The sequence below is a fragment of the Mustelus asterias genome, chromosome 23, assembly GCF_964213995.1.
Source record: "Mustelus asterias chromosome 23, sMusAst1.hap1.1, whole genome shotgun sequence".
Taxonomy (NCBI): Eukaryota; Metazoa; Chordata; class Chondrichthyes; order Carcharhiniformes; family Triakidae; genus Mustelus; species Mustelus asterias.
The window spans coordinates 73,886,474-74,030,652 of NC_135823.1; the positions used below are offsets into that span (position 1 = coordinate 73,886,474).

General features: G+C 47.4%; 1 protein-coding gene across 1 annotated transcript; it reads right to left on the reverse strand.

The window, feature by feature from the left end:
• Positions 1-4,897: 4,897 nt before the first annotated feature.
• Positions 4,898-92,516, reverse strand: gpr139 (G protein-coupled receptor 139). The gene is made up of 2 exons (XM_078239861.1): positions 92,393-92,516; positions 4,898-5,832 (listed from the first exon to the last, which is right to left on the reverse strand). The coding sequence occupies exons 1-2, from the start codon at positions 92,514-92,516 to the stop codon at positions 4,898-4,900; spliced, it is 1,059 nt and encodes a 352-aa protein (XP_078095987.1).
• Between the last annotated feature and the right edge of the window lie 51,663 nt (positions 92,517-144,179).

A 144,179-nucleotide genomic window follows, 5' to 3' on the forward strand; every position in this document is an offset into this window, starting at 1 on the left:
CCTTGAACCCACTGCAGTCCCTGTGCTGTAGGTACACCCACAGTGTTGTTAGGGAGGAAGTTCCAGATTTTGACCCAGTGACAGTAAAGGAATGGCGATATATTTCTGAGTCAGGATGGCGAGTGACTCGGAGGGGAACTTCCAGGTGGTGGTGTTCCCAGATATACATGGCTTTGGAAGTGGCTGTTGATGATACACACGGCTGCCAATGTGCAACAGTGGTGGAGGGAGTGGATGTTTGAGGTGGTGGATGGGGTGCCAATCAAGCGGGGCTGTTTTGTCCTGGATGGTGTTGAGCTTCTTGAGTGTTGTTGGAGCTGCACCCATCCAGGCAAGTGGGGAGTATTCCATCACCATCCTGAGCTCCCATCACTGGCACAGGCACTGTCCACAGCTTTACTCCAAGGCCTTGCACTCAGCCTGGTCTATGAGATGCACTTGTCAATGCACATCTCAGCACACTGCCAAGGATTCACAGTGTTAACTTCAGGCAGTGTGACATTTCCACTTTCTAAGTGGATTTGGTTTCTTGCCCCGTCGGGCAGACCAGGGCATCCATTGATCTGGAACTTTGTGTGCCAAGGGTTACATCCTGACCAGCATTTTCACACATAGGTGCTACTTGAGTGGGCACAGTTACTTTACACATCTGGCTCCAAGCTTGTCAATTGAGATCAAGTTTAATGGTCCCAGCTTCAACAGGGCATTGATCATTGACATGTTTTTGCCTTTGTCTTCTCCTTGTCTGCATCCTGCCACCATGAGCACCCCCCCTGCCCCCTGTGATTGCATGGAACCTTGAGTCCGTGCTGAATCCCCCCCCCCCCCCCCCCCCAGCCACCCCCACACCAAACCTGTGTCCCAGGCTTCTCTTCCCTCTGTGCAGCCCAGTCAAGGAAGCCGCTGACCCAGATGGAAGCCTCAAATATGCTGCTGTTTAGGCTTACCTCTGGCCCCCCATCCCCTCGTTTCCCCTTCACTTCCCCGTCTGACCTCAGTCCCCCCTCTCCCCACTAACAATCCTCCCTGAAGATGCGGAGCCACTTCACCAGCCTGTGGGTTGTCAGCAGCCCTCGCAGTTCCACTCACCAGGGGCACACCTTCTGAAACCAGTCTTACATCATTCTGACATCAAGCGCTGTGGACACATTATTAAGTGGGGGGGGGGGTTGATTCGGGCATATGGGCTCAATAATGATATGCTAATATATGATAATGTGTTTGCCAATGTTGAACAATGGGAAATATGGTCAGCCATTAATGGGGCCAATCGTGTCCTGCATTCACATCATCGGGAAACATGTCCACGGCCTCTGAGTATTTCCCACTCACGCCACCAAACCCCCTGAGATGAACGAGAGCGCAAAATCCCAGCCAACATTTCAAAAGCGACTGTAGAATCATTTGGGATGTTCTGAGATTCTGGAGAGTGCAATATAAACACAAATTCATTCTTTCTTTCCAATAGTTTATTTGTTAAAAATGTAGATATTCCACAATGTGAAATACAGAACATTACAATCTGTATTTCACAAAAACATTTAGCATTAACAACAGTTAAATATATTAATATATTCATATTTTAAATCAATGCAGTAGTAAACGTTGATTTTATAACTCCCATATTTTAAATAGTCTATTGATGAACTTTTATCCAATATACTTTGTTGTGTATTTTTTCTTCATGTAACGTAGTTATTTAGTTCAAAGACTCATTTCTACAAAGGTCTGTTTGAAGTATATAGGAGCAGCAAAGTTAGATAATAAGTATGAAGGAATAAGGTAGATATACATAATATATTGGCCAGAATTCTCCAGCAGTTCCCAACCCGCTGTCGCTACCAATGAGAACATAGAATTTGGAGCTCAGCCAAATCTTCATTCACTGCAGTGGGACTGGAGAATCCCAGCCGTGGGACTGGAGAATCCCAGCCGTGGGACTGGAGAATCCCAGCCGTGGGACTGGAGAATCCCAGCCGTGGGACTGGAGAATCCCAGCCGTGGGACTGGAGAATCCCAGCCGTGGGACTGGAGAATCCCAGCCGTGGGACTGGAGAATCCCAGCCGTGGGACTGGAGAATCCCAGCCGTGGGACTGGAGAATCCCAGCCGTGGGACTGGAGAATCCCAGCCGTGGGACTGGAGAATCCCAGCCGTGGGACTGGAGAATCCCAGCCGTGGGACTGGAGAATCCCAGCCGTGGGACTGGAGAATCCCAGCCGTGGGACTGGAGAATCCCAGCCGTGGGACTGGAGAATCCCAGCCGTGGGACTGGAGAATCCCAGCCGTGGGACTGGAGAATCCCAGCCGTGGGACTGGAGAATCCCAGCCGTGGGACTGGAGAATCCCAGCCGCGGGACTGGAGAATCCCAGCCGCGGGCGAGGTCGGAGAACCCCAGCCGTGAGAGAGGTCGGAGAACCCCAGCCGTGAGAGAGGTCGGAGGATCCCAGCCGCGGGTGAGGTCGGAGAATTCTGGTCCAGTGCTGGAAATGTTAAATTTCAATCCAAATAAATGCAACACTGAGATTAGGAAATGAGTTTCCATAAAGAATTCGATCTCTTGTTCTGTGAACAAGGGGATTTTCACAGTAACTTCATTGCAGTGTTAATGTGACCCTAATAAATAAACTTTAAAACTTTAAATTGAGGTTCAGTGGAAAGGGTTCGAATGTTATTAAAAATCAGGCTGCGATCTGACTGCACACCCAGACCACATTCCTGGTTCAGACCAATTTCACCCCAGTAACTTTGTTCTGGCTGCTTCTCTTCTTTCTCTGTAGCTGATGTTTTATTTATCAATTATGAATTGCTGTAAAGTAACTAGTAATTCTTCTATCTAATTAGGATATAAGGGTAGATGGATTTTTAATGTCTGTGGCATTTGTATCCTGATAAAAAATAAAACCCCAATTATCGGGAATCTAACGATATTGCTTGCACCACAGATCAATCATAAAAATATTCACAATATGTTCAGGCGATGTTTTCTCTGATGTTTAGTTTTATGATGATTCTAAAGTTTTGGTGACTGATGGAGGTCTATCTCCCATGCTCATTGCTATCAATCCTGTGATTTTAATACCAGCCATTTACATTCCAATGTAAAAATTAGATCCAGACATAGCATAGCCTTTACAGCTAAAAGTTTCAAAATTTGAAGAGAATGTTTAAATCATTTAGAAAATATTTCATTCTGCGTTTCTGCATAATGAGTTGCAATGAAGAGATGACCAAATACCAGGTCCGTTTAGAAACTGAAATGTGCTTTTTGGAATCATTCGCCATAAATACTGAACATTCAAGAAAAGATATTTCTGTCCGTAAACGGACGGAAGAGACAGATTAAAGAATCAATTCTGAACAACATTGGAAATCAGCTGAAATTAAAAAATGGAAATCAAACAAGGAACATTTTGGAATGAATTTAAATGTAGGAAAATCATTCCTGAAATAAAGGCAACGAAATCTGATCCAGCACAGTCACTGGGACGTATAGGCTTTGGTTAATTAACAAGAAGAAGCAGCTTATAAGAAGCTGATTCCCAGAAAATATCCATAATTAAGGCAGTAAAATATTAGATATTGGTGAAAACCTCATAACTAATGAGCGTATAAAACCTGTCAGCATTCAGCAAAAATTTTATTCTGCAAAGTATTGTAAGCAAGAATAATAATGTTTAACAATCACAATGCATTCACAATACAGCCATTCATTACTTTATTAAAAACACACGTTTAAAGTCCTAATTCTGCCAGTTGGATGTTTTGACTAAGGAATAACAATGTGGACCAATCGTTACCTGGCATCCTAAAAACCATAGTCCTCCTGTGCAATTCCAACTTTGTAAAAATGTGTTTACAGAATGATTACATAAATGAAATCGAGATAAGGATGCTGGAGTATGGACTGGGACTATTGTTCAAGATCTCCAGTCCTACAATGCACGGTAATATTCATCTTCACAATGTTGTTAGTCACTCACAATTACAAAAGCGGCATTTCAGACAATGTCTGATGTCTTGTTTATAGAACAAACACATCTCAAAATTTCTAAGTGCAATGTGTGTTTGCTGACAGCCTGTCTGTGTTCACATATTCAGGGCAACCTCAACAGTAGCAATCTCTTTGCTTCTGCGTCAAAAGTCCAGACAATTATTGCAAAACATTCTCTGGAATCAAATTGATTCGTTTTTGCAAAACAACAGATTTGATAAATGATTGCGGACCGATCAATAGACAGCATGCAGATTGTAATTAATTAGCATTAGTTTTTAAACCAGGCTTGCTCCTATCTAAGCCTACCCCTTTTGTAACAGTTAACTGTCAAAAGAATTTCCTCTGAATTGGTGGCAAGAACATGTTTTTAAAAATCCCAATTACAGCAAAGTTGTTAATGTAGAGTTCACATCTCCTCAAATATTTCACCTGAGGGTCATCCTTAAATGATTCACAAACAGGGTCAATTCATTATGCTCAGAAAACACTCACTTATATTTGCACTGTAGAATCCTATTAAATTAAACACTAAAAATCCAGGTTACTCTTTCAGAATAAATAATTTAGAATCTTTTGGTTTAAGTGATTATAAGTTAAGCACATTGTCACTTTTTTGCAATTTGTAATCTTTTTGCACCAGTTTTTGCTACCTCTTCCACACATTTATTTTCTCCATTTTTCACACAAGGATCTCCTGTTAACTTGTGTGTCATTGTTAATTTCCTCTTGGAGAAATGATATAAATGACATACGGACAGAGACTGACATCTCAATGCTGAGAAAAGTCATTAGAATGGTGCAGGAATCAGAAGTTGCCATTAAAATGCAATTATTGAACATTAATTGATCAGACAGTGTGATCTTCAGATTGTTTCCCCATTTAGGCAGGAAGTTTCCAGTTCATGGCGATATCTTCAGAGGTTTGCCATCCTTATCGTATTGGTAGACCAGCATCTTGATGCAATGGGAGTTTGCAGGCGAAATCCATGGACTGCTGGTGATGGAAAAGTTGTGGTTTGTGTAAAAGTGCACCGGCTGTTTCTGACACTTAACAAAGGCCTTCAGCGTCCCAGCTGCCATTGTACGGAAACGTTTACTAATAAAGCAATAAAGGAAGAAATTGATTGCTGTGTTGAGTAAAGCAAGCATGTTGGCAACATCTGACACAATGTGAACTAACCAACCATTATTTATGGGCGATACATAGACATGGTAAAGGATCATTACCATCCTTGGTGCCCAGAGGATTGCAAATATGGTTGTAATAGTGAGCAAAATGGCCGTTGTTTTCCCAGTGGAATATCCCCGCATGCGAAAATGATTTTTCCTTTTAAGTTTATGAACAATAATTGAATTCAGAAGAAAGAATATTGAACATGGCACTAAGTATACAGTAAAGCAGTGGACCCAAATCAGGATCTGATGCATGGAGGTACGTGTATAGTTTTCACTCCAGATGTTAGGCCACCAGTAGTATGGAATGCTGGTCAATAAACAAATGATGTACACACTCAATATCACTTTCCGTGTGCGAGCTGGATATGATACCGTGTGGTACTTCAGTGGGTGACATACAGCGATGTACCTGTCAATGGTTAAAGGAACAGTTATCCAAATTGACGTGTGATTGGAAGAGAATTCTAAGACTCCAATAATTTTGTCCAGTACTTGAGGCAGCTGTTCACCCAAAATGAAATCTTCAAGCAGAAAGTCAAGAAAGACGATGAAGAAAAGAACGAGGATATCTGCGGCAGCCAATGCCAGGAGATAATTGTAGGAGGACTTCTGCCTTCGAGCCACCAGCCGGGAAAGGATAATTACCGTCAGTATGTTAGCTGGGAAAAAAAGAACAGTTTATTCAGACATTGTACTGCCAACCAATTTCTCATTTCAAACTTCTTGATGTGCTGAGAATACTTTATTTGCCTGAAGTAAAACTAAATTCTTTCAAATGGATTTCAGGCAAAATATTTTCTCCTTTTCACTCAAGTCAAATTCTACGTAATTTTTAATTTTGTATCCGAGATACAAAATATCCGAGATTTTAGAGTCATAGAGTCATAGAGTCATTGAGGTTTGCAGCATGGAAACAGGCCCTTCGGCCCAACTTGTCCATGCCACCCTTTTTTTTTTAAAACCCCTAAGCTAATCCCAATTGCCCGTATTTGGCCCATATCCCTCTATACCCATTGTACCCATGTAATTATCTAAATGCTTTTTAAAAGATAAAATTGTACCCGCCTCTACTACTACCTCTGGCAGCTTGTTCCAGACACTCACCACCCTCTGTGTGAAACAATTGCCCCTCTGGACACTTTTGTATCTCTCCCCTCTCACCTTAAATCTATAACCTCTAGTTTTAGACTCCCCTACCTTTGGGAAAAGACATTGACTATCTACCTTGTCTATGCCCCTCATTATTTTATAGACCTCTATAAGATCACCCCTCAGCCTCCTACGCTCCAGAGAAAAATGTCCCAGTCTATTCAGCCTCTGCTTATAACTTAATCCATCAAGTCCCGGTAGCATCCTAGTAAATCTTTTCTGCACTCTTTCTAGTTTAATAATATCCTTTCTATAATAGGGTGACCAGAATTGCACACAGTATTCCAAGTGTGGCCATACCAATGTCTTGTACAACTTCAACAAGACGTCCCAACTCCTGTATTCAATGTTCTGACTGATGAACCAAGCATGCCGAATGCCTTCTTCACCACTCTGTCCAGCTGTGACTCCACTTTCAAGGAGCTATGAACATGTACCCCTAGATCTCTTTGTTCTGTAACTCTCCCCAACGCCCTACCATTAACTGAGGAAGTCCTGCCCTGGTTCAATCTACCAAAATGCCTCCCCTCGCATTTGTCTAAATTAAACTCTATCTGCCATTCTTCAGCCCAATGGTCCAATTGATCAAGATCCCTTTGCAATTGGAGATAACTTTCTTCACTGTCCACTATGCCACCAATCTTGGTGTCAGCTGTAAACTTACTAACAATGCCCCCTATATTCTCATCCACATTTTGATCTTTGTCTGGAGATAAACAAGATATAAAACAATCTTGGTCCCTTTAATTCCCTTTAATAAGGCCTGAAATGATTCGGTTGACAATGCTGGGAATGTCAGGATTCACAATCCGAGCACACTGCAGCGTTGACCCCGCAGATCAAGAGAACAAAGAAAATTACAGCACAGGAACAGGCCCTTTGGCCCTCCAAGCCTGCACCGACCATGCTGCCCGACTGAACTAAAACCCCCTACCCTTCCGGGGACCACATCCCAAAGAACAAAGAAAATTGTCGGGAAGGGCTGGTTCGATTCCGGGCTTGGATCGCTGTCTGTGTGGAGTTTACATGTTCTCCCCGTGTCTGCGTGGGTTTCCTCCGGGTGCTCCGGTTTCCTCCCACGGTACAAAACACATGCTGATTAGGGTGCATTGGCCGTGCTAAATTCTCCCTCAGTGTACCCGAACTGGCACCGGAGTGTGGCGACTAGGGGATTTTCACAATAGCTTCATTGCAGTGTTAATGTAAGCCTACTTGTGACACTGATAAATAAACTTTTAAACTTTTACACCCTCACACCATTGGAAAGTCCAGCACCTGCCCTTTACTCTGGGCATGGTGGAACAGGTGACCTTTGTTGCCCTCAATTTTGTCCATTCCTCATTCCAAGAAAGAATTGGTGAAGGAGTTGATAAATAGTCTTAACCTTCATGTGTCTAACTGTCTGAAACCTCCCAGGAGGTCCCACTTCCATCTTTCTGACAGTGGGTAAAATCACCTAGCTGAGAGCAGCAGTCTCCAAATTTCCCTTGTGTTTGTCAGCCTGCACTGAGCCCAGCGATCTCCCAGCTGTACTGACTTGCCAATCTTCCAATGTGCTGGCACTTTCTATCAGACTGCAGCAGGAGGAAGCAACACAAATCACTCAAGTTTCTGCAACTGTTGGCGCAGGTTTAAAACATTGTGCTGGAAGCTTTAAAACTGGCCTGGCCCTCAAATGAATTCTTCAATATTGTGGATTTCCCGATTCTGGTCCTTTGTGAAACTTCAAGGAGACTCTTAAAATTAAACTTTGTTAATTAACTATTCCAAAGAGGGTACAGCTATGTGCCTTACTGCTGTCCATGGAACATCTATACATTAATATTTGTTCCTTCAAAGCTTTCCCTAATTGATTACAGAATAAACACAGTAAGAGTTTTAACAACACCGGGTTAAAGTCCAACAGGTTTATTTGGTAGCAAATGGAGTGGATATCCACTCCATCTGACGAAGGAGCAGCGCTCCGAAAGCTAATGGCATTTGCTACCAAATAAACCTGTTGGACTTTAACCTGGTGTTGTTAAAACTCTTACTGTGTTTACCCCAGTCCAACACCGGCATCTCCACATCATGATTACAGAATCACAGAGGGAGTGATCTTACCAAAAAGATTCCAAGAGCCAAATGAGCGTGAAAATGGGAGCAATTTGTGCTTTTTTTTTGGTAAATTAAAAATCAAATCTTACCTCAGTCTAGCAAAAACATCTTGACAAACGTGAAATTTGCCAGTAAGGGGAGTGGACAGGGCCTAAACCACCTGATAGCAGCAGAGGGCGCAACTGCGCACGTGCAGGTTTCTGTGCTCTGAGAACATAGAGACCTGTCACTGTCTCTGCTACTATCGGCCGGCCTCCATGGCCCAGCAGCCCTGACCCTGCCCCCGCCCCCCCCCCCCCCCCCCCCCGCAGGGCTCCACGGCCGATCGTGACCCCCTCCCCGCCCGGAACAGTCGCGACCCACCCACGCCCCCACCCGGAACAATTGCGACACCTCCCGTAATGGTCACCACCCCACCCCCGGCCCCGAATGGCCTGCTCCCAGTCTGGCCCCAGCCCCCTCAGTTGCCCTCTCAGGCCCTGCCCCCTTGGCATTGCTCAGAGCCTGGTGGGCAGTTCCAGCCTGAACCTTCTCCGTGAGGTCATAGAGGCAAATGAGCCCGGACGATAGCGTCCTGGGCTCAATAATTCCATTGAAATGAGAATTTAAATATATTTAAATAGTCAGCCTTGTGCCCTTTTTGTGAGGGTGATCTCGCTGGATATCTGGTGCCTATAATCTCACAAGAGGCAAGAAATTGGGTGATTTCTCAGCCCTCTCGTGATCCCATTGGCTTGCCCTGCCATCAGCCGGCATTGATAGGATCGACCCCAGAATCCTTACAGTGCAGAATGAGGCCATTCAGCCCATTGAGTGTGCACTGACAGCATTCTACCCAGTCCCACTGTTCTGCCTTATCCCCATAATCTTGCACATTCTCTCTTTTCAGATAGCAATCCAATTGCTTTTCTAATGCCTCAATTGAGCCTGAGTCCATCACTCCCTCAGGAAGCTTGTTCCAGACTCCAACCATCCCGTGGGTGGAAAAAAAAGTCCTTGCATAATTTTTACTCATTTGGCCTGTTGGTTTGAATCTGTGCCCTCGAGTTCTTGATGTTGTCTTGAGTGGGAATTGTTTCTCACTCTTTGCCCATCCGTACCCATCAGGATTGTGAATGCCTCTATCAAATCTCATCTAGAACATAAGAACATAAGAAATAGGAGCAGGAGTAGGCCATCTGGCCCTTCGAGCCTGCCTCGCCATTCAACAAGATCATGGCTGATCTGAAGTGCATCAGTTCCACTTACCCGCCTGATCCCTATAACCCCTAATTCCCTTACCGATCAGGAATCCATCTATCCGTGATTTAAACATATTCAACGAGGTAGCCTCCACCATTTCAGTGGGCAGAGAATTCCAAAGATTCACCACCCTCTGAGAGAAGAAGTTCCTCCTCAACTCTGTCTTAAACTGACCCAGACTGGTTTTTTGCGTCTCATGCACAAGGACCCCCAGGTCCCTTTGCACAGTAGCATCTTGTAATTTTTTTCCATTTAGATAATAATCCAATTTGCTATTATTTCCTCCAAAGTGAATAACCTCGCATTTGTCAATGTTATACTCCATCTGCCAGATCCTCGCCCACTCACTCAGCCTGTCCAAATCTCTCTGCAGACCTTCTACGCCCTTCACACGATTCACTTTTCCACTTATCTTTGTGTCGTCTGCAAACTTTGTTACCCTACACTCAGTCCCCTCTCCAGATCGTCTATATAAATGGTAAATAGTTGAGGCCCCAGTACCGATCCCTGCGGCACGCCACTAGTTACCATCTGCCAACCAGAAAAGCACCCATTTATTCCGACTCTCTGCTTCCTGCCGGATAGCCAATCCCTAATCCACGCTAACACCCTACCCCCAACTCCGTGTGACCCAATCTTCTTCAGCAACCTTTTGTGAGGCACCTTATCAAACGCCTTTTGGAAATCCAAAAACACTGCATCCACCGGTTCCCCTCCGTCAACCGCACTAGTCACATCTTCATAAAAATCCAACAAGTTTGTCAAGCACGACTTTCCCCTCATGAATCCATGCTGCGTCTGCTTAATCGAACCATTCTTATCCAGATGGCCTGCTATTTCTTCTTTAATGATGGATTCCAGCATTTTCCCAACTACAGACGTTAAGCTAACCGGCCTGTAGTTACCCGCCTTTTGTCTATTTCCTTTTTTAAACAGCGGCGTAACATTAGCCGTTTTCCAATCCACCGGCACTACCCCAGAATCCAACGAATTTTGATAAATAACCAGTAACGCATCCGCTATTACCTCTGACATTTCTTTCAGTACCCTGGGATGCATTCCATCCGGGCCCGGGGACTTGTCCACCTTCAGTCCCGTTAGCCTATCAAGCACTGCCTCTCTAGTAACAATAATTGTATTGAGTAGCTCTCCTCCTACCAACCCTCTATCATTGGGCCGATCACAGAGATGTTGAATGTGTTCTATGAGTTTTAATGCCAGTGTAATGCCGGGTGTAGGAACCGTACCTCACATAGAGGCAGATTGCGTCAAACTGCAACTCCCTCCTGCTGTTTGCGGGTTACTGAGTGTAATCGGCCAGCCCGTGTTTGTTAAGGCCAATGGGCAGGAGCTTTCCTCCTGGACACTGACCCAGCCGGAGAAGCAGGGTCCAGCTGCACAATCTGTCTTTCCCGTCTGCACCAGCTCCGAGTAGGAAGATTACTGGAGGCAGGTCCCACATAATTTTCTTTAAAGTGGATATCAAGCAGTGTGTATTAGCAGGAAATGGAACCTGAAACAGCCAGCAATGTCGGGCTGTCAGAGATAAAGGCTCGATTTTACCATTTTGATTCTAAGTGCTGGGTGGACTTGAAACTGGGAGTGTTTCACGATCCGACTTTCAGACCCGTTCTCAGACGCCCCCATTCGCATTCTGCCTGAAAAAATAGCAGCGATTCTGAATCACGCTGCAGAAGCCTGTGGGCGGGGCTTAACACCTGCAGCTCCAATCAGCACCTCCAAAGAACAAAGAACAAAGAAAATTACAGCACAGGAATATAGAACCTTTATCGAACCTTAGTTAGGCCGCACTTGGAATATTTTACCATTTTCATTCTAAGTGCTGAATCTGGGCGCAATTCAGATCCGACTTGGAAATCTGCTTTCAGGCGCCCCCATTAACACTCAGCCTGAAAAAAAATCACGGGTGTGAATCACACTGTGGGCGGGGCTTATCATGCCCAAAACGATCGGAGCTCTGAACTGCGCATGCGCAGTGAGGAAAAAAATTTGAAAAAGCGCGCCCGTGTCAGATCGCTCCTGGGTCACAAAAAGCGGAGAAAGCGGCCCGGGAGCGATGGACCCCACAGATATCATTGTCTACCTTATCCACCCACCCCCCTGCTACCCAGACCGAGTGTGACCCCCTGCTCCCTTCCCCCCCTGCTCCCTTCCCCCCCCCACCGATCGCCCGCAGAGTGGCAGTGGACCCCCTGCTCCCCCTTCCCCCCTCCACCGGAGATCCATCTGCCCCCCCCCCCCCCCCCCGACCAGTGAGCGATCAGGTCTCCCGTCCCCCCCACCAGAGAAACATCTTACCCGTCTCCCTCCTTCCCCCCGACCCCCCCCCAGAGAACAATCTGGCCTCACTCCTCCACCTCCCCCCCCCCCCGCCGCCACCCCCCCCCCCCCCCCCCCCCGCCACCGCCCTGCAGAGAATGGTCTGGCCTCACTCACCCTCCCCCAGAGGAACATCTGACCCGCCTCCTCCTCCCTCCCCGCCAGTCAATGATCAGCCCTCCCCACCCCCCCGCCTCCCCCCGCCACCAGACAACGATCGGGCCTCCCTTCCTCCACCCCCCCCACCAGAGATACATCTGACCTGCTTCCTCCTCCTCCCCCCCCACCACTGATCTGAGTCAGGGAGCCGTTGGAAGCTCTGAACTCGCCTCTTCAGCAGCTGGAGTGCCCGATTCAGACTTTTATTCAGCACGTTCATTTTGGCGTGATTCCGGATCGGCGAACGCGGTGGTAAAGGGGGAAATGCTGATAAAGTTGGGCGGGCAGTTCATTAATTCAATTTAAATGCATGCAAATGCATTTAAATCGCCGTTGTGCCTGTTTTGGGCGCAAAGCGGATCACCGCCATTCCCGGGTTTTGGTAAAGTGGCCATCTGCGCAGACGCGGGCGCGGATCGCGTTAATGGCCTCACACCCGACTTTATCACGTTTTGGTAAAATAGGGCCCGTTGTGTTCAATTCTGGTCGCCACACTATCAGAAGGATGTGGAGGCTTTGGAGAGGGTACAGAAAAGATTTACCAGGATGTTGCCTGGTATGGAGGGCATTAGCTATGAGGAGAGGTTGGAGAAACTTGGTTTGTTCTCACTGGAACGATGGTGGTTGAGGGGAGACCTGATAGAAGTCTACAAGATTATGAGAGGCATGGACAGAGTAGATATTCCGAAGCTTTTTCCCAGGGTGGAAGAGTCAATTACTAGGGGGCACAGGTTTAAGGTGCGAGGGGCAAGGTTTAAAGAAGATGTACAAGGCAGATTTTTTACACAGAGAGTTGTGGGTGCCTGGAGCTCGTTGCCGGGGAGGTAGTGGCAGTGGATATGGTAGTGACTTTTAAGGGGTGTCTTGACAAGTACATGAATAGGATGGGAATGGAGGGATATGGTCCCCAGAAGGGTAGGGGGTTTTAGTTAAGTCATGGTCGGTACAGGCTTGGAGGGCCAAAGGGCCTGTTCCTGTGCTGTAATGTTCTTTGTTCTTCGGCCCTCTAAGCCTGCACCGACCATGCTGCCCAACCACCCCCAACACCCCCGCCTCCCCCCTCCCCTCCCCCCACCACCGATCTCAAGCAGTGAGCTGCCGGACGTGAGCCATTTTCCCATCATGCTGTGGTGACCGGAAATTCCGCTTGCCGCCAAATTCTCCATCTTTGCAACAGTGGGAGTGTCGCATGAACGGACGGTAAGATTGCACCCGATTTTCCTCTGGAGAATCTCCGTGGCAACACCTCAACCAGATTAAATCTACCTGCTTTGAATTCAAACAAACATTTGAGAATAACTGGTGCATTCTCCTGAGCAACACCTCAACCAATCGCAGCCCTCCTGCCAATCAGCACTCTCTTCCCAGGCAGTGTAAATTGTTGTTCCTTTAAGATGCGCCATTCTTGTGATGCTGTCCTGCTGAGTACAAGGTGATAGGTTTTGACAGCATTGCTTTTTTACAGCTAGGTTATTGAATTTCAGAGACTTCAGGTTGTGAAGCCCTCACCTAATTCCAAAGGGTAAAGATACATCACAAGAATCCCAGAACTTATTCCTGTTCTGCCCCAAATCCCAGGCTCACGATGACATTGCTGAGGGATAGAGATGTCTGACGCCCGCTTTATCAAATGTCAAAGGTGAGTAACACAATTACAACTTTGATACAAGACTGTCCTTGCAGCATTGACCAGTCTCCAGCCCAGATGTTGCTCCGAATATGAAACTATCTAATATACGCTTCCAATGGCTCTCTGACTCAGATCGGTGGTGGGGTGGAGGAGGGAGACCCAATTGTTGTCTGGTTGGCACGTCTTGTTGAAGTTGTACAAGACATTGGTAAGGCCACACTTGGAATACTGTGTACAGTTCTGGTCACCCTATTATAGAAAGGATATTATTAAACTAGAAAGAGTGCAAAAAAGATTTTCTAGGATGCTACCGGGACTTGATGGATTGAGTTATAAGGAGAGGCTGAATAGACTGGGACTTTTTTCTCTGGAGCGTAGGAGGCTGAGGGGTGACCTTATCGAGGTCTATAAAATAATGAGGGGCACAGATCAGCTAGATAGTCAATATTTTTTCCCAAATGTAGGGGAGTCTAAAACTAGAGGGCACAGGTTTAAGGTGAGAGGGGAGAGATACAGAAGTGTCCAGAGGGGCAATTTTTTCACACAGAGGTAGTAGTAGAGGCGTGTACAATTTTATCTTTTAAAAGCATTTAGACAGTTACATGGGTACGATGGGTATAGTGGGATATGGGCCAAATGCAGGCAATTGGGATTAGCTTAGGGGTTTTAAAAAAAAGGGTGGCATGGACAAGTTGGGCTGAAGGACCTGTTTCCATGCTGGAAACCTCTATGACTCTATGACTCTATACAGGTTCAACCGCTTCTTATACCTAACAGTTTATAATATTCGTCATTCGTGCACTGGGGAGCAGGAGCGGTTCGTCAATAAATGAAGCGATGACATCCAAACGTTTGTGAATTCATTCTGGGAATTAGTTACATTTTGGAATTTCAGAAATGATTTGAAGGTTTACGTGACTGGATTTCTCTACAAATATCATCACGCCTGGACGTGCCTGGGACATGAGTTAAACAGCAATGAACTGATCGTGTTTATTGTGTTTGGGGATGGGATGTTTGATCAACTCCTTTAATCTCCTTTTGCTTTGATGTTTAATGGAGTGCCTCTTTAAGGGCTGCCTTTTTATTAGCGTCATAGACTCATAGAGGTTTACAGCATGGAAACAGGCCCTTTGGCCCAACTTGTCCATGCCGCCCTTTTGTTTAAACCCCTAAACTAATCCCATTTGTCCACATTTGGCCCATATCCCTCTATACCCATCGTACCCATGTAACTATCTAAATGCTTTTTAAAAGACAAAATTGTACCCGCCTCTACTACTACCTCTGGCAGCTTGTTCCAAACACTCACCACCAGTGGCGGATTAACTACTACCCAGACCCCTAGGCTGAGCTTTAGTAAGGCCCCCTGACCTTGCCCTCTGCCCCACCCTTCGTTGAATAGAATAAAGTGATGTTAAGTGATGTTATATAACTTATATCGTTGTACTATGTATAATGTACTACATGTATAATATCATAAAGTTATATGAATCAATTACAACCCTTTTATTCATTTATTTTTCATTTTCTTTACATTTGTACTTTAAAAAGCTATTGTGTTATTTGGTTTACAAAAGTGTCGATAACAGTATATAAATCAACAGATCGAAGCGTGTCTGATTCAATGTGCATGAGTGCCAGTGACTAAGTTTCTCATTGCTCATTGTTGAGCGCAAATAGATTTTGATCCTCTTCAGTGCCGAAAATGAACGCTCACCTGAACAGTTATGAAAATTTATTCACCCTTAAAAGGGTTAAACCAATTTTTTTTTTGCTCTCGGGCACCCCTCCCTTCCGGGCCCCTAGGCTTAAGCCTACTCAGCCTAATGGTTAATCCACCACTGTTCACCACCCTCTGTGTGAAACAATTGCCCCTCTGGACACTTTTGTATCTCTTCCCTCTCACCTTAAACCTATGCCCTCTAGTTTTAGACTCCCCTACCCTTGGGAAAAGATATTGACGATCCAGCTGATCTATGCTCCTCATTATTTTATAGACCTCTATAAGATCACCCCTCAGCCTCCTACGCTCCAGAGAAAAAAGTCCCAGCCTATCCAGCCTCTCCTTATTACCCAAACCATCAAGTCCCGGTAACATCCTAGTAAATCTTTTCTGCACTCGCTACAGTTTAATAATATCTTTTCTATAATAGGGTGACCAGAACTGCACACAGTATCCCAAGTGTGGCCTTACCAATGTCTTGTACAACTTCAACAAGACGTCCCAACTCCCGTATTCAATGTTCTAACCAATGAAACCAAGTATGCTGAATGTCTTCTTCACCACTCTGTCCACCTGTGACTTCAATTTCAAGGAGCTATGAACATGTATCCCTAGATCTCTTTGTTCTGTAACTCTCCCCAATACCCTACCATTAAGGAGAGACTGAGCAGATTGGGTTTGTATTCGTTGGAATTTAGAAGGCTGAGGGGGGATCTGATAGAGACCTATAAGATAATGAAGGGGCTGGATAGGGTAGAGATGGAGAGATTCTTTCCACTTAGAAAGGAAACTAGAACTAGAGGGCACAGCCTCAAAATAAAGGGGGGTCAGTTTAGGACAGAGTTGAGGAGGAACTTCTTCTCTCAGAGGGTGGTGAATCTCTGGAATTCTCTGCCCACTGAAGTGGTGGAGCCTACCTCATTGAATATGTTTAAATCACGGATAGATGGATTCCTGATCGGTAAGGGAATTAGGGGTTATAAGGATCAGGCGGGCAAGTGGAACTGATCCACTTCAGATCAGCCATGATCTTATTGAATAGCAGGGCAGGCTCGAGGGGCTAGATGGCCTACTCCTGCTCCTATTTCTTATGTCCTTATGTTCTTATTAACTGAGTAAGTCCTGCCCTGGTTCAATCTACCAAAATGCATCACCTTGCATTTATCTAAATTAAACTCCATCTGCCATTCGTCAGCCCGCTGGCCCAATTGATCAAGATCCCGTTGCAATTGGGGATAACTTTCTTCACTGTCCGTTATGCCACCAATCTTGGTGTCATCTGCAAACTTATTAACCATGCCTCCTATATTCTCAATCAAATCATTCATATAAATGACAAATAACAGTGGACCCAGCACTGACCCCTGAGGCACACTGTGGTTACAGTCCTGTAGTTTGAAAAAGAATCCTCTACAACCACTTTCTGGCTTCTGTCAAGGAGCCAATTTTGTATCCATTTAGATACCTCACCCTGGATCCCGTGAGATTTAACATTATGCAACAACCTATCATGCCGTACCTTAGAACATAGAACATAGAACATTACAGCGCGGTACAGACCCTTCGGCCCTCGATGTTGCGCCGACCAGTGGTACCAATCTAAAGCCCCTCGAATCTACACTATTCCAATATCATCCATATGTTTATCCAATAACCACTTGAACGCTCTCAACATTGACGAGTCCACCACTGCTGCAGGCAGGGCATTCCACGCCCTTACTACTCTCTGAGTAAAGAACCTACCTCTAACATCTGTCCTATATCTCTCACCACTCAATTTAAAGCTATGTCCCCTCGTGCTAGCCAACACCATCCGAGGAAAAAGGCTCTCACTATCCACCCTATCTAATCCTCTGATCATCTTGTAGACCTCTATTAAGTCACCTCTTAACCTTCTTCTCTTGAACGAAAACAACCTCCAGCCCCTCAGCCTTTCCTCATACGATTTTCCCACCATGCCAGGCAACATCCTGGTAAATCTCCTCTGGACCCTTTCCAACATTTCCACATCTTTCCTATAATACGGCGACCAGAACTGTACGCAACACTCCAAATGCGGCAGCACCAGAGTTTTGTACAGTTGCAGCATGACCCCCTGGCTCCGAAACTCAATCCCTCTACCAATAAAAGCTAACACACCATACGCCTTCTTAACAACCCTATCAACCTGGGTGCCAACTTTCAGGGATCTATGCACATGGACATCCAGATCCCTCTGTTCATCCACACTACCAAGTATCTTGCCATTAGCCCAGTACTCTGTAATCCTGTTACTCCTTCCAAAGTGAATCACCTCACGGGCTTCCGGCCCGGAATGCCGGAGCTGCTGCCGGAAATCGCAGTGAGCCGTTCAAAAGTCCATTCACTTCGCGGGAGTGAAAAGTCCTACTGGTGGTTGGGACTGGAAAGTTCTGCCGCTGGTGTCCATCCACCCCTGTGACATCTTTCAGATGAACAGCATGTTCAGTTACAACTCTCAGCCAAGCCTTTGTTTATGTTCCGACTCCAATATTTTAATCCTCTCCTTGCTGAGATCTCATTATCCATACGGTGTATCTCTGCTTCTGTCAGTCTCCGCAGCGACCCCTATCCTGTATCAAATCCCATTCACCATCACCCCTCTCCTCTCTAAGCTGACATTGGTTTCTGGTGCCCAATGTCCCATTTAAAATTCTTATCCTTGGCTTTAAATCTCCTCAAGGCCTTGTCCCTTCCTTTCCCTGTAACATCTTTGAAGTCAATAAACATTCTAAAAATCTGTTCTTACACGAGTCTTTTGTGTGTTCCCCCGTCTCCATCACTGATGATTATATTTTCAACTCCCTGAATCCTATACCTGGAATTTCCATGGTAAAAAGTGCAAGACACAAAATTGGGTGGGAGGGTGAGCTGTGAGGAGGATGCAGAGACACTTCCATGTGATTTGAACAGGCTGAGTGAGTGGGAAAATGCACGGCAGCTGCAGTATGATGTGGATAAATTGGAGATTATCCACTTCAGTCGCAAAAATGGGAAGGCAGATTATTATCTTAATGGCTACGGACTGAGAGAGGGGACTGTACAACGAGATCTGGGTGTCCTTGTGCACAGTCACTGAAGGTAAGCATGCAGATGCAGCAGGTGGTAAAGAAGTAAATGGTATGTTGGTCTTCATGTATATTCATTTATGTAGCTGGAAGCTATATATGTGAATACACAGGGTCCTGTTCTTTGCAAACAGAGAGAACAGATACGCACATTGCTCCTGTTTCAGCTAAACAAAATAAGTGACAGTCATTGCTGATTTATTCCCAAGCCAATGCCTTGGCCAATCAGGGTCAAGCTGCCCGGTTTAAATTTCAAACAATGCTTAGAATGATAAAGTTGCACAGTGGCCCCTGGGGAACTCCAGCCCAGAATTATTCAATAACCGTTACTCTCTGCTTCCTATTGTTCAGCCAATCATATCCATGTTGATGCTATCCCTTTTATTCCATGAGCTGTAACCTTTCTCACAAGTCTGTTGTGTGGCACTAAATGCCTTCTGAAAGTCCATGTACACCACATCAACAGCATTATCCTCACTAACCCTCTCTGTTACCTCCTCAAAAAGCTCCAGCTAGTTAGTTAATCACACTTTCCCCTTTAGAAATCCATGCTGGCTCCGCCTAATCAACCCACATTTTCCTGTGTGACTAATTCTATCCCGAATAATTGTTTCTAGAAGCTTCCCCACCACTGATGTTAAACTGGCCAGTTTGTAATTGCTGGCACTATCCTTAAAAGGGCTAACACTTGCAATTCTCCAGTCCTCCGGCACCTCCCCTGAGTCCAGGGAAGACTGGAAGATTATGGCCAGTGCCCCTGTCTCTCTGTTTCCCAGTAATTGGAACACGGCTGCTGGAGTAATAGATGGATTGAATTGCCTCTTTTCACCCACTCTTTGCGGTGGTGTTAATGTCTCCCGATCCTTATACAAGCCCCGAAACTAATATTTTGATTTAATTTTTGTAAGTTTCATTTGGTAATTTGGTTTTTTTCCTGTGCCCCTTTAAGGGACCGTCACCCACTAGTTCTGCTTTATTTGGTTAGTTCTGCCTAACTGGGGATTAAGGATTATAAGAGGATGGGGTGCCAGTGTGCTTGGGAGTTTCCTTCACCAATGGCCACTATCGGGGCTGGAATACATTGTCAGCTCTGAGAACACCAATTTTATTGAATTTGATCAGATTCTTTTGCAAGTTGTATTTTGGTTACACTCACTTTAGGGGACTGTTGCCCTGATATTTGTTAATTTGTTTTTTGGTTGATCGGGTTTACAGAGAGTATAACGAGAGTGAGGCCTCAGCCTCTGAGGCTCAAGGCCATCATGAGACAAAGCTTCTTCCCAACAGCAGTCATTTTGGATTGTCAATGGCTACTTTGGCTGGAAGAAAAATATCCCCAAATTCTGAGAGGTGTGTCATGGCGGAGGTGGTTGTGTAGTGGTGACCTCATGGGGTGAGTAATTCACAGACGCCGTTAATGTTCTGGGGACATGGTTATAAATCCCACTATGGCAGCTGGTGGAACTCAGATCACCAACAACCTGTCCTGGTCCCCCCATGCTGACACTATAGATAAGAAAGCCCACCAATGCCTCTACTTTCTCAGAAGGCTATGGAAATTTGGCATGTCAGCTACAACTCTCACCAACGTTTACAGATGCACCATAGAAAGCATTCTTTCTGGTTGTATCACAACTTGGTATGACTCCTGCTCTGCCCAAGACCGCAAGAAACTACGAAGGGTCATGAACGAAGCCTATTCCATCACTCAAACCAGCCTCCCATCCATTGACTCTGTCCACATTTCCTGCTGCCTTGGAAAAGTATGATGTGGAGATGCCGGCGTTGGACTGGGGTAAACACAGTAAGAAGTCTCACAACACCAGGTTAAAGTCCAACAGGTTTATTTGGTAGCAAAATCCACTAGCTTTCGGAGTGCTGCCCCTTCGTCAGGTGACGAAGGGGCAGCGCTCCGAAAGCTAGTGGATTTTGCTACCAAATAAACCTGTTGGACTTTAACCTGGTGCTGTGAGACTTCTTACTTGGAAAAGCAGCCAGCATAATCAAGCACCCCACGCACCCAGAGATACTCTTTTCCAGCTTCTTCCGTCGCGAAAAGATACAAAAGTCTGAGGTCACGTACCAACTGACTCAAGAACATCTTCCCTGTTGCCATCAGAGCTTTGAATGGACCTACCTCGCATTAAGTTGATCTTTCTCTACACCCTAGCTATGACTGTAACACTACATTCTGCACTCTCTCCTTTGGAATTGGGAAATCATGTTGCAGCTGTATAAGACTTTGGTCAGGCTGCATTTGGAGTATTGTGTACAATTCTGGTCGCCACACTACCGGAAGGATGTTGATGCATTGGAAAGGGTGCAGAAGAGATTTACCAGGATGTTGCCTGGTTTGGAGAATATGGACTATGAAGAAAGTTTGAACAAACTTGGATTGTTTTCATTGGCGTGTCGGAGGATGAGGGGGGACCTGATAGAGGTTTACAAGATTATGAGAGCTTGGATAGAGTGGATAGTCAGAGTCTTTTTCCCAGGGTCGAAGGGTCAATTACTCAGGGGCACAGGTTGAGAGTGAGAGGGGGTAAGTTTAAAAAAGATGTAAGGGGCAAGTTTTTCACACAGAGGGTGGTGAATGTCTGGAACGCGCTCCCGGAGGAGGTGGTGGAAGCAGATTCTATATCAATGTTCCAGAGGCATCTGGATAGATACATGAATAGGGAGGGAATAGAGGGATATGGACCACATAGAGGCAAGAAAATATTAGATTAGAGAGGCACCTGTATCAGCACAGATTTGGTGGGCCAAAGGGCCTGTTCCTGAGCTAAAAGCAAGATACTGCGGATGCTGGAATCTTAAACAAAAACAGAAAATGCTGGAAAATCTCAGCAGGTCTGATAGCATCTGTGGGGAGAGAATAGAGCCAATGTTTCACGTCTAGATGACCTTTCATCACAGCTTGACAGAGGGTCATCCAGACTCGAAACATTGGCTCTATTCTCTGCCCAAGAATGCTGTCAGACCTGCTGAGATTTTGCAGCATTTTCTGTTTCCGTTCCTGTTCAATACTGTTCTTTTTTTTGTTATTTCCTTCTCTATGAACGGTATGCTTTGTCTGTATAGCGCGCAAGAAACAATACTTTTCACTGTATACTAATACATGTGACAATAATAAATCAAATCAAATCTCAGTGTTCACATGTACACTTGATGCCTTTAGTGAACAGTGAGCACTGCAGGAGCCGGAATACATCATCAGTCCCCAAAACAACATAGAACATAGAACATTACAGCACGGTACCGGCCCTTCAGCCCTCGATGTTGCGCCGACCAGTGGAACCAATCTAAAGCCCCTCTAATCTACACTATTCCAATATCATCCATATGTTTATCCAATAACCATTTGAATGCTCTTAATGTTGACGAGTCCACTACTGCTGCAGGCAGGGCATTCCACGCTCTTACTTCTCTCTGAGTAAAGAACCTACCTCTAACATCTGTCCTATATCTCTCACCCCTCAATTTAAAGCTATGTCCCCTCGTGCTAGCCATCACCATCCGAGGAAAAAGGCTCTCACTATCCACCCTATCTAATCATCTGATAATCTTGTATGCCTCTATTAAGTCACCTCTTAACCTTCTTCTCTCTAACGAAAACAACCTCAAGCCCCTCAGCCTTTCCTCATACGATTTTCCCACCATACCAGGCAACATCCTGGTAAATCTCCTCTGCACCCTTTCCAACACTTCCACATCCTTCCTATAATACGGCGACCAGAACTCTACGCAGTACTCCAAGTGCGGCCACACCAGAGTTTTGTACAGTTGCAACATAACCTCCTGGCTCTGAAACTCAATCCCTCTACCAATAAAAGCTAACACACCATACATCTTCTTAACAACCCTATCAACCTGGGTGCCAACTTTCAGGGATCTATGCACCTGGACACCCAGATCCCTCTGTTCATCCACACTACCAAGTATCTTACCATTAGCCCAGTACTCTGTATTCCTGTTACTCCTTCCAAAGTGAATCACCTCACACTTTTCCGCATTAAACTCCATTTGCCACCTCTCAGCCCAGCTCTGCAGCTTATCTATGTCCCTCTGTAACCTGCCACTTCCCTCCGCACTGTCTACAACTCCACCGACTTTCCTGTCATCTGCAAATTTACTAACCCATCCTTCTACGCCCTCATCCAGGTCATTAATAAAAATGACAAACAGCAGTGGCCCCAAAACAGATCCTTGTGGTACACCACTAGTAACTGAACTCCAGGATGAATATTTCCCATCAACCACCACCCTCTGTTTTCTTCTAGCTAGCCAATTCCTGATCCAAACCACTAAATCACTCTCAATACCATGTGTCCGTATTTTCTGCAAAAGCTTACCATGGGGAACCTTATCAAATGCTTTGCTGAAATCCATATACACCACATCAACCGCTTTACCCTCATCCACCTCTTTGGTCACCTTCTCAAAGAACTCAATGAGGTTTGTGAGGCACGACCTACCTTTCACAAAACCGTGCTGACTATCCCTAATCAAATTATTCCTTTCCAGGTGATTATAAATCCTATCTCTTATAATCCTTTCCAATACTTTGCCCACAACAGAAGTAAGGCTCACCGGTCAATAATTACCAGGGTTGCCCCTACTCCCCTTCTTGAACAAGGGGACAACATTTGCTATCCTTCAGTTTTCTGGCACTGTTCCAGTAGACAATGATGACCCAAATGTTGAGGGGTCTGGATAGGGTGGACTCTCAGAGGCTATTTCCAAGGGCTGAAATGGTTGCTACGAGAGGACACAGGTTTAAGGTGCTGGGGGGTAGGTACAGGGGGGATGTCAGGGGTAAGTTTTTCACTCAGAGGGTGGTGGGTGAGTGGAATCGGCTGACGTCGGTGGTGGTGGAGGCAAACTCGTTGGGGTCTTTTAAGAGACTTCTGGATGAGTACATGGGATTTAATGGGATTGAGGGCTATAGATAGGCCTAGAGGTGGGGATGTGATCGGCGCAACTTGTGGGCCGAAGGGCCTGTTTGTGCTGTGGCTTTCTATGTTCTATGTTCTATGTTCAAAGATCAAAGCCAAAGGCTCTGCAATCTCCTCTCTAGCCTCCCAGAGAATCCTAGGATAAATCCCATCCGGCCCAGGGGACTTATCTATTTTTACCCTTTCCAGAATTGCTAACACCTCCTCCTTATGAACATCAATCCCACCCAGTCCAACAGCCTGCATCTCAGTACTCCCCTCGACAACACTGTCCCTCTCCAGTGTGAATACCGACGAAAAATATTCATTTAGTGCCTCTCCTATCTTTTCAGACTCCACGCACAACTTCCCACTCCTGTCCTTGACTGGCCCTAATCCTACCCTAGTCATTCTTTTACTCCTGATATACCTATAGAAAGCTTTAGGGTTTTCCTTGATCCTACCTGCCAAAGACTTCTCATGTCCCCTCCTGGCTCTTCTTAACTCTTTCTTTAGGTCCTTCCTGGCTAACTTGTAACTCTCAAGTGCCCTAACTGAGCCTTCATGTCTCATCTTAACATAAGTCTCCTTCTTCCTCTTCACAAGAGATTCAACCTCCTTAGTAAACCACGGTTCCCTCACACGTCTGCTTCCTCCCTGCCTGACAGGTACATATTTATCAAGGACGCGTAGTAGCTGTTCCTTGAACAAGTTCCACATTTCAATTGTGCCCATCCCCTGCAGTTTCCTTCCCCAACCTATGCCAGCTAAATCGCGCCTAATCGCATCATAATTTCCTTTCCCCCAGCTATAACTCTTGCCCTTTGGTACATACCTATCCTTTTCCATTGCTAAGGTAAACGTAATCGAATTGTGGTCTCTGTCACCCAAAGTGCTCACTTACCTCCAAATCTAACACCTGGCCTGGTTCATTACCCAGTACCAAATCCAATGTGGCCTTGCCTCTTGTTGGTCTATCTACATACTGCGTCAGGAAGCCTTCCTGCACACATTGGACAAAAACTGACCCCTCTAAAGTCAATATTTGTAAAGTTAAAGTCCCCCATAACAACTACCCTGTTACTTTCGCTCCTATCCAGAATCATCTTTGCAATCTTTTCCTCTACATCTCTGGAACTTTTTGGAGGCTTATAAAATACTCCCAACAGAGTGACCTCTCCTTTCCTGTTTCTAACCTCAGCCCAAACTACCTCAGTAGACGAGTCCTCATCAAATGTCCTTTCTACCACCGTAATACTGTCCTTGACTAACAATGCCACACCTCCCCCTCTTTTACCACCTTCCCTGCACTTACTGAAACATCTAAACCCTGGAACCTGCAACAACCATTCCTGTCCCTGCTCTATCCACGTCTCCGATATGGCCACAACATTGAAATCCCAGGTACCAACCCATGCTGCAAGCTCACCCACCTTATTCCGGATGCTCCTTGCGTTGAAGTATACACACTTCAAACAGCCTTCCTGCCTGCCAGTACACTCCTGCGACTCTGAAACCTCATCCATGACCTCACTACTCTCAACCTCCTGTACACCGGAGGTTGAGAGTAGTGAGGTCATGGATGAGTTAAGTTTGATTTTAATTTGATTTGATATATACAGTGAAAAGTATTGTTTCTTGCATGCTATATAGACAAAGCATACCACTCATAGAGAAGGAAAGGAGAGAGTGCGGAATGTAGTGTTACAGTCATAGCTCGGGTGTGGAGAAAAATCAACTTAATGTAAGGTAGGTCCATTCAAAAATCTGACAGCAGCAGGGAAGAAGCTATCCTTGAGTTGGTTGGTACATGACCTCAGACATTTGTATCTTTTTCCTGATGGAAGAAGATGGAAGAGAGAATGTCCGGGGTGCGTGAGGTCCTTAATTATGCTGGCTGCTTTGCCGAGACAGCGGGAAGTATAGACAGAGTCGATGGATGGGAGGCTGGTTTGCGTGATGGATTGGGCTGCATTCACGACATTTTGTAGTTCCTTGCGGTCTTGGGCAGAGCAGGAGCCATACCAAGCTGTGATACAATCAGAAAGAATGCTTTCTATGGTGCATCTGTAAAAGTTGGTGAGAGCCATAGCTGACATGCCAAATTTCCTTAGTCTTCTGAGAAAGTAGAGGCGTTGGTGGGCTTTCTTAACTATACTCTCGGCATGGGGGGACCAGGACAGGTTGTTGGTGATCTGGACACCTAAAACTTGAAACTGTCGACCCTTTCCACTTCGTCTCTATTGATGTAGACAGAGGCATGTTCTCCTTTACGCTTCCTGAAGTCGATGACAATCTCCTTTGTTTTGTTGACATTGAGGGAGAGATTATTGTTGCCGCACCAGTTCACCAGATTCTCTATCTCATTCCTGTACACTGTCTCATCATTGTTTGAGATCTGACCCATTATGGTGGTATCATGAGCAAACCTGAAAGTCGAGTTGGAGGGGAATTTGACCACACAGTGATAGATGTATAAGGAGTATAATAAGGGGCTGAGAAAATAGCCTTGTGGGGCACCAGTGTTGAAGATGATCGTGAAGGAGGTGTTGTTGCCTATCCTTACTGATTGTGGTCTGTGGATTAGGAAGTTCAGGATCCAGTCACAGAGGGAAGTGCCGAGGCCCAGGCCACAGAGTTTGGAGATGAGTTTCATAGGAATAAGGGTGTTGAAGGCTGAGTTGTAGTCAATAAATAGGAGTCTGACATAGGTGTCCTTGTCATTTAGGTGTTCCATTTAGGTGCATTGACCAGAACAGGCGCCGGACTGTGGCAACTAGAGGAATTTCACAGTAACTTCATTGCAGTGTTAATGTAAGGCTTACTTGTGACTAATAAATAAACGGGGGAGTAGCGATATTAGTTAAGGAGCATATTACCGCGGTGCAGAGGGTAGACAACTTAGAGGGGTCATGTACTGAGTCGCTGTGGGTGGAACTCAGAAACAGGAAGGGTGCAGTCACTATGCTGGGGGTGTACTACAGACCACCCAACAGCCCACGGGAAGTGGAGGAAAGGATATGTCAGGAGATTCTGGATAGGTGCAGAAAAAAAGGGTTGTTGTAGTGGGGGACTTTAATTTCCCTGGCACAGACTGGAAAGTGCTTAGAGCTGGGGGTCCGGACGGGGAGGAATTTGTAAAATGCGTACTGGAAGGTTCTTTGGAACAGTATGTAGATAGCCCGACTAGAGAGGGGGCTATACTGGACCTAGTTCTGGGAAATGAGCCCGGTCAGGTCGTCAAAGTTTCGGTAGGGGAACATGTGGCAAATAGTGACCACAACTCTGTTAACTTTAGGATAGTAATGGACAAGGATGAGTGCTGTCCTACAGGCAGGGTGCTAAATTGGGGGAAGGCTGACTATAGCTGGATTAGGCAGGAATTGGTGGATGTTGATTGGGAGAGGATGTTCGAGGGTAAGTCCGCATCTGGCATGTGGGAGCCTTTTAAGGAACTATTGATAAGGCTGCAGGATAGGCATGTGCCTGTAAAAAGGAAAAATAGGAAAGGTAGGATTCGAGAGCCGTGGATAACCAGGGAAATTGAGGATCTGATTAAAATGAAAAGGGAGGCGTACGTTAAGTCCAGGCAACTGAAAACAGATGGAGCTCTGGAGGAATACAGAGAGAGTAGGAAAGAACTCAAACGGGGAGTTAGAAGGGCAAAAAGAGGTCACGAGATGTTCTTGGCAGGCAGGATTAAGGAGAATCCTAAGGCATTCTATTCATACGTTAGGGACAAAAGAGTTGTCAGAGAGACAATCGGACCTCTCAGGGACAAAGAAGGGGAATTATGCTTAGAACCCAAGGGAATAGGGGAGATCCTAAATGAATACTTTGCATCGGTATTCACGAAGGAGAGGGGCGTGTTAACCGGGAGTGTCTCGGAGGGAGGTGTTGACCCGTTAGAGAAAATCTCCATTACAAGAGAGGAAGTGTTAGGTTTTTTAGGGAACATTAAAACTGACAAAGCCCCAGGGCCTGATGGCATCTATCCTCGACTGCTCAGGGAGACGAGAGATGAAATTGCTGGGCCTCTGACGGAAATCTTTGTCGCTTCTTTGGACACGGGTGAGGTCCCTGAGGATTGGAGGATAGCGAATGTGGTCCCGTTGTTTAAGAAGGATAGCAGGGATAACCCAGGAAATTATAGGCCGGTGAGCTTGACATCCGTGGTAGGGAAGTTGTTGGAGAGGATTCTTAGAGACAGGATGTATGTGCATTTAGAACGGAACAATCTCATTAGTGACAGACAGCATGGGTTTTGTAAGAGGGAGGTCGTGCCTTACAAATTTGGTGGAGTTTTTTGAGGAAGTGACAAAAACGGTTGATGAAGGAAGGGCCGTGGATGTCGTCTATATGGATTTCAGTAAGGCATTTGACAAAGTCCCACATGGCAGGTTGGTTAAGAAGGTTAAGGCTCATGGGATACAAGGAGAAGTGGCTAGATGGGTGGAGAACTGGCTTGGCCATAGGAGACAGAGGGTAGTGGTCGAAGGGTCTTTTTCCGGCTGGAGATCTGTGACCAGTGGTGTTCCGCAGGGCTCTGTACTGGGACCTCTGCTATTTGTGATATATATAAATGATTTGGAAGAAGGTGTAACTGGTGTAATCAGCAAGTTTGCGGATGACACGAAGATGGCTGGACTTGTGGATAGCGAAGAGCATTGTCGGGCAATACAGCAGGATATAAACAGGCTGGAAAATTGGGCGGAGAGGTGGCAGATGAAGTTTAATCCGGATAAATGCGAAGTGATGCATTTTGGAAGAAATAATGTAGGGAGGAGTTATACAATAAATGGCAGAGTCATCAGGAGTATAGAAACACAGAGGGACCTAGGTGTGCAAGTCCACAAATCCTTGAAGGTGGCAACACAGGTGGAGAAGGTGGTGAAGAAGGCATATGGTATGCTTGCCTTTATAGGACGGGGTATAGAGTATAAAAGCTGGAGTCTGATGATGCAGCTGTATAGAACGCTGGTGAGGCCACATTTGGAGTACTGCGTCCAGTTCTGGTTGCCGCACTACCAGAAGGACGTGGAGGCGTTAGAGAGAGTGCAGAGAAGGTTTACCAGGATGTTGCCTGGTATGGAGGTTCTTAGCTATGAGGAGAGATTGGGTAGACTGGGGTTGTTCTCCTTGGAAAGATGGAGAAGGAGGGGAGATCTAATAGAGGTGTACAAGATTATGAAGGGTATAGATAGGGTGAACAGTGGGAAGCTTTTTCCCAGGTCGGAGGTGAAGATCACGAGGGGTCACGGGCTCAAGGTGAGAGGGGCGAAGTATAACTCAGATATCAGAGGGACGTTTTTTACACAGAGGGTGGTGGGGGCCTGGAATGCGCTGCCAAGTAGGGTGGTGGAGGCAGGCACGCTGACATTGTTTAAGACTTACCTGGATAGTCACATGAGCAGCCTGGGAATGGAGGGATACAAACGATTGGTCTAATTGGACCAAGGAGTGGCACAGGCTTGGAGGGCCGAAGGGCCTGTTTCCTGTGCTGTACTGTTCTTTGTTCTTTGTTGTTCTTTGTTACTTTTTTACTTTAACAGGGTTGAGTGCAGGGCCAGGGAGATGGCGTCTGCTGTGGACCTGCTGTGGCAGTAGACAAACTGTAGTGGATCCAGGCAATCTGGGGGCTGGAATTGATTCGTGCCATGATTAGCCTTTTGAAGCACTTCATAATGATGGATGTCAGAGCCACTGGATGATAGTCAATAAGGCACGCTGCCTGGCTTTTCTTTGGTACCGGGATGATGGTTATCTTCTTAAAGCAGATAGGGACCTCAGATTGTTGTAAAGAGAGGTTAAAGATGCCTGTGAATACCCCCGCCAGCTGATCCGTGCAAGATCTGAGTGCTCGTCCGGGTACCCCATCCGGGCCAGTCGCTTTCCATGGGTTGACCTTTGAGAAAGCTGCTCTGACATCTGCAATGGTGACCCCAGATACAGGTTCATCCAGGGCTTCCAGGGTGGAGGGCATGCTCTCGCTGACCTCTTGCTCAAAACGGGCGTAGAATGTATTGAGCTCATCAGGGAGGGGTGCGTTGGAGCCAGCGATTTTACATGTCTTCATCTTGTAGCCTGTTATGTCTTGCAGACCTTGCCATAGTCAGTGGGGGTTTTAAACGTTTGGCCTTTGTAACTGTCAATTTAATTGGTTTAATTTGGAATGAGTTTATTTTTGTTCCATTGGTTTACTCAGCTCAAACACCAAGCCAGTCATTAAGAGGCAGAAATCTGGAATGCGGCATCCTGTGGAAAAACCTACCAATGATCAGTGTCTCATCCTGCCTTCACCGTTTGCCTTTGTTCCATGTAACAGTCGCCTCGGGTTCTGCTCTCCCATATTTTCCTCAGGCAGAATTATATTTCAACAACAACTTATATTTATATAGAACCTTTACCGCATACTGCATTTAAAACATTTTTGGATGTTCACCACAAGTTCTGTTACCTGCAGACTATGGAGGTAGAGCTGGAAGGTGACGTTCGACTGGGCCATTCCATAGGACCACTACAGTACAGAAGGAGGCCATTTGGCCCATCGAGTCTGTGCCAACTCTCTGAAAGAACATCCCACCCAGATCCAGCCCCCCATAGCCATGTGCAATTATCATGGTCAATCCACCTAACCTTTGCTTTATAATTCTTCTTCTCTGAAAGCATCTAAAGGCTCCTCACAAGATCAGATCTGAAGTTGACACTACACCAAAGAAGGAACAAACCTTAGAGGAAGAGAATGAGGTGGAAGGGCAAGAGGGATTTGGGGCGAACGTTTCAGAGTTTAAGGCCCAGACTGCTAAAGCCATGGCTGTTGATGCTGAGACAGAGAGAGTGCATGGGGTATAAGGAGCCGTGGTCAGAGGAATGTATCGTTCACACAGGGTTGTCAGGCTGTGGGAGTGTTGAAACCACAGTGGTATTTAACATGAAGGTGAGAATTCTAAAATCAAAGTATTGGCGGGTGAGGAATCAGGAGTCAGTATGAACTGGAGTGAGTGGGAACCGTCACAATCAGGGGACTTGACTGAAGCTGTCTTTCTTTCTTAAATATATTCAGAATGCCATTTCCACGGGGGGAGGGGAAGGGGGCTCTGATTTAAAAAAAATTAAATTATGGGACTTGGGCATCATTAAATTTATTGCCCATCTCTAATTGCCTTTGAGAAGGTGGTGGTGAGCTGCCTTCTTGAATCGCTGCTGTTAGGGAGGGAGTTCCAGGATTTTGACCCAGTGACAGTGAAGGAAGGATGATATATTTCCAAGTCAGGATGGTGAGTGACTTGGAAGGGAACTTCCAGGTGGTGCTGTTCCCAGATATCTGCTGTCCTAGATACTAGTGGTCATGGGTTTGGAAGGTGCTGTCTGAGGAACCTTGGTGAGTTCTTGCAGTGCATCTTGTAGATGGTACACACTGCTGCCGCTGTGCATCAGTGGTGGAGGGAGTGAGTGTTTTTGGAAGGGGTAGCAATCAAGCGGGGCTGCTTTGTTCTGAATGGTGTCAAGCTTCTTGAGTGTTATTTTGATCAATTGGGCCAGTGGGCTGACGAATGGCAGATGGAGCTTAATTTAGATAAATGCGAGGTGATGCATTTTGGTAGATCGAACCAGGGCAGGACTTACTCAATAACTGGTAGGGCGTTGGGGAGAGTTATAGATCAAAGAGATTTAGGGGTACAGGTTCATAGCTCCTTGAAAGTGGAGTCACAAGTGGACAGAGTGATGAAGAAGGCATTCAGCATACGTGGTTTCATTGGTCAGAACATTGAATACAGGAGTTGGGACGTCTTGTTGAAGTTGTACAAGACAATTGTAAGGCCACACTTGGAATACTGTGTACAGTTCTGGTCATCCTATTATAGAAAGGATATTATTAAACTAGAAAGAGTGCAGAAAAGATTTACTAGGATGCTACGGGGACTTGATGGTTTGAGTTATAAGGAGAGGCTGGATAGACTGGGACTTTTTTCCCTAGAGCGTAGAAGGCTGAGGGGTGAACTTATAGAGGTCTATAAAATAATGAGGGGCATAGATCAGCTAGATAGTCAATATCTTTTCCCAAAGGCAGGGGAGTCTAAAACTAGAAGACATAGGTTTAAGGTGAGTGGGGAGAGATATAAAAGGGTCCAGGGGGGCAATTGTTTTCACACAGAGGGTGGTGAGTGTCTGGAACAACCTGCCAGAGGTAGTAGTAGAGGCGGGTACAATTTTGTCTTTTAAAAAGCATTTAGACAGTTACATGGGTACGATGGGTATAGAGGGATATGGGCAAAACGTAGTCAATTGGGACTAGCTTAGTGGTTAAAATAAGGGGTGGCATGGACAAGTTGGGTCGAAGGGCCTGTTTCCATGCTATAAACCTCTATGACTCTCTGAGTCTTTGAGTACTGTTGGAGAATATTCCATCGCACACCTAACTTGGAGAAGGTGGTCAGGCTTTGGGGACTCAGGAGATGAGTTACTCACTGCATTATTCCTAGCCTCTGGCCTGCTCATGTAGCCACAGTATTTATATGGCTGGTCCAGTTGAGTTTCTGGTTACTGGTAACCCCAAGGATGTTGACAGTGGGGGATTCAGTGATGGTAATGCCATTGAATGTCAAGGAACGATGTTTAGATCCTCTCTTGTGGGACATAGGCATTGCCTGGCAGTTGTTTGGTGCGAATGTTAGTTGCCACTTATCAGCCCAAGCCTGGATGTTTCCCAGGTCTTGTTGCAATTGAACATGGACAACAAAGAATGACGAACAGTACAGCACAGAAACAGACCCTTTGGCCCACCAAGCCTGCGCCGATGCATGACACTTTGCTAAATTCTTTTTTTATTCATTCATGGGACATGGGTGTCGCTGGCTGGCAGCATTTATTACCCATCCCTAGTTGCTCTGGAGTCACATGTAACCAGACCGGGTAAGGACAACAGATTTCCTTCAATCAGATGGGATTTTCTGACAATCAAGAATGGTTTCATGGTCATCAGTAGACTTTTAATTCAGATGTTTTACTGGGTTTGATCAATAATCTGCTTTTCTATGATCCAGCTTTCAGATACCGAGACAATTGGGGCTCTTTCTGGGGTAGGTGGGGCCTCTACAAACAGGATGGTCTGCACCTGAATCAGAGGGGTACCAACATCTTGGGGGGGAAATTTGCTCATGCTCTTCGGGAGGGTTTAAACTAATTCAGCAGGGGGGTGGGTACCTGAATTGAAGCTCCGGTGTGCAGGAGGTTGAGAGTAGTGAGGTCATGGATAAGGTTTCAGGGTCGCAGGAGTGTACTGGCAGGCAGGAAGGCGGTTTGAAGTGTGTATACTTCAATGCCAGGAGCATCCGGAATAAGGTGGGTGAGCTTGCAGCATGGGTTGGTACCTGGGATTTCGATGTTGTGGCCATCTCGGAGACATGGATAGAGCAAGGACAGGAATGGTTGTTGCAGGTTCCGGGGTTTAGATGTTTCAGTAAGAGCAGGGAAGGTGGTAAAAGAGGGGGAGGTGTGGCATTGTTAGTCAAGGACAGTATTACGGTGGCAGAAAGGACATTTGATGAGGACTCGTCTACTGAGGTAGTTTGGGCTGAGGTTAGAAACAGGAAAGGAGAGGTCACCCTGTTGGGAGTTTTTTATAGACCTCTGAAAAGTTCCAGAGATGTAGAGGAAAAGATTGCAAAGATGATTCTGGATAGGAGCGAAAGTAACAGGGTAGTTGTTATGGGGGACTTTAACTTTACAAATATTGACTGGAAAAGCTATAGTTCGAGTACTTTGGAGAGGTCGGTTTTTGTCCAATGTGTGCAGGAAGGCTTCCTGACGTAGTATGTAGATAGACCAACAAGAGGCGAGGCCACATTGGATTTGGTACTGGGTAATGAACCAGACCGGGTGTTAGATTTGGAGGTCGGTGAGCACTTTGTTGACAGTGACCACAATTTGATTACATTTACCTTAGCAATGGAAAAGGACAGGTATGTACCAAAGGGCAAGAGTTATAGCTGGGGGAAAGGAAATTATGATGCGATTAGGCGAGATTTAGCTGGCATAGGTTGGGGAAGGAAACTGCAGGGGATGGGCACAATTGAAATGTGGAACTTGTTCAAGGAACAGCTGCGACGCGTCCTTGATAAATATGTACCCGTCAGGCAGGGAGGAAGCAGACGTGTGAGGGAACCGTGGTTTACTAAGGAGGTTGAATCTCTTGTGAAGAGGAAGAAGGAGACTTATGTTAAGATGAGACATGAAGGCTCAGTTAGGGCACTTGAGAGTTACAAGTTAGCCAGGAAGGACCTAAAGAACGAGTTAAGAAGAGCCAGGAGGGGACATGAGAAGTCTTTGGCAGGTAGGATCAAGGAAAACCCTAAAGCTTTCTATAGGTATGTCAGGAGTAAAAGAATGACTAGGGTAAGATTAGGGCCAGTCAAGGACAGTAGTGGGAAGTTGTGCGTGGAGTCTGAAGAGATAGGAGAGGCAGTAAATGAATATTTTTTGTCGGTATTCACACTGGAGAGGGACAGTGTTGTTGAGGGGAGTACTGAGATGCAGGCTGTTGGACTGGATGGGATTGATGTTCATAAGGAAGAGGTGTTAGCAATTCTGGAAAGGGTAAAAATAGATAAGTCCCCTGGGACGGATGGGATTTATCCTAGGATTCTCTGGGAGGCTAGAGAGGAGATTGCAGAGCCTTTGGCTTTGATCTTTGAGTCATCATTGTCTACTGGAACAGTGCCAGAAGACTGGAGGATAGCAAATGTTGTCCCCTTGTTCAAGAAGGGGAGTAGGGACAACCCTGGTAATGATAGACCGGTGAGCCTTACTTCTGTTGTGGGCAAAGTATTGGAAAGGATTATAAGAGATAGGATTTATAATCACCTGGAAAGGAATAATTTGATTAGGGATAGTCAGCACGGTTTTGTGAAAGGTAGGTCGTGCCTCACAAACCTCATTGAGTTCTTTGAGAAGGTGACCAAAGAGGTGGATGAGGGTAAAGCGGTTGATGTGGTGTATATGGATTTCAGCAAAACGTTTGATAAGGTTCCCCATGGTAAGCTTTTGCAGAAAATACGGACACATGGGATTGAGGGTGATTTAGTGGTTTGGATCAGGAATTGGCTAGCTGTAAGAAAACAGAGGGTGGTGGTTGATGGGAAATATTCATCCTGGAGTTCAGTTACTAGTGGTGTACCACAAGGATCTGTTTTAGGGCCACTGCTGTTTGTCATTTTTATTAATGACCTGGATGAGGGCGTAGAAGGATGGGTTAGTAAATTTGCAGATGACAGGAAAGTCGGTGGAGTTGTGGACAGTGCAGAGGGAAGTGGCAGGTTACAGAGGGACATAGATAAGCTGCAGAGCTGGGCTGAGAGGTGGCAAATGGAGTTTAATGCGGAAAAGTGTGAGGTGATTCACTTTGGAAGGAGTATCAGGAATACAGAGTACTGGGCGAATGGTAAGATACTTGGTAGTGTGGATGAACAGAGGGATCTGGGTGTCCATGTGCATAGATCCCTGAAAGTTGGCACCCAGGTTGATAGGGTTGTTAAGAAGGTGTACGGTGTGTTAGCTTTTATTGGTAGAGAGATTGAGTTTCGGAGCCAGGAGGTCATGTTGCAACTGTACAAAACTCTGGTGTGGCCGCACTTGGAGTATTGCGTACAGTTCTGGTCGCCGCATTATAGGAAGGATGTGGAAGTGTTGGAAAGGGTGCAGAGGAGAGTTACCAGGTCCCCCATGCAAGGCTTCTCGAAAAAGTGAGAGGGCATGGGATCCAAGGGGCTGCTGCCCTGTGGATCCAGAACTGGCTTGCCCAAAGGAGGCAGCGAGTGTGTATAGATGGGTCTTTTTGTAATTGGAGGTCCGTCACCAGTGGTGTGCCCAGGGATCTGTTCTGGGACCCTTGCTGTTTGTCATTTTCATAAATGACCTGGATGAGGAAGTGGAGGGATGGGTTGGTAAGTTTGCCAACGACACGAAGGTTGGTGGGTTTGTGGATAGTCTGGAGGGATGTCAGAAGTTGCAGAGGGACATAGATAGGATGCAAGGCTGGGCGGAGAAGTGGCAGATGGACTTCAACCCAGATAGAACATAGAACATAGAAAACTACAGCACAAACAGGTCCTTCGGCCCTCAAGTTGTGCCGAACACATCCCTACCTTCTAGACCTACCTATAACCCTCCATCCTATTAAGCTCCATGTACTCATCCAGGAGTCTCTTAAAAGACCCTATTGAGTTCGCCTCCACCACCACTGACGGCAGCCGGTTCCACTCGCCCACCACCCTCTGTGTGAAACCTTACCCCTAACATCTCCCCTGTACCTACCCCGCAGCACCTTAAACCTGTGTCCTCTCGTAGCAGACATTTCCACCCTGGGAAAAAGCCTCTGAGAGTCCACCCGATCTATGCCTCTCAACATCTTATGCACCTCTATTAGGTCTCCTCTCATCCTACGTCTCACCAAGGAGAAAAGACCGAGCTCTCTCAGCCTATCCTCATAAGGCATGCCACTCAATCCAGGCAACATCCTTGTAAATCTCCTCTGCACCCTTTCAATCTTTTCCACATCCTTCCTATAGTGAGGCGACCAGAACTGAGCACAGTACTCCAAGTGGGGTCAGACGAGGGTCTTATATAGCTGCATCATTATCCCCGGACTCCTAAACTCAATCCCTCGATTGATAAATGCGTAGTGGTCCATTTTGGCAGGTCAAATGGGATGAAGGAGTACAATATAAAGGGAAAGACTCTTAGTACGGTCGAGGATCAGAAGGACCTTGGGGTCCGGGTCCATAGGACTCTAAAATCGGCCTCGCAGGTGGAGGAGGTGGTTAAGAAGGCGTATGGTGTGCTGGCCTTTATCAATCAAGGGATTGAGTTGAGGAGTCCGGGGATAATGATGCAGCTATATAAGACGCTCGTCAGACCCCACTTGGAGTACTGTGCTCAGTTCTGGTCGCCTCATTACAGGAAGGATGTGGAAATGATTGAAAGGGTGCAGAGGAGATTTACAAGGATGTTGCCTGGATTGAGTGGCATGCCTTATGAGGATAGGCTGAGGGAGCTCGGTCTTTTCTCCTTGGAGAGACGTAGAATGAGAGGAGACCTAATAGAGGTATATAAGATGTTGAGAGGCATAGATCGGGTGGACTCTCAGAGGCTTTTTCCCGGGTGGAAATGGCTGCTACGAGAGGACACAGGTTTAAGGTGCTGGGGGGTAGGTACAGGGGAAATGTTCGGGGGAAGTTTTTCACACAGAGGGTGTTGGGCGAGTGGAATCGGCTGCCGTCAGTGGTGGTGGAGGCAAACTCAATAGGGTCTTTTAAGAGACTCCTGGATGAGTACATGGAGCGTAATAGGATGGAGGGTTATAGGTGGGCCTAAAAAGTAGGGATATGTTCGGTACAACTTGTGGGACCGAAGGGCCTGTTTTGTGCTGTAGTTTTCTATGTTTCTATGTTGCCAGGTATGGTGGGAAAATCGTATGAGGAAAGGCTGAGGTGCCTGATGTTGTTTTCGTTAGAGAGAAGAATGTTAAGAGGTGACTTAATAGAGGCATACAAGATGATCAGAGGATTAGATAGGGTGGATAGTGAGAGCCTTTTTCCTCGGACAGTGATGGCTTACACTAGGGGACATAGCTTTAAATTGAGGGGTGATAGATCTAGGACAGATGTTAGAGGTAGGTTCTTTACTCAGAGAGTAGTAAGGGCGTGGAATGCCCTGCCTGCAGCAGTAGTAGACTCGTCAACATTAAGAGCATTCAAATGGTTATTGGATAAACATATGGATGATATTGGAATAGTGTAGGTTAGATGGGCTTTAGATTGGATCCACTGGTCGGCGCAACATCGAGGGCCGAAGGGCCTGTACTGCGCTGTAATGTTCTCTGTTCTATTAGCTGTTGGATATTCTATCTCTCTGTTTAGTGCACGAGATTCCAAACATTTCAAGGCAAAAAACCAATGTGTAGAACAGTATGGAGAGGGGAAAAAACTATCGCCAGAATGTTGCCTCTGCACAAGACAGTAGGAGCTGATGGTCCCACCAACAGCCATCCCCACCACGGGGTTCCTGGCGACGGGGGATGCATTCAACCGGAAACTTTATTGACAAGTTCCTGCCGCCGGCGAGAGCCACACCACCTCCCACTGCTGCGAAACACCGCAGAGAGGGAGAAATATCCACCCAGATTGTTTCGTCAATAGATATAATTTTCATTCTTAGCCAAAGTTAATTAAATTCCTGAAAGAGGTGGCCACACAAAAATTGGAAAACAATTATCTAAATTTTCCCGCCACCCAGCTCCACTGAACATAAATCTATCACATCTCCCTCAAAGCCCCATTCTGCGTGTGAGAGTTCCATCCTGTGACTCTGGTGTTATTGTGCACTGTACGTATGGCTTTCCTCATACACTTCAATCGTTTCTTAACCAGATATTCATCAAAGTCTTTTTTAAACAAAATCATTCATCAACATTAATGCTTTTAATCCAGATCAGTTCCCCAAATCTTTCACTCGACAGAAAAAACAAATGCTTTCTCTTTGCGGCTTCTTTTAAGGTTTGCCAATTTTGCATTCAGTCTGTTCAGCAATACAATCAAAATCTAACTTAAATATCCAGCTTCCAGCTGCATTATGTAAACCTTTTAGCATTTGAAAACTTCAATCATACCTTATAAGCTTTGACCTTTTATTCTCATCCCTGGCACTCTCTCCCACCCCCTGCTTTCTGTGGCTGTATCTAATCATTTATTGATGCCGTGCTCTTGCTTATTGTTCGTATTGTCGCTTATTTGCAATTATATTTCTGCAGCTGTGCTATTTTATGGATACGGAACATTTTTTAAAAGCACCTGAATTATGTCTTTCCTCAATCTTTCTTTCGATGAAGAATAATACAATTTTGTCAGCTTGTTGTGATTGGGCAGAGACATTGCTCTGTGGGATACTAATTAGAAATGCTAAACCTGCCTAAATATAATTCCCGTCTTTGTTATCTTAACCTGGATGTCAACTATTGTGGTTTTATTTTAGGATATGTTGGCTTCTTACTCTCAAAGAGATTCTCTTGCACACAATGCTCTTCTGTTCAGAAACATTTATTTGTTTCAGCATTTCTGAAAAAATATGTTTTGTCGAAGCTTTTCATCTTGCACTCATCAGGACAATTGCAAGAATACCAACATCAGGGAAAACAATTTTATATTGTAGGAGAAGAGAGCTCTGATTGGTTGGCAAGTGGACTCTGATGAGTTGAACAAAGAACAAAGAACAGTACAGCACAGGAAACAGGCCCTTCGGCCCTCCAAGCCTGTGCCGCTCCTTGGTCCAACTAGACCAATCGTTTGTATCCCTCCATTCCCAGGCTGCTCATGTGACTATCCAGGTAAGTCTTAAACAATGTCAGCGTGCCTGCCTCCACCACCCTACTTGGCAGCGCATTCCAGGCCCCCACCACCCTCTGTGTAAAAAACGTCCCTCTGATGTCTCAGTTATACTTCGCCCCTCTCACCTTGAGCCCGTGACCCCTCGTGATCTTCACCTCCGACCTGGGAAAAAGCTTCCCACTGTTCACCCTATCTATACCCTTCATAATCTTGTATACCTCTATTAGATCTCCCCTCATTCTCCGTCTTTCCAAGGAGAACAACCCCAGTTTACCCAATCTCTCCTCATAGCTAAGACCCTCCATACCAGGCAACATCCTGGTAAACCTTCTCTGCACTTTCTCCAATGCCTCCACGTCCTTCTGGTAGTGCGGCGACCAGAACTGGATGCAGTACTCCAAATGTGGCCTAACCAGCGTTCTATACAGCTGCATCATCAGACTCCATCTTTTATACTCTATACCCCGTCCTATAAAGGCAAGCATACCATATGCCTTCTTCACCACCTTCTCCACCTGTGTTGCCACCTTCAAGGATTTGTGGACTTGCACACCTAGGTCCCTCTGTGTTTCTATACTCCTGATGACTCTGCCATTTATTGTATAACTCCTCCCTACATTATTTCTTCCAAAATGCATCACTTCGCATTTATCCGGATTAAACTCCATCTGCCACCTCTCCGCCCAATTTTCCAGCCTATCTATATCCTGCTGTATTGCCCGACAATGCTCTTCACTATCCGCAATTCCAGCCATCTTCGTGTCATCCGCAAACTTGCTGATTACACCAGTTACACCTTCTTCCAAATCATTTATATATATCACAAATAGCAGAGGTCCCAGTACAGAGCCCTGCGGAACACCACTGGTCACAGACCTCCAGCCGGAAAAAGACCCTTCGACCACTACCCTCTGTCTCCTATGGCCAAGCCAGTTCTCCACCCATCTAGTCACTTCTTCTTGTATCCCATGAGCCTTAACCTTCTTAACCAACCTGCCATGAGGGACTTTGTCAAATGCCTTACTGAAATCCATATAGACGACATCCACGGCCCTTCCTTCATCAACCGTTTTTGTCACTTCCTCAAAAAACTCCACCAAATTTGTAAGGCACGACCTCCCTCTTACAAAACCATGCTGTCTGTCACTAATGAGATTGAAGTGTTGCTATGGAATGTGTGGGCTGGGAGGGGGCACCGGGATATTGAGTCGGGAGGTTTAATTGGAGAGTAGGATGTGCACATTTCTTTGGATTCCTTTTTTCTGTGTTCTTCGTTTCTTGGCCTTTTTCTTTCCATTTTCTTGGCTTTGCATCGTTAGGGGTGGGTTGGGCGTGTCAATATATAGTTAGGTGTTTGGGGTCAGAGAGAGGACATGTCCCCTTTTCTTCGTGCTCTGTCTCTTTTCTTTTGACTTATGTCCAACTCTTGTTGCACCCTGTGATGCCTTGTCCTTATCTTGCGGCTTGTTGTCTCCTTGTCTCCTAGCCCTTTTCCTTTTTAAAAAATTATTACTCATGTTAGTTTTTTCTTGTGCGGGCAGTGGATGGGGGGTATATTTGTGTGGGAGGAAAAAAGTGGGGGGAAGGTGTTGGTCGGGACCCCTGGAAGAAGAGGTAGTGAATGCGTGGGTTCTGCTATATTTTAGGTGGTTGGGGGGAGGTGGCTGTTGAGATGGTGTTTGTTAGGGGGAGGGGCTGTTAGGTTGGGGACTTCTTTGTGTTTCCAGGGGTTGGGGTGGATGTCAAGGTTGTCAAGGATGTCAAGGTTTGGGGTTAGGGTTAGGGTTAGAGTTAGATTTAGGATTAGAGTTAGGGTTAGGGTTAGAGCTAGGGTTAGAACAAAGAAAATTACAGCACAGGAACAGGCCCTTCGGCCCTCCAAGCCTGCACCGACCATGCTGCCCGATTGAACTAAAACCCACTACCCTTCTGGGGACCATATCCCTCTATTCCCATCCTGTTCATGTATTTGTCAAGATGCCCCTTAAAAGTCACTACCGTATCCGCTTCCAATACCTCTCCCGGCAACGAGTTCCAGGCACCCACTACTCTCTGTGTAAAAAATCTGCTTCGTACATCTCGTTTAAACCTTGCCCCTCGCACCTTAAACCTATACCTGCAGGGTTAGAGCTTAGGGTTAGGCTTAGAGTTAGGGTTAGAGTTAGAGTTAGGGTTAGAGCTAGGGTTAGGGTTCGAGTTAGGGTTAAGGTTAGGGTTAGAATCAGAGTTATGGTTAGGGTTAGAGTTAAGATTAGAGTTAAGGTTAGATTTAGGATTGGGGTCAAGTTAGGGTTTTGGTTTGGGTTAGGATTAGTGTTAGTGTTCGGTTTAGGGTTAGAGATAGGGTTAAGTTTTTGGGTTAGGGTTAGGGTTAGAGTTCGGGTTTGGGTTAGGTTTTCGGGTTGGAGTTAGACTTAGGGTTAGAGTTAGGGTTGGGGTTAGGGTTAGGGTTAGAGCTAAGGTTTGAGTTAGGGTTAGGGTTAAGGTTGGAGTTAGGTTTAGGGTTAGATTTATGGCTAGAGTTAGAGTTAGGTTTGGGGTTCAGGTTAAGGTTAGGGTTAGGGTTAGATTTATGGCTAGGGTTAGAATTAAAGTTAGGTTTTCGGGTTAGGGTTAGGGTTAGAGTTGGGGTTAGGGTTAGAGTTAGGGTTAGAGTTAGGGTTAGGGTTAGGGTTAGAGTTAGGGTTAGCGTTAGGGTTAAATTTAGGTTTAGCATTAGGGTTAGGGTTCGAGCTAGGTTTAAGTTTAGGGTTAGGGTTAGAGTTAGGGTTAAGGATTAGGTTTAGGGTTAGAGTTAAAGTTCGGTTTTCGGGTTAGGGTTAGAGTCAGGGTTAGGATTTGGATTCGGGTTAGGGTTGGGCTTCGGGTTAGAGCTTGGGTTATCGTTAAGGTTAGCATTGGGCTCAGGGATAGGGTTCGGTTTAGGGTTAGAATTAGGGTTAAGTTTTTGGGCTAGGGTTAGGGTTAGAGTTAGGGTTGAGTTTTTGTGTTGGGTTAGAGTCAGAGTTAGGGTTAGGGTTAGATTTACGGATTTCAAGGTGATTCATTGATGTTGATCTCTCACACGAGCCCATTGAATATCTTTCGGCTATGATTCCAGTTCCTTGGGATTTGATTCTTGACATCAACGTCCGTGGCTATATGCTCCCATTGCCTTTTGACCAGATGTTTGGAGTCATTCCCTCCCACAGATACAGGACGTTTCTCCTCTTCCACACTTTCTCCAGTGAGGAGAATTGAAAATCTTTGGAACTTGAGCACTACTATGTTGTGCCAACTCTGAATCTTTCCAAGATTCTCTGGACCATGATGCCCAGCACTTCCCGCAGCCACAATGAATGTCCTCTTTAAGAGGTGGCAGCTTCCTTTGTACCGTATACCAAGGTTCGGGTTAGGGCTGGTTTTATGGGTTACGGTTAGAGTTAATGCCAGCTTTATGAGTCAGCGTTATGTTAGCGTTCGGGTTAGGGTTAGGGTTTGGATTGGGGTTAGGGTAAGGGTTAGGGTTGGAGTTGGGGTTAGAGTTGGGGTTAGGGTTTGGATTTGGATTAGAGTTGGAGTTAGGGTTTGGGTTGGGGTTGGGGTTGGGGTTAGGGTTTGGGTTTGGGTTAGGGTTAGGGTTCGGGTTAGAGTTGGGGTTGGGGTTAGGGTTTGGATTAGGGTTGGAGTTAGGGTTGGGGTTGGGGTTGGAGTTGGGGTTGTGGTTTGGTTTTGGGTTTGGGTTGGGGTTAGAGTTGGGGTTAGGGTTTGGATTTGGATTAGAGTTGGAGTTAGGGTTAGGGTTTGGGTTCGGGTTAGGGTTGGAGTTAGGGTTGGGGTTGGGGTTAGGATTTCGGTTAGGGTTCGGGTTAGATTTGGGGTTGGGGTTAGGGTTTGGATTTGGGTTCGATTTAGGGTTGGAGTTAGGGTTGGGGTTAGGGTTTGGGTTCGGGTTAGGGTTGGAGTTAGGGTTGGGGTTGGGGTTAGGGTTTCGGTTAGGGTTAGGGTTAGAGTTGGGGTTGGGGTTGGGGTTAGGGTTTCGGTTAGGGTTGGGGTTGGGGTTAGGGTTGGAGTTAGGGTTGGGGTTGGGGTTAGGGTTTCGGTTAGGGTTCGGGTTAGAGTTGGGGTTGGGGTTAGGGTTTGGATTTGGGTTCGGATTAGGGTTGGAGTTAGGGTTGGGGTTAGGGTTTGGGTTAGGATTTGGGTTGGGGTTAGGGTATATCTTTTTGTGAAAGTATTTCCAGCCACACAAACTCATTCTTGAGCCACGGCATAGACTTTGGCTTCACTATGCTGATTGGACAGATGAGGTGGTCTAACGAAAGACCACCTTGTGGGTGTTCTGGCCTCCACTACATGGATTCCCACAAACAAGTTATATAGGGGGTGGATATAGAATCCCTACAATGCAGAACAAGACTATTATGCCCATCGAGTCTGTACTGACTCTCCGAAAGATCTCTCCACTCAGGTCCTTTCCATATAACCCCACATTTCCACCCTGCTAACTACACATCTTGGGACACTGAGGGAGAATTTAGCATGACGAATGCACCTAAGCAGTGTCTTTCAGACTGTGGGAGGAAACCAGAGCACCCGGAGGAAACCCACGCAGACGTGGGGAGAACATGCAAACTCCACACAGACAGTGACCCAAGCCGGGAATCGAGCCTGGGTCCCTGGCGCTGTGAGGCAGCAGTGCTAACTGCTGTGCCATCGTGCTGTACTATACTGAGGTTGGAAACTAGAAGACAGTCACTGCTGGCCTGGATCTCTGGAGGTTGATTGTTTGGGAGAGATGAACAGGGCGCTGCCCTCACTCTCATTGCTGTCAGGGATCCACAGTGCAGTGTGAAAGCAGGCAAGTTTGAACCCATTGGATATATTTTTTCAGGTAGAAATTAAAAAGAGCAATGTGCCCCACAGGCCCTTCAGGCCAGGATGGAAAAGGGCCAGTGAATCGCGAACCTTCTCAGCCCAGTGTCCTCCCTGCAGCAAGTAGAGCAGAAACAGCCCTGCCGGAGAGCGGCTCCTCACACACACCAGGCAATGCCAGACACCATGGCGCACACCGTCTGTGTCTGAGACAGAAATACTGCCACTCAGACTCAGAATCACCCCCACACACACCTCACACAGCGTAAATAAAGGAACAAATCCCTTTTCAGTAAATTGTCCTGTATTCATTCCGCTGTCTTCTTAGTCCCTGTGCCTATAGCAGATGTCTCTTGTACACTCGATCTTAATGCTTTTGAAATCAATGTGGTCAGATTACATTCACAGTTCGTTTACATACATGATCAGTATACACATGTGGGCAGAATATAGACATGGTCAGTCAGTATACACACAGGGTTTGTTTACATGTGGTCACTATACATGCATGGTCAGAATATATACATGATCAATTTACACATGCAGACATGGTCAATATACACACACAGTCAGTGTACACACATGGTCTGTATACACACATGATCAATATACATATGCAGTCAGTATACACACATGGTCAATATACATAGTCAATATATACACACATGGTTAATATACACACCATAGGATAGGAAGGGTAAGATTCGAGAACCGTGGATAACCAGGGAAATTGAGGGACTGGTCAAAAAGAAAAGAGAGGCGTATGTTAGGTCCAGGCAGCTAAAGACGGAGGGAGCTCTACAAAGAAAGTAGGAAAGAACTCAAACGGGGAATTAGAAGGGCAAAAAAGGGTCACGAAATGTCCTTGGCAGACAGGATTAAGGAGAATCCCAAGGCATTTTATTCATACGTTAGGAACAAAAGGGTTGTCAGGGAAAAAATCGGACCTCTCGGGGACAAAAGTGGGGAATTATGCTTGGAGCCCAAAGAAGTAGGGGAGATCCTAAATGAATACTTTGCGTCGGTATTCACAAAGGAGAGGGATGTGTTGACTGGGAGTGTCTCGGAGGGGCGTGTTGAACCGTTGGAGAAAATCTCCATTACAAGGGAGGAAGTGTTAGGTTTGTTAGAGAATATAAAGACTGACAAATCCCCAGGGCCTGATGGAATCTATCCAAGGCTGCTCAGGGAGACGAGAGATGAAATCGCTGGGCCTCTGGCGCAAATCTTTGTCTCGTCTCTAGACGCAGGTGAGGACCCAGAGGATTGGAGGATAGCTAATGTGGTCCCGTTATTTACGAAGGGTAGGAAGGATAACCCGGGTAATTATAGGCCGGTGAGCTTGACGTCCGTGGTGGGGAAGTTGTTGGAGAAGATTCTTAGAGATAGGATGTATGCGCATTTAGAAAGGAATAAACTCATTAACGATAGTCAGCATGGTTTTGTGAGAGGGAGGTCATGCCTCACTAACCTGGTGGAGTTTTTTGAAGAAGTGACCAAAATGGTCGACGAGGGAAGGGCCGTGGATGTCGTCTATATGGACTTTAGTAAAGCGTTTGACAAAGTCCCTCATGGAAGGCTGGTGAAAAAGGTTGGATCTCATGGGATAAAGGGGGAGGTGGCTAGATGGGTGGAGAACTGGCTTGGTCACAGAAGACAGAGGATGGTAGTGGAAGGGTCTTTTTCCGGCTGGAGGCCTGTGACTAGTGGTGTTCCGCAGGGCTCTGTATTGGGACCTCTGCTGTTTGTGATTTATATAAACGATCTGGAAGAAGGTGTAACTGGGGTGATCAGTAAGTTTGCGGAAGACACAAAATTGGCAGGACTTGCAGATAGTGAGGAGCATTGTCAGAGGCTACAGAAGGATATAGATAGGCTGGAAATTTGGGCAAAGAAATGGCAGATGGAGTTCAATCCTGATAAATGCGAAGTGATGCATTTTGGTAGAAATAATGTAGGGAGGAGCTATACGATAAATGGCAGAACCATAAAGGGTGTAGATACGCAGAGGGACCTGGGTGTGCAAGGCCACAGATCCTTGAAGGTGACGTCACAGGTGGAGAAGGTGGTGAAGAAGGCATATGGCATGCTTGCCTTTATAGGACGGGGCATAGAGTATAAAAGTTGGGGTCTGATGTTGCAGATGTATAGAACGTTGGTTCGGCCGCATTTGGAATACTGCGTCCAGTTCTGGTCGCCACACTACCAGAAGGACGTGGAGGCTTGGAGAGAGTACAGAGGAGGTTTACCAGGATGTTGCCTGGTATGGAGGGGCTTAGTTATGAGGAGAGATTGGGTAAACTGAGGTTGTTCTCCCTGGAAAGACGGAGGATGAGGGGAGACTTAATAGAGGTGTATAAAATTATGAAAGGCATAGATAGGGTGAACGGTGGGAAGCTTTTCCCCAGGTCGGTGGTGACATTCACGAGGGGTAATAGGTTCAAGGTGAAGGGGGGAGCTTTAACACAGATATCAGAAGGACATATTTTACACAGAGGGTGGTGGGGGCCTGGAATGCGCTGCCAGGCAAGGTGGTGGAGGCAGACACACTGGGAACGTTTAAGACTTATCTAGATAGCCATATGAACGGAGTGGGAATGGAGGGATACAAAAGAATGGTCTAGTTTGGACCAGGGAGAGGCACGGGCTTGGAGGGCCGAAGGGCCTGTTCCTGTGCTGTATTGTTCTTTGTACCATAGAACCATAGGAAATTACAGCTCAGAAACAGGCCTTTTGGCCTTCTTGTCTGTGCCGAACCATTTTATGCCTAGTCCCACTGACCTGCACTTGGACCATATCCCTCCACACCCCTCTCATCCATGAACCCGTCCAAGTTTTTCTTAAATGTTAAAAGTGACCCCGCATTTACCACTTTATCCGGCAGCTCATTCCACACTCCCACCACTCTCTGCGTGAAGAAGCCCCCCCTAATATTCCCTTTAAACTTTTCTCCTTTCACCCTTAACCCATGCCCTCTGGTTTTTTTCTCCCCTAGCCTCAGTGGAAAAAGCCTGCTTGCATTCACTCTATCTATACCCATCAAAATCTTATACACCTCCATCAATTCTCCCCTCATTCTTCTACGCTCCAGGGAATAAAGTCCCAACCTATTCAATCTCTCTCTGTAACTCAGCTTCTCAAGTCCCGGCAACATCCTTGTGAACCTTCTCTGCACTCTTTCAACCTTATTTACATCCTTCCTGTAACTAGGTGTCCAAAACTGTACACAATACTCTAAATTTGGCCTCACCAATGCCTTATATAATCTTACCATAACACTCCAATTTTTATACTCGATACTCCGATTTATAAAGGCCAATGTACCAAAGGCACTCTTTACGACCCTATCCACCTGTGACCTCACTTTTAGGGAATTCTGTACCTGTATTCCCAGATCCCTCTGTTCAACTGCACTCTTCAGAGTCCTTCCATTTACCCTGTACGTTCTACTTTGGTTTGTCCTTCCAAAGTGCAATATCTCACACTTGTCTGCGTTAAACTCCATTTGCCATTTTTCAGCCCATTTTTCTAGTTGGTCCAAATCCCTCTGCAAGCTTTGAAAACCTTCCTTCCTCACTGTCCACTACACCTCCAATCTTTGTATCATCAGCAAATTTGCTGATCCAATTTACCACATTATCATCCAGATCATTGATATAAGTGACAAGCAACAATGGACCCAACACCGATCCCTGCGGCACACCACTAGTCACAGGCCTCCACTCAGAGAAGCAATCCTCCACAACCACACTCTGGCTTCTTCCATTGAGCCAGTGTCTAATCCAATTTACTACCTCCCCATGTATACCCAGCGACTGAACCTTCCTAACTAACCTCCCATGAGGGACCTTGTCAAAGGCCTTGCTGAAATCCAGGTAGACAACATCCACCGCCTTCCCTTCATCCACTTTCCTGGTAACCTCCTCGAAAAACTCTAATAGATTGGTCAAACATGACCTACCACGCACAAAGCCATGTTGACTCTCCCTAATAAGTCCCTGTCTATCCAAATATTTGTAGATCCTATCCCTTATCACACCTTCTAATAACTTGCCCACCACCGACGTCAAACCTACTGGCCTATAATTTCCCGGATTTCTTTTGGAACCCTTTTTAAACAACAGAACAACATGAGCCACCCTCTAATCATCCGGCACCTCCCCCGTGAATACTGACATTTTAAATATGTCTGCCAGGGCCCCTGCAAGTTCAACACTAGCTTCCCTCAAGGTCCGTGGGAATACCCTGTCCGGTCCTGGGGATTTATCCACTCTGATTTGCCTTAGGACAGCGAGCACCTCCTCCCCTTTAATGTGTAAAGGTTCTATGACCTCCCTAACTGTTTGCTCTATTTTCGTAGACTCCATGCCCGTTTCCTCAGTAAATACGGATGCAAAAAAACCATTTAATATGTCCCCCATTTCTTTTGGTTCCATACATAGCCGACCACTCTGATCTTCAAGAGGACCAATTTTATCTCTCACTATCCTTTTGCTACTAACATACCTATAGAAGCTCTTTGGATTTTCCTTCACGCTGTCTGCCAAGGCAACCTCACGTCTTCTTTTAGCCCTCCTGATTTCCCTCTTAAGTAGCTTCTTGCACTTTTTATACTCGAGCATCTGATGTGTTCCTTGCTGCCTGTACATTTCATACAACTCTCTCTTCCTCTTAATCAGTGTTACAATCTCCCTCGAGAACCAAGGTTCCTTATTCCTATTTACTTTGCCTTTAATCCTGACAGGAACATACAAACTCTGCACTCTCAAAATTTCTCCTTTGAAGGCCTCCCACTTTCCATTTACATCCTTACCAGAGAACAGCCTGTGCCAATCCACACTTCCCAGATCCCTTCTTATTTCATCAAATTTGGCCTTTTTCCAGTTTAGAACTTCAACCCGAGGACCAGATCTATCCTTATCCATGATCACTGGGTCCAAAGTGTTCCCTCACACTCACATCCATCACACATCCATCACGCACATGCGGTCAAAATATATACATGATACACACGAGGTCAGTATATACACTATGTGAGGAATGTTTCCATCCCGCCCACTATGGGAATCGTAGCGGGCGCAACATGGAATATGCAAAGTTCCGTTGACCTTGGGCAGGATTTTCTGGTCTTGGGGTGAGTGCAGCCAGAGAATCCTGCGCTGTGTTCAATGTACACACAGTCATTTTACACACGTGGTCAGTTTACATACACGGTCAGAGTACACATGCTATCAATATACACACAGTCAGTTTACATATGCGGTTAGCGTACACATGTGATCAGTATACACATGTGGTTATTATATACATGCAGTCAGAATACACAGGTGGATGGTATACAAAAATGATCAGTTTACACCCACAGTCAGTATACACAAGCCGTCAGTATACACAGGCAATTCGTCTATGCCGGTGGTTAGTATGCACACATGGACAGCATGCACAGCCAGCCAGTATACAAATGAGGTCAGTATGCTTACGTGATCAGGTTACACATGCCATCAGTATTTTCACAGTCTCAGTATACACTCACTGTCAGTATACACACAGTCAGTCTACACACACTGTCAGTATACATATACTCCGTATACACTCTCTGTCAGTATACACTCACTGTCAGTATACACTCATTGTCAGTATACACATTGTCAGTGTACGCTCATTGTCAATATACACACAGTCAGTATACACTCACTGTCAGTAAAAACACACTATCAGTGTACACACACAGTCAGTATACACACAGTCAGTATACACACACTGTCTGTATACACTTTGCTATCACACCTTATACATACAGATCCACTCTTCCTCACTGCTGAACCCTTATTTAAGCCAAGCTCCTCCCTCTATCCTCTCTCAGCAACACTGAATGTTGGTCGCACTGCATTAACCTCGCCATTAGCAAAATCATCTTCTTTATCTACAAGAATCTCATTGATTACTTCCTTGGGAATTCATTCTGAACTGTTTATCATTTCTTCCACTTAGGGTTTGCGCCGTTAACGAAATTAACTACTCAGTTAAATTACTTCATTTCGGAAGCAGCGTACTGCCTGCATTGTCTCAGTTACATCAGTAGATTCACAACAATCGAGTTTCAAGCCAATATTCCCTTGATCTGTATCGTAGTTAATCACAATCTTCACTCAACTTAGCAAAGCAGCGGGAACAGTTCCACATGTTTATCCTGATTTTTCTTGCCAGCCAGTTTCTGACAAAGAAAAAATAAGTGAAGAAATGAAGAAAAGTATGTTCTTTTTAAATTAAGACTACCCAAACGTCAATAAAATATGCTGCTATTTTGACAGTGAATTGAATCATAGCCTGTTTACAAATGCTTTTTGTGGAGTTTTTCAGAACATCTGGACTGGAGTTTCCTAGAAAGCCTCAGTGAGATCTCCATCACCAAACAATTCAGTTAGTTGGGGAAATCTCACCAGCGACATCCTTGTGGATTAGACAGCAGCTGGGCCAGGCTGTTTAGATGGAAAGAATGTGCCTAGCAGCAAAGTTATTATGCAGAAGAGTACTACAACTTATGTTACGTTGTGAACTCCCAGAATTAACAGAATATGGTACCCAATGGGCTAGGTTAGTGCACTGCAGAGTGCACTAGTCCAAAGATGTGCGGGTTAGGTCGATTGACCATGCGAAATTGACCCTAGTGTCGGGGAGATTAGGAGGGTAAATATGTGGGGTCACAGGGCCTGGGTGGGATTGTGGTCAGTGCAGGCTCGATGGGCTGAATGGCCTCCTTCTACACTATAGGGAATATATGATTCTATGAATTGTCCTTGATATTTGAGGGTGTCCTTCGTGCGGTTGGATCTGTGGAATGGAGACTCTTCTGTCTTTAGTGGATATTTCTTTGGAATCGTCTTGAAGCCAGACTGTGCTCAGTTGTATTCCTTCAGATAGAAGACTCAAAATCAAAGTGCCTTCAATATCTTCTTCTTGTTCAACTCTGTAAAGCTGGCTGGCTTGTCTTCTAACATGCTCTGTGTGGGGTCTGTGTCGAAACGTTAATATGTTCTATTTCAAATTCAGACAATTAAATTCAACAGCTCTGCTTACCTACAGGGCCGTGTTAAAATATCTGAATAATTTGGTCTAAGTTGATGGAGACCACTGCTCTCTCAATGTAGTTTCTATGTTATTACAGTAATAATTTTATTCTATTGTACAATTCTGTAGCTTTTTAAAAAATTACTTTACTCAGATTTCCGTCTCTTTCTTTCTCTTCATAATGAATGAGATGTGCAATTTCCGTTTCTTTGGTGATATCATTTATCTTTTAGTCAGATGTTAACATGTCTTTTGTTGGATCTTCATATCAACTTCTTTCTTGTAGCATCCTCCAGGTCATTATGAACTTTTTTATAATCTCCCTCTTAGGACAGAAATATTATTGATGTTTTTTCTCAAGTAATTCCATCACAAGCAGTTCATGGTCTGTCTTTCTGCAATGTAATCTCCTGTTGTAGCTATTTTATTTACAATTTCCCACCAGCAGAATCATTTATCAAGCAGTCCATATCCAAATGCAGCAAGACCTGGACAATATCCAGGCTCGAGCTGACAAGTGGCAAGTAATGTTCACGCCACACAAATACCAGGCAATGACCATCTCCAACGAGAGAGAATCTAACCATTACCCCTTGACATTCAATTACATTCCCATCGCTGAATCCCCCGCTATCAACATCCTGGGGGTTACCATTGGTCAGAAGCTGAACTGGACCCAGCCAAATAAACACTGTGGCAACAAGAGCAGGTCAGAGGCTGGGAATCCTGCGACGAGTAACTCACCTCCTGACCCCCGAAACCTGTCCACCATCTACTAGGTACAAGTCAGGTGTGTGATGGAATATTCCCCACTTGGAGAGGCTGGCAGCACAGCACTGAGCGGGCCATTACGCATGTGCTGACCTGTCGGCAACGATATCGGTGCATGCGCTGTAGCTCCTCACTGCTGGCCTCCTGATCGCTGACCAATCCCGCGACCCCCACATCGCTGCCCCTCCAATCCCTCTCACGGCCCAATCACTGGCCCCCAGAACATGTCCGAGCCAGCCTCAACCTGCTAAAGCAGCGCAGGGGGCTGGGAGAATCACCCTCATAGTAATGGTTAAAGAGCTGTCTCCATGCTTGGGTCGGCTCAGGGCTTTATCCAACACCTCACTGACCCCGAGTGTGTGTCATGTGTTCACTTCCATCATTGTGTCGGTGATACTACATTCAGTCCCACATTGGCCTGCTATATCCCAGACACTGATATCATACTCACCACCATCCAGCACAAAGCAAATTAATGAGCACCATATCCACCACCTTCACCTTCAGGAGGAGGAGTGGAGAGGTGGATGTGCAGGAGATACTCGGGGACCTAGGGGAGATACTCAGGGAATAGGGGAGATACTCGGGGAGTGGGGAGATATTTGGGGAGTGGGGAGATACTCGGGGACTGCAGGAGATATTCGGGGGTGGGGGAGATATTCGGGGAGTGGGGGAGATACTTGGGAAGTGGGGAGATACTCGGGGACTGGGGGTGGGGGAGATACTCGGGGAGTGGGGGAGATACTCGGGGGGGGGGAGATACTCGGGGAGTGGGGGGAGATACTCAGGGAGTGGGGAGATACTTGCGGACTGGGGGGAAATACTCAAAGAGTGGGGGAGATACTCGGGGACTGGAGGAGATACTCAGGGGATGGGGGAGATACTCGGGGGGTGGTGGGAGATACTCAGGGAGTGGGGGAGATACTCGGGAACTGATGGGAGATACTCAGGGAATGGGGGAGATACTCGGGGAGTGGGGGGAGATACTCGGAGAGTGGGGGAGATATTTGGGGAGTGGGGAGATACTTGGGGAGTGGGGAGATACTCGGGGACTGGCGGACATACTTGGGGGTTGGGGGAAATACTCAGGGAGTGGAGGAGATACTCGGGGGGGGATGGGGGGATACTCGGGGGGTGGGGGAGATACTCAGGGAGTGGGGGAGATATTTGGGGGGTGGGGAGATACCCGGGGACTGCGGGAGATTCTCGGGGGTGGGGGTATACTCGGGGGGTGGGGGAGATACCCGGGGGTGGGGGAGATACTCGGGGGGTGGGGGGGGTACTTGGGGATTGGGGAAGATATTCGGGGACTGGGGGAGATACTCGGGGAGTGCGGGAGATACTCGGGAACTGAGGGGAGATACTCGGGGAATGGGGGAGATACTCGGGGAGTGGGGGAGATATTTGGGGAGTGGGGAGATACCCAGGGACTACAGGAGATACTTGGGGGTGGGGGAGATACTCGGGGAGTGAGGGAGAAACTTGGGGAGTGGGGAGATACTCGGGGACTGGGGGACATACTTGGGGGGTGGCGGAAATACTCAGGGAGTGGGGGAGATACTCGGGGGGGATGGGGGAGATACTCGGGGGGTGGGGGAGATACTCAAGGAGTGGGGGGAGATACTTGGGGAGTGGGGGAGATATTTGGGGGGTGGGGAGATACCCGGGGACTGCGGGAGATTCTCGGGGGTGGGGGTATACTCGGGGGGTGGGGGAGGTACTCGGGGGGTGGGGGAGGTACTTGGAGATTGGGGGAGATATTCGGGGACTGAGGGAGATACTCGGGGAGTGGGGGAGATACTTGGGGACTGGGGGAGATACTCTGGGGGTGGGGGAGATACTCGGGGGTAGGGGAAAAACCCGCGGAATGGAGGAGATACCTGGGGGGTGGGGGAGATACCCGGGGATTGGGGGAGATACTCGAGGACTGGGGGAGATACTCGGGGGGTGGGGGAGATACTCGGGAACTGAGGGGAGATACTCGGGGAGTGGGGGAGATACTTGGGGACTGGGGGAGATACTCGGGGGGTGGGGGAAAACCCGCGGAATGGGGAAGATACCTGGAGATTGGGGAAGATACGCGAGGACTGGGGGAGATAGTTGGGGTGTGCGGGAGATACACGGGCACCTGGGGGAGATACTCGGGGGGTGGGCGAGATACTCGGGAAGTGGGGGAGATACGCGGGGGTGGGGGAGATACTCGGAGTGTGGGGGAGATACTCGAGGAGTGGGAAGATACTCAGAAGGTGGGGGAGATACTCAGGGAGTGGGGGAGATACTCGGGAGGCTGGGGGAGATACTCGGGGAGTGGGGGGAGATGCTCGGTGAGTGGGGGAGATACTCAGGTAGTGGGGGGAGATACCTGGGGATTGGGGGAGATACTGGGGGAGTGGGGGGAAATGCTCAGGGAGTCAGGGAGATACTCGGGGGTGGGGAAGATACTCAGTGGGTGGGGGAGATATTCAGGGACCTGGGGGAAATACTCGGGGAGTGGGGGAGATACCCGCGGAGTGGGGAGATACTAGGGAAGTGGAGGGAGATACCCAGGGACTTGGGGGAGATACGCAGGGAGTGGGGGTAGATACTTGGGGAGTGGGGGAGATACCCGGGAAGTGGGGGAGTTATTCAGGGAGTGGGAGAGATACTCGGGAAGTGAGGGAAATATTTGGGATTGGGGGAAGATACCCGGGGAGTGGAGGAGATACACGGGGAGTGGGGAGATACTCGGGGGGTGGGGGAGATACTCAGGGGGTAGGGGGAGATACTCAGGTAGTGGGGGATACTCGGGGACCTGGAGGAGATACTCAGGCTGTGGGGGGAGATACTTTGGGGGTGGGGGCAGATACTCAGGGAGTGGGAGGAGATACTGGGGAGGGTGGGGGAGATCCCGGGGAGTGGGGAGATTCTCAGGGGGTGGGGGGAGATACTCGGGGGGGTGGGGGAGATACTCAGGGGGTGGGGGAGATACCCCTGGAGTGGGGGATACTCGGGGGGGGGGGGTGTGGGGGGAGATACTCGGGGGGTGGGGGAGATACTCGGGGACCTGGCGGAGGTACTCAGGGAGTGGGGGAGATACTCGTGGGGTGGGGGGAGATACTTGGGGGGTGGGGGGATACTCAGGGAGGGGGACGATCCTCTGGGCGTGGGAACAGTTTCTTGTGGGTAAGTCTTCAGCAGAGCAGTGTGGGGGGGGGGGGCGTGGGGGGGTGGGGGGGGCTGCGGGGGGGCATTCAAAAAGGAATTGGGGAGAGTACAGGCCCAACATGTATTCTTTAGGGGGAAATGTAGGGGCAACAAGCCCAGAGAAGCATGGATATCGGGGACAATTCAGAATTGGATAAGAAGGAAAAGCGAGACTTTTAGCAGGTACAAAGGGAGCAAGTCAGTGGGGGTCATGGGGAAGTATAGAAAGGGCAAGGGGGATCTTAAGAAAGGAATTCGGAGAGCAAAGAGCAGGAATGAAAAAGCCCAGGTGGGTAAAATTAAGGGGAATCCCAAGATATTCTATAAGTATATTAAGGGGAAATTGATAACCAGAAAACATTTAGAGAGGCAAGGACTGATTAGGGACAGTCAGCATGGCTTTGAGAGTGGAAAATCATGTCTCACAAATTTGATTGAGTTTTTTGAAGGGGTAACCAAGAAGGTAGATGAGGGTGGTGCAGTTGATGTTGTCTACATGGACTTTAGCAAGACCTTTGACAAGGTACCGCATGGTAGGTTGTTGCATAAGGTTAAATCTCACGGGATCTAGGGTGAGGTAGCCAATTGGATACAAAATTGCAAAATCTCACTAACTGTCCTGGCTGGTGATGCGCGACAATCAAGCACGAGGTACAAGGCTTCAGTAATTGAAGGCTTTTATTGACAAACAATGGAACTATTTAAACACGAGTACACCATTCCAGACTGGAGGGGTCCCGCCTGAGCAGAGGGTCTTATACCTCTCCCAGGAGGCGGGGCCCGACTGGGATGTGCCATAACAGCATCCACCACAGGTATATTAATCCCACAGTGTAAACACCCGAGCCCAACAACAACATTATAACAACCCCACAGTGTCAACACCCTAACCCAACAGCAACATTAGAATAACCCCACAGTGGTAACCAACGATGGTTCACCACATTCACCCCTCCTTTGAAAACAAAGGCCGGCGGGGTGCGAAAACAGACTACATATATACAAAAAAATCTACAAGTCCAGACGGTCTGGAGGACCGCACCGTTGCTGTGACCTCCTCAACACCGGTTGTGACACCGGAGCAGGTGCTTGCGGTGGCGTTCTCTCCAAAACAGCGTCCGGCTGTCCCCTCGTGGACTCACGGGCCGGTTGACCCTGGTGAAGCGGTGGTGCAGGGGATCCCGGTACCTTCTGTGGTGGCGCCGATCTCCGAGTCTCAGGCAAGCTGTACATGGGAGTATAACTGTTATGCACTGGTCCCGGTGCTGACCGCGCCACGTCCGGGGAAGAAATAAGCGATAGGGGATTCGTGACAGGGGGTATGGGAGCGACAGGAGTTGCTACGTCCCCTGCAGGCGCCAGGTCTCGAATCGAGACTGTGTCCTCTCGCCCGTCAGGATATGCCACATAGGCATACTGAGGGTTGGCGTGGAGGAGTTGGACCGGTTCGACCAAGGGGTCGGACTTGCGGGCCCTTACATGTCGCCGCAGAAGGACGGGTCCTGGGTACGTCAACCAGGCTGGTAAAGATATCCCCGAGGACGACTTCCGAGGGAATGAGAACATCCTCTCGTGGGGAGTAGCATTGGTTGCCGTACACAGGAGGGAGCGAATGGAGTGAAGCGCATTTGGGAGGACCTCCTGCCAATGGGAGACTGGAAGGCCTTTGGACTTCAGCGCCAATAGGACAGCCTTCCAGACTGTAGCATTCTCTCTCTCCACCTGTCCGTTGCCCCTAGGGTTGTAACTCGTGGTTCTACTAGAGGCAATCCCGTATGAGAGCAGGAATTGCCTCAAGTCGTTACTCATGAACGACGAGCCCCTGTCGCTATGTATATAGCAGGGGTACCCGAACAGGGTAAAAAGATCACGGAATGCCTTGATCACCGTGGCAGTCGACGTGTCCGCACAGGGGACAACAAACGGGAACCAGGAGTACTCATCTATGATGTTAAGAAAGTACACGTTCCGGTCTGTTGAGGGAAGGGGGCCCTTAAAATCCACACTCAGCCTCTCGAAGGGGCGAGTGGCCTTGACCAATTGTGCCCGGTCAGGTCGGTAAAAGTGCGGTTTGCATTCCGCGCAAATCCGACAGCTTCTTGTTACTGACCTGACATCCTCCACCGAGTAGGGCAGGTTGCGGGCTTTGATGAAGTGGTAGAGCCGAGTGACCCCAGGATGGCACAGATCATTATGGAGGGCGTTCAAGCGGTCCTCCTGCATGGTAGCGCATGTTCCGCACGAGAGGGCATCCGAGGGCTCATTGAGTTTCCCTGGACGATACATAATATCGTAATTATAGGTGGAGAGCTCAATTCTCCACCGCAAGATCTTGTCATTCTTGATCTTGCCCCTCTGCGTATTATTGAACATAAACGCCACGGATCGCTGATCGGTGATCAGGGTGAACCGCTTCCCCGCCAGGTAATGGCGCCAGTGTCTGATGGCCTCCACAATAGCCTGGGCCTCCTTCTCCACCGCTGAATGCCGAATTTCAGGACCTTGAAGGGTGCGGGAAAAAAACGCGACGGGCCTGCCTGCCTGGTTTAGTGTGGCGGCCAGGGCGAAATCCGATGCATCACTTTCCACCTGAAAAGGGATGGATTCATCCACCGCGTGCATCGTGGCTTTCGCAATGTCGCTTTTCAAAGCCTTGAAGGCCAATTGGGCCTCTGGCGTGAGTGGGAAAGTCGTGGACTTGATGAGCGGACGGGCTTTGTCCGCGTAGTTGGGGACCCACTGCGTATAATAAGAGAAGAAGCCGAGGCATCTCCTCAGTGCTTTTGCGCTAGCGGGCAATGGAAGTTCAGTAAGGGGGCGCATACGGTCTGGATCAGGGCCAATGACCCCGTTTTCCACCACGTATCCCAGGATAGCTAACCTGCGTGTACGGAATACACACTTCTCCCTGTTGTAGGTCAGGTTCAGGCGAGACGCATGGCGCAAAAAGTTCTGGAGGTTTGTGTCATGGTCCTGCTGGTCATGGCCGCAGATGGTGACATTATCCAGGTACGGGAAGGTAGCCCGCAGCCCGTTCTGGTCCACCATTCGGTCCATAGCACGCTGGAAGACCGAAACCCCATTGGTGACACCAAATGGAACCCTAAGGAACTGATACAGACGACCATCCGCCTCAAAAGCCGTGTATTGTCGGTCCTCTGGGCGGATGGGGAGTTGGTGGTAGGCGGACTTAAGGTCTATGGTGGAGAACACCCGGTACTGCGCAATCTGATTGACCATATCAGATATGCGCGGGAGAGGATACGCATCCAGCTGCGTATAACGATTAATGGTCTGACTGTAGTCGATGACCATCCGGGGTTTGTTCCCGCTCTTAACCACCACGACCTGTGCTCTCCACGGACTAACGCTGGACTGTATGATCCTTTCTTTGAGGAGCCGCTGAACCTCAGATCTGATGAAGATCCGGTCTTCAGCGCTGTAACGCCTACTTTTAGTAGCGATGGGCTTGCAGCCTGGTACCAGATTCTTAAATAAAGAGGGTGTGGTGATCTTTAGTGTGGAAAGATTGCATGCGGGGCGCTTTGGACGATTTGGAGGCTGCGGCTGATTCCCTACTGCCAGCAAAGGGAGTGGCCCACCGTACTGTAGGATCACCCTCTTCATGTGGACCATAAAGTTTAGTCCGAGGAGAATTGGCGCGCAAAGATGCGGCAACACAAGGAGCCTGTATCGCTCGTAAATTGTGCCCTGCACCTCCAGAGTTACCACACAACGTCCTTGGATCGGTACAGACCGGGACCGTGATGCCATAGAAATTGTCTGTTTGGCAGGTAGAACCCGGAGTCCACACCTCTTTGCAGTATCAGGGTGAATAAAACTCTCAGTGCTCCCGCTGTCAAACAGACAATACACAGTACGACCATTTACCTTAATGTTCATCATTGAACAGTCAAGCCTGTGATGCTTTGTCTGGTCCAGAGTGATCGACGCCACCGTTGGCCCTTGGACGTCACTGCAGGCAGCCGAGGTTGATGCTGAGGACCCCTGCTGGTCGCTCCTGGTCGTCGTCGACCAAGATGGCCGCCCCCATGAATCGCACATGGGTGAGGGCGCCAAGCGTAGCGACTCCTGGTGGTCATCCTCTTCCTCCGCCAGCCACAATGGCGTCGTCCTGGGCTCGCACGTGGTCGGACCTCGTGGATACTGCGACGCCGATGGAGATGATCTCCGTTCTGGAGGGTCACAGGCTGCACTGCCGTTCTTGGGCTTCGATCTGCAGACTTTCGCGTAGTGCCCCTTTTTACCGCACTGATTGCAGATCACCGTTTTAGCTGGACACTGTTGCCGTGGATGCTTGGCTCCTCCGCAAAAATAGCACCGCGGGCCGCCTGGAGCTGCCGCCGTCGTCGGGTCGATATGGGAGCGCGAGCCCGTGGGGCGAGGAGGGATTTGTGACTGCTCCTGCCACGTTGTCTCCACGTGGTCCTCTGGGTACAGGGCCAAGCTTTTCGACGCCGCCTCCAGCATTTCAGCCATCTCCATCGCTTGGGTCAGGTTGAGATTCCCTTTCTCCAATAGCTTGAGCCGGATGTACGAAGACCTACCCCTGCCACAAACGCATCTCGGGCGAGGTCGTACATGTACTGCTCAGCCGACACAGCTTTGCAGTCGCAGCCCCTGTCAAGCTGCAAGAGCTCATTGGCGTAATCCTCCATGGTTTCGCCCGACTGCCGACGTCGTGTAGCGAGGAGGTAACGAGCGTGGATCTCGTTGGGTGGTCTCGTGTATCGCTTTTTCAAGAGCTCGAGGGCCCTCGGGTAAGTGGTGGCCGCACGAATCGTGAGCTAGACAGTGTCGCTTACCCTCGCATGGAGGACCTGGAGTCTGTCGTTATCCGTAGTAACTGCTGCAGAGGCTGCCAGGTAGTCCTCGAAACACTTCAGCCAGTGGTCGAAGGTGTTAGAGGCGCCGACCGCACGTGGATCCAGCGTCAGATGCTCTGGTTTTAGCATTTGCTCCATACTCTCAGTTCTGTCGAGAGTTTCGTGTTTGTCAATAAAATTGATGCACGACAATCAAGCACGAGACACAAGGCTTCAGTAATTGAAGGCTTTTATTGACAAACAATGGAACTATTTAAACACGAGTACACCATTCCAGACTGGAGGGGTCCCGCCTGAGCAGAGGGTCTTATACCTCTCCCAGGAGGCGGGGCCCGACTGGGATGTGCCATAACAGCATCCACCACAGGTATATTAATCCCACAGTGTAAACACCCGAGCCCAACAACAACATTATAACAACCCCACAGTGTCAACACCCTAACCCAACAGCAACATTAGAATAACCCCACAGTGGTAACCAACGATGGTTCACCACAGCTGGAGACAATAAACATCTCTTTAACCTGTGCTTAACCCTCTCTCCACTCACATTGTCTGCACCTGTAATGACCTGATTACCTGTTAAGACTCGCATTCCAACCATTATCTTGTAATTGAATTTGTGAATATATATATATGCCTGTTTGTGAAACAAATCCTGCACTCACCTGATGAACAAAGAACAAAGAACAGGACAGCACAGGAAACAGGCCCTTCAGCCCTCCAGGCCTGTGCCGCTCCTTGGTCCAACTAGACCATTCGTTTGTATCCCCCCATTACCAGACTGCTCATGTACCTATCCAGGTAAGTCTTAAACGATGCCAGCGTGTCTGCCTCCACCACCCTACTTGGCAGCGCATTCCAGGCCCCCACCACTCTCTGTGTAAAACACATCCCTCTGATATCTGAGTTATACCTCGCCCCTCTCACCTTGAGCCCGTGACCCCTCATGATCGTCACCTCCAACCTGGGAAAAAGCTTCCCACTGTTCACCCTATCTATACCCTTCATAATTTTGTACACCTCTATTAGGTCTCCCCTCATTCTCCGTCTTTCCAGGGAGAACAAGCCCAGTTTACCCAATCTCTCCTCATAGCTAAGACCCTCCATACCAGGCAACATCCTGGTAAACCTTCTCTGCACTCTCTCCAAAGCCTCCACGTCCTTCTGGTAGTACGGCGACCAGAACTGGACGCAGTACTCCAAATGTGGCCTAACCAGCATTCTATACAGCTGCAACATCAGACTCCAGCTTTTATACTCTGTACCCTGTCTGATAAAGGCAAGCATACCATATGCCTTCTTCACCACCTTCTCCACCTGTGTTGCCACCTTCAAGGATTTGTGGACTTGCACACCTAGGTCCCTCTGTGTTTCTATACTCTTGATGGCTCTGCCATTTATTGTATAACTCCCCCCTACATTAGTTCTTCCAAAATGCATCACTTCGCATTTATCAGGATTAAATTCCATCTGCCATTTCTCCGCCCAATTTTCCAGCCTACCTATATCCTGCTGTATTGTCCGACAATGTTCATCGCTATCCGCAAGTCCAGCCATCTTCGTGTCATCCGCAAACTTGCTGATAACACCAGTTACACCTTCTTCCAAATCATTTATATATATCACAAATAGCAGAGGTCCCAGTACAGAGCCCTGCGGAACACCACTGGTCACAGACCTCCAGCCGGAAAAAGACCCTTCGACTGCTACCTTCTGTCTCCTGTGGCCAAGCCAGTTTTCTACCCATCTAGCCACCTCTCTTTGTATCCCATGAGCCTTAACCTTCTTAACCAACCTGCCATGAGGGATTTTGTCAAATGCCTTACCGAAATCCATATAGACGACATCCACGGCCCTTTCTTCGTCAACCGCTTTTGTCACTTCCTCATAAAACTCCACCAAATTTGTAAGGCACGACCTCCCTCTTACAAAACCATGCTGTCTGTCACTAATGAGATTGTTCTGTTCTAAATGCACACACATCCTGTCTCTAAGAATCCTCTCCAACAACTTCCCTACCACGGACGTCAAGCTCACTGGCCCATATTTACCCGGGTTATCCCTGCTACCCTTCTGAAGGGCAGTGCTCTGAAAGCTCGTGCTACCAAATAAACCTACTGGACTTTAACCAGGTGTAGTTAATAGATAGAAGTTATAAGCAGGTAGTCACACCGGGGCCTCAGAAGGAAGACAAGTGGGTCACAGTTAGGAAGGGTAAAAGTCAGAAGGGTGAGGTACCAGAAAGTACCCCAGTGGCAGTCTCCCATAATAGTAAGGGCTGGGCAACAGATGGGAGAGGGGAAGGGAATGAGCAGTCAGTGGAGGGATCCCCTATGGTTGCCCTCCAAAATAGGTAGATTGTTTTGGATTCTGTGGAGGGGGATGACCCTCCAGGGGTAAGCCACGAAGACCAGATCGCCCGCACAAAGACAGGCTCAGAGGCCCAGAAGGGAAAGAAGGGGATTAGGAGAGAAATAGTGGTGGGGGATGCGATGGTTAGAGCCACGGACAGGCGGTTCTGCGGGCGCGAACGAGACTCCAGGATAGTAGTCTGCCTCCCTGGTGCCGGGGTACTGGATGTCTCCGAGAGGGTAGGAAGCACATTAAAAAGGGAAGGTAATCAAACAGATGTAATTGTACACATTGGTGAAAATGACGTAGGTAGAAAGAGCAGGGGCATCATACGAGAGTGATTCAGGGAGATGGGTGCGAGGCTAAAAAATAAGGCCTCTAGGGTAGCAATCTCTGGACTGCTCCCAGTACCTAGTGCTAGTGAGGCCAGGAACAGGGAGATTCTACAATTGAGCACGTGGCTAAAGGACTGGTGCAAGAGGGAGGGTTTCAAATTCATAGATCATTGGGAAGTCTTCATGAGAGGATGGCACCTGTACGGAAAGGATGGGTTACACCTTAACTGGAAAGGCACAAATATCCTGGCTGGGAGTTTTGCTAGAGTGTTTCGGCAGGGTTTAAACTAGTGTGGCAGGGGGGTGGGGATCAAAACAGTAGGTCAGTAAGTACTGAGGCTGGGGTTGAGCTGGGGGCCAGGGCAAGGCTAGCTAAGAAGAAGAGCATTCTGGAGCAGGATGACGTGAGTGGGCCTGGAAGTCTGGAGTGCATCTGCTTCAATGCGAGGAGCGTAACGGGTAAGACAGACGAATTTAGGGCTTTAATGCTTATGCGGAATTTGGATATGGTTGCGGTGACGGAGACATGGTTAAAAGAAGGACAGGACTGGCAGCTGAATATTCCGGGGTATAAGTGTTTTAGGCGAGACAGAGGAAGGGCTAAAAAAGATGGGGGAGTAGCGGTATTACTTAGGGAGCATATTACAGCGGTGCAGAGGGTGGACAATTTAGAGGGGTCATGTAATGAGACGCTGTAGGTGGAGCTCAGAAACAGGAAAGGTGCAATCACTATGCTGAGGGTATACTACAGGCCACCCAACAGCCCACGGGAAGTGGAGGAACGGATATGTCAGGAGATTCTGGATATTTGCAGAAAAAATAGGGTTGTTGTCGTGGGAGACTTCAATTTCCCTGGTATAGACTGGAAAGTGCTTAGGGCTGGGGGTCTGGACAGGGAGGAATTTGTAAAATGTATCCTGGAAGGTTCTTTGGAACAGTATGTAGATAGCCCAACTAGAGAGGGGGCTATACAGGATCTAGTTCTGGGAAATGAGCCCAGTCAGGTCGTTAAAGTTTCGGTAGGGGAACATGTGGCAAATAGTGACCACAACTCTGTTAACTTTAGGATAGTAATGGACAAGAATGAGTGTTGTCCTAAGGGTAGGGTGCTAAATTGGGGGAAGGCTAACTATAGCCGGATTAGGCAGGAATTGGTGTCTGTTGATTGGGAGAGGCTGTTCGGGGGTAAGTCCACGTCTGGCATGTGGGACTCTTTTAAGGAACAGTTGATAAGGCTGCAGGATAGGCATGTGCCTGTAAAAAGGAAGGATAGGAAAGGTAGGATTCGAGAGCCATGGATAAGCAGGGAAATTGAGGATCTGCTCTGTACTGGGACCTCTGCTATTTGTGATATAGAACAAAGAGAACAAAGAACAATACAGCACAGGAACAGGCCCTTCGGCCCTCCAAGCCCGCGCCGCTCCCTGGTCCAAACTAGACCATTCCTTTGTATCCCTCCATTCCCACTCCGTTCCTGTCTAGATAAGTCTTAAACGTTCCCAGTGTGTCCGCTTCCATCACCTTGCCTGGCAGCACATTCCAGGCCCCCACCACCCTCTGTGTAAAATATGTCCGTCTGATATCTGTGTTAAACCTCCCCCCCTTCACCTTGAACCTATGACCCCTCATGAACGTCACCACCGACCTGGGGAAAAGCTTCCCACCGTTCACCCTATCTATGCCTTTCATAATTTTATACACCTCTATTAAGTCTCCCCTCATCCTCCGTCTTTCCAGGGAGAACAACCCCAGTTTACCCAATCTCTCCTCATAACTAAGCCCCTCCATACCAGGTAACATCCTGGTAAACCTCCTCTGTACTCTCTCCAAAGCCTCCACGTCCTTCTGGTAGTGTGGCGACCAGAACTGGACGCAGTATTCCAGATGCGGCCGAACCAACGTTCTATACATCTGCAACATCAGACCCCAACTTTTATACTCTATGCCCCGTCCTATAAAGGCAAGCATGCCATATGCCTTCTTCACCACCTTCTCCACCTGTGACGTCACTTTCAAGGATCTGTGGACTTGCACACCCAGGTCCCTCTGCGTATCTACACCCGTTATGGTTCTGCCATTTATCATATAGCTCCTCCCTACATTATTTCTACCAAAATGCATCACTTCGCATTTATCAGGATTGAACTCCATCTGCCATTTCTTTGCCCAAATTTCCAGCCTATCTATATCCTTCTGTAGCTTCTGACAATGCTCCTCACTATCTGCAAGTCCTGCCAATTTTGTGTCGTCCGCAAACTTACTGATCACCCCAGTTACACCTTCTTCCAGATCATTTATATAAATCACAAACAGCAGAGGTCCCAATACAGAGCCCTGCGGAACACCACTAGTCACAGGCCTCCAGCCGGAAAAAGACCCTTCCACTACCACCCTCTGTCTTCTGTGACCAAGCCAGTTCTCCACCCATCTAGCCACCTCCCCCTTTATCCCATGAGATCCAACCTTTTTCACCAGCCTACCATGAGGGACTTTGTCAAACGCTTTACTAAAGTCCATATAGACGACTTCCACGGCCCTTCCCTCGTCGACCATTTTGGTCACTTCTTCAAAAAACTCCACCAGGTTAGTGAGGCATAACCTCCCTCTCACAAAACCATGCTGACTATCGTTAATGAGTTTATTCCTTTCTAAATGCACATACATCTTATCTCTAAGAATCTTCTCCAACAACTTCCCCACCACGGACGTCAAGCTCACCGGCCTATAATTACCCGGGTTATCCTTCCTACCCCTCTTAAATAACGGGACCACATTAGCTATCCTCCAATCCTCTGGGACCTCACCTGCGTCCAGTGATGAGACAAAGATTTGCGTCAGAGGCCCAGCGATTTCATCTCTCTATATATATAATTATATATATATATAAATGATTTGGAAGAAGGTGTAACTGGTGTTATCAGCAAGTTTGCGGATGACACGAGGATAGCTGGACTTGTGGATAGCGATGAACATTGTCGGACAATACAGCAGGATATAGGGCGGAGAAATGGCAGATGGAATTTAATCCGGATAAATGCGAAGTGATACATTTTGGAAGAACTAATGTAAGGGGGAGTTATACAATAAATGGCAGAGTCATCAGGAGTATAGAAACACAGAGGGACCTGGGTGTGCAAGTCCACAAATCCTTGAAGGTGGCAGCACAGGTGGAGGTGGTGAAGAAGGCATATGGTATGCTTGCCTTTATCGGACGGGGTATAGAGTATAAAAGCTGGAGTCTGATGTTGCAGCTGTATAGAACGCTGGTTAGGCCACATTTGGAGTACTGCGTCCAGTTCTGATCGCCGCACTACCAGAAGGACATGGAGACTTTGGAGAGAGTGCAGAGAAGGCTTACCAGGATGTTGCCTGGTATGGAGGGTCTTAGCTATGAGGAGAGATTGGGTATCCTGGGCTTGTTCTCACTGGAACGACGGATGTTGAGGGGAGACCTAATAGAGGTGTACAAAATTATGAAGGGTATAGATAGGGTGAACAGTGGGAAGCTTTTTCCCAGGTTGGAGGTGACGATCACGAGGGGTCATGGGCTCAAGGTGAGAGGGGCGAGGTATAACTCAGATATCAAAGGGACGTTTTTTACACAGAGATGGTGGGGGCCTGGAATGTGCTGCCAAGTAGGGTGGTGGAGCCAGGCACGCTGACATCGTTTAAGACTGACCTGGATAGTCACATGCGCAGTCTGGGAATGGAGGGATACAAACGAATGGTCTAGTAGGACCAATGAGCGGCACAGGCTTGGAGGGCCGAAGGGCCTGTTTCCTGTGCTGTACTGTTCTTTGTTCTTTGTTCCACTTTCCATCTGACGAAGAATCATCCAGACTCGAAACGTTGGCTCTATTCTCTTCCTACAGATGCTGTCAAACCTGCTGAGATTTTCCAGCATTTTCTGTTTTGTAATATTTTGCAGTAATTTGTTTTTTCTCCACATTCCATTTGGCTGTTACAGGAAGACCGTTCATTTCTAACATCTTTCAGGTGAAGGTCACTGAGTTGAAACATTCATGTCAATTTCTCGTGGGTGGGACAAAGAATCTGATCCAATTAAATTAAAAGGAAGCGATTGATTTAAAATAGAGCAGTCTCAAATATTTAAATTGTTTGCTTTTAACTTTTGAAAAAGTTTCAAAGGTCACTTTTTTGTCTTTTCACAAAGACACTGAAACGTATCTCATCTCCTGTCACGAGGTACAGATTCTTATTTGTTTAAAATATAATTGATAAGAAGCAGATTCTGGTGGAAAAATAACCATTTTCCATTTGCTGTTTTGAAGCATTTAGACATCACAGTGTTGACCAGTCTCAGCAGTGTATCCTACACACACGTTTTAATACTAAGTACAAATGAATATTAAGTTAATTAGAGAATAATAAATAAGATCAGGAGTAGATTATTCAGCCCATTGAACCATTCTATATAATCATGGCTGTTCAAGGGTTCTGAATGTAGCCCAATCCATCACGCAAACCAGCCTCCCATCCATTGACTCTGTCTATACTTCCTGCTGCCTCGGCAAAGCAACCAGCATAATTAAGGACCCCACACACCCTTCACATTCTCTCTTCCATCTTCTTCCATCGGGAAAAAGATACAAAAGTCTGAGGTCACGTACCAACCGACTCAAGAACAGCTTCTTCCCTGCTGCCGTCAGACTTTTGAATGGACGTACCTTGCATTAAGTTGATCTTTCTCTACACCCTAGCTATGACTGTAACACTACATTCTGCACTCTCTCCTTGCCTTTTCTATGAACATGATGTAGAGATGCCGGTGTTGGACTGGGGTAGACACAGTAAGAAGTCTCACAACACCAGGTTAAAGTCCAACAGGTTTATTTGGAATCATGAGCTTTCGGAGCGCTGATCCTTCCTCAGGTGAGTCATGGATTAAGGAGCTCCGAGTAGAGTTCCAGTAGAGCTACTGTATTCTATGAATGGTATGCTTTGTCTGTATAGTGCCTAATAAATAATACTTGTCACTGTATGCTAATACATGTGACAATAATAAATCAAATCAAAAAATTACTCTCCATATTGCTTAATTTCCTGACAGACCAAAAATGTATGTCAGCCTTAAGCATTTTCAATGATGGAGCATCCACAACTCTCTGAGGTGGAGATTTCCAAAGATTCACAACCCTTTGAGTGAAGTAATTTCTCCTCAGCTGCTTATCTGGAGATTGTGCCCCTCATGTTTTAGATTCCCCGTCCCAGGGAAACAACCTCTCTGTACACCAGGGTCAAACTGTGGTACATTACAGTGAGATCACCCCGCTTTCTTCTGAACTCCAGAGAATATGGACCAAATTTACTCAATCTCCCAGAGGACAATCCCCCTCATCTCAGAGGCCAATCTAGTGATCCTTCGCTGTATCGTCTCCAATACACGTATATCCTTTTTAAATGTGGAGACCAAAACTGCACACAGTGTGCCAGGATTTTATTTTTGATTCTATTGATTTATTAATATGTTATTTATTTTTTTATCCAAAGTGTTTGCACAATTAAAAATAAGATTTGTTCATTGGAATCAGTTTATAATTAAAAATAATCTAACAGAAACAGCAATTTGTTAGTGTTCCCGACAATACGTTTACCGAATCCCCAAAAACATAAGAAATGGGATCAGGAATTGGCCAGACCTCCCGTCAAGCTGTTCCCCCATTCTGTATGACCGTGGCTGATCTCGGGTTTCCAGCCACTCCCCCCAGATACCTAATTCCTGAGAGATCAAAGATCTGTTTATTCCAGCCTCAAATTCAAGTTTGTGTGTCTCTGCATGCGTGTGTGTGTGTGTGTGTGTGTGTCTGTGTGTGTGTGTGTGTGTGTGTGTGTGTGTGTGTGTGTGTGTGTGTGTGTGTGACACACATAACAACATAAGAACAAGGAGCAGGAGGAGGTCATCTGGCCCCTCGAGCCTGCTCTGCCATTCAATAAGATCATGTACAAGACATTGGTAAGGCAACACTTGGAATACTGTGTAAAGCTCTGGTCACCCTATTATAGAAAGGATCTTATTAAACTAGAAAGAGTGCAGAAAAGATTTACTAGGATGCTACCGGGACTTGATGGTTTGAGTTATAAGGAGAGGCTGGATAGACTGGGACTTTCGTCTCTGGAGCGTAGGAGGCTAAGGGGTGATTTTATAGAGGTCTATAAAATAATGAGGGGCACAGATCACCCAGATAGTCAATATCTTTTCCCAAAGGTAGAGGAGTCTAACACGAGAGGGCACAGGTTTAAGGTGAGAGGGGAGAGATACAAAAGTGTCCAGAGGGGCAATTTTTTCACACAGAGGGTGGAGAATGTCAGGAACAAGCTGCCAGAGGTAGTAGTAGAGGCGGGTACAATTTTGTCTTTTAAAAAGCATTTAGACAGTTACATGGGTAAGATGGGTATAGAGGGATATGGGCCAAATGCAGACAATTTGAATTAGCGCATGGGTTTAAAAAAAAAGGGCAGCATGGACAAGTTGGGCCGAAGGGCCTGTTTCCATGCTGTAAAACTCTATGACTCTATGGCTCTGTGGCTGAACTTTTCGTGGACTCAGCTCCACTTACCCGCCCGCTCACCATAACCCTTAATTCCTTTACTGTTCAAAATTTTATCTATCCTTGCCTTAAAAACATTCAATGAGGTAGCCTCAACTGCTTCACTGGACAGGGAATTCCACAGATTCACAACCCTTTGTGTGAAGAAGTTCCTCCTCAACTCAGTTCTAAATCTACTCCCCCTAGTTCTAGTTTCTAGTTTCACCCGCCAGTGGAAACAATTTCCCTGCTTCTATTCCCTTCATAATCTTATATGTTTCTATAAGATCTCCCCTCATTCTTCTGAATTCCAATGAGTATAGCCCCAGTCTACTCAGTCTCTCCTCATAAGCCAACCCTCTCAACTCCGGAATCAACATAGTGAATCTCCTCTGCACCCCCTCCAGTGCCAGTATATCCTTTCTCAAGTAAGGAGACCAAACGGCACGGTAGCACAGTGGTTAGCACTGCTGCTTCACAGCTCCAGGGTCCCGGGTTCGATTCCCGGCTCGGGTCACTGTCTGTGTGGAGTTTGCACATTCTCCTCGTGTCTGCGTGGGTTTCCTCTGGGTGCTCCGGTTTCCTCCCACATCCAAAGATGTGCAGGTTAGGTTGATTGGCCAGGTTAAAAATTGCCCCTTAGAATCCTGGGATGCGTAGATTAGTGGGTAAAATATGTGGGGGGAGGGCCTGGGTGGGATTGTGGTCGGTGCAGACTCGATGGGCTGAATGGCCTCCTTCTGCACTGTAGGGTTTCTATGATTCTATGATTCTATGAAACTGTACACAGTACTCCAGGTGTGGCCTCACCAGCACCTTATACAGCTGCAACATAACCTCGCTGTTTTTAAACTCCATCCCTCGAGCAATGAAGGACAAAATTCCATTTGCCTTCTTAATTACCTGCTGCATCTGCAAACAAACTCCTTGTGATTCTTGCACAAGGACACCCAGGTTGCTCTGCACAGCAGCATGCTGCAATTTTTTACCATTTAAATAATAGTCCATTTTGCTGTTATTCTACCAAAATGGATGACCTCACATTTACCAACATTGTACTCCATCTGCCAGACCCTCGCCCACTCACTTAGATTATCTATATCCCTTTGCAGACTTTCAGCATCCTCTGCACACTTTGCTCTGCCACTCACCTTAGTGTTATCTGCGAATTTTGACACACTACACTTGGTCCCCAACTCCAAATCATCTAATGTAAATCATAAACAATTGCAGTCCCAACACTGATCACTAAGGCACACCACTAGTTACTGATCACCAACTAGAAAAACATCTATTTACCCTCACTCTTTGCTTTCTGTTAGTTAACCAATCCTCGATCCATGCTAATACATTACCCGTGTTCCTTTATCTTATGCAGCAGTGCGACACCTTGTCAAATGCCTCTGGAAATCCAGATACACCACATCCACTGGTTCCCCATCGTCCACTGCACATGTAATGGTCTCAAAGAATTCCACCAAATTAGTCAAACATGACCTGCCCTTCATGCTGCATCTTACCAATGGGACAATTTATATCCAGATATCTCACTATGTCTTCCTTAATGATAGATTCAAGCATTTTCCCTACGACAGAAGTTAAGCTAACCGGCCTATAGTTACCTGCCTTTTGTCTACCTCCTTTTTTAAACAGTGGCGTCACATTTGCTGTTTTCCAATCTGCGGGAACCACCCCAGAGTTCAGCGAATTTTGGTAAATTACCATTAGTACATTTGCTATTTCTCCCGCCATCTCTTTTAGTACCCTGGGATGCATTCCATCAGGACCAGGAGACTTGTCTACCTTTAGCCCCATTAACTTTACCAACACTACCTCTTTAGTGATAATGATAGTTTCTAGGTTCTCACCTGCCATCACCTTCCTGTCATCAATTTTTGGCATGTTATTTGTGTCTTCCACTGTGAAGACCGACACAAAATACCTGTTCAATGCCTCAGCCATTTTCTCATTTCCAGTTATTACATCCCCCTTCTCATCCTCTAAAGGACCAATGTTTACTTTAACCACTCTTTTTCATTTTATATATTTGTAGAAACCTTTGCTATCTGTTTTTATATTCTGAGCTAGTTTACTCTCATAATCCATCTTACTTTTCTTTATAGCTTTTTTCGTGGCTTTCTGTTGACCTTTAAAGATTTCCCACTCCTCGAGTTTCCCACTAATCTTTGCCACTTTGTATGCATTTTCTTTCAATTTGATACCCTCCTTTATTTCCTCAGATATCCATGGCTGATTATCTCTTTTTCTACAGTCCTTCCTTATCACTGGTATATACTTTTGCTGAGCACTGTGAAAGATCGCTTTGAAAGTCCTCCACTGTTCGTCAATTGTCCCAGCATAAAGTTTTTGCTCCCAGTCTACCTTAGCCAACTCCTCCCTCATCCCTTTGTAGTCTCCTTTGTTTAAGCACAAGACACTGGTATTGGATTTTACCTTCTCACACTCCGGCTGTATTTTAAATTCAACCATACTGTGATCGCTTCTTCCAAGATGTTTCTTAACTGTAAGATCATTAATTATTTCTGTCTCATTACACAGGAAGAGTTTTAACAACACCAGGTTAAAGTCCAACAGGTTTATTTGGTAGCAAATGCCATTAGCTTTCGGAGCGCTGCTCCTTCGTCAGATGGAGTGGATATCTGCTCTCAAACAGGGCATACAGAGACACAAAATCAAGTTACAGAATACTGATTAGAATGCGAATCTCTACAGCCAACCAGGGCTTAAAGATACAGACAACATGAGTGGAGGGAGCATTAGGCACAGGTTAAAGAAATGTGTATTGTCTCCAGACAGGACAGCCAGTGAGATTCTGCAAGTCCAGGAGGCAAGCTGTCGGGGTTACTGATAGTGTGACATAAACACATTTGGCCCATATCCTTCTATACACATCGTACCCATGTAACTATCTAAATGCTTTTGAAAAGACAAAATTGTACCCACCTCTACTACTACCTCTGGCAGCTTGTTCCAGACACTCACCATCCTCTGTGTGAAACAAATTGCCCTTCTGGACACTTTTGTATCTCTCCCCTCTCACCTTAAACCTATGCCCTCTAGTTTTAGACTCCCCTACCTTTCGGAAAAGATATTGATATTGACGATCTACCTTGTCTATGCCCCTCATTATTTTATAGACCTCAATAAGGTCACCCCTCAGCCTCCTACGCTCCAGAGAAAAAAGTCCCAGTCTATTCAGCCTCTCCTTATAACTCAATCCATCAAGTCCCGGTAGCATCCTAGTTTAATAATATCCTTTCTATAATAGGGTGACCAGAATTGCACACAGTATTCCAAGTGTGGCCTTACCAATGTCTTGTACAACTTCAACAAGACGTCCCAACTTCTGTATTCAATGTTCTGGCCAATGAAACCAAGCACGCCGAATGCCTTCTGTACCACTCTGTCCACCTGTGACTCCACTTTCAAGGAGCTATGAATATGTACCCCTAGATCTCTTTGCTCTGTAACTCTCCCCAACGCCCTACCATTAACTGAGTAAGTCCTGCCCTGGTTCAATCTCCCAAAATGCATTACCTCGCATTTGTCTAAATTAAACTCCATCTGCCGTTCGTCGGCCCACTGGCCCAATTGATCAAGATCCCGCTGCAATTGGAGATAACCTTCCTCACTGTCCAACATGCCACCAATCTTGGTGTCATCTGCAAACTTATTAACCATGCCCCCTAAATTCTCATCCAAATCATTAATATAAATGATAAATAACAGTGGGCCCAGCACTGATCCCTGAGGCACACCGCAGGTCACAGGATTCCAGTTTGAAAAACAACTCTCTACAACCACCCTCTGGCTTCTGTCAAGAAGCCAATTTTGTATCCATTTTGTATCCATTTAGATACCTCACCCTGGATCCCGTGAGATTTAACTTTATGGAACAACCTACCATGCGGTACCTTTCAAAGGCCTTGCTAAAGTCCATGTAGACAACATCGACTGCACTGCCCTCATCTACCTTCTTGGTTACCCTTCAAAAAACTCAATCAAATTTGTGAGACATGATTTTCCACTCACAAAGCCATGCTGACTGTCCCTAATCAGTCCTTGCATCTCTAAATGCCTGTAGATCCTGTCTCTCAAAATACCTTCCAACAATTTACCCACCACAGATGTGAGGCTAACTGGCCTGTAGTTCCCAGGCTTTTTCCTGCAGTCCTTTTTAAACAAAGGCACAACATTTGCCACTCTCCAATCTTCAGGCACCTCACCCGTGACTATTGATGATTCAAATATCTTGGCTAGGGGGCCCGCAATTTCCTCCCTAGCCTCCCACAACGTTCTGGGATATACCTGATCAGGTCCCGCAGATTTATCTATTTTTTAAGACTTCCAGCACCTCCTTCTCTGTAATATGTACACTCCTCAAGACATCAATATTTAATTCCCCAAGTTCCCTAACATCCATGCTTATCTCAAAAGTAAATACTGATGAGAAATATTCATTTAGGATCTCACCTATCTCTTCTGGATCCGCACATAGATGACCTTGTTGATCCTTAAGAGGCCCTACTCTCTCCCTTGTTACTCTTTTGCCCTTTATGTATTTGTAGAAGCTCTTTGGATTCTCCTTTGCCTTATCTGCCAAAATAATTCCGTGTCACTTTTTTGCCCTCCTGATTTCTCTCTTAACTCTACTCCTACACCCCCTATACTCTTCAAGAGATTCACTTGATCCCAGCTGCCTATGCACGTCATGTGCCTCTTTCTTCTTCTTGACCAGGGTTTCAATATCCCGAGCCATCCAGGGTTCCAGACTTCTACCAGCCTTGCCCTTCACTCTAAGAGGAATGTATTTACCCTGAACCCTGGTTAACACACTTGAAGGTAGTCATGATGTGGAGATGCCGGCGTTGGACTGGGGTAAACACAGTAAGAAGTTGAACAACACCAGGCTAAAGTCAAACAGGTTTATTTGGTAGCAAAAGCCACACAAGCTTTCGAGGCTCTAAGCCCCTTCTTCAGGTGAGTGGGAATTCTGTTCACAAACAGAACTTATTCATGTAAATTGAGTCTGTGTCTTTATAAGTTCTGTTTGTGAACAGAATTCCCACTCACCTGGAGAAGGGGCTTAGAGCCTCGAAAGCTTGTGTGGCTTTTGCTACCAAATAAACCTGTTGGACTTTAACCTGGTGTTGTTAAACTTCTTACTGTGTTTAACACACTTGAAAGCATGCCACTTATCAGATGTCCCTTTTCCTTCCCACAGACTCCCCCAATTAACTTTTGAAAGTTCCTGCCTGATATAAGAACATATGAAAAAGGAGCAGGAGTAGGCCATCTGGCCCTTCGAGTCTGCCCCGCCATTCAACAAGATCATGGCTGATCTGAAGCGAATCAGTTCCACTTACCCGCCTGCTCCCCATATCCCCTAATTCCCTTATCGATCAGAAAACTATCTACCCGTGATTTAAACATATTCAACGAGGAAGCCTCCACCACTTCAATGGGCAGAGAATTCCAGAGATTCACTACCCTCTGAGAGAAGAAGTTCCCCCTCAACTCTGTTCTGAACCGCCCCCCCCCCCCCCTCATATTGAGGCTGTGCCCTCTAGTTCTGGTTTCCCTTCTAAGTGGAAAGAATCTCTCCACCTCTACCCTATCCAGCCCCTTCATTATCTTATATGTCTCTATAAGGTCACCCCTCATCCTTCTAAACTCCAACGAGTACAGACCCAATCTGTTTAATCTCTCCTCATAAGTTACACCCCTCATCTCCGGTATCAACCTGGTGAACCTTCTCTGCACTCCCTCCAAGGCCAATATATCCTTTCGCAAATAAGGGGACCAAAACTTCACACAGTACTCCAGTTGCGGCCTCACCAGTGCCTTGTACAGTTGCAGCAAGACCTCCCTGCTTTTATATTCTATCCCCCTCGCGATAAAGGCCAACACTCCATTCGCCTTCTTGATCACCTGCTGCACCTGCAGACTGAGTTTTTGCGATTCGTGCACAAGGACCCCCAGTTCCCTCTGCACAGTCGCACGATGTAATTTTTCTCCATTTAAATAATATTCCAATTGACTATTATTTCTTCCAAAGTGGATAAGCTCACATTTGCTAACGTTATATTCCATCTGCCAGATCCTCGCCCACTCGCTCAGCCTATCCAAATCTCTCTGCAGACTTTCCGCGTCCTCCACGCAATTCGCTTTCCCACTCACCTTCGTGTCATCAGCAAACTTGAATACCCTAGATTCAGTCCCCTCCTCCAGATCATCTATGTAAATGGTAAACAATTGAGGCCCCAGAACCGATCCCTGCGGCACGCCACTGGACACCAACTGCCAACCAGAAAAGCACCCATTTATCCCAACTCTCTGCTTCCTGTTAGTTAGCCAATCCCCAATCCACGCCAACACCTTACCCCTAACTCCGTGTACCCCAATCTTCTGCAACAACCTTTTGTGAGGCACCTTATCGAACGCCTTCTGGAAATCTAAAAACACCACATCCACCGGTTCCCCTCTGTCAACCGCACTAGTGACATCTTCATAAAAGTCCAGTAGATTCGTCAAACACGAATTTCCCTTCATGAATCCATGCTGTGTCTGCTTGATCGAACCATTCTTATTCAGGTGCTCTGTTATTTCCTCTTTAATAATGGACTCTAGCATCTTCCCAACTACGGACGTTAAGCTAACCGGCCTGTAGTTACCCGCCTTTTGTCTACTTCCTTTTTTAAACAGCGGCGTAACAGTAGCTGTTTTCCAGTCAGCCGGCACTACCCCAGAGTCCAGCGAATTTTGATAAATTACTACTAACGCATCTGCTATTACCTCAGCCATTTCTTTCAGTACCCTGGGATGCATTCCATCCGGGCCCGGGGACTTGTCTACCTTCAGTCCTATTAGTCTACCAAGCACCACCTCCTTAGTAACAGTAATTGTATTAAGGACCTCCCCTCCCACCAACTCTTGATCTCTAATATTCGGCAAACTATTTGTGTCTTCCACCGTGAAGACCGACACAAAGAACTTATTTAAAGTCTCAGCCGTTTCCTCATTTTCCACTATTAAATCCCCCCACTCATCTTCCAAGGGTCCAACATTCACTCTAGCCACTCTATTCCTTTTTATATACTTGTAAAAACTTTTACTATCATTTTTTATATTTTGAGCTAGTTTAGTTTCATAATCTATCTTTCCTTTCTTAATCGCTTTCTTAGTCGTTCTTTGTTTTTCTTTAAAGCTTTCCCAATCCACTAATTCTTCACTATTTTTGGCCACTCTGTACGCATCTGATTTTATTTTAATACTCTCCTTTATTTCCTTCGTTATCCATGTCCGGTTATCCTTTTTCTTACAGTCCTTCTTTATCACCGGAATATATTTTTGCTGAGTACTTAAAAAAATCTCCTTAAAAATCCTCCACTGTTCCTCAGCTGTCCTACCTACCAGTCTGCTCGCCCAGTCTACATTAGCCAATTCCACCCTCATCCTATCGTACTCCCCTCTGTTCAAGCAGAGGACACTGGTTTGGGACCCTACTTTCTCACCCTCCATCTGTATCAGAAATTCCACCATATTATGATCACTCATCCCAAGAGGATCCTTCACAAGAAGATCCTTAATCCTACCTGTCTCATTGCACAGAACCAGATCCAAGATAGCTCGCTCTCTCGTAGGTTCTGTAACATACTGTTCAATGAAACAATCCCGACAGCATTCCAAGAACTCTTCCTCAAGCCCTCCACGTCCAATTTGAGTCGACCAATCAATATGTAGGTTAAAATCCCCCATGATTATTGCCATTCCACTTTTGCATGCATCCATTATTTGCTTGTTTATAGCCCTCCCCACCTCTAAGTTATTATTTGGGGGCCTATAGACCACGCCTACCAGTGTCTTTCTCCCCCTACTATTCCTTATCTCCACCCACAACGATTCCACGTTTTGCTCCTTAGAGCCTATGTCGTCTCTCACTATTGTCCTGATATTATCCTTTATTAACAAAGCTACCCCACCTCCTTTTTCTACCTGTCTATCCTTCCTAAATGCCTGATAACCCTGTATATTCAGTTCCCAGTCCCGATATCATTGTTCCACTGGAGCAAGCAGAGAGGGAGTGATTGGAGGCAGGAGTGCTGGTGAGAGATTGATTGAATTAATTATTTATTTAATTAGTCAGTTAGTGTGTGGTTTTTTTTGGCCTTTACTTTTGTAGTAGTATTTTTCTTAAGTTTAAAGTGAAAACTGGAAGTGGGCTGCTAAGGAGTCTGGGAAGGGTTGTTATTTTAACTTTAAAAGTCAGTTACCTGGGGAGGTTCCCCCTCATTATTCCACTGGAGCAAGCAGAGAGGGAGTGATTGGAGGCAGGAGTGCTGGTGAGAGATTGATTGAATTAATTATTTATTTAATTAGTCAGTTAGTGTGTGGTTGTTTTTGGCCTTTACTTTTGTAGTAGTATTTTTCTTAAGTTTAAAGTGAAAACTGGAAGTGGGCTGCTAAGGAGTCTGGGAAGGGATTTTTAAGCGCGCGAAGTATAAAAGGTAGGCTGCAGTATACAGCGGGCAGCGTCGGGAGCGGGCAGTGCAGTGTGTGGGAAGCAGAGTGTGAGCTATAAGGGCTTTGGCTCACAGGGCTTAGACAGATAGGGCGAGGCAAGGTAAGTTATTTTTATCCAAACCTATATAAGATAAGGGTAACTATGAGTGATAGGCCAGTTCGGTGCTTCCGGTGTGGAACGTGGGAGTTCCTGGAAACACCTAGCCTCCCGGAGGACCATATTTGCGCCAGGTGCGTGGAACTGCAGCTCCTGAGGGACCGCGTCACGGAACTGGAGCTGCAGATTGCTGACCTTGGTCTAGTCAGGGAGAATGAGAGAATAATTGACATGAGTTATAGGGAACTAGTTACACCGGGGCATCGGGAGGAAGACACGTGGGTCACAGTTAGGAGGAGTAAAGGTCAGAAGGGTAACGTACCAGAGAGTACTCCAGTGGATGTCTCTCATAATAGGAAAGGCTCAGCGACAGGTGTGAGGGGAGGGGAGTGAGCAATTAGTGGAGGGGTCACCTGTGGTTATCCCACTCCAAAACAAGTATATTGTTTTGGATAGTGTGGAGGAGGATGACTCTCCAGGGGTAAGCCACAGTGACCAGGTCACTGGCACAGAGTCAGGCTCTGTGGCCCGGAAAGAAAAGAGAGGGGTTAGGAGAGCAATAGTGGTGGGGGATGCGTCGGTTAGAGGCACGGACAGGCGATTCTGTGGGTGCGAACGGGACTCCAGGATGGAAGTCTGCCTACCTGGTGCTGGGGTCATGGATGTCTCCGAGCGGATAGGAGGCATCTTAAAAGGGGAAGATAAAGAAACGGATGTCATTGTACACATTGGTGCAAATGACGTAGATAGGAAGAGCAGGGGGATCCTACGAGAGCAATTCAGGGAGTTGGGAAATAGACTAAAAAGTAGGGCCTCCAGGGTGGCCATCTCTGGGCTGCTCCCAATGCCTCGTGCCAGTGAGACTAAGAATAGGGAGTTAGTACAATTGAATGCTTGGCTAAAGGACTGGTCCAGGAGGGAGGGCTTCATTTTCCTAGATCAATGGGAAGTTTTCAGGAGAGAATGGCACCTGTACAAGAAAGACGGGTCACAACTAAGTTGGAAGGGCACGAATATCCTGGCTGGGAGTTTTGCTAGTGCAGTTCGGGGGGGTTTAAAACTCCTATGGCAGGGGGGTGGGGATCAAAATATTAGGTCTACAAGTGTAGAGGCTGGGGACAAGCTCGGGGCTGGGACAAGGCTGGCAAAGAAGAAGAGCACTCTGGGGGAGGATGACCTCACTGGGCCTGGAGGTCTGGAGTGCTTATACTTCAATACAAGGAGCGTAGCAGGTAAGACAGACGAACTTAGGACCTTAATGCTCACGAGGAATTTGGATGTGGTTGCGGTGACAGAGGCTTGGTTGAAAGAGGGACAAGACTGGCAGCTGAATATTCCGGGGTACAAGTGTTTTAGGCGAGACAGAGGAGGGGCCAAAAGAGGTGGGGGAGTAGCAGTATTAGTTGGAGAGCATATTACAGCGGTGCAGAGGGAGGACAATTCAGAGGGGTGATGCGCGATTAAATCACTCGGGAGGCTAGATTGTACCCGGGAAATAAAGGCTTTTATTACTGACAAGAATGGAGCACACTATATACAGTACAATACCAGACTAAAGGGTCTCCAGGCAGTGCAGTGACCTTTATACTTCCCCTGGTAGGCGGAGCCAACTGGAGTGTACCACAGAACAATATCAACAGGTAGAACAGCCCAACCCTAACACCAACAGTAACTACAGTAATCATATCTACAAACCCCCATAGTGCTGACCATCCATGGCTCAGCACTCATAGTGGTAACCAACTATGGTTCACCACAAGGGGTCGTGTCACGAGTCACTCTGGGTGGAGCTTAGAAACAGGAAGGGCGCAGTCACTATGTTGGGGGTGTACTACAGGCCCCCCAACAGCCCAAGGGAAGTGGAAGAACGGATATGTCAGGAGATACTGGATAGGTGCAGGAAAAATAGGGTTGTTGTAGTGGGAGACTTCAATTTCCCTGGTATAGACTGGAAATCGCTTAGGGCTGGGAGTCTGAAAGGGGAGGAATTTGTAAAATGCGTACAGGAGGGTTCTTTGGAACAATATGTAGATAGCCCGACTAGAGAGGGGGCTATACTGGGACCAAGTACTGGGGAATGAGCCCGGTCAGGTCTTCAAAGTTTCGGTAGGGGAACATGTGGCAAATAGTGACCACAATTCTGTTAGCTTTAGGATAGTGATGGAAAAGGATGAGTGGTGTCCCAAGGGTAAGGTGTTGGATTGGGGGAAGGCTAACTTTAGTGGGATTAGGCAGAAATTGGCAGCTCTTGATTGGGAGAGGCTGTTTGAGGGTAAATCCACATCTGGCATGTGGGAGTCTTTTAAGGAACAGTTGTTAGGGCTACAGGACAGGCATGTGCCTGTAAAAACGAAGGATAGGAAGGGTAGGATTCGAGAACCGTGGATAGCCAGGGAAATTGAGGGACTGGTCAAAAAGAAAAGAGAGGCGTATGTTAGGTCCAGGCAGCTAAAGACGGAGGGAGCTCTGGAGGAGTACAAAGAAAGTAGGAAAGAACTCAAACGGGGAATTAGAAGGGCAAAAAGGGGTCACAAAATGTCCTTGGCAGACAGGATTAAGGAGAATCCCAAGGCATTTTATTCATACGTTAGGAACAAAAGGGTTGTCAGGGAAAAAATCGGACCTCTCAGGTTCAAAAGTGGGGAATTATGCTTGGAGCCCAAAGAAGTAGGGGAGATCCTAAATGAATACTTTGCGTCGGTATTCACAAAGGAGAGGGATGTGTTGACTGGGAGTGTCTCGGAGGGGAGTGTTGAACCGTTGGAGAAAATCTCCATTACAAGGGAGGAAGTGTTAGGTTTGTTAGAGAATATAAAGACTGACAAATCCCCAGGGCCTGATGGAATCTATCCAAGGCTGCTCAGGGAGACGAGAGATGAAATCGCTGGGCCTCTGACGCAAATCTTTGTCTCGTCACTGGACGCAGGTGAGGTCCCAGAGGATTGGAGGATAGCTAATGTGGTCCCGTTATTTACGAAGGGTAGGAAGGATAACCCGGGTAATTATAGGCCGGTGAGCTTGACGTCGGTGGTGGGGAAGTTGTTGGAGAAGATTCTTAGAGATAGGATGTATGTGCATTTAGAAAGGAATAAACTCATTAACGATAGTCAGCATGGTTTTGTGAGAGGGAGGTTATGCCTCACTAACCTGGTGGAGTTTTTTGAAGAAGTGACCAGAATGGTTGACGAGGGAAGGGCCGTGGATGTCGTCTATATGGACTTTAGTAAAGCGTTTGACAAAGTCCCTCATGGTAGGCTGGTGAAAAAGGTTGGATCTCATGGGATAAAGGGGGAGGTGGCTAGATGGGTGGAGAACTGGCTTGGTCACAGAAGACAGAGGGTGGTAGTGGAAGGGTCTTTTTCCGGCTGGAGGCCTGTGACTAGTGGTGTTCCGCAGGGCTCTGTATTGGGACCTCTGCTGTTTGTGATTTATATAAACGATCTGGAAGAAGGTGTAACGGGGGTGATCAGTAAGTTTGCAGATGACACAAAATTGGCAGGACTTGCAGATAGTGAGGAGCATTGTCAGAAGCTACAGAAGGCTATAGATAGGCTGGAAATTTGGGCAAAGAAATGGCAGATGGAGTTCAATCCTGATAAATGTGAAGTGATGCATTTTGGTAGAAATAATGTAGGGAGGAGCTATACGATAAATGGCAGAACCATAAAGGGTGTAGATACGCAGAGGGACCTGGGTGTGCAAGTCCACAGATCCTTGAAGGTGACGTCACAGGTGGAGAAGGTGGTGAAGAAGGCATATGGCATGCTTGCCTTTATAGGACGGGGCATAGAGTATAAAAGTTGGGGTCTGATGTTGCAGATGTATAGAACATTGGTTCGGCCGCATTTGGAATACTGCGTCCAGTTCTGGTCGCCACACTACCAGAAGGACGTGGAGGCTTTGGAGAGAGTACAGAGTTGGTTTACCAGGATGTTGCCTGGTATGGAGGGGCTTAGTTATGAGGAGAGATTGGATAAACTGGGGTTGTTCTCCCTGGAAAGACGGAGGATGAGGGGAGACTTAATAGAGGTGTATAAAATTATGAAAGGCATAGATAGGGTGAACGGTGGGAAGCTTTTTCCCAGGTCGGTGGTGACGTTCACGAGGGGTCATAGGTTCAAGGTGAAGGGGGGGAGGTTTAACACAGATATCAGAAGGACATATTTTACACAGAGGGTGGTGGGGGCCTGGAATGTGCTGCCAGGCAAGGTGGTGGAGGCGGACACACTGGGAACGTTTAAGACTTATCTAGACAGCCATATGAACGGAGTGGGAATGGAGGGATACAAAAGAATGGTCTAGTTTGGACCAGGGAGCGGCACAGGCTTGGAGGGCCGAAGGGCCTGTTCCTGTGCTGTATTGTTCTTTGTTCTTTGATACCATCAAAATTGGCCTTGCCCCAATTTAGAATATTATCTTTTGGGCCAGACCTATCATTCTCCATAGCTATCTTAAAACTAATAGAATTATGGTCACTGGTCCCAAAGTGATCCCTCACTAACACTTCTGTCACCTGCCCTTCCTTATTTCCCAAGAGGAGGTCAAGTTTTACCCCCTCTCTCATAGGGCCATCCACATACTGAACGAGAAATTCCTCCTGAATACATTCAACAAATTTCTCTCCATCCAACCCTCTAATACTATGGCTGTCCCAGTCAATGTTGGGAAAATTAAAATCTCCGACTATTACCACCCCATTTTCCTTGGAGCTATCTGTAATCTCCTTACATATTTGCTCCTCAATTTCCCGCTGACTATTTGGGGGCCAATAGTACAATCCTATCAAAGTGATTTCCCCCTTCTTATTTCTCAGTTCTACCCATATAGACTCAGTGGCCGAACCCTCGGATATATCCCCTCTCAGTACGGCCGTGATGCTTTCCCTAATCAAAAGTGCAACTCCCCCTCCTCTCTTACCTCCTGATCTATCTTTCCTATCGCATCTGTACTCTGGAACATTAAGCTGCCAGTCCTGTCCCTCCCTCAGCCATGTTTCAGTAATTGCTATAATATCCCAGCCCCACGTACCCATCAATGCCCTGAGTTCATCTGTCTTGCCCGTCAGGCCTCTTGCATTGAAATAAATGCAGTTTAATCTGGACTTCCCTTGCTCTCTGTCTTGCTTCTGTCTGATCTGCCTGGTACTGGGATTACTGACACTGCCTTTACTAATTAATGTGCTCTCTTTAACTTCTATTCTGTCCTCAAACTTCTCTTCTGTCTCCCTACTGCTTTGGATCCCACCCCCCTGCCAAACTAGTTTAAACCCTCCCGAGTGGCTCAGTTATTTCTTTGTTTATTTCTCATCCCACCGCGATGTTCCCACTTGGAAATAAATGGACGTATTAGTGAGAGGCAACATGGTTTTGTGAAGGGGTGATCGTGTCTCACGAACTTGATCGGGTTTTTAAAGGAAGTAACGAAGATGATTGTTGAGGATAGGGCTATGGATGTTGTCTACATGGACTTCAGTAAGGCCTTTGACAAGGTCCCTCATGGCAGACTGGTGCAGGAGGTGAAGTCGCATGGGATCAGAGGTGAGCTGGCAAGGTGGATACAAAACTGGCTCGGTCAAAGAAGACAGAGGGTAGCAGTGGAAGAGTGTGTTTCTGAATGGAGGGCTGTGACAAGTGGTGTTCCTCAGGGATCAGTGCTGGGGCCTTTGCTGTTTGTAATATATATATAAATGATTTGGAGGAAAATGTAACTGGATTGATTAGTAAGTTTGCGGACGACACAAAGGTTGGTGGATTTGCGGATAGCGATGAGGATCATCAGAGGATACAGCAGGATATAGATCAGTTGGAGACTTGGGCGGAGAGATGGCAGATGGAGTTTAATCTGAACAAATGTGAGATAATGCATTTTGGAAGGTCTAATACAGATAGGAAATATATAGTAAATGGCAGAACCCTTAAGAGTATTGATAGGCAAAGGGATCTGGGTGTACAGGTACACAGGTCACTGAAATTGGCAATGCAGGTGGAGAAGGTACTCAAGAAGGCATACGGCATGCTTGCCTTCATCGGCCGGGGCATTGAGTTTAAAAATTGGCAAGTCATGTTGCAGCTTTATAGAATCTTAGTTAGGCTGCACTTGGAATATAGTGTTCAATTCTGGTCGCCACACTACCAGAAGGATGTGGAGGCTTTGGAGAGGGTACAGAAAAGATTTACCAGGATGTTGCCTGGTATGGAGGGCATTAGCTATGAGGAGAGGTTGGAGAAACTTGGTTTGTTCTTACTGGAACGGCGGAGGTTGAGGGGCGACCTGATAGAAGTCTACAAGATTATGAGAGGCATGGACAGAGTGGATAGTCAGAAGCTTTTTCCCAGGGTGGAAGAGTCAATGACTAGGGGGCACAGGTTTAAGGTGCAAGGGGCAAGGTTTAAAGGAGATGTACGAGGCAGATTTTTTACACAGAGAGTAGTGGGTGCCTGGAACTCGTTGCCGGTGGAGGTAGTGGAAGCGGATACAGTAGTGACTTTTAAGGGGCGTCTTGACAAATACATGAATAGGATGGGAATAGAGGGATATGGTCCCCGGAAGGGTAGGGGGTTTAGATTAGTCGGGCAGCATGGTCGGTGCAGGCTTGGAGGGCTGAAGGGCCTGCTCCTGTGCTGTAATTTTCTTTGTTCTTTGTTATTATTTGGTGGCCTATAGACTACGCCTATCAGTGACTTTTTCTCTTTACTATTTCTAATTTCCACCCAAATGGATTCAACCTTTTTTTCTATAAAATCTATATCATCTCTCACTTCCGCCCTGATGTCATCCTTAAATATCAGAGGTACACCATCTCCCTTACCTTCTTGTCGGTCCCTCTGAACAGTCTGATACCCCTGGATATTTAACTCCCAGTCGTGACCATCTTGCAACCATGTCTCTGTAATGGACACCAAATCATACACATTCGCAATGATTTGTGCCGTCAACTCATTTACCTTGTTTCAAATGCTACGAGCATTCAGATAATGTGCCCTTATGCTAGTTTTTGTACCTGCTGTGTGTGTGTGCATGTGTGTGTATCTGTGTGTGTATGCGTGTGTGTGTGTATATCTGTGTGTGTGTGTGTATCTGTGTGAGTGTTTCTGTGTGTGAGTACATGTGTGTGCATGTGTGTTTGTGTGAGTATGTGTATCTGTGTGTGTATGTGTGTGTGTGTGTCTATGTGTGTGTGAGTGTGACTGTGTGTCTGTGTGTGTGTGAGTGTGTGTGTCTCCGTGTGTGTGTGTCTGTGTGTGTGTGAAAGTGTGTGTGTGTGTTTGTGTGTGTGTATATCTGTGTGAGTGTGTGTGTGTGTATCTGTGAGTGTTTCTGTGTGTGTGAGTGCGTGTATGTTTGTGTGCATATGTGTGTGTATGTGTGTGTGTGTCTGTGTGTCTCTATATGTGTGTGAGTGTGTGTGTCTCTGTGTGTGAGTATGTGCGATTGTGTGTGTGCGTGTGTGAGTGTGTGTGTGAATGTGTGTGTCTGTGTGTGTGTGCGTCTCTGTGTGAGTGTGTGTGTGTGTCCCTGTGTGTGTGTGTGTATCTGTGTGTGTGTTTGCGTGTTTTGGTGTATCTAGTGTGTCTGTGTGTATGTATGCATGTCTCTGTGTGTGTGTGTGTCTCTGTGTGTGACCTTTCAGACATGCTCAGGTCTTTGTAACATTTGACCAGATCTCAGTAATATTCAGCTTCAGCTGTGAGCGGATTGTTTCTTTGGCTTTCAGGTGAAGGAGTCATTTAGTTACTGCTATCTTGAGATGGATGTGAACAAAAATTATTTCCTTAATAACAATCATTAGCTCGATGAATGAGCTTCCACTGAAAACTCTCTGTTAACTGGAAGTGAATTATTATTGGAATTCGGAGATGATTGCTATTTTAAACTGTGAAGGAACTCACACAAAACAATCCGACTGCTGCAATTGGAAATAAAAACAGAAGATGATGGAAATGCTGACAGTGGGGTCTTGTCACGCCTCACCCTCACCCTGGATTAATCCCCCCCCACACCAAACGTGTCACGGAGGGACATTAAACTCCACCCAATGTGGTGGTGACCCTCAGACCGGGGACGCTGCCAGATGTGCTGACTATTTCCAGCATTTGTTTGTATGCTGGAACTCAAAGGGATTTCTTTCTGATTTACTCACAGGGCAATTTTAACCCACGTTTGCTGACAGAGAGGGATTGTTGTCAATTAAAGAGGCAACAATCTTCCTGTTGCCTGCCACCCTCCTGCAGTTTGTTGTGGGGTTTTTGTGGAAGATGTGGTGGGAGTCTCAGGAATCCGTGCAGAGCTGCTCGGGTTGTCCACGGGAACGCTGCTCTAATCGTAACATCCCCACCGACAGGAACATACAATCTTCTCAGTAAAACCCAGGTTGGCAATGTGGAGGGAGAGGATTGTTGATGGTCCAAGGGGAGACATTCTGGAGCATTACTGCTCTGGACACTGACCCTGGCTGTTACATTGCCTCACCAATCCCAGCACCCACCCCGCTTCCAGCAGCTTTGTAACTGCATGCACACCACCTTCGGACATGCACAGTAATGAGTTCAGCCGTCAGAATGCACCATACCTCCTGCTGCAGGGATAGAATTAGAGGATCCTAGAGTAGGAAAATGCAGTCAGAGGCCACTCAGCCCATCAAGTCTGTACTGCCTCTTTTGCAAAGATATCCAGTTCCTCCCACTCACAGCTCTTTCTCGCTATCCTTGCAATACTTTCTCCTCCCTACTCCCTTTCAAAAGTTACTATCAAATCTATATCTCCATCCCATTGAATCCCCCCATTTGGGCAGCACGGTGGCACAGTGTTAGCATGGCTGCCTCACAGCTCCAGGGACCCGGGTTCGATTCCCGGCTTGGGTCACCATTTGTGTGGAGTTTGCATGTTCTCCCTGTGTCTGCGTGGGTTTCCTCCGGGAGCTCCAGTTTCCTCCCACAGTCCAACAATGTGCAAATTATGTGGATTGTCCATGCTAAATTGCCCCTTAGTGTCACAAGATGTGTGGGTTAGGGGAATTAGTGAGGTAAATACGTGTGGTTATGGGGATAGCGCCTGGCTGGAACGCTCTCGTGGAGAGTTGGTGTAGACCCGATGGGCTGAAAGGCCTCCTCCTGCACTGTAGGGATTCGAAGATTCTATGATCTTATTGAACATAGAAGATAGGAGCAGGAGGAGGCCATTTGGCCCATCAAGCCTGCTCTGCCATTCATTATGATCATGGCTGATCATCCAACGCAATAATTTCATCCCACCTTCCCCTGATATCCTTTGATCCCTCTCGCCCCTCTCAATATTCTTATTGAATATTTCAGCCTCAACTACTTTCTGTGGGAGTGAATTCCACACATTCACCACCCTCTGGGTGAAGAAATTTCTCCTCACCTCAGTTCTAAAAGGTTTACCCCTTATCCTCAAACTATGGTTCCCAGTTCTGGACTCCTCCACCATCGGGAACATTCTTCCAGCATCTATCCTGTCTAGCCCTGTTAGAATTTTATAATTTTCTATGAGATTCCCTCTCACCCATCTAAACTCCAGTGAATATAATCCTAACCGACTTAGTATCTCCTCCTATGACAGACCTGCCATCCCAGGAATCAGCCTGGTAAACCTTCGCTGCACTCCCTCTATAGCAAGGACATCCTTTCTCAGATAAGGACACCAAAACTGCATACAATATTCCAGGTGTGGCCTCTCCAATGCCCTGTATAACCGCAGCAAGACATCCCCATCCCTATACTCAAATCCTCTCGCTATGAAGTCCAACATACCATTTGCCTTCTTTACTGCCTGCTGTACTTGCACGCTTACTTTCAGCGACTGATGCAAGATGACAACCAGGTCTTGTTGCACACTCTCTCTTACTTTATAACCATTCAGATAATAATCTGCCTTTCTGTTTTTGCTACCAAAGTGGATTGCCTTACATTTATCCACATTATACTGCATCTGCCATGTATTTATCCATTCACTCAGCCCGCCCAAATCATGCTGAAGTATCTCTGCATCCTCCTGACAGCTCACCCTCCCACCCAACTTTGTGTCATCTGCAAATTTGGAGATATTGCATTTTGTTCCCTCTTCTAAATCATTAATATATATCGTGAATGGTTGGGGCGCCATCACTGCTTGTGTCCTCCTTTGTGAAGATAGAACCAGAGTATATGTTTAGTTATTCAGCCATTTTTTTGTTCCCCATTATAAATTCCGCTGTCTCTGATTATAAGGGACCTACATTTGTCTTCACCAATCTTTTTCTCTTCACATACTGATGGTAACATTTACAGTCAGGTTTTATGTTATCCACAAGCTTACTCCTGTACTCTATTTCCCCTTTGTTAATCAGTCCCTTGGTCCTCCTTTGCTGAATTCTAAACTGCTCCCAATCCTCAGGCCTGATTTTTTTCTGGCCAATTTGTATACCTCTCTCTTGGATGTGACACTATCTCTAATTTCCCTTCTAAGCCATGGTTTGGCCACATTTCCTGTTTTATTTTTGTGCCAGTGAGGAATAAACAATTGTTACAGTTGACCCATGCACTCTTTGAATGTTTACCATTGCCAATCCACCCTCATTCTTTTAAATAACGTTCCCCAATGCATGACTCATATCATTGTAGTTTCCTTTTATTTCGGTTCAGGGCCTGACACTGAAATCTTGCTGTTGGTCACGCTGCCGGGATTTACGATCCCACTAATAGCGTACCCCCAAAGAGAGATTCCCAGCAGTGAGGGGAACGTACGACAGGAAGCACTGTTAACAATGACGGGAACATAAGATCCCACCACCAATGAGCGGCACACTGCCACCCGCTGCTGCGAAACACGCCACGGAGAGGGAGAAATACCCCCCCCCCAACAGTCTCACAATCAACCACATCACTCTCCAGCTTGACGAAGAATTAGAGTCATAGAGTCATAGAGGTTTACAGCATGGAAACAGGCCCTTTGGCCCAACTTGTCCCTGCCGCCCTTTTTTTTTAAACCCCTAAACTAATCCCAATTGCCCGCATTTGGCCCATATCCCTCTATACCCATCGTACCCATGTAACTATCTAAATGCTTTTTAAAAGACAAAATTGTACCCGCCTCTACTACTACCTCTGGCAGCTTGTTCGAGACACTCACCTATCACATTATGGTTGCTCATCCTCAAGGGGTCTCGCACAACTAGATGGTCAATGATTCCTTTCTGACTGCACAGTATTGAACCGATATTCCCCCATCTTATTGAATCATATGTTGAACCTGGAAGCTCCAGCATTCTGCCGTTTCTGCACATTTAAATCTATTTAAATTGTGGTAACCAGGTTTTCTCACTGGGCTTGAAGTGGATTTCATTGCCAGTGGGGGGAGGGGATGAGTTCTGGGCACTCATCCTGTTATCGACACATGCTGGACCAGAGAACCAGCCCTCATCCTACAGAATCTTAACCACCCATCTTATGGAATCTTTATCCCATGAATCTATGGGCCTGATTTTACCATTTTGAGTCTAAGTGCCGAATCTGGGCGTCAAATAGATTCACGCCTGGAATCCTCTTTCTAGCACGCCCATCCGCGTTTTGCCGGCTCCGGTCCGATTCACGCTGTGGACGGGGCTTCGTGCTGGCGGACCGATCGGAGCTCTGAACTGCGCATGCGCAGTTTGAAAACAATCTGACAGAGCGCGCCCGGGCGCGAAAGAAATAAAAAGCAGAAAGCAGAGAGAGCGGCTCTCTGATGATCATCCTCTGGTCGCGGGGAGGGGTGGGGGGGGTTGGGGGGGAGGAAGGGGGACGGGACCCAGATCATCCTCTGGTCGGGGTGGGGGGGACGGTGGGACCCAGATCATCGTCTGGTCGGGGGAGGGGGGGTCTGCTGCCACTCTGCGGGCGATCCCTCCTCCCCACCGGAGGAACGAATCACTCCTGCCGGAGTGGACGTGCGGCCATGCCATCCCACAAAACCTTCAGGATGAAGCAATTCCTCGCTAAGAAGATGAAGCAGAACCGGTCGATTCCACAGTGGATCCGCATGAAAACAGACCCACGCCCGAATTGGGTGTCGGTAAAGCCGCGATCTGCTCGGAATCGGGTGCAGATCGCGGTATAGGCCCGACGCCCAACTTTACTGCGATTTCGCGCCCGTTGAAGTTTTGGTAAAATCGGGCCCTATATCTCCCATCCTTTAGAATCCATCCCCATACCATTGAATATATAACCCCCACCCTATAGAATCTATGAGGGTGATTCTCCCACCCCACCGTGCTAATTTTCTAGTGCAAGGGGGGGAGAATCTCACGGCCAATTCGCAGGATTCACACACATGTTCCTGCTGGATTTCTGGCACCATCAGATCTACACTGGATACCAGCAGGAAAACCAGTCATTTTAATTAATTTTAAATCTGTTTTTAATGTAATTAGTGGGATCAGGACTGAACTCTCCGGGCCCACTAACCTCTCCCATCCCGCCAGGCGTGTTTCACTCCAGCAGGGTTTACAGTAGGTCCCTGCTTTTGGGGAACTATCAGGACGACCCCACTAGAGTGAAGGAGGGGCAATCAGGGCCCCCAGGGCATCAGGCAGTGGGGGGTACCCCCTGTGCATGGCCACCCTGACAGTGCCAGTCTGTGCCCTGGCACTGCCCAAGGGGCAAAGTACCCATGCCCAGAGGCACCTTGGCACTGTCAACTGGGAATGGGGCAATGCCAAGGAGGGAGGAATCTAGGGCTGAGGCCTGCTGGGGGCAGGGCCTAGGTGAGGGTGGGGTGTCCCGCTGCTACTCTGCCATTGCAATCGATGGGGGCAGGAGGGAGGCCAGCGATCGTGGCAGGCTGGAGGGATCAGCTGGAGGGGCTGGGAGGTGTCTACCGGGGGAGGGTCTCCCTCCCAGGGCGGTCTGTACTACAAGGGGGCCGTCACATGGGGGAGGACTGGAGATTGGGGTACTCCAGGACGGGGTTGGCGGGGGGGGGGGGGGGGGGGGGGGGTGGGGTTGAGTCAGGGTTGGCTTGGGAATGCTTCGGGGGGGGGCCATGATTGGGTCATAGAGGGGCTGGGGGGACAGCATTGTGGGGGTTGCGGGGCGGGCCAGCAAACAGAAGGTTGACAGTTCGGGGCCACTGCGCATGCGCAGAGTTCCGCTGGTTTCAGCCTCTCGGGCAGGAATAGTCCCTGTCCCCTGAAATCTAATGATATTCACGCTGGTGACCTCTGCAGTGCACAGAGTGTGGGAGATTCTAGTCTGAACTCCCACTGAAAAAAGCACCATGAATTACTCCAGTTTTCCCACAAATTCAACACGTTGAATTTTTTTGGGAGAATCCCGCCCTCTATCTCTCATCCTTTTGAATCTATGTCCCCATCCTATTGAATCAATATCCTCTATCCTATAGAGCCTATATCCCCATCATATATCTCCTATCCCCATCCTATAGAATCTGAATCCCCACCCTACTCAGCTGAGCTTTCAATATTCCTAACCACTCAGTGTGAATAAAGCTTTTCCTTGTGTTTGACCAGCTAACGTTTAATTCTGTCCTTTGATTGATGCCCATTCAGCCACTTGGACCATTTTTTCCTTATTTACTATCTAAACCCATCAAGATTTTAAAGCCTTCTGTCAAATTTTCTCTCCGCTTTCTCAGCTTAATGGAGAACGATCGCAGTTTATTATATTTTGTCAAAGAACTGCCAGGAAGTAACAATTCCCCCTCACCATCCCCCACGCTCACCTCGATCTATCAATAATATATTTTTAAGAGTGAATAACACTTTTTATTTTCTAAAAAATCAATTAATTATGGCACTGATTTAATTCAATTCATTTTTACATTGAGCTTGTCCCAATTTACAGTTTCTATTCAATAAAAACAGTCACGTTTTCCTGAAAGACATTCCTCGGTTAGGAAATCAGCACTTTTATCAACAAACTGAGTGTTGAGCTTTTGAATAATATTAATTTATATTTTAACTTTAATATTTCCCAATATGAAGGTTAGATGAATAGATTCTCTTCCATTCAGATTGCTCTGATCAGCACTCTGTGTCACAGTCTCCTACCCGGATGGATACTGGAATTATTAAAGCTGTTCTCCACTGAGCTCTGCACCTATCCCATAAATTACCTTTCTATCTGCCATTATTCATGCATGAAGATGGGGATTTGTATTCTCAATAAACAATTCTAACATTGAATATAGTTTTTATTAACAACTATTGTTTAATTCTGTACTGATGCTAAATAATATCTGTGTAAATATTCCTCTATATCAAACATTTTAAAATTATTTTAAGTGTCTATGTATAAATTTCAATTCTAATTGTAGAAAGGTAATAATAAACAGAAATGTAAATGATGATACTTGCACAGATTATTATATGTACATTAGATAGAATAACTGCTTCATCTTCGATCAGGTAATGAGATTTTTTAACTTTAGACATTGAAGAGCTCACATTCTGAAATGATGCACTGATATCAGAGAGGGTTTTCTGATTTTGACTCACAGATTAAGCACAGTGATTTTACACTTCATCTGTGACTTTAACATTATCCATTCCTTAATTCAATTCGCAAATAGTAAAAATAATTGCTTTTCCTAATTGTTTGCAAATCTCGTTCCAAATTAATGATTTTTAATTTAAATACAGAGTACATTTGAGAAAATAGATCAGATTGAGATTGACAAAATATTATTAGGATACATCTTTAAAATGTACAAAGACCATTATATAAAGAAATGTGAGTTTCTTGTTAGAAGAGAATGGGTTTATAATTATTTTACTGTTTCATTAACTACATTTGATATTATTTAAATAAATAGTGAAACAGCAATACAATTTTAAGTCTGAATGTTATTTCACTGAGGCAGATATAAACATGCACTCACCTGGCAAACCTAAGCATAGAAGCAGACTGTAGTAGATAACACGGATGTATCCTAAACCACATCCGTACCGCTCTCCATGGGAGATTAGAGTACTGTCGGTGGTGAAAATGTGATTATGCTCCATGGACTTTCCTTGTAGCTGGCTCAGTCTAAAGAAGAACATACACAATGAATGTCGACACCTTCACTGAGGTTCTGTATCCAGTCTCGACCTCTTTCCTTCAAAACACGCTTGTCTCTGGATTCTTCCACCTGCTGCGTGCTGCTAAGCTAGCATCATTAGGAGAAAGTGCAAGGCTTTAACTGCTTCGCTCTTAAGGGAACTGCACTGAAGTGTCATTAAAGTAGGTAAATTAATGCATTAAAATTTGATGATGTATAGCCATCTCTATTGGTTGCATCTCTGTAGAGTATAATTCATGCAGTGTAAAAGCGATAGCTCATACTAACTGGTTTGTTGTGTACGAAGCTGCAGAGTACAATACAGTCATTGGAATACAGCTTGTGGGTTCGAAACAGTTTGTTCCTTTCCATTGCAGTTACAAATGCTTCAATCCAAAGCACTTACCTTAAGACAGAGAAGTAAACGTCGAATGTCGATGTTATCAGAAAATAAGCATTTTGCCTTAAAACAAGTGAAATCAGATAAATCCTTCTGAAGGTTGTAAGAGATATTATATGTTGCCTACAGACACCAGTACAGTTCTGTCAAGTGTCATTCTCAGTGTGTCTTGCCTAAGCCACGTGATAAATGGTTTGAGAATGGTGAGTATGAAGGATTAGAATGACGTACTACAGAGGCACATTGCAGCTGCAGATAATAAACTATTCTCGTTCCTCACAGATTCTAAAGCCTGAAAACTTAAAATCCTGAGAAATAATAACAGTATTTCTCTGGCCTGATATTAGGTACAATACAGGGATAAGTGGCAAATATCAAGTGGATTGAATTGGATCAAAATACTATTATTTGAAAAAAGCACTTTTGGTTTTGTTCCTGTAGAAACACAATGTAAATGTAAGCTGAAGGAACAGTCAGTAACCTTCTGTGTTTGGAACCTCAATGTTTGACAGTAAATAATGAATATCAATAGCTGGAGGGAAGAAGACTGATTTTTAAAAGATTGCTCCCTCTCAGTCAGTGGATCCGGATAAATGCTGAATTATCTGTATTTGATTTGTAATATGCTGGCTCAGTGCAAGTTTTCAAACTATTTGGGGATATTGCTCAACCTTGTGTTACCAATGCAGCAACATGGTGTTAGATTGTGTGTTTTGCACTATAATTTCTGCAAACAATGATCCAGGAATGCAGGGGATGGAGATGTAGGATTCTGAAGAATATAAGTTGAAGGGCGATGATTAAAGTCTGTTATTCACCTGCACTGATGATTCTTTAACGCTTCTGAAGTTACAAACGAGCCACTTAACTAATACACCGTTTATTAACTCAGAAGTTAATTATTTTACTAACGACACAATGAAAATTAATTGAGAAAAGTTTGATTTACTGACATATTGCTGCATCTGCTGGTGATCTCTGCAACAGAGCAACCCTCAGCTGGTCAATATAAAGGACATAAATATATATCCAATGCCAGCATCTCCACATCAATATAAAGGAGGCAGCAAAGTTAGCTCTGCATCACTCAGAGTCTGACGCCCACATCAGCTACTCAATGGACTGGAAATTAGAAAGAAAGTTCCAGAAAAGAAGAACAAAGGGACAATTTGAACATTGCTGTGGATGTGTCCCATACTGCTCCAGTGCAGTAAATGTTTCAGACTTTTATATGGATGCTGTACTGAGAGAGGTTAGTAAGAATGTGCTAACAAAATGGAAATGGAGATAACGGTGTTATACAAATTTTGTTACACATGTCATAGAAATCATAGAAACCCTACAGTACAGAAAGAGGCCATTCGGCCCATCGAGTCTGCACCGACCACAATCCCACCCAGGCCCTACCCCCATATCCCTACATATTTTACCCGCTAATCCCTCTAATCTACGCATCCCAGGACACTAAGGGGCAATTTTAGCAATGCCAATCAACCTAACCCGCACATCTTTGGACTGTGGGAGGAAACCCACGCGGACACGAGGAGAATGCAAACTTCACACAGACAAGCCGGGAATCGAACCCAGATCCCTGGAGCTGTGAAGCAGCAGTGCTAACCACTGTGCTACTGTGCCACCCCTGTCCTGCTGGGAAATAAAATGAAGAATGGAACTGACCCAAGTCAACACACGGTGGCCCCCCGCAGTGACAGGTTTAGTTCAGCACAGGTTGATACAAATGTCAGAGATCTGTGACATCACATAACCTTCACCAGGTGACTGTCGGTCGGTACCACTTCCAAGCAAGAGTAATGGCCTGACAGTAAACACAGTAAAGGTTGGCTATGGCATTTCCACAAGTGCGTTGGTCACAGTTGCAGTTAACAAGCCTCTTGTCAGTTAGTTGCCCTTGGTCCTCTTGCATCTACACAATCGAGATATTCAGGAAAAATAAGCGATAGCAGAGCACAAAGATGTACAATTTTAAAACTACAGAACATAATTAATTGTGTACAATCTTATAGTCTACTATTCTTGTATTCTGAAAGAAGATTAGTGGTTTAAAATTAAATCTAACGGCTAAATCAGATAGCAGTTCTCTGATTGTAACTGATTGTTCCTGGTGCCTGGATTCGGAGCTGACTGGGAGCTGGTCACTGCTGCCAGATGTGTGTCTGTTCTGGGTGGATTGTCACTGCAGCTGGAAACTCCTCTCACCTCCTCCTCCAAAGCCCATGACTGCAGTTCTTCCACAATGAAGGTCAGACAGCACTTTATGACAATGTTGTGCAGCAAGATCAGCATCTTCTAAACCAGCTTCCTTTTTAACCGTGGACCTTGTGATGTTCTTTGATGAAGCAGGTAGATTGTTATCAGCTGTGATTGTTCAAAAAAACTTACATTTATATCAAATCTTCAATGCAGAAAAATAGCTCAAAGCACCTCAGTAAATTCAGCCAGACACCAATAAGAAGATATTACATCGAATCAGATAGCACAGTACAGAAACAGGCCACTCAGCCCAAACATTCCCTGTCAGGGTTCATGCTTCACTCCAGCCCTCAATAAGCATAACCCTCAATTCTCTTCTCCCTCAGATATTTATCCTTTAAATGTGATATTCTCGTTTGATTGAATTCTACACTCAGTTTGAGGGAGAGAGCAGTGGGTTCGAAACTATTTTTTAAACTTGAAATCTGAGCTAGTTAAAGTGAATTGGCAAATCAGGTTATGGGGTAGGTCGATAGAGACGCAGGCACCAACATTTTAAAGGCATATTTCAGAATGTACAGAATCCATACTTTGCAATGAAAAAGGAAAAACCCAAGAACAGACACACCAGCCGGCATTTTACCATTGGGATTTTACCATCGGGATTTTCCCATCTGTGGTTAACTAGGAATGATGTGGAGATGTCATTAACTATAAAGATTAAAGATAACATCAGACTTCAAGAAAAAGCATGTTATTGTGCAAAGATAGGTGGCAGTCAGAAGATTGGACAGAATATAAGGAACAAGCAAAGAAAGACTGAAAGATTAATAAGGCGAGACACATCAGAGTACAAGAAAGCTAGCTAGAAATATCGGGCAGGATCTAGAGCCCAGACTGCGCCCACAGATTTCCGGTGGGAACGCAAAATCCGGAGAGTACCAGAAGTTGCGGCTGAAATCCTCCAGTCGTCTATGCCCCACCCCCACTGCCAGCAAGAATGGAGAATTCGGCGCTCAGCCAAATCTTCGTTCACTGCAGCAGGACTGGAGAATCCTGAATGCGGGCGAGGTCGGAGAATCCCAGCCCCTCGCGAGGTCAGAGAATCCCAGTCGTGGGAGAGGTCGGAGAATCCCAGTCGCGGGTGAGGTCGGAGAATCCCAGCCATTGGCGAGGTCGGAGAATCCCAGCTGTGGGGCGAGGTCGGCGAATCCCAGCCGCGGGGCGAAGTCAGAGAATCCCAGCTGTGGGGCGAGGTCGGAGAATCCCAGCCGCGGGGCGAAGTCAGAGAATCCCAGCCGCGGGACGGGGTCGCAGAATCCCAGCCGTGGGGCGAAGTCGGAGAATCCCAGCCGTGGGGCAAGGTCGCAGAATCCCAGCCGTTGGCGAGGTCGGAGAATCCCAGCCGCAGCGAGGTCGGAGAATCCCAGCCGTGGGCGAGTTCGGAGAATCCCAGCCACAGCGAGGTCGGAGAATCCCAGCCGTTGGCGAGGTCGGAGAATCCCAGCCGCGGGGCGAGGTCGCAAATCCCAGCCGCGGGGCGAAGTCAGAGAATCCCAGCCACAGCGAGGTCGGAGAATCCCAGCCATGGGCTAGTTCGGAGAATCCCAGTCGTGGGGCGAGGTCGGAGAATCTGACCCCATGAATCTCACCGGTGAGATTGCGATTTCCAATTTTCCGCACCGCCTGCTGGCAATGTAATCACATTCACATCTGTAACGAACCTGATTTTAATGCCTTTGAATAAATTTCCGTTTAACTATTTAACCCCCATGCCAAATAACCCGCTCCTCACTAAATATTCACATCGCTCCGGTGGGACGTCAATAAAGGTAACTATGATGATATGAGGCATGAATTGGCCATGATGGACTGGGAAACATTACTGAAAGGAACGACAGTGGACAGGCAATGGCAGGCATTTAAAGAACAAATAGGTGAACTCCAGACGTTGTTTATTCCTGTTTGGCGCAAGAGTGGAAAGGGAATTGTGGCCAAACCATGGCTTACAAGGGAAATTAGAGATAGTGTCAGATTCAAAGAATAAGCATACAAATTGCAAGAAAAAGCAATAGGCCTGAGGATTGGGAGCAGTTTAAAATTCAGTAAAGGAGGACCCAGGGATTGGTTAAGAAGGGAAAAATAGAGTATGAAAGAAAGCTAGCGAGGAACGTAAAAACTGACTGTAAAAGTTTCTATAGATATGTAAAGAGAAAAAGATTGACAAAAAAAATGAATGTAGGCCCCTTACAACCAGAAACAGGAGAATTCATAATGGGGAATAAAGAAATAGCTGAGGAATTAAATTTGTACTTTGCTTCAGTCTTCACAAAGGAAGATATTGTTGTGCTGGCCACAGTCTGTTTTTAACCCTTATACGGTGGACAAAGAATTGCGAGTAGACTCCTTGTTAATACAATAATATTTATTCACACACACACTTGATATTAATTACCCAGACAATCAAAACTAAGTTGCTAATAGAATACTAAAGTTCAAGTTTAATATTAGGCCTAGACTTAACCTTTGCGTGACTGGCAAGTACTCAGGCAGATATTGGCCTTTATCTGTGTGCTGGTCTCTGTAGTCCTCTGTGTAGACTGGTCCTTTGGTCTGGTCTGACACTCTGGCTCTGGTCTTCCTTCCTTCTTGGGTGTGGAGTCTCTTCTCGTGCTGGTCGTTGCTGGTGATTGTCACTGTTGTCGTCGTTTATGGGGTCAGAGACAGAGAGAGATTCTTCCGCTGTGCAGCGCCTTTTATCCCTCATTGGTTTCATGTCCTTTTGGGCAGTTTAGAGTCATAGAGTCATAGAGGTTTACAGCATGGAAACAGGCCCTTCGGCACAACTTGTCCATGCCACCCTTTTAAAAGCCCCTAAACTAATCCCAATTGCCCGCATTTGGCCCATATCTCTCTATACCCATCGTACCGATGTAACTATCTTAATGCTTTTTAAAAGACAAAATTGTACCTGCCTCTACTACTACCTCTGGCAGCTTGTTCCAGACACTCACCACCCTCTGTGTGAACAAATTGCCCCTCTGGACACTTTTGTATCTCTCCCCTCTCACCTTAAACCTATGCCCTCTAGTTTTAGACTCCCCTACCTTTGGGAAAAGATATTGACTATCTACCTTGTCTATGCCCCTCATTATTTTATAGACTTCTATAAGATCACCCCTCAGCCTCCTACGCTCCAGAGAAAAAAGTCCCAGTCTATAGAGCCTCCCCTTATAACTCAATCCATCAAGTCCCGGTAGCATCCTAGTAAATCTTTTCTGCACTCTTTCTAGTTTAATAATATCCTTTCTATAATAGGGTGACCAGAATTGCACACAGTATTTCAAGTGTGGCCTTACCAATGTCTTGTACAACTTCAACAAGAAGTCCCAACTCCTGTATTCAATGTTCTGACCGATGAAACCAAGCATGCTGAATGCCTTCTTTACCACTCTGTCCACCTGTGACTCCACTTTCAAGGAGCTATGAACATGTATCCCTAGATCTCTTTGTTCTGTAACTCTCCCCAATGCCCTACCATTAACTGAGTAAGTCCTGCCCTGGTTCAATCTACCAAAATGCATCACCTCGCATTTCTCTAAATTAAACTCCATCTGCCATTCGTCAGCCCACTGGCCCAATTGATCAAGATCCCATTGCAATTGGAGATAACTTTCTTCACTGTCCACTATGCCACCAATCTTAGTGTCATCTGCAAACTTACTAACCATGCCTCCTATATTCTCATCCAAATCATTAATATAAATGACAAATAACAGTGGACCCAGCACTGAGCCTTGAGGCACACCGCTGGTCACAGGCCTCCCGTTTGAAAAACAATTCTCTACAACCACCCTCTGGCTTCTGTCAAGAAGCCAATTTTGTATCCATTTAGATACCTCACCCTGGATCCCGTGAGATTTAACTTCATGCAACAACTTACCATGCGGTACCTTGTCAAAGGCCTTGCTAAAGTCCATGTAGACAACATCAAGTGCACTGCCCTCATCTACCTTCCTGGTTACCCTTTCAAAAAACTCAATTAAATTTGTGAGACATGATTTTCCAATCACAAATCCATGCAGTCCTTGCATCTCTAAGCTTGCGGTTTCTTGATTATTGCCAATCAATCGATCAGGGCTTGACCACCCTGATCGATAAGAGTCCAATCAGGTGCTGCCACACCAATCTCTGGGTGTGTCACCAATGGCCATGTCTGTAGGTGCAGGAGGCACATAGGTCACAGACCTCCCTCCCAAATAGGGGTAAAGGGACCCCTATGTCTGGTAAACAACCCGGTTTGACCAGAAAGCCCCCTTTGTCCTGGAGATGACCCATATCCTGTATATTTGGTCGTCTGAGATGCAGCCTGTTTATCTCTGTCCTTTCAGCTGCAGCCTGTCTTTTTCTCTACTTGGCCAATTATCCTGGCATGCTTTGTAAATCGCTATCCTAGGTGGCCCGCTTGTCCACAACGTGAATAATGTACTAGAAGTGCTGAGAGAAACGTTTTATTGAAGAGCTGAAGGAAATCTGCATTAATAGAGAAATGGTTTTAGTGAAATTGATGGGATTGAAGGTGGATAAATCCTGATAATCTTCATCCCAGAGTACTTAAGGAAGTGACCCTGGAAATAGTAGATCCATTGGTGGCTATTTTCCAAAATTCTTTGGACTCTGGAATAGTTCCTACACATTGGAGGGTAGCTAATGTAAACCTGCTATTCAAAAAGGGAGACAGCGAGAAAACGGAACTATAGACCAGTGAGCCTAACGTCGGTACTGGGGAAACTGCTAGGGTCCATTATCAAGTATTTCATAACTTAGCATTTGGAAGGCAGTGGTATAATCAGACAAAGTCAGCATGGATTTACGAAAGGGAAATCATGCTTGACAAATGTATTGGAATTCTTTGAGGATATAACTAGTAAACTAAGGAGAACCTGTGGGTGTGGTTTATTTAGACTTTCAGAAGGCTTTCGACAAGGTCTCACATAACAGACCACTATGTAAAGTTAAAGCACATGGGATAGCAGGTAATGTCTTGAGAGGGATAGAAAGCTGGTTAGCAGATAGGAAGCAAAGAGTTGGTATAAATGGTTTTATTTCCGATTGGTTAGTGGGGTTTTGCAGGGATCAGGGCTGGGACCCCAACTGTTCACATTATATATTAATGATTTGGAAGCGGGAACTGAACGTATTATCTCCAAATTTGTAGATGATACAAAGTTGGATGGGAGGGTGAGCTGCGAGGAGGATGCAGAGATGCTTCAGCGTGATTTGGAGAGGCTGGGTGAGTGGGCATGCGCATGACAGATGCAGTATAATGTGGATAAATGTGAGGTTATCCACTTTGGTAGCAATAATAGGAAGACAGATTATTACTTGAATGGGTGTAAATTGAGAGAGGTGGATACTCAGTGAGACCTTGGGTGTCCTCGTGCATCAGTCACTGAAAGTGCGCATGCAGGTACAGCAGGCACTAAAGAAGGCAAATGGTATATTGGCCTTCATAGTGAGAGGATTTGAGTATTGGGATACTCAAACAGCTTTGCTGCAATGGTATAGGGCTTTGGAGAGGACTCACCTGGAGTATTGTGTGCAGTTTTGGTGTCCTTATCTGAAGAAGGATGTCCTTGTTATAGATGGAGTACAGCGAAGGTTTACCAGGCTGATTCCTGGGATAGCAGGTCTGTCATATGAGGGGAGACTAAGTCGGTTAGGATTATATTCAATGGAGTTTAGAAGAGTGAGAGGGGATCTCATAGAAACTTATAAAAGCCTAACAGGGTTACACAGGGTAGATTCAGAAAGAATGTCCCCAGTGGTGGGGGAGTCCAGAGCTTTGGGTTGTAGTTTAAGGATAAGGGGTAAACCTTTTAGAACTGAGGTGAGGAGAAATTTCTTCACCCAGAGGGTGGTGAATGTGTGGAATTCACTATCACAGAATGTAGTTGAGGCCAAAATGTTGTCTGATTTCAAGAAGGAATTAGATATAGCTCTTGGGGCTAAAGGGATCGAGGAATATGGGGGGAAGGGGGGATCAGGATATTGAATTTGATGATCAGCCATGATCAAGATAAATGGTGGAGCAGGCCCGAAGGGCCGAATGGCCTACTCCTGCTTCTAGCTTCTGTTTCTATGCATCTGCCCTGGGGGACAGCGGACAACCTCTGCCCCATTGCACAAGCTGACACCTCCTGGAACTGGGGAACACCCAATGCCTGTGGCCCTTAAACTTACAGCCGCTCACGGTTCCTCCCAGCGTAGCACAGGGCCATCAATGTCATCTCCCAGTCTGCCACTCACAGATGTATTAAATGTGAGGTGATGCATTTTGGAAGATTGAACCAGGGCAGGACTTACTCAGTTAATGGTAGGGCGTTGGGGAGAGTTATAGAACAAAGAGATCTAGGGGTACAAGTTCATAGATCCTTGAAAGTGGAGTCACAGGTGGACAGAGTGGTGAAGAAGACATTCAGCATGTTTGGTTTCATCGGTCAGAACATTGAATACAAGAGTTGGGACATCTTGTTGAAGTTGTACAAGACATTGGTGTGGTGAACCATTGTTGGTTCCCACCAGGTAGTGCTGAGCCATGGTCTGGCCAGTACTATGAGTCTGTAGATATGTTACTGTTGGGGTTAGGGCTGGGCTGTTCTACCTGTTAATATAGTCCTTATGGTACACCCCAGTCAGCTCCACCTCCTGGGAGAGGTATAAAGGTCACTGCTCTGCCTGGTGACCCTTTAGTCTGGGATCGTATACTGTATATAGTAGCTCTGTTATTGTTGGCAATAAAAGCCTTTATTTCCCGAGTACATCCAGCCTCTCGTGTGTTATATCGCGCATCAATTTTATTGCCAACAAGTAAATTCTTTTTTTTTGAAAAAAAAATGACAAAAGAAAACATGGAGCAAATGCTTAAACCCGAACGGCTTATGTTGGACCCACGTGCGGCGGGAGCATCGAACACTTTCGACCACTGGTTGAAGTGTTTCCAAGATTACCTCGACGCCTCCACAGCGGTCACCGACGACGCCGACAGGCTCCGGGTCCTCCACGCGAGGGTAAGCGACGCTGTATACCTAGCGATCCGTGGGGCCACCGACTACAAAGGTGCCCTCGAGCTTCTCAAGAAGCGATACAACAAACCGCCGAATGAGATCCATGCTCGATACCTTCTAGCCACTCGACGGCGGCAGCCCGGCGAAACGACGGAACAGTACGCGTGCGAGCTTCAGCAGCTAGCCAGAGCCTGCAACTGCAAGTCAGTGTCGGCAGACCAGTACATGAACGACCTAGCTCGAGATGCGTTCGTGGCGGGAATCGGCTCGTCGTACATCCGCCTTCGGCTGTTGGAGCAAGGTAACCTCGATCTCACTAAAACCATAGAGTTAGCTGACGCTCTAGAAACGGCCTCCAAAAGTCTGGCGATGTATCCCGATGACCACGTGGAGACAGCGTGGCAGGGGCAGTCGCAGACACCACTTCATTCAGCGGGACCGAAAAACTGCGCGATTGCGTTCCCAGCCTTGGACCTGGCGACGGCAGCAGCTCCAGGTGGCCCGCAGTGTTACTTCTGTGGGGGAGTGAAGCACACTCGGCAGCGATGTCCCGCGAAAGCGGTGTTGTGCTCCGCCTGCGGCAAGAAGGGGCATTATTCGAAGGTATGTCGATCCAAACTTACTTCCAGGAACAGCAGTGCGGCCTGCGACTCCCCGGAGCCGGGTTCCTCGTCGTCAGCATCGTCAAGGGTTTCTTCCACGTGCAAGGCCAGGACGTCGCCATTCCAGACGACGGAGTCGCAAGAGCTCGACCACCAGGGGTCGCTGATTTTGGCGCCATCGCCCACGTGCGACCTATGGGAGCAGCCATTTTGGTCGGCACCGACCACGAATGACCAGCAGGGGTCGTCATCAACCATCTCAGCTGCCTGCAGTTGCACCCATGAACCAACGGTGGCGTCGATCATCCTGGACCAGGCCAAGCCTCACAGACTCGACAAGTCCATGATGGACATACAGGTAAACAAACGCCCGATTTATTGTTTGTTTGACAGCGGGAGCACGGAGAGCTTCATTCACCCGGACACCGTGAAGCGGTGTGGTCTCCAGATTCGGACTGTCAAGCAGACAATTTCGATGGCATCAAGGTCCCGGTCTGTCACTGTGCTAGGGAGCTGCATGGTAAATCTGATGGTGCAGGGCACGGTTTACGAGAACTTCAGGCTCCTTGTGTTACCGCACCTTTGCGCGCCAATACTCCTAGGACTAGATTTTATGGTCCACTTGAAGAGTGTAACCCTGCAGTACGATGGGCCACTCCCTCCGCTTTCAGTGGGAGACCCGCAGCCTCTAAATTGCCCAACGCGCTCCACATGTAGTCTCTCAACGCTTAAGATTACCACACCCTCCCTATTCCAGAATCTCGTGCCAGGCTGCAAGCCCATCGCAACAAAGAGCAGGCATTACAGCGCTGAGGATCGGATCTTCATTCGATCTGAAGTTCAGCGGCTCCTCAAGGAAGGGATCATCCAACCTAGCGCTAGTCCTTGGAGAGCGCAAGTCGTGGTGGTTAAGAATGGGAACAAACCCCGGATGGTCAGACCATTAACAGATACACGCAGCTGGATGCGTATCCCCTCCCGCGCATATCTGACATGGTCAACCAGATTGCGCAGTACTGGGTGTTCTCCACCATCGACTTAAAATCCGCTTATCACCAGCTCCCCCTTCGCCCAGAGGACCGACAATACACAGCCTTTGAGCCGGATGGTCGCCTGTACCATTTTTAAAGGGTTCCTTTTGGTGTCACGAATGGGGTCTCGGTCTTCCAGCGTGCTATGGACCGAATGGTGGACCAGAACGGGCTGCGGGCTACCTTCCCGTACCTGGATAACGTCACCATCTGCGGCCATGACCAGCAGGACCACGATGCCAACCTTCTTAGTTTCTTACGCACTGCATCTCACCTGAATCTGACCTACAACAGGGAGAAGTATGTATTTCGCACGCGCCGCCTAGCTATCCTCGGATACGTGGTGGAAAACGGGGTCCTTGGCCCTGATCCAGACCGTATGCGTCCTCTCCTCGAACTTCCCCTGCCCACTAGCGTCAAAGCACTGAGAAGATGTTTAGGCTTCTTCTCATACTACGCACAGTGGGTTCCCAATTACGCGGACAAAGCCCGTCCGCTCATCAAGTCTACCTCTTTTCCCCTAGTAACAGAGGCTCGCTTAACCTTTGCAAGAATAAAAGCCGACATCGCGAAAGCCACGATGCACGCTATCGATGAGTCCATCCCCTTCCAGGTGGAGAGTGATGCATCTGATTTCGCCCTGGCCGCCACACTTAACCAGGCGGGCAGGCCTGTCGCCCTTTTCTCTCGCACCCTCCAAGGCCCTGAAATTCGACATTCGGTGGTGGAAGAGGAGGCCCAGGCCATTGTGGAGGCCGTTCGGCATTGGCGCCATTACTTGGCGGGAAAACGGTTCACTCTGCTCACGGACCAGCGGTCCGTGGCGTTCATGTTCAACAACACGTTACGGGGTAAGATCAAGAATGATCAGATTTTGAGGTGGAGAATCGAACTCTCCACCTGCAATTATGATATCATGTATCGTCCAGGGAAGCTCAACGAGCCCTCGGATGCCCTGTCGCGTGGAACATGCGCTAGTATGCAGGAGAATCGATTGCAGGCTCTCCACAATGACCTCTGCCATCCGGGGGTCACTCAGCTCTTCCACTTCATAAAAGCCCGGAATCTACCCGACTCGGTGGAGGATGTCAGGTCCATAACCAGAAGCTGCCGGGTATGCGCGGAATGCAAACCGCACTTCTACCGACCTGACAGGGCACAGCTCGTTAAGGCCACTCGTCCCTTCGAAAGACTGAGTGTGGACTTTAAGGGCCCCCTTCCCTCGACAGATCAGAACGTGTACTTCCTCAATGTGATTGATGAGTACTCACGATTCCCTTTCGTCATTCCCTGTTCTGATATGACCGCTGCCACGGTTATCAAGGCATTTCGTGATCTTTCCACCCTGTTTGGTTACCCCTGTTATATCCACAGCGATAGGGGCTCGTCGTTCATGAGCGATGACTTGAGGCAATACCTGCTCTCATATGGGATTGCCTCTAGTAGAACCACGAGCTACAACCCAAGGGGTAACGGACAGGTCGAACGAGAGAATGCTACAGTCTGGAAGGCTGTCTTACTGGCGCTGAGGTCTAAAGGTCTTCCAGTCTCCCATTGGCAAGAGATACTCCCTGATGCGCTCCACTCCATACGCTCACTCCTGTGTACGGCAACCAACGCTACTCCTCATGAGAGAATGTTTTCATTCCCTAGGAAGTCTTCCTCTGGGACCTCATTACCGTCTTGGTTGACGTACTCAGAACCTGTCCTCCTGCGGCGGCATGTTAGGACCCGCAAGTCCGACCCTTTGGTTGAACAGGTCCATCTCCTCCACGCCAACCCTCAGTATGCCTACGTGGCATATCCTGACGGGCGAGAGGACACGGTCTCGATTCGAGATCTGGCGCCAGCAGGGGGCTTGGAAACCCCTGTCGCTCCCACACCTCCTGTTAGGGACCCCCCATCCATTATTTCCCCTCCTGACACGGCGCGGGCAGTATCGGGACCACCACTTAACCCTCTTACTCCCGTGTACAGCTTGCCTGAGTCCAGGAGATGGTCGTCACTTCAAGGCGTGTCCGAGTTCAGCGGATTGTCACCACCTCAGGGTCTACCGGCCCGTGAGGCACTGGAGGAGTCGCTGGACACCGCCTTGGAGAGAACGTCACCGTGATTGCCTGAACCGGTGTCATCGCCGGTGTTGAGGAGGTCACAACGACGGTGCAGTCCCCCAGACCATTTGAACTTATAGACAGATGAACAATTGTTCTGTGTTTTGTTCCCCGCCGGCCTTTGTTTTCAAAGGAGGGGTGAATGTGGTGAACCATTGTTGGTTCCCACCAGGTAGTGCTGAGCCATGGTCTGGCCAGTACTATGAGTCTGTATATATGTTACTGTTGGGGTTAGGGTTGGGCTGTTCTACCTGTTAATGTAGTCCTTGTGGTACACCCCAGTCGACTCCGCCTCCTGGGAGAGGTATAAAGGTCACTGCTCTGCCTGGTGACCCTTTAGTCTGGGATCGTATACTGTATATAGTAGCTCTGTTATTGTTGGCAATAAAAGCCTTTATTTCCCGAGTACATCCAGCCTCTCGTGTGTTATATCGCGCATCAATTGGTAAGGCCACACATGGAATCCTGTGTACAGTTCTGGTCACCCTATTATAGAAAGAATATTATTAAACTAGAAAGAGTGCAGAAGAGATTTACTAGGATGCTACCGGGCCTTGATGGTTTGAGTTATAAGGAGAGGCTGGATAGACTGGGACTTTTTTCTCTGGAGCACAGAAGGCTTAGGGGTGATCTTATAGAGGTCTATACAATGATGAGGGGCACAGATCAGCTAAATAGTCAATATCTTTTTCCAAAGGTAGGGGAGTCTAAAACTAAAGGCATAGGTTTAAGGTGAGAGGGGAGAGATACAAAAGTGTCCAGAGGGGCAATTTTTTCACACAGAGGGTGGTGAAAGTCTGGAACAAGCTGCCAGAGGTAGTAGTATAGGCGGGTACAATTTTGTCTTTTAAAAAGCGTTTAGATAGTTACATGGGTAAGTGATATGGGCCAAATGCGGGCAATTGGGATCAGCTTAGTCGTTAAAAATAAGGGTGGCATGGACAAGTTGGGTCAAAAGGCCTGTTTCCATGCTGTAAACCTCTATGACTCTATGTATTAGGGAGGTGACGGATGCCCTTTATGCCAGGGCTGATATCTTTATTAACTTTGACCAGGACCAGGTGAGCCAGGACACTAGGCTTTGTCCAACTGGCAGGGATGCCCCAGGTTCAAGGTTTGATAGACGGCACCCACGTGGCTCTTAGCTCACCATGGCAGCTTGTGGCTCCATTCAGGAACCGCAAAAGAATTCCACTCCCTCAATGTCCAACCCGTCTGCGACCACACGATGCGCTTCATACAGGTGTGTGCCCGTTTCCTGGGAGCGACCATGACAGTTACACCTTGGGCTGCTCGCAAATCCCAGCTGTCTTTGAGGGAGAGCGGCGGCTGGGGGGATGGCTCCTCGTGGCCAGGGATACCCACCCCGGAGGTGGCTGGTGATACCAGTGCGGAGACCACAAACACCAGCAGAGACTCGATGCAATGAGGCACACGTTGCAACACATGTGCTGGTGGATCGGACGATTGGACAATCTACAGAAATGATCTGCAAGCAGGGACAAATTTGTGGATGATACTAAAATAGGTGGAAAGCAGTGAAGAGGATATAAATATTTTACAAGTGGATATAGATAGAATCCCTACAGTACAAAAGGAGGCCATTCAGCCCATTGAGTCTGCACTGACTCTCTGACAGAGCATCTTATCCAGTTCCATTTCCTCAACCCCACACATTTACCCCGTTAACCTAACTTATGCATTTTTGGACACTAAGGGCCTGATTTAAAGTCGGGCATGAAGCAAGTAGCATGATCCACGCCTGCCTCCGCGCCGGTTCTCTCTTTACCAAGGCCCGAAAATGGCCGCGATCAGGACCACGCCCGAAACGGGTGCAACGGCCATTTAAATGCATTTGCATGCATTTAAATTGACTTAATGGGTTGCACACCCAACTTTACCAGCACATCCCCATTTACCACCATGTTCGCCCATCCGGAATCAGCGCAAAACAGACATGCTCCATAAAAGTCCGATCCACTCCATTAATGAGGGTTAGTGAGGAGGTAAGTGCCGAGCGTCCGACGGCTCTCTGCTACTCACGGGGGTCCTTTCGTTGCGGCCATTTTGTTTCTCGGGTCGGGGTGGGAGGGGGGACTCTGAGAGTGTGTGCGGGGGTGGGGGGCTGTTGCTCTGCAGGGTCTCCAATGTCCGATTTGCAGCACGGACCCAGGTCTCAGCACTGACCTCAGGTCTTGTGGTGCTGCTGGGTCCTAGTGCACTCAGCACTCTACGAGCTGATGGATGTACACAAAGCCCTTGTAAATTGCACTGCTGCAGTCTCTCAACTTTACAAAGAGCTGTGATTCTGGGGAACATGTGGCTGGGAGAATTGGGGGGGGCTGTGAATCTGGGGAGCATGTGGCTGGGGAATTGGGGAGTCTGTGATTCTGGGGAGCATATGGGTTGGGGCAATTGGGGGGTCTGTGATCCTGGGGAGCATGTGGGTGGGGGATTGACAGGTCTGTAATTCTGGGGAGCATGCGGCTGGGGGAATGGGCAGTTCGGACAGTGACTGTTGATGGGCTAGGGGAAAGCAGCGTTCCTTAACCTCTACATGTGTTCTTCTCCATCTCCAACCACACCCCCCAACCACCCCCCCCACACTCAATGTGACGAGATTGCTTTTGCGATGCAACCAATTAATCTTGCTGTTTCTTTGGTTGCTGCTGAAGCTGAGGAGGAGAAGCTGGAGGACGAATTATGGGCACAAGAGGCCTGGGCCTTACCACTTGCAGGAGTAGAGGGGGACGAACACCAGAGGCAGAAAGGGGCCGCCATTCGCCCAGAGGGGGGCTGCAGGAGAAGGAGGGAGCAGAGACCCCAGCAGTTCCGTGCACGAGTGTCATTTGAACAGATGTTGGACACCGTGTGCTGCCAATGTCTCCGCCTCCGAAAGGAGACAGCGGAACACCTGTGCCACCTGTTACAGGGCCTTGCACCTCAGGGCAGTGGGGGAGCCCACTCTTGGTGGCTGTCAAATTGACGGCCGCTCTGAATTTTTATGCAACAGTCACAGGTGAGATGCCTGAAGATTGGAGGGTGGCAAATATTGTGCCTTTGTTTAAAAAGGGCTGCAGGGAAAAGCCTGAGAACGACAGGCCAGTGCGCCTCACATCTGTGGTGGGTAAGTTGTTGGAAGGTATTTCGAGAGACAGGGTCTACAGGCATTTAGAGACGCAAGGACTGATTAGGGACAGTCAGCATGGCTTTGTGAGTGGAAAATCATTTCTCACAAATTTGATTGAGTTTTTTGAAGAGGTAACCAAGAAGGTAGATGAGGGTAGTGCAGTTGATGTTGTCTACATGGACTTTAGCAAGGCCTTTGACAAGGTAGGTTGTTGCGTAAGGTTAAATCTCATGGGATCCAGGGTGAGGTAGCTAAGTGGATACAAAATTGGCTTGATGACAAAAGCCAGAGGGTGGTTGTAGATGGTTGCTTTCAAACTGGAGACCTGTGACCAGCGGTGTGCCTCAGGGATCGATGCTGGGTCCACTGTTATTTATCATTTATATCAATGATTTGGATGAGAAGATAGGAGGCATGGTTAGTAAGCTTGCAGATGACACCAAGATTGGTGGCATAGTGGACAGTGAAGAAAGTTATCTCCAATTGCAATGGGATCCTGATTAATTGGGCCAGTGGGCTGACGAATGGCAGATGGAGTTTAATTTAAATAAATGCGAGGTAATGCATTTTGGTAGATTGAACCAGGGCAGGACTTACTCAGTTAATGGTAGGCCGTTGGGGAGAGTTACAGAGCAAAGAGATCTAGGGGTACAGGTTCATAGCTCCTTGAAAGTGGAGTCACAGGTGGACAGACTGGTGAAGAAATAATTCCGTGTATTTGGTTTCATTGGTCAGAACATTGAATACAGGAGTTGGGAAGTCTTGTTGAAGTTGTACAAGACATTGGTAAGGCCACACTTGGAATACTGTGTGCAATTCTGGTCACCCTTGTGGTGAACCATCGTTGGTTCCCACCAGGTAGTACTGAGCCAGGGTCTGGCCAGTACTATGAGTCTGTATATATGTTGCTGTTGGGGTTAGGGTTGGGTTGTTCTACATGTTACTGTTGGGGTTAGGGTTGGGCTGTTCTACCTGTATTATAGTTATTATGGTACATCCCAGTCGGGCTCCGCCTCCGGGGAGAGGTAAAAAGGTCACTGCTCTGTCTGGGACCCCTCAGTCTGGGATCGTGTATTATATATGGTAGCTCTATTGTAGTAGTTAATAAAAGCCTTTATTTCCTCGAGCATCTTTAGCCTCGTGAGTTATATCGCGTGTCAATTTTATTAACTACTAATTGAACTCTCGTCGTTGAAAAAAAAAACGATACAGAGAGCATGGAGCAAATGTTAAAACCCGAACGTCTTACACTGGACCCACGTGCGGCGGGCGCCTCCAACACCTTCGACCACTGGTTGAAATGTTTTCAGGACTACCTCGAAGCCTCCGCAGCAGTCACCACGGACGACGACAGACTCCGGGTACTCCACGCAAGGGTAAGCGACGCTGTATATTTAGCGATCCGTGTGGCCACCAACTACAAAGGGGCCCTCGAGCTTCTTAAGAAGCGCTACATTAAACCGCCAAACGAGATGCATGCTCGATATCTCTTAGCCACTCGACGACGGCAGCCCGGCGAAACGACGGAACAGTACGCGTGCGAGCTCCTACAGCTAGCCAGGGGCTGTAACTGCAAAGCAGTGTCGGCAGACCAGAACATGAACGACCTCGCTTGAGATGCGTTTGTGGCGGGAATCGGATCGTCTTATATCCGACTTCGACTGTTGGAGCAAGGTAATCTCGACCTCACTAAGTCTATAGAGCTAGCGGATACGCTAGAAACGGCCTCCAAAAGCCTAGCGATGTATCCCGAAGACCACGTGGAGACAGCGTGGCAGGAGCAGTCACAGATCCCACTTCGTCCAGCGGGTCCGAAAAGCACGCGTGATGGCGTGCCCACCCTCGGGCCTGACGACGGCAGCAGCTCCAGGTGGCCCGCGGTGTTACTTCTGTGGGGGAGTGAAGCACACTCGGCAGCGATGTCCCGCGAAAGCGGTGTTGTGCTCCGCCTGCGGCAAGAAGGGGCATTATTCGAAGGTATGTCGATCCAAACTTACTTCCAGGAACAGCAGTGCGGCCTGCGACTCCCCGGAGCCGGGTTCCTCGTCGTCAGCATCGTCAAGGGTTTCTTCCACGTGCAAGGCCAGGACGTCGCCATTCCAGACGACGGAGTCGCAAGAGACGCTCGACCACCAGGGGTCGCTGATTTTGGCGCCATCGCCCACGTGCGACCTATGGGAGCAGCCATTTTGGTCGGCACCGACCACGAATGACCAGCAGGGGTCGTCATCAACCATCTCAGCTGCCTGCAGTTGCACCCATGAACCAACGGTGGCGTCGATCATCCTGGACCAGGCCAAGCCTCACAGACTCGACAAGTCCATGATGGACATACAGGTAAACAAACGCCCGATTTATTGTTTGTTTGACAGCGGGAGCACGGAGAGCTTCATTCACCCGGACACCGTGAAGCGGTGTGGTCTCCAGATTCGGACTGTCAAGCAGACAATTTCGATGGCATCAAGGTCCCGGTCTGTCACCGTGCTAGGGAGTTGCGTGGTAAATCTAACGGTGCAGGGCACGGTTTACGAGAGCTTCAAGCTCCTGGTGTTACCGCACCTTTGCGCGCCAATACTCCTCAGACTAAATTTCATGGTCCACCTGAAGAATGTAACCCTACAGTACGGTGGGCCACTCCCTCCGCTTTCAGTGGGAGAACAGCAGCCTCCAAATTGCCCAACGCGCTCCAACTGTAGCCTCTCGACGCTTAAGATTACCACACCCTCCCTATTCCAGAATCTTGTGCCAGGCTGCAAGCCCATCGCGACTAAGAGTAGGCGTTACAGCGCTGAGGATCGGATCTTCATTCGATCTGAGGTTCAGCGGCTCCTCAAGGAAGGGATCATACAATCTAGCGCTAGTCCTTGGAGAGCGCAGGTCATGGTGGTCAAGAGTGGGAACAAACCCCGGATGGTCATTGACTATAGTCAGACCATTAATAGATACACGCAGCTGGATGCGTATCCCCTCCCGCGCATTTCTGACATGGTCAACCAGATTGCGCAGTACCGGGTGTTCTCCACCATCGACCTAAAGCATGCCTACAACCAGCTCCCCCTTCGCCCAGAGGACCGACAATACACGGCTTTTGAGGCGGATGGTCGCTTGTACCATTTTCTAAGGGTTCCTTTTGGGGTCACCAATGGGGTCTCGGTCTTCCAGCGTGCTATAGACCGAATGGTGGACCATAACGGACTGCGGGCTACCTTCCCGTACCTGGATAACGTCACCATCTGCGGCCATGACCAGCAGGACCACGATACCAATCTCCTTAGATCCCTACGCACTGCATCTCGCCTGAATCTGACCTACAACAGGGAGAAGTATGTATTTCGCACGCGCCGCCTAGCTATCCTCGGATACGTGGTGGAAAACGGGGTCATTGGCCCTGATCCAGACCGTATGCGTCCCCTCCTCGAACTTCCCCTGCCCACGAGCGCAAAAGCACTGAGAAGATGTTTAGGCTTCTTCTCTGACTACGCACAGTGGGTTCGCAATTACGCGGACAAAGCCCGTCCGCTCATCAAGTCTACCTCTTTTCTGCTAGCACCAGAGGCTCGTTTGGCCTTTGAAAAACTATAAGCCGACATCGCGAAAGCCACGATGCACGCTGTCGATGAGTCCATCCCCTTCCAGGTGGAGAGCGATGCAACTGATTTCGCCCTGGCCGCCACACTTAACCAGGCGGGAAAACGGTTCACCCTAATCACGGATCAGCGGTCCGTGGCGTTCATGTTCAATAACACGTTACGGGGCAAGATCAAGAACGATAAGATCTTGAGGTGGAGAATCGAACTCTCCACCTATAATTACGACATCATGTATCGTCCAGGGAAACTCAATGAGCCCTCGGATGCCCTGTCGCGTGGAACATGCACCAGTGTGCAGGAGGACCGTTTGCAGGCTCTCCACAATGACCTCTGCCATCCAGGGGTCACTCGGCTCTACCACTTCGTAAAAGCCCGGAATCTACCCTACTCGGTGGAGGATGTCAGGTCCATAACTAGAAGCTGCCGGGTATGCGCGGAATGCAAACCGCACTTTTACCGACCTGACAGGGCACAACTCGTTAAGGCCACTCGTCCCTTCGAAAGGCTGAGTGTGGACTTTAAGGGCCCCCTTCCCTCGACAGATCGGAATGTGTACTTCCTCAACATCATTGATGAGTACTCACGATTCCCTTTTGTTGTTCCCTGCTCTGATACAACCGCAGCCACGGTTATCAAGGCATTTTGTGATCTTTTCACCCTGTTCGGGTACCCCTGCTACATCCACAGCGATAGGGGCTCGTTGTTCATGAGCGATGACTTGAGGCAATTCCTGCTCTCATACGGGATTGCCTCTAGTAGAACCACGAGATACAACCCTAGGGGTAACGGACAGGTGGAACGTGAGAATGCTACAGTCTGGAAGGCTGTCTTACTGGCGTTGAAGTCAAAAAGCTTTCCAGTCTCCCGTTGGCAAGAGGTGCTCCCTGATGCGCTCCACTCCATACGCTCACTCCTGTGTACGGCAACCAACGCTACTCCCCATGAGAGGCTGTTTTCATTCCCTCGGAAGTCTTCCTCTGGGACCTCATTAGCGTCTTGGTTGACGTACTCAGGACCTGTCCTCCTGCGGCGACATGTTAGGGCCCGCAAGTCCGACCCTTTGATTGAACAGGTCCATCTCCTCCACGCCAACCCTCAGTATGCCTATGTGGCATACTCTGACGGGCGAGAGGACACGGTCTCGATTCGAGACCTGGCGCCAGCAGGGGGCTTGGAAACCCCTGTCGCTCCCATACCTCCTGTTAGAGACCCCCCAACTATTGTTTCCCCTCCTGACACGGCGCGGGCAGCATCGGGACCATCACTTAACCCTTTTACTCCCGTGTACAGCTTGCCTGAATCCAGGAGATGGTCGCCACTTCAAGGCGTGTCCGAGCTCAGTGGATTGTCACCACCTCGTGGTCTACCGGCCCGTGAGACATTGGAGGAGATGTTGGACACCGCCTTGGGGAGAACGCCACTGCGAGTGCCTACTCCGGTGTCATCGCCGGTGTTGAGGAGGTCACAACGATGGTGCGGTCCCCCAGACCGTCTGAACTTATAGACTGATGACAAATTGTTCTATGTTTTCTTTGTACCCCACCGGCCTTTGTCTTCAAAGGAGGGGTGAATATGGTGAACCATCGTTGGTTCCCACCAGGTAGTACTGAGCCAGGGTCTGGCCAGTACTATGAGTCTGTATATATGTTGCTGTTGGGGTTAGGGTTGGGTTGTTCTACCTGTATTATAGTTATTATGGTTATTAGGGCGGCACGGTAGCACAGTGGTTAGCACTGCTGCTTCACAGCGCCAGGGTCCCGGGTTCGATTCCCAGCTCGGGTCACTGTCTGTGTGGAGTTTGCACATTCTCCTCGTGTCTGCGTGGGTTTTCTCCGGGTGATCCGGTTTCCTCCCACAGTCCAAAGATGTGCGGGTTAGGTTGATTGGCCAGGTTAAAAATTGCCCCTTAGAATCCTGAGATGTGTAGGTTAGAGGGATTAGCGGGTAAATATGTGGGGGTAGGTCCTGGGTGGGATTGTGGTCGGTGCAGACTCGATGGGCCGAATGGCCTCCTTCTGCACTGTAGGGTTTCTATGATGTTACTGTTGGGGTTAGGGTTGGGCTGTTCTACCTGTAATATAGTTATTATGGTACATCCCAGTCGGGCTCCGCCTCCGGGGAGAGGTATAAAGGTCACTGCTCTGTCTGGGACCCCTCAGTCTGGGATCGTGTATTATATATGGTAGCTCTATTGTAGTAGTCAATAAAAGCCTTTATTTCCTCGAGCATCTCTAGCCTCGTGAGTTATATCGCGCGTCAACCCTATTATAGAAAGAATATTATTAAACGAGAAAGAGTGCAGAAACAATTTACTAGGACTTGATGGTTTGAGTTATAAGGAGAGGCTGGATAGACTGGGACTTTTTTCTCTGGAGCGTGGAAGGCTTAGCGGTAACCTTGTAGAGGTCTGTAAAATAATGAGGGGCATAGACCAGCTAGATAGTCAATGGGGCCGATTTTACCAAATCGGGACTAAGTGCCGGGTGCGGCCATAAATCAGACCCGCGCCTGGCAGCCGCGCTCCAGCGCCCCCATATGCTTTTTTTCAGCGCGGGTCTAGTGGGCGGGGCCTTGCGCATTTGCATCTGTTGGAGCGCCGAACTGCGCATGCGCAGTTCGGAGCCAACAGCACAGCGCGCACGGGCGTGAAAGTCAAAGGCAGCGCTGACAGCAGTGGGGATGAAAGGAATCCCAGGAGACCGTGCCTTCGGCAACACCCACTGACTCCCCCCTTCCCGATACTGGGGTATCTCGGGGCAGCGGGATGAAGTGGGTTCCAGGGTAATACCCCGGGCACCTGGAAGCCCGTCAGGGCCCTCAGGGTCCATGGCCTCGAGAGGACGGCCGCCACGCGCATCACAGGCCACGGGGCATGGTCGGCAGCTGGCCCCCTCCCCCTCCACCGTACATTCTGGGGAGTCACTGAGGCGTAGTGTGAGGCAGCGTAAGGTTCGGAGGTCGTAGTTGCACTGGGATGGCACGGGTGAAGGGCTGCACTAGTTGGAAAGGACTGCAAGCTGCAGTGTTCTCTTTTCACAGGTTTCCGTGTTTCACCAGCTTACCTTTACTGGAATTAAATGTATTCCATCCGCAACCACCTGCGAATAGGTTGTCTCGAATAGCATCCCTGCCCCATTGACGGTCACCCGATGGATGCCTCATGGTGATATCAGTTGGGGTGGGCCCGCAATGTGGTGTCACTGAGCAAAGGAGGCAAAGGTAGCCATTGGTCTCTCATACCCCACGGGCGATGACCTCCCGTCCCCCAACCCACCCGCCCCGGGGCCCTGTCTGGGGGTTTCGGATACCTTACCCACTAGACCGGCGTGGGCCCAGGTGCCAGCATGCATGTCAATCTCAGGCAGGAGCCAGACTGGTTTGCACCAGGGCAGCATCCGAATAGTGCGTAGGGTGTCATCATCACCCTCCTGCCTGGCAGATATATCACGAGCACGGAGTACCCAGGCCTACCACTCCAGTGTGACAATGCGCGGGATAAGTGGAAGGCACATTCCGGTGTTGGGTGTGGGGAGGAATGGATCCCACTATCACCAGACGCTAGCCACTGAACCGCATGGTGATCAGAGCCTGTCTAGCCACCCTCGCACACCTCCGCTGCGCTGCCAGCCCTGCACCGCCTGGCAGGTGTTCCATGGTGCCCTCAGCCTCCTCTACCTCCTCTTCCTCCACCTCCTCTTCCTCCTCCAGGAGGTCACCTCGCTGCTGAGCCAGATTGTGCAGGGCACAGCACACCACCACTATGCGTGAGGTGACCAGGGGGCTGTACTGGAGGGCCCCTCCGGATCGGTCCAGGCACCGGAATCGCATCTTTAGGAGCCCAATGCACCTCTCCACTGTCGCGCGGGTGGCTACATGGGCCTCATTATAGCGGGTCTCCGCCTCCGTCACAGGGTTCCGCACAGGCGTCATCAGCCATGTGCGGAGCGGGTAACCCTTATCACCCAGTAGCCACCCCCGCAGCCTGGGCTCCTCCTCAAATACCTGAGGGATGTCGGACATCCTTACAATGTAGCTATCATGCACACTACCTGGATGTCTGGCGCAGACGTGCACGATGGTCATGTTGTGGTCACAGACGATTTGCACATTCAGGGAGTGGAACCCCTTCCTATTGACGAATCGTTGTGGATCCTGTAGGGGGGCCCTGAGGGCGACATGGGTGTAGCCGACCAGCGCCTGCACATTTGGCATCCCCGCAATTGCCACAAACCCCGCAGCCCGGGCTTCCTGATGGGCATGGTCCAAGTCGAATTTGATAAACTGCCCAGCTCGGGCATACAGGGCCTTGGTGACCTGCTTGACACAGGTGTGGACTGCAGACTGGGAGATGCCACAGACATCTCCGCTCGGGCTCTGGAAGAGCCGGTGGCGTAAAGGTTCAGGGCTGACGTCAATCCGACAGCCACTGAGAGTGGGTGCTCCCCCCTGCCCCTCGGCGCCAAGGTGAACGGTGGGAAGCTTTTTCCCAGGTCGGTGGTGACGTTCACGAGGGGTCATAGGTTCAAGGTGAAGGGGGGAGGTTTAACACAGATATCAGAAGGACATATTTTACACAGAGGGTGGTGGGGGCCTGGAATGCGCTGCCAGGCAAGGTGGTGGAGGCGGACACACTGGGAACGTTTAAGACTTATCTAGATAGCCACATGAACGGAGTGGGAATGGAGGGATAAAAAAGAATGGTCTAGTTTGGACCAGGGAGCGGCACGGGCTTGGAGGGCCGAAGGGCCTGTTCCTGTGCTGTATTGTTCTTTGTCCTGCAGCAGGTCACATAGGTGTCGCACGGTCTCTTTTTGGAGTCTGAGACGTCGGCGGCATACGGTGTCCGATATCTCCTTGAAGGAGACTTATGCACGGAACTGCCGGGGTCTCTGCTCCCTCCTTCTGCAAAGCCCCCGCCCTGGGAGAATGTCGGCCACCTCCTGCCTCTGATGGTCGTCTCCCTCCAGCCCTGTAGGTGGTACGCCCGGGCCACCTGGGCCCGCAGTTCTTCCTCCAGTTCCTCCTCCTCGGCTCCAGCAGCAACCAATAGTACAGCCACATCGATTGGTTGCATTCCAAACGCCATCTCTCCACTCTGAAAGGGGGGTGGGGGTAAGGGGAGGGGAGGTGGGGTGGGCAGGGGAGGTGGATTGGGGGGGGAGCGGGGAAGAGCAGATGTTGGAGTCATGCAATGCTGCTTGCCCCTAGCACATTGACAGCCACAGCCCCCCCATTACCCTCAATCCCCCCAGCCCCAGGCTGCACACAGCCACAGCCCCCCCCATTACCCCCAATCCCCCCAGCCCCAGGCTGCACACAGCCGCAAACCCTGGTTGCTTTGGCAGGCTGCTGCAGTGCTATGTGCACTCTGTGCACATCTTCAGCCTTCAACCTGCAGTGAGCTGTGGTGCTAGGACTCAGCTGCACTGCAGGGCTCAGTGTTGTGCAGAGCAGCAGCACCCCCCTCCCCCCCCCCCCCCCACACAGTCCCTGAGACGCCACCCACCCGGGACAGCGGTATGGCCGCGACTTCCAACGCAGGTAAGTACCATGGAGCCTCTGATCACAACGTGCCTACCTCCTCTCACATGCTCGCTGTGGAGGTGCCTGCTCCCAACTTTTATTTCGCAGGTCGGTAATTGCGCGGGCGCAGATTGGGGCGGAGGATGGTAAAGTGGGAAACTTCGGTAAAGTTGGGCGCGGGCTTCATTAGGCCAATTTAAATGCATGCAAATGCATTTAAATCGGCCCGCCGGCCGATCCGGGCCCGCGCCGGATCAGCACCCGGATCGGCCGTTGGTAAAGGCGCAATTGGCCTTGGGTCGGGTCTGGACCGCATTTTAGGGCCGACGTCCAACTTTATCACGATTTTGCGCCCGAAAACGGGCTCAAAAGTTTGGTAAAATCGGACCCAATATCTTTTCCCAAAAGTAGGGAAATCTAAAACTAAAGGGCATAGGTTGCGTTCGATAAGGTCCCCCATGCAAGGCTTCTAGAAAAAGTGAGAGGGCATGGGGTCCAAGGGGCTGCTGCCCTGTGGATCCAGAACTGGCTTGCCCAAAGGAGGCAGAGAGTGTGTATAGATGGGACTGTTTCTAAATGGAGGTCGGTCACCAGTGGTGTGCCCCAGGGATCTGTTCTGGGACCCTTGCTGTTTGTCATTTTCATAAATGACCTGGGTGAGGAAGCAGAGGGATGGGTTGGTAAGTTTGCCGACGACACGAAGGTTGGTGGGGTTGAGGATAGTCTGGAGGGATGCCAGAAGTTACAGAGAGGCATTGATAGGATGCAAGACTGGGCGGAGAAGTGGCAGATGGACTTCAACCCAGATAAATGCGTAGTGATCCATTTTGGCAGGTCAAATGGGATGAAGGAGTACAATATAAAAGGAAAGACTCTTAGTACTGTGGAGGATCAGAAGGACCTTGGGGTCCGGGTTCATAGGACTCTAAAATCGGCCCCGCAGGTGGAGGAAGTGGTTAAGAAGGTGTATGGTGTGCTGGCCTTTATCAATCGAGGGATTGAGTTTAGGAGTCCGGGGATAATGATGCAGCTATATAAGACCCTCGTCAGACCCCACTTGGAGTACTGTGCTCAGTTCTGGTCACCTCATTACAGGAAGGATGTGGAAAAGATTGAAAGGGTGCAGAGGAGATTTACAAGGATGTTGCCTGGATTGAGTGGCATGCCTTATGAGGATAGGCTGAGGGAGCTCGGTCTTTTCTCCTTGGAGAGACGAAGGATGAGAGGAGACCTAATAGAGGTATATAAGATGTTGAGAGGCATAGATCGGGTGGACTCTCAAAGGCTTTTTCCCAGGGTGGAAATGGCTGCTACGAGAGGACAAAGGTTTAAGGTGCTGGGGGGTAGATACAGGGGAAATGTTAGGGGGAAGTTTTTCACACAGAGGGTGGTGAGCGAGTGGAATCGGCTGCCCTCAGTGGTGGTGGAGGCAAACTCAATTTGCTGATGACACCAAGATTGGTGGAGTAGTGGATGAGGTGGAGGGCTGCAAAGAGACATAGATAGGATGCAAAGCTGGGCTGAAAAATGGCAAATGGAGTTTAACCCTGATAAATGTGAGGTGATTCATTTTGGTAGGACTAATTTAAATGTGGATTACAGGGTCAAAGTTAGGGTTCTGAAGACTGTGGAGGAACAGAGAGATCTTGGGGTTCATATCCACAGATCCACTATAAGAAGGATGTGGAAGCGCTGGAAAGAGTGCAGAGGAGATTTACCAGGATGCTGCCTGGTTTGGAGGGTAGGTCTTATGAGGAAAGGTTGAGGGAGCTCGGGCTGTTCTCTCTGGAGTGGAGGAGGCTGAGGGGAGACTTAATACAGGTTTATAAAATGATGAAGGGGATAGATAGAGTGAACGTTCAAAGACTATTTCCTCGGGTGGATGGAGCTATTACAAGGGGGCATAACTATAGGGTTCGTGGTGGGAGATACAGGAAGGATATCAGAGGTAGGTTCTTTACGCAGAGAGTGGTTGGGGTGTGGAATGGACTGCCTGCAGTGATAGTGGAGTCAGACACTTTAGGAACATTTAAGTGGTTATTAGATAGGCACATGGAGCACACCAGGATGATAGGGAGTGGGATAGCTTGATCTTGGTTTCAGATAAAGCTCGGCACAACATCGTGGGCCAAAGGGCCTGTTCTGTGCTGTACTGTTCTATGTTCTATGTTCTATGTTCAATAGGGTCCTTTAAGAGACTCCTGGATGAGTACATGGGACTTAATAGGATGGAGGGTCACAGGTAGGCCTAAAAGGTAGGGATATGTTCGGCACAACTTGTGGGGCCAAAGGGCCTGTTTTGTGCTGTAGTTTTCTACGTTTCTATGTTTAAGATGAGAGGGGAGAGATAAAAAAGTATCCAGAGGGGCAATTTTTTCACACAGAGGGCGGTGAGTGTCTGGAACAAGCTGCCAAAGGTAGTAGTAGAGGCGGATACAATTTTGTCTTTTAAAAAGCATTAGACAGTTACATGGGTACGATGGGTATAGAGGGATGCGGGCCAAACGCGGGCAATTGGGATTAGCTTAGGGGTTTAAAGAAAAAAGCGGCATTGACAATTTGGGCCAAAGGGTCTGTTTCCATGCTGTAAACCTCTATGACTCTATAACTGGCTCCTTCCAGACTCCGAGCGGAGATGTATGTGGCATTTCCCAGTCAGTTGTCTACACCCGTGTCAAGCAGGTCACGGAAGCACAGCATATTTAAATACTACTTTAAATATGCTATTTGGCTTTGCGCCCTTTCTGGGTGCGATTTGGTTCATGCCATTAGAAAGGGGCCAGGAGACTCGCAAACTGTTTGAAACTGGGCACAAAACGGATAGGTAAAAAAATGGATGAGGTCCTAAAAGCAGAATATAGGGAGCTAGGAAGAAAGTTAAGAAATCGGACCTCAAAGGTAGTGATCTCAGGATTACTACCGGTGCCACGTGCGAGTCAGAGTAGAAATGACAGGATACATCAGATAAATATGTGGCTGAAGAGATGGTGTCAGGGGGAGGGTTTCAGATTCCTGGGGCATTGGGACTGGTTCTGGGGGAGGTGGGACCTGTACAAATTGGATGGGTTACACCTGGACAGGACTGGGACTGATGTCCGAGGGGGAGTGTTTGCTAGAGCGGTTGGGGAGGGTTTAAACTAATATGTCAGTGGCATGGGAACCTATGTAAGGAGTCAGAGAAGGAGGGAGCAAGGACAAAAACAAAAGGTAGAAAAGGGAATAAGAAAAGTGATAGGCAGAGAAACCGAGGACACAGTTCAAAAGGACTATCAAGACGCCCCTTAAAAGTCACTACCATATCCGCTTCCACTACTTCCCCCGGCACCGAGTTCCAGGCACCCACTACTCTCTGTGTAAAAAATCTGCCTCATAAATCTTCTTTAAACCTTGCCCCTCGCACTTAAACCTATGCCCCTAGTAATTGCCTCTTCCACCCTGGGAAAAAGCTTCTGACTATCCACTCTGTCCATGCCCCTCATAATCTTGTAGACTTCTATCAGGTCTCCCCTCAACCTCCGTCGCTCAAGTGAGAACAAACCAAGTTTCTCCAACCTCTCCTCATAGCTAATGCCCTCCATAGCAGGCAACATCCTAGTAAATCTTTTCTGTACCCTCTCCAAAGCCTCCACATCCTTCTGGTAGCGTGGCGACCAGAATTGAACACTACATTCCAAGTGCGGCCTAACTAAGGTTCTATAAAGCTGTAACATGACTTGCCAATTTTTAAACTCAATATCCCGGCCGATGAAGGCAAGCATGCTGTATGCCTTCTTGACTACCTTCTCCACCTGCATTGCCACTTTCAGTGACCTGTGTACCTGTACACCCAGATCCCTCTGCCTATCAATACTCTTACGGGTTCTGCCATTTACTGTGTACAACTGTATTTACTGTAAACATTCAAGGAACGCATGGGGGAATTGCAGCAACTGTTTATTGCTGTCTGGCACAAAAGCAAAATGGCTAAGAGGGCCAATCCATGGCTTAGAAAGGAGAATCCTAAGGCATTTCATTCATACGTTAGGAACAAAAGGGTTGTCAGGGAAAAAATCGGACCTCTCAGGGACAAAAGTGGGGAATTATGCTTGGAGCCCAAAGGAGTAGGGGAGATCCTAAATGAATACTTTGCGTCGGTATTCACAAAGGAGAGGGATGTGTTGACTGGGAGTGTCTCGGAGGGGAGTGTTGAACCGTTGGAGAAAATCTCCATTACAAGGGAGGAAGTGTTAGATTTGTTAGAGAATATAAAGACTGACAAATCCCCGGGGCCTGATGGAATCTATCCAAGGCTGCTCAGGGAGACGAGAAATGAAATCACTGGGCCTCTGACGCAAATCTTTGTCTCGTCACTGGACACAGGTGAGGTCCCAGAGGATTGGAGGAAAGCTAATGTGGTCTCGTTATTTAAGAAGGGTAGGAAGGATAACCCGGGTAATTATAGGCCGGTGAGCTTGACGTCGGTGGTGGGGAAGTTGTTGGAGAAGATTCTTAGAGATAGGATGTATGTGCATTTAGAAAGGAATAAACTCATTAACGATAGTCAGCATGGTTTTGTGAGAGGGAGGTCATGCCTCACTAACCTGGTGGAGTTTTTTGAAGAAGTGACCAGAATGGTCGACGAGGGAAGGGCCGTGGATGTCGTCTATATGGACTTTAGTAAAGCGTTTGACAAAGTCCCTCATGGTAGGCTGGTGAAAAAGGTTGGATCTCATGGGATAAAGGTGGCTAGATGGGTGGAGAACTGGCTTGGTCACAGAAGACAGAGGGTGGTAGTGGAAGGATCTTTTTCCGGCTGGAGGCCTGTGACTAGTGGTGTTCCGCAGGGCTCTGTATTGGGACCTCTGCTTTTTGTGATTTATATAACTGATCTGGAAGAAGGTGTAACGGGGGTGATCAGTAAGTTTGCGGACGACACAAAATTGGCAGGACTTGCAGATAGTGAGGAGCATTGTCAGAAGCTACAGAAGGATATAGATAGGCTGGAAATTTGGGCAAAGAAATGGCAGATGGAGTTCAATCCTGATAAATGCGAAGTGATGCATTTTGGTAGAAATAATGTAGGGAGGAGCTATACGATAAATGGCAGAACCGTAAAGGGTGTAGATACGCAGAGGGACCTGGGTGTGCAAGTCCACAGATCCTTGAAGGTGACGTCACAGGTGGAGAAGGTGGTGAAGAAGGCATATGGCATGCTTGCCTTTATAGGACGGGGCATAGAGTATAAAAGTTGGGGTCTGATGTTGCAGATGTATAGAACGTTGGTTCGGCCGCATTTGGAATACTGTGTCCAGTTCTGGTCGCCACACTACCAGAAGGACTTGGAGGCTTTGGAGAGAGTACAGAGGAGGTTTACCAGGATGTTGCCTGATATGGAGGGGCTTAGTTATGAGGAGAGATTGGGTAAACTGGGGTTGTTCTCCCTGGAAAGACGGAGGACGAGGGGAGACTTAATAGAGGTGTATAAAATTATGAAAGGCATAGATAGGGTGAACGGTGGGAAGCTTTTCCCCAGGTCAGTGGTGACGTTCACGAGGGGTCATAGGTTCAAGGTGAAGGGGGGAGGTTTAACACAGATATCAGAAGGACATATTTTACACAGAGGGTGGTGGGGGCCTGGAATGTGCTGCCAGGCAAGGTGGTGGAGGTGGACACACTGGGAACGTTTAAGACTTATCTAGATAGCCATATGAACGGAGTGGGAATGGAGGGATACAAAAGAATGGTCTAGTTGGACCAGGGAGCGGCACAGGCTTGTTGGGCCGAAGGGCCTGTTCCTGTGCTGTATTGTTCTTTGTTCTTTGTTCTTTGAAATTAGAGAGAGTATCCGATCTAAGGAAGAAGCATACAGATTGGCCAAGAAAAATAATAGGTCTGAAAATTGGGAGCAGTTTAGAATTCAGCAAAGAAGGACCAAGGGATTGATTAAGAAGTGGAAAATACAGTACGAAACTAAGCTTGCAGGGAACATAAAGACTGACACTAAGAGTTTCTATAGATAGGTGAAGAGAAAGAGGTTGGTGAAGACAAATGTAGGTCCCCTACAGACAGGAACGGGGGAATGTATAATAGGGGACAAAAAAATGGCCAAGCAACTGAATACATACTTTGGTTTTGTCTTCACAAAAGAGGACATAAATCAGATGCCAGAAATGTTGGAAAATGCAAGATTTAGTGGGAGGGAAGGACTGAAGGAGATCAATATTAGTAGAGAAATGGTACTGGGAAAGTTGATGGGATTGAAGGCGGATAAATTCCCAGGGCCTGATAATCTACATCCCAGAGTACTTAAGGAAGTGGCTCTAGAAACAGTGGATGCATTGGTGGTCATCTTCCAGGATTCTATAGACTCTAGAACAGTCCCTGCAGGAGGGTAGCGAATGTCAGTCCAATATTCAAAAAGGGAGGTAGAGAGAAAACAGGGAGTTATAGACCAGTAAGCTTAACATCGGTAATGGGGACAGTTCTCGAATCCATTATCAAGGACTTTATAACAGAACATTTAGAAAGCAGTGGCAGGATCAGACAGAGTCAGCATGGATTTATGAAGGGGAAATCATGCTTGACAATTCTGCTGGAATTCTTTGAAGATGTAACCAGTAGAGTTGACAAGGGGGAACCAGTCGATGTGGTATATTTGGACTTTCAGAAAGCATTTGACAAAGTCCCGCATAAGAGATTCTCATGTAAGATTAAAGCACATGGGATTGGGGGAAGTGTATTGAGATAGATAGAAAACTGATTGGCAGAGAGGAAACAAAGAGTAGTAATTAATGGGTGCTTTTCAAATTGGCAGGCAGTAACTAGTGGGGTGTCACAGGGATCGGTGCTGGGACCCCAGCTATTCACAATATATATTAATGATGAGGTAACAAAATGTAACATCTCAAAGTTTGCAGATGGGTGGGAGGGTGAACTGTAATGAAGATGCAGAGATCCTTCAGAATGATCTGGACAGGTTGGGTGAGTGGCAGATGCAGTATAATTTGGACAAATGTGAGGTTATTCACTTTGGAAGCAAAAACAAGAAGGCAGATTAATACCTGAATGGCTGTAAACTGGGAGAGGGGAAAGTGCAGTGGGACCTGGGTGTCCTTGTGCACCAGTCGCTGAAGGTAAGCATGCAGGTGCAGCAGGTGGTAAAGAAGGCAAATGGCATGTTGGCCTTCATTACGAGAAGTTTCGAGTACAGGAGCAGGGATGTGTTGTTGCAATTATGCAGGCCACACCTGGAGTATTATGTGCAGTTTTAGTCTCCTTTTCTGAGGAAGGATGTTCTTGCTCTCGAGGGAGTGCAGCGAAGTTTTACCAGGCTGATTCCGGGGATGGTGGGACTGATGTATGAGGAGAGATTGACTAGGTTAGGATTGTTTTTAGCTGGAGTTCAGACGAATGAGGGGGGATATCATAGAGACTCACAAAATTCTAACAGGACTAGACAGGGTAGATGCAGGGAGGATGTTCCCGATGGTGGGGGAGTCCAGAACCAGGGGTCACAGTCTGAGGATTCAGGGTAGAGCATTTAGGATGGAGTTGAGGAGACATTTCTTCACCCAAAGAGTGGTGAGCCTGTGGAATTCATTACCACAGGAAGTAGTTGATGGCAAAACATTGAATGCATTCAAGAGGCGGCTGGATATAGCACTTGCGGCAAATGGGATTAAAGGCTATGGGGAGAAAGCAGGATTAGACTATTGAGTTGGATGATCAGCCATGATCGTAATGAATGGTGGAGTGAGCACGAAGGGCCAAATGGCCTTTTCCCGCTCCTATCTTCTATGTTTCTATGTAAGCTTCACCTTCCAAACACGCTCAGGCCAAGTAGAACACCACAGGACAATTCTCCCAAAAAGACTTTCAGTTCCCAAATTGCAAGAAAATGGGAATAAATCCCGCTGGTATTCCCAGCCTGATTTCCAGAATGAATCTCCAACACTCTGGTGGTGATTTTCCCACTTAATTTTCCAGCACAGAGGGTAGGAGAATTTCGTGGCCGGGTATTCGTGTGATTTGTGCATGTGTTCCTGCTGCGTGCCTATCTCCCAGCCCCAGATTTCTGGCACTGTCAGATCCAAGCTGGAACCCACCGGGAAGACCAGGTGAGTAATTTAATCTGTTTTTAATATAATTTAAATGTGATTATCGGGCCAGGGACTGAATTCTCTGGACCCGATCGCATCTTCCACCCCGGCAGAATATTTCACTCTGGGGGGTTCAGACTAGCTCCCCAGTTTCGGGGAACTATCAGGATGATCCCCGCTGGAGTGAAGGGGGAGCAATCAGAGCCCTCCAGAGGGTCAGGCGGTGGGTGGGGCAGTGCCCCCTGGACATGGGCACCCTGGCAGTGCCAGCCTGTATCCCCTGACACTGCCCAAGGGACACCTTGGCACTGCCCATCAAGCAGACCACCCCATTTGCACACACTCCCCACTCCAACTCTGCCACCCCAACCTGATTTCCGACCGCCCGTTATGATAAGATTGGAGAGTTTAAACAGAATCCAGGGACAAACAGTTCAAGCAGAAGGATGATGCCTTTGTCAGAGGCTGTCAAGGATGATGCCTTTGTCAGAGGCTGTCAAGATTACAGTCACTTGCACTTTTAACATGACAGGTTGCTGTCAACTGTCGGAAATGTGTGTCCCCCTACGAATGTACCAAGACATAATTCAGGCATTGTTTACCAAGGACAGGAGCTGAGTGATGAACAGCATGAAAAAGAATCAATCGATCAATTTGGACAATGACAGAATTCAAAAAATTACTACATGATTCATTACAAATTGCAAAAGCCAAAGAAGAGAAACAAAACCTTACTTCTACAGAAAGATATTTCTCCTTGTGCACAATATAATTCTCACTATTGTGGAATATAATTCTGTATATTGCAGGATATAATTCACACTATTGCAGGATATAATTTTCACTATTGCGGGATATAATTCTGACTATTGAGGGATATAATTCTCATTATTGTGGGATATAATTCTTACTATTGAGGGATATAATTCTCACTATTGCAGGATATAATTCTCACTCATGCAGGATATAATTTTCACCATTGCGGGATATAATTCTCACTATTGCGGGATATAATTCTCACTCGTGCAGGGATACAATTCTCATTATTGCAGGATATAATTCTCACTATTGTGGGATATAATTCTCACTATTGCAGGATCTAATTCTCATTTGTGCAGGGATATAATTCTCACTATTGCAGGATCTAATTCTCATTCGTGCAGGGATATAATTCTCACTAATGCGGGATATAATTCTCACTCGTGCAGGGATATAATTCTCACTAGCGCGGGATATAATTCTCACTCGTGCAGGGATATAATTCTCACTAGCGCGGGATATAATTCTCACTCATGCAGGATATAATTCTCACTATTGAGGGATATAATTTTCACTATTGCGAGATTTAATTCTCACTATTGCAGGATATAATTCTCACTAATGCGGGATATAATTCTCACTATTGCAGGATCTAATTCTCATTCGTGCAGGGATATAATTCTCACTATTGCAGGATATAATTCTCACTCATGCAGGATATAATTCTCACTATTGAGGGATATAATTTTCACTATTGCGGGATATAATTCTCACTATTGCGAGATATAATTCTCACTATTGCGGGATATAATTCTCACTATTTCAGGATATAATTCTCACTCATGCAGGATATAATTCTCACTATTGCGGGATATAATTCTCACTATTGCGAGATTTAATTCTCACTATTGCAGGATATAATTCTCACTATTGAGGGATATAATTTTCACTATTGCGGGATATAATTCTCACTATTGCGAGATATAATTCTCACTATTGCGGGATATAATTCTCACTATTTCGGGATATAATTCTCACTCATGCAGGATATAATTCTCACTATTGCGGGATATAATTCTCACTATTGCGGGATATAATTCTCATTCGTGCAGGGATATAATTCTCACTAATGCGGGATATAATTCTCACTCGTGCAGGGATATAATTCTCACTAGCGCGGGATATAATTCTCACTATTGCAGGATATAATTCTCACTCGTGCAGGATATAATTCTCACTATTGAGGGATATAATTCTCACTATTGAGGGACATAATTCTCACTATTGAGGGACATAATTCTCACTATTGAGGGACATAATTCTCATTATTCTGGGATATAATTCTCACTATTGCGGGATATAATTCTCACTATTGCGAGATATAATTCTCACGATTGCGGGATATAATTCTTACTATTGCAGGGATATAATTCTCACTATTGCGGGATATAATTCTCACTATTGCAGGGATAGAATTTTCACAATTGCAGGACATAATTCTCACTATTTCAGGATATAATTCTCACTCATGCAGGATATAATTCTCACTATTGCGGGATATAATTCTCACTATTGCTGCCTGTGCCATGAGAGGGTGAGGGCAGGAATGGAGTGAGGTGGAGGATGAATGTGTGGCTGAGGGACTGGTGCAGGGGGCAGGGATTCAGGTTCCTGGACCATTGGAACCTCTTTAGGGGCAGGTGTGACCTGTACACAAAAAGCGGGTGGCACTTGAATCCCAGGGGGACCAATATCCTGGCGGGAAGGTTGGCTAAGGCTACTGGGGAGAGTTTAAACTAGATAGGTTGGGGAGAGGGGATCGAGACAAGGTAACTGGGAGCGAGGAAGTTAGCTCGCAAACAGAGAAGGGTTATAGACGGTGCAAGAGGGAAGATGGACGGGGGATAGAGAAGGGGAGAGCTCAGACCAAAGGATTGAGATGTGTTTATTTTAATGCCAGGAGTATAGTGAATAAAGGGGATGAGCTCAGAGCGTGGATCGATGCCTGGAAGTGTGATGTGGTGGCCATTACGGAGACTTGGATGTCTCAGGGACACGACTGGATACACCAGGTGCCGGGATTCAGATGTTTCAGGAAGGACAGGGAGGGAGGCAAGAGAGGGGGTGGAGGTGGCACTGCTGATCAGGGATAGTGTCACAGCTGTAGAGAAGGTGTATGCTGTGGAGGGATTGTCCACAGAGTCTCTGTGGGTGGAAGTTCGGAGTGGGAAGGGGTCGATCACTTTGCTGGGAGTTTTCTATAGGTCGCCCAATAGTGACAGGGAGGTGGAGGGGCAGAAAGGGAAACAGATCCTGGAGAGTTGCAATAATAGCAGAGTTGTTGTGATGGGAGACTTTAATTTCCCAAACATAGATTGGAATATCCCTAGGGTAAGGGAATTGGATGGGGAGGAGTTCATTAGGTGTGTTCAGGAGGGTTTCCTGACACAGCATGTGGACAAGCCTACAAGAGGAGAGGCTGTACTTGATCTGATACTGAACAATGAGCCTGGCCAGGTGTCAGATCTCTCAGTGGGAGAGCATCTTGGGGATAGCGATCATAACTCTATCTCCTTTATGCTTGCATTGGGAAAAGAGAGGATCAGGCAAGCTAGGAAAGCGTTTATATGGAGTAAGAGGAAATATGAAGACATAAGGCAGCAAATTAGAGGAGTAAATTGGAAGGAGGTATTCTCGGGGAAATGTACTGAAGAGAGGTGGCAGTTTTTCAAGGAATGTCTGTCTAGCGTTCTACAGGACAATGTTCCGAGCAGACAGGGAGGAGTTGGTAGGTTAAAGGAACCGTGGTGCATGAAAGCTGTGCGGGACCTCGTCGAAAAGAAAAGGAAAGCGTACAAAAGGTTCAGAGAGCATGGCGAAGATAGGGATCTAGATGAGTGTACGACTTGTAGGAAGGGACTAAAGAAGGAAATTAGGAGAGCCAGAAGGGGTCACGAGAAGGCCTTGGCAAGTAGAATTAAGGAAAACCCTAAGGCATTCTATAAATATGTGAAAAGTAAAAGGATGAGACGTGAAGGAAGAGGGCCTATAAAAGGTGAAGGCGGGAAAATCAGTACGGAACCAGTAGAAATGGCAGAGGTGCTCAATGAGTATTTTGCCTCGGTTTTCACAGAGGAGAAGGACATGGGTGGATGTACTGTGGGCTTGCGGTGGACTGAAAAGATTGAGTATGTGGACTTTAACAAAGAGGTTGTGTTGGAATCTTTGAATGGCATCAAGATAGATAAGTCGCCGGGTACGGATGGGATGTACCCCAGGTTACTGTGGGAGATGAGGGAAGAGATTGCAGAGCCTCTGGCGATGATCTTTGCGTCGTCGATGGAGATGGGAGAGGTGCCGGAAGATTGGAGGATTGCGGATGTGGTTCCTATTTTCAAGAAGGGGAATAGGGATAGCCCAGGAAATTACCGACCGGTGAGTCTAACCTCAGTGTTTGGTAAGCTGATGGAGAAGATCCTGAGGGATAAGATTTATGAGCATTTAGAGAGGTTTAGTATGCTCAAGAATACTCAGCATGGCTGTGTCAAAGGCAGATCTTGCCTTACAAGCCTGGTGGAGTTCTTCGAAAATGTGACTAAACACATTGACGAAGGGAAAGCGGTAGATGTTGTTTATATGCATTTTAGCAAGGCATTCGATAAGGTCCCCCACGCAAGGCTTCTAGAAAAAGTGAGAGGGCATGGGATCCAAGGGGCTGCTGCCCTGTGGATCCAGAACTGGCTTGCCCAAAGGAGGCAGAGAGTGTGTATAGATGGGTCTTTTTCTAAATGGAGGTCAGTCACCAGTGGTGTGCCCCAGGGATCTATTCTGGGACCCTTGCTGTTTGTCATTTTCATAAATGACCTGGATGAGGAAGTGGAGGGATGGGTTGGTAAGTTTGCCGACGACACGAAGGTTGGTGGGGTTGTGGATAGTCTGGAGGGATGTCAGAAGTTACAGAGGGACATAGATAGGATGCAAGCCTGGGTGGAGAAGTGGCAGATGGACTTCAACCCAGATAAATGCGTAGTGGTCCATTTTGGCAGGTCGAATGGGATGAAGGAGTACAATATAAAGGGAAAGACTCTTAGTACGGTCGAGGATCAGAAGGACCTTGGGGTCCGGGTCCATAGGACTCTAAAATCGGCCCCGCAGGTGGAGGAGGTGGTTAAGAAGGTGTATGGTGTGCTGGCCTTTATCAATCAAGGGATTGAGTTTAGGAGTCCGGGGATAATGATGCAGCTATATAAGACCCTCGTCAGACCCCACTTGGAATACTGTGCTCAGTTCTGGTCGCCTCATTACAGGAAGGATGTGGAAAAGATTGAAAGGGTGCAGAGGAGATTTACAAGGATGTTGCCTGGATTGAGTGGCATGCCTTATGAGGATAGGCTGAGGGAGCTCGGTCTTTTCTCCTTGGTGAGACGTAGGATGAGAGGAGACCTAATAGAGGTATATAAGATGTTGAGAGGCATAGATCGGGTGGACTCTCAGAGGCTTTTACCCAGGGTGGAAATGGCTGCTACGAGAGGACACAGGTTTAAGGTGCTGGGGGGTAGGTACAGGGGAAATGTTAGGGGGAAGTTTTTCACACAGAGGGTGGTGGGCGAGTGGAATCGGCTGCCGTCAGTAGTGGTGGAGGCAAACTCAATAGGGTCTTTTAAGAGACTCCTGGATGAGTACATGGGACTTAATAAGATGGAGGGTTATAGGTAGGCCTAAAAGGTAGGGATATGTTCGGCACAACTTGTGGGGCTGACGGGCCTGTTTTGTGCTGTAGTTTTCTATGTTTATGTTTCTATGTTTATTGTGGAATATAATTCTCACTACTGCGGCAAAAAATTCTCACTAAGCTTTGTGCAACTAAAGTGGGTGACAGCCTGAGTCAGGCAGTCAGAGTGGGATTGAAATTTGGTAACTTGGAGCAGTGTGGTAAATAAAGAGGTAAGTGGTGAATCTAATTTTCCTCTTTTTTTCAATTATAGGTTTAGGGATCTAATTATTTGGTAAGAAGGAGCTGCCCCCACCCAAATAGCACAATGGCAGTTATCCGCTAATCACCTGAAGCCTGATTAGAGGCAAAAGGTGTAAATTGCATTCTTCTGTTTGAAGCTTAACTGTTGTGTGAGTCAGCTCAGCCCAGCTACGCTCGATACAAGGGAGAGGCATTAGAGCACTCAGTGAGCTTTGTGCTGACAAATGGCAGATGGAGTTTAATTTAGACAAATGTGAGGTGATGCATTTTGGTAGATTGAACCAGGGCAGGACTCACTCAGTTAATGGTAGGGTGTTGGGGAGAGTTACAGAACAAAGAGATCTAGGGGTACATGTTCAGAGCTGCTTGAAAGTGGAGTCACAGATGGACAGAGTGGTGAAGAAGGCATTCAGCATGCTTGGTTTCATCGGTCAGAACATTGAATGCAAGAGTTGGGACATCTTGTTGAAGTTGTACAAGACATTGGTAAGGCCACACTTGGAATACTGTGTGCAATTCTGGTCACCCTATTATAGAAAGGTTATTCTTAAACTAAAAAGAGTGCAGAAAAGATTTCCTGGGATGCTACTGGGACTTGATGGATTGAGTTATAAGGAGTGGCTGAATGGACTGGGACATTTTTCTCTGGAGCGTAGGAGGCTGAAGGGTGACCTTATAGAGGTTTATAAAATAATGAGGGGCATAGACAAGGTAAATAGTCAATATCTTTTCGCAAAGGTTGGGGAGTCTAAAACTAGAGGGCATAGGTTTAAGGTGAGAGGGGAGAGATACAAAAGTGCCCAGAGGAGCAATTTTTTCACACAGAGGGTGGTGAGTGTCTGGAACAAGCTGCCAGAGGTAGTAGTAGAGGCGTGTACAATTTTATCTTTTAAAAAGCATTTAGATAGTTACATGGGTACGATGGGTATAGAGGGATATGGGTCAAATGTGGGGAATTGGGATGAGCTTAGGGGTTTTAAACAAAAAGGGCGGCGTGGACAAGTTAGGCCGAAGGGCCTGTTTCCATGCTGTAAACCTCTCTGACTGTATGACCTGAAATGGGAGACAGCCTGAGTGAGGCAGCCAGAGTGGGATTGAAGTCGGTAATTTGGAGCAGTGTCGGAGGGGGTGCTTTTCCCCTTTTTGTTTTGTTTTCTTTCTTCTTTCTTTGTAACTGTTAATCTGCAGGGAGAGATCCAAAGAGCATCCTGGGAAGGTAAGTGATATAAAGACCTACCTCAGGTGTCTGCAGAGATAAGTGAAGGTAAGAGTTTAATAATTTTTAAAAATAATTTAATTGGTGATAGAAATGTCACTAAGTGGGGGTAAGCGCTGCTCCTGTGAGATGTGGGAGATCCGTGACGCTTCCCGTATCTTGGACGACTACATCTGCAGGAAGTGCACCCAATTGCAGCTCCTTACAGGCCGCATGGATAGGTTGGAGCAGCGTTGGATGCACTTAGGAGCATGAAGGTGGCGGAAAGCGTCATGGACAGGAGCTTTAGAGACGTGGTCACACGTAAGATGCAGGCAGATAGATGGGTGACCACTGGAAGGGGCAGGGAGTCAATGCAGGAATCCCCTGTGGTCGTCCCCCTCTCTACCAAGTGTACCATTTTGGATACTGTTGGGGGAGATGGTCTATCAGGGGATACCAGCAGCAGCAGCCAGAGCAGTGGCACCATGGCTGGCTCCGTTGTTAAGCAGGGAGGGACAAAGAGGACTAGAGCAATAGTTATAGGGGACTCTATAGTCAAAGGTGCAGAGAGGCGCTTCTGTGGATGTGAAAGAGACTCCAGGATGGTATGTTGCCTCCCTGGTGCCAGGGTCCAGGATGTCTCTGAACAGACAGAAAGCATTCTGAAGGGAGAGGGTGAACAGCCAGAGGTTGTGATATATATTGGTACTAACGACATAGACAGGAGGAGTGATGAGGTCCTGCAGCAGCAGTTTAGGAAGTTAGTTAGAAAGTTAAAAAGCAGGACCTCTGGGGTTGTAATCTCAGGATTACTCCCCTGTGCCACGTGCTAGTGAGGCTAGGAATAGGAAGATAGTACAGCTCAACATGTGGCTAAACAGCTGGTGTTGGAGGGAGGGTTTCAGATATCTGGACCATTGGGATCACTTCCAGGGCAGGTGGGACCTGTACAAGAAGGATGGGTTGCATCTAAACTGGGGGAGCATGAATATTCTGGTCGGAAGGTTTGCTAGTGTCACATGGGAGGATTTAAACTAGTTTGGCAGGGGGGTGGGAACCAAAGCAAAGGTGAATTAGCTGAAGGGGAACCAGAGAGTAGGGCCAGTAAGACTCAGAGAAAGAGCAGGCAGGGTGGGATTGCTAATCAAAGAGGGTCTGGTGAACTGAAGTGCATTTGATTCAATGCGAGAAGTGTAACGGGTAAGGCAGATGAACTTAGAGCTTGGATTAGTACTAGGAACTATGATGTTGTTGCCATTACAGAGACTTGGTTAAGGGAAGGACAGGATTGGCAGCTTAACATTCCAGGATACAGATGTTTCAGGCGGGATAGAGGGGGATGTAAAAGGAGTGGGGGAGTTGCACTACTGGTTAAGGAGAATATCACAGCTGTACTGTGGGAGGACACCACGGAGGGCTCATACAGCAAGGCAATATGGATAGAGCTCAGGAATAGGAAGGGTTTACTATAGGCCGCCCAACAGCCAGTGGGAGATAGAGAAACAGATATGTAGGCAGATTTTGGCAAGGTGTAAAAGTAACAGGGTTGTTGTGGTGGGAGATTTTAACTTCCCCTATATTGACTGGGACTCACTTAGTGCTAGGGGCGTGGATGGGGCAGAGTTTGTAAGGAGCATCCAGGAGGGCTTCTTGAAACAGTATGTAGAAAGTCCAACTGGGGAAGGGACCATACTGGACCTGGTATTGTGGAATGAGCCCGGCCAGGTGGTCGACGTTTCAGTAGGAGAGCAGTTCGGGAACAGTGACCACAATTCAGTAAGCTTTAACTTACTGATGGATAAAGATAAGTGTCGTCCTCAAGTGAAGGTGCTAAATTGGGGGAAGGCTACAAAGAACAAAGAACAATACAGCACAGGAACAGGCCCTTCGGCCCTCCAAGCCCGCACCACTCCCTGGTCCAAACTAGACCATTCTTTTGTATCCCTCCATTCCCACTCCGTTCATATGGCTGTCTAGATAAGTCTTAAACGATCCCAGTGTGTCCGCCTCCACCACCTTGCCTGGCAGCGCATTCCAGGCCCCCACCACCCTCTGTGTAAAATATGTCCGTCTGATATCTGTGTTAAACCTCCCCCCCTTCATCTTGAACCTATGACCCCTCGTGAACGTCACCACCGACCTGGGGAAAAGCTTCCCACCGTTCACCCTATCTATGCCTTTCATAATTTTATACACCTCTATTAAGTCTCCCCTCATCCTCCGTCTTTCCAGGGAGAACAACCCCAGTTTACCCAATCTCTCCTCATAACTAAGCCCCTCCATACCAGGTAACATCCTGGTAAACCTCCTCTGTACTCTCTCCAAAGCCTCCACGTCCTTCTGGTAGTGTGGCGACCAGAACTGGACGCAGTATTCCAGATGCGGCTGAACCAACGTTCTATACATCTGCAACATCAGACCCCAACTTTTATACTCTATGCCCCGTCCTATAAAGGCAAGCATGCCATATGCCTTCTTCACCACCTTCTCCACCTGTGACGTCACTTTCAAGGATCTGTGGAATTGCACACCCAGGTCCCTCTGCGTATCTACACCCTTTATGGTTCTGCCATTTATCATATAGCTCCTCCCTACATTATTTCTACCAAAATGCATCACTTTGCATTTATCAGGATTGAACTCCATCTGCCATTTCTTTGCCCAAATTTCCAGCCTATCTATATCCTTCTGTAGCTTCTGACAATGCTCCTCACTATCTGCAAGTCCTGCCAATTTTGTGTCGTCCGCAAACTTACTGATCACCCCAGTTACACCTTCTTCCAGATCATTTATATAAATCACAAACAACAGAGGTCCCAATACAGAGCCCTGCGGAACACCACTAGTCACAGGCCTCCAGCCGGAAAAAGACCCTTCCACTACCACCCTCTGTCTTCTGTGTCCAAGCCAGTTCTCCACCCATCTAGCCACCTTTATCCCATGAGATCCAACCTTTTTCACCAGCCTACCATGAGGGACTTTGTCAAACGCTTTACTAAAGTCCATATAGACGACATCCACGGCCCTTCCCTCGTCAACCATTTTGGTCACTTCTTCAAAAAACTCCACCAGGTTAGTAGAAATCATAGAAACCCTACAGTGCAGAAGGAGGCCATTCGGCCCATCGAGTCTGCACCGACCACAATCCCACCCAGGCCCTACCCCCACACATTTACCCGCTAATCCCTCCAACCCACGCATCCCAGGACTCCAAGGGGCAATTTTTAACCTGGCCAATCAACCTAACCCGCACATCTTTGGACTGTGGGAGGAAACCGGAGCACCCGGAGGAAACCCACGCAGACACGAGGAGAATGTGCAAACTCCACACAGACAGTGACCCGAGCCGGGAATCGAACCCAGGACCCTGGAGCTGTGAAGCAGCAGTGCTAACCACTGTGCTACCGTGCCGCCCGGTTAGTGAGGCATGACCTGCCTCTCTCAAAACCATGCTGACTATCGTTAATGAGTTTATTCATAGAAATCGTAGAAATCATAGAAACCCTACAGTGCAGAAGGAGGCCATTCGGCCCATCGAGTCTGCACCGACCACAATCCCACCCAGGCCCTACCCCCACATATTTACCCGCTAATCCCTCTAACCTACACATCCCAGGACTCTAAGGGGCAATTTTTAACCTGGCCAATCAACCTAACCCGCATATCTTTGGACTGTGGGAGGAAACCGGAGCACCCGGAGGAAACCCACACAGACACGAGGAGAATGTGCAAACTCCACACAGACAGTGACCCAAGCCGGGAATCGAACCCGGGACCCTGGAGCTGTGAAGCAGCAGTGCTAACCACTGTGCTACCGTGCCGCCCAAATGTTTGTTTGTTTTTTATTTTAATGAGTTCTTGGAAATGAGTTTCGAGCCAACTGGATCATGTTCCAGCTCCAGCGAACTCCACACTTCCTCATGTCAGGATTGGGAGCTGGAAGCTGGGAGCAACTTGGCACAGTCCACATGGCCGCAAAGAGGAGGAGGTCTCTGCAATTCTTCAGACTGAAATAAAGCTTTAGTGAAATCTCCTTCCATATCAGAGTGCCGAGGAGACTGGGAGCCACCATTCTCCAGATCATAGAAATCATAGAAAGCCTACAGTACTACAGAAATCATAGAAAGCCTCCATTCGGCCCATCGAGTCTGCACCGACCACAATCCCACCCAGGCCCTACCCCCATATCCCTACATATTTTACCCACTAATCCCTCTAACCTATGCATCTCAGGACACTAAGGGGCAATTTTAGCATGGCCAATCAACCTAACCCGCACATCTTTGGACTGTGGGAGGAAATCGGAGCACCCAGAGGAAACCCACGCAGACACGAGGAGAATGTGCAAACTCCACACAGACAGTGACCCGAGCCGGGATTCGAACCCAGGTCCCTGGGGCTGTGAAGCAACAGTGCTAACCACTGTGCTACCGTGCCGCCCTTTCTAAATGCGCATACATCCTATCTCTAAGAATCTTCTCCAACAACTTCCCCACCACGGACGTCAAGCTCACCGGCCTATAATTACCCGGGCTATCCTTCCTACTCTTCTTAAATAACGGGACCACATTAGCTATCCTCCAATCCTCTGGGACCTCACCTGCGTCCAGTGACGAGACAAAGATTTGCGTCAGAGGCCCAGCGATTTCATCTCTCGTCTCCCTGAGCAGCCTTGGATAGATTCCATCAGGCCCTGGGGATTTGTCAGTCTTTAAATTCTCTAACAAACCTAACACTTCCTCCTTTGTAATGGAGATTTTCTCCAACGGTTCAACACTCCCCTCCGAGACACTCCCAGTCAACACATCCCTCTCCTTTGTGAATACCGACGCAAAGTATTCATTTAGGATCTCCCCTACTTCTTTGGGCTCCAAGCATAATTCCCCACTTTTGTCCCTGAGAGGTCCGATTTTTTCCCTGACAACCCTTTTGTTCCTAACGTATGAATAAAATGCCTTGGGATTCTCCTTAATCCTGTCTGCCAAGAACATTTCGTGACCCCTTTTTGCCCTTCTAATTCCCCGTTTGAGTTCTTTCCTACTTTCTTTGTACTCCTCCAGAGCTCCCTCCAGAGCTAATTGCAACAATATTAGGCAGGAACTGAAGAGTGTAGATTGGGGGCAGATGTTTGAGGGCAAATTAATATCTGGCAGGGAGGCTTTCAAGTGTAAGTTGATAGGAATTCAGGACCGACACATTCCTGTAAGGATGAAGGATAGGTATAGCAAGTTTTGGGAACCTTGGATAACGAGAGATGTTGTGAGCTTAGTCAAAAAAATAAAGGAAGCATTTGTCAAAGCTAGGAGGCTGGGAACACACAAAGCAAGTGTGGAATACAAGGAAAGTAGAAAGAAGCTTAAGCAAGGAGTAAGGAGGGCTAAAAGGGGTCATGAAAATCATTGGCCAGCAGGATTAAGGAAAATCCCAAGGCTTTTTATACATATATAAAGAGCAAGAGGCTAGCCAGGGAGAGGGTTGGCCCACTCAAGGACAGGGGAGGCAATCTATGCATGGAGCTCTCTGTGTAAAAACTTGCCTTGTACATCTCCTTTAAACCTTGCCCCTCGCACCTTAAACCTATGCCCCCTAGTAATTGCCTCAAATTGAGTGGAGGATTGACAGGTGCTCAGTTCTTGACTCTAGCCCAGCCATGCTGTCGCTGATGGTCCAGATGTCCTCATCTCCCGACAGCTCCAGTGCCCGTTCCTAAAAAGGGCTAAGGACCCGGAGGTCTGGCTCACCACCCACTGTCTTCGCTCTCACTCTGGTGTTATGGTCGGTCTTCTCCTGTGGAGACATCATGACTACCATCGACACCGCAAACTGCCGGCTCCAAGTGGAGAGGATCTCCAAGAAGATCGCGCATATCGACACAGACATCAAGTTTCTACAAACATGCAAGAAAGCAGACAAGATACCGAAAGGTCTACGGATCACGAACCCACTCAGGTCAACCTATAACACAGACTACGACCTTTAAGACCTGGCTGGCTGTAGGATTCGCATTCTAATCAGTATTCTGCAACTTGATTTTGTCTGTTTGCACTGTTTGAGAGCACATTTCCACTCCATCTGACGAAGGAGCAGTGCTTCGAAAGCTTATGGTATTTGCTACCAAATAAACCTGTTGGACTTTAACCTGGTGTTGTGAGACTTCTTACCGTGTTCACCCCAGTCCAACGCCAGCATCTCCACATCGAGACAGAAGGAGCCATGAAAAGCATGACTCCAGCAGAGTATCAGGGGTGGCCCTTAGAGGGCAGGCACAGTGCTACTCCTGGGGGGTGGTAGGAAGGAGTTGCTTGGGGGTCAGGGGCTGGAAGCATGCAGGGTGATCTGGGAGCTAATTTGGGAGAACATGCTAGATGGGGTTAAGCTCTCACCTTTGCTGTTCCGATGAGATCAGTGACCTTTTTGCTGCACTGCTTCCCTGTTCTGGGGGCCATGCCATGGCACTGATGGAAGCAGCAACTGCCTCCCAGGCCGCTTTGCCATCACTTCCCCTTGGAAACATCCTGCTGGCGGGAAGAGGGTGCCCCACCTCGCCTCTGCTACATCCAGCAACCTGGTCAGGTCTGGTTCCAGAAATCTGGGGGCTGCCTTCCTCGACGACATTTCTTCCTGCACTGCCTGCCTGTCCGTCCATCTTTGGGGTTTTTAATGGAGCTGCCCCTCGTTAGGGCAGATCAGCTGCAGGCGGTTTGACAGAGCATTCTAGCACGTTCCATGCAGTTTGCTTGTTAGCATTGAGGGGAAGGCAGGTGAGCACTTGCAGGTGTGCTGATAGGGGTGGGGGGGAGGGGGGGGCGGGGGGTAGCTGTGCCTCTATGATGATTGGGGACAGGGGAGAAAGAGGGAGAGGTCATACAGCCATCAGAGTCAGGGGGAGATGGGAGCTAGTGCAGGTGAGTCTGGGTGGGGGGGAAGAGGGGGCAGCTGCCAAGCGGCCTGCGAACGGCGGGGGATGAAGGAGGCATGATCGGTCTGGGTGGTGGTGGGATAAGGGTGTCAGTAATGTTGGGGGGGGGTCCAATGACCATGGGGGCCGGGGGAGGCATTATTCGGCCTGGGAGGGGTGTGGCAGCAGAGCTGCTTTATTTTATTTTTTTGCTGCGCATGCACAGTTGGAGGCTCCGATTGGAGCTGCAAGGTTTTGAGTGCGTTTAAGCCCTGCCCACAGGCTGTTGCAGTGAGCAATGGACTCGCTCAAAACTTTGCAGCCAGTGTGTGTGTGTGGAGGGCCTAAAAACACACCCAAAAAACCGATCTGAAACTCTCCCAGTTCCACGCCCGCCCAACACTTCAACAAAAAGTCTTAAAATATGGCCCATAGTGTTCAATTCTGGTCGCCACACTACCAGAAAGGTGTGGAGGCTTTGGAAAGGGTACAGAAAAGATTTACCAGGATGTTGCCTGGTATGGAGGGCATTAGCTATGAGGAGAGGTTGGAGAAACTTGGCTTGTTCTCACTGGAGCGACGGAGGTTGAGGGGAGACCTGATAGAAGTCTACAAGATTATGAGGGGCATGGACAGAGTGGATAGTCAGAAGCTTTTTCCCAGGGTGGGAGAGTCAATTACTAGGGGGCACAAGTTTAAGATGCGATTGGCAAGGTTTAAAGGAGATATACGAGGCAGATTTTTTACACAGAGTAGTGAGTGCCTGGAACTCGTTGCCGGGGGAGGTAGTGGAAGCGGATACGATAGTGAGTTTTAAAGGGCGTCTTGACAAATACATGAATAGGACGGGAATAGAGGGATATGGTCCCCAAAAGGGTAGGGGGTTTTAGTTCAAAGAACAAAGAAAATTACAGCACAGGAGCAGGCCCTTCGGTCCTCCAAGCCTGCACCAACCATGCTGCCTAACTGAACTAAAACCCCCTATCCTTCCAGGGACCATATCCCTCTATTCCCATCCTATTCAAATATTTGTCCAGACGCCCCTTAAAACACACTACCATATCCGCTTCCACTACCTCCCCCGGCAGGGAGTTCCAGGCATCCACTAACCTCTGTGTAAAAAACTCGCCTCTCACATCTCCTTTAAACCTTGCCCCTCGCACCGTAAACCTATGCCCCCTAGTAATCGACTCTTCCAACCTGGGAAAAGGCTTCTGACTATCCACTCTGTCCATGCCCCTCATAATCTTGTAGACTTCTATTAGGTCGCCCCTCAACCTCCGTCGTTCCAGTGAGAACAAACCAAGTTTCTCTAACCTCTCCTCATAGCTAATGCCCTCCATTACAGGCAACATCCTGGTAAATCCTTTCTGTACCCTCTCCAAAGCCTCCACATCTTTCCGGTAGTTTGGCGACCAGAATTGAACACTATATTCCAAGTGCGGCCTAATTAAGGTTCTATAAAGCTGCAACATGACTTGCCAATTTTTAAACTCAATGCCCCGGCCGATGAAGGCAAGCATGCCGTATGCCTTCTTGACTACCTTCTCCACCTGCGTTGCCACTTTCAGTGACCTGTGTACCTGTACACCCAGATCCCTCTGCCGAGCAATACTCTTAAGGGCTCTGCCATTTACTGTATATTTCCTATCTGTATTAGACCTTCCAAAATACATTACATCACATTTGCCGGATTAAACTTCATCTGCCATTTCTCCGCCCAAGCCTCCAACCGATCTATCTTCTGATGGTCCTCATCGCTATCCGCAAATCCACCAAACTTTGTGTCGTTTGCAAACTTACTAATCAAACCAGTTACATTTTCCTTCAAATCATTTATATATATTACAAACAGCAAAGGTCCCAGCACTGATCCCTGAGGCACTTGTCACAGCCCTCCATTCAGAAACACACCCTTCCACTGCTATCCTCTGTCTTCTATGACCGAGCCAGTTCTGAATCCACCTTGCCAGCTCACCTCTGATCCCATGCGACTTCTCCTTCTGCACCAGTCTGCCATGAGGGAGCTTGTCAAAGGCCTTACTGAAGTCCATGTAGACAACATCCATTGCCCTACCCTCATCAATCATCTTTGTCATTTCCTCGAAAAACTTGATCAAGTTAGTAAGACACGACCTGCCCCTCACAAAACCATGTTGCCTCTCACTAATACGTCCACTTATTTCCAAGTGGGAGTAAATCCTGTCTTGAAGAATCCCCTCCAATCATTTCCCTACCACTGATGTAAGGCTCACCGGCCTGTAATTATTCAGTCGGACAGCATGGTCGGTGCAGGCTTGAGGGCCGAAAGGTCTGTTCCTGTGCTGTAATTTTCTTTGTTCTTGGGCCTTACTTATAATTTTCTTGTAGGCCTGTACTTTGATTACTGCTGCTTCTCAAGGAATGCTGGCTGTTTGGATTAAATCTTTCATCAGGTTTTCATGCTGTACGAGGTAAAACATTGCCTTTTCCAGGCTGTCACATTGTCATGAATTACTCCAAAAGCATGTCTGCTGTCTGTGTAAATGTTAACACGTTTTCCTGTGCCCCATTCTACAGCTTTAATTAAAACGATTAATTCTGCTACCTGCGCCGATTCACTTCCTGGAATCTCCCACAATCACTGTTCCATTATCATTTACCACTGCCCAACCATTGGTGTATTTTCTAGTTCCTTCCGTATATAAGTTGAACTACCTGTGAGCGGTTCTTCCGATAAACCTTTGTTTGTCTCTTCATTGACATCTGCAACACATGTTCAATTGCTAACACTGCCAATCCTCCTGCAGCACTTTCCCTTATGTCTCTGCTTATTTCTACATGCTTGTTCCTGGTCAGAGAGTTGCCTCCCACTTTGAATGTGTACTGTCAGAAATCTCTTTCAATTTCCCTGTTTCTAGAAGTTACACAACTGTGTGTGTGCTGTGGAGGCTTAGCCTGTTTCTCTTTCTCATCCCATTCTATTCTCTCTCCACCAGCTCTTTCCCCTTTAACCAAATCCTGTATAATCTTCCACAAAATTCCTGCAATAGTAAAAATGCCTTCAATACTTGTCTTTCGCCTTTTCTGGTGAGAGGCCTTTGTATATGAAGCATAATTTTCTTCCGGTCCTCTGGAATTTCTTTCTCACTGAATTCTATAACATAATAAAAATCTTTACAACAAAAAAGCAAACCTTTCAATTTGATTCCAGGTAGTTATTTGTTTTGGTTGCTCGTTCTTTATCTAAAATATTGTGTTAAGGTAGCTTGCTTACAGCACATTTTCTTAAGTTAGAATTACCACAACCTCAGAAAATAGTATCGTGGGCTTTTTAAATGTTCAGTCGTGTCTTTCTTACCTCTTTTCTTTTAAAGAGATTTGTTCCTTCATTCCTGGCTGCCACCTAAACTGTGTTTTGCCTTTTTAGGATCCCTTCAAATGTCTCCTTTTTATCAGTATTGCCATTCTCTGTGTACATCAAATGATTCCCACCTTTAATTCTGTTCTATTCTGTTCACTGTCAGCTTTTCTGTAATGTCTTATAATTACCCTGTTCACTTGACATACATTATCTGTAAATTGCTTATCTGTTCCTTTCCTTCAATCTTCATTTATTCTCAATTATTTCCCTTTGAGCCCACCTTGCATCTGATACAGTTTTCAACCTTTCCATATTCAGTATTTGCACCTGGGCGTGTCCTGTGCTCTGAACTACTTCTCTCAATCTTGTGATTGGTTCACTTCACTAACTTCAAACATCCACTCCTCACAATCCAACTAACAAGCTGTCAGGCCACTATCATGATTGAATAGCCCTAAGTTAACCGGTGCTGTTATTACAAGTTATCCAATAGGGGCGAATGTAAACATTGCACTCTCCCCACCCATTCCACCATGTGTATTTTCTCACTAAATGCTCTCTCTCCTTCTGCTGGATTTTGATTGGATTATCAGTTTCTATTACATTGGCTTAAAGCTCCAGCCTGCATGGGACAGAATAGAACATAGAACATAGAACAGTACAGCACAGCACAGAACAGGCCCTTCAGCCCACGATGTTGTGCCGAGCT

Bases quoted from the DNA above. Each gene is read 5' to 3' on its own strand.
- gpr139 (XM_078239861.1), bottom strand. From the start codon at position 92,516: ATGGAGCATAATCACATTTTCACCACCGACAGTACTCTAATCTCCCAT. The intron at 5,833-92,392 runs GTGAGTGCATGT...TTTTTTTCCCAG, and splicing joins TCTATGCTTAGGTTTGCCAG to CTAACATACTGACGGTAATT.